Here is a 144,179-nt window from a genome sequence, read left to right on the forward strand (position 1 = left end):
AAGAGTTGACTCATTGGAAAAGACTCTGATGCTGGGAGGGATTGAGGGCAGGAGGCAAAGGGGATGGCAGAGGATGAGATGGCTGGATGGCATCACCGACAATGGACGTGAGTTTAAGTGAACTCTGGGAGTTGGTGATGGACAGGGAGGCCTGGTGTGCTGTGATTCATGGGGTTGCAAAGAGTCGGACACAAATAAGTGACTGAACTAACTGACTGACTGAGATCTACTTTGACTAGTGATAATAATTTAAATTGGCTTTAACAGATTTACAACATACTTTAAAATGAATTATTTATTGTGAGTTCAGTTCAGTTCAGTTTAGTCGCTCAGTCATGTCCGACTCTTTGCAAACCCATGAATCACAGCATGCCAGGCCTCCCTGTCCATCACCAACTCCTAGAGTTCACTCAGATTCATGTCCATCGAGTCAGTGATGCCATCCAGCCATCTCATCCTCTGTCGTCCAATTTTCCTCCTGCCCCCAATCTCTCCCAGCGTCAGAGTCTTTTCCAATGCATCAACTCTTCGCATGAGGTGGCCAAAGTACTGGATTTTCAGCTTTAGCATCATTCCTTCCAAAGAAATCCCAGGGTTGATGTCCTTCAGAATGGACTGGTTGGATTTCCTTGCAGTCCAAGGGTCTTCTCCAACACCACAGTTCAAAAGCATCAACTCTTCAGCACTCAGCCTTCTTTACAGTCCAACTCTCACATCCATACAGAAGTACAAAATATATTTAATTATTAGTATTTATTATTTTGTTCAGTCACGTTTTTACAGGAGTGGCCAGTAATATGAAAGGCTTGTGTGTCCCTGGTGGCTCAGATGTTAAAGAATCTGCCTGCCAATGCAGGAGATGTAAGAGACAAGGGTTTGATCTCTGGCTAGTGAAGTTTCCCTGGAGAAGGACATGGCAACCCACTCCAGTATTCTTGCCTGAAGAATCTTATGGATAGAGGAGACAGGCAGGCTAAAGTCCAAACAGTTGCAGAGAGTTGGACATGACTCTTTAGCAAGCACACATGCATAAAAAGATTTGTTTAAATCCTATTCTCTTATAGTAGTGGGTGGTTGATATTATTTATTGAATAACTACAAATCCTTCAGACAAATCATCAGCAAAGTCTGAGTAATCAGAGAAAATTAACAAGCCTTTGCAAAATGCACTCACCGACTGCCTGCCTACAATTTCCCAGCATTTTTATCGTCTCTTTCTTTGATTTACTCTGATGAATAAAGTTTGGAAAGTACAATCACAGTTTGCAAGCTCAATTTCTAGAAGAAATTTAATTTGAAGGTATGTGGCCTGCAGTACAGATGAAGTGCAATGAAATTTGACACATTCCTCAATAAAAGAATAAAGGACAATAAAACTCACAGAATAAAGGGCAATAAAAGTGGACTAACTGAAGATACTAACTAGAGAAAATTCTTTCATTCTCATCCTGCTTGGTGTTCAAACAGCTATAGGAAAGTATGCCATACAAGAAATAAAAGGTATGTTCTTAATGTTTTACATATATTTTTCCTTTAATATTCACTCCTGTCCTAGAGCAGGAATGCAATCATTGTCTTTATTTTACAAATGAGGAAACTGACAGATGCATGATTAACTAATAGGTAGAACTAGTAATTAAAATTCTTGGGTTTAAAATTAATAAATATGATTGCCTAGTCCCTGTTGTTAACTGTCACACTAAGGATTGTAGGTATAATGGGAGTTCAAGGAAGGGAAGGTAGATAATCTGACAGAATACCAACAACTGAAGAGAAAATGCTAGGAATTTTCAAAAACTGATGCACAACCATAAATAACAGGTTGTAGGGGCTCTTTTAAAGGCAATATGAATAAATAAAAAGAAAAAGTCCCCAAGGCACATAACAGTAAGTATAATTAAAACATATAATAAAAGCTAAAAAAATAAAATCACATTATTTTCAAAGAAGAATAATAAAACTAATGGTTGATTGCCAGATATAGAACTAGAGGCAGAAGGTAATGGTACAATGCCATAAAAGTGCTGAAAGAAAAAAACTGCCCACTTAGAACACTATGTGACTTCCCCTAAAAATACATCTTTCAGAGGTGAAAGGAAATTAAGAATATTTTTTCCAACCCAAAATGGAGAGCAGCTCTGCAATTGAGAAAACTGAGATAAAAATAATATTAAATGGAAGCATGGATATATAGAGAGCAAAGCATATAAAAAGATAGAATGTTATACGGAAATTATAAACTATTGTAGACTATACAAAATAAGACTTTGTAGAGGTTATATATGAATAGAAATAAAATATACATAAAATATCATGCAAGTTTAGTGCAAAATCCCAAAGTGTTCCATGATCACTCAATTTTTAATAAGTAATGGAAGTACTAATTGATATTAGACTTTAGCAACTAAATAGGGTATGTCATAATTTCTAGACAATTGCCAAATGAGCCGTGAAGAATGAATTAATTAATAAGCTATAGAAGGAAAAATGAATAATAAAACAAGTAATATGAAAGAAGGCAAGAAAGATAAAAAAATAACATGGAATAAGTAGAATAAAAAGTAAAGTTGTAAATATATTAAAAATATGTATCAATAATATCCCATTAAAATACACAGAATAAATAATCTGGCTAAGATATGCACTATATATATATATATAAAGACCTAGCAATGTTGAAAGTAATAGAATGGGAAGAGCTGAATAATGCCTCTTCTTGAAATGGCCATGCCCTAGTCTCTAGAACATGTAAATTTTACTTTACAAGCAAAAGGGACTTAGCAGATTTGGAGATGTGAAGATAATGGAATTTCCAGGTGTAATAATCAAAGGTGTCTTTATATAAAGGAGCCTGAAAGATCAGAAGAACAATAGGAAATGTGATGACAGAAGCAACAGGATATCGCAAGATCAAGAAAGGACCATGAGCCAATTTCCAACCAGGTGGACATTAGAATCTTTGAAAGGCAAGGAAACATTAGTTATCTTAAATGTTCCTCATCAACACCTTAATTTTAATACACCAAAGATGATTTTTGTATGTGCAACTTCCAGTACTATTAAATAAATTAACGTGTTTGCTTTAGTTACTAAGTGTATGGCACTTTGTCACAGTGTGTGTGCTAAGTCTTTTCAGTGGTGTACAACTATGTGACCCTGTGGACTGAAGCCCACAAGTCTCCTCTATCCATTGGATTCTCCAGGCAAGAATACCAGAATGGGTTGCCATTTCCTTCTCCAGGGCATCTTCCCAACCAAGGGACTGAACCCAAGTCTCAAGTCTCCTGCATTTGTAGGTGGGTTCTTGATCAGTCTTGCCACCTGGGAAGTCCCTTTTTCACAGCAGCAATAGATAGTTAGTACACTAACAAAAAAAAAAAAAAAAAAAAGTGGAAGCTGCCTGGTGGCTCAGACAATAAACAATCTGCCTGCAATGCAGGAGACCTGGGTTTGATCCCTGAATCAGAAAGGTCCACTGGAGAAGGAATAACTACCCACTGCAGAATTCTTGCCTGGAGAATTCCATAGACAGAAGAGCCTTGTGGACTATAGTCCATGGGGTCACAAAGAATCAGACACGACTGAATATTAACACTTTCACTTGTACACACTAACCAAAACAAAGTGAGTTCAGTTCAGTTTAGTTGCTCAGTCTTGTCGGATTCTTTGCGACCCCATGAACTGCAGCACGCCAGGCCTCCCTGTCCATCACCAGCTCCCAGAATTCACCCAAACTCATGTCCATTGAGTCGGTGATGCCATCCAACCATCTCATCCTCTGTTGTCCTCTTCTCCTCCTGCCCTCAATCTTTTCCTGCATCAGGGTCTTTTTAAAGGAGTCAGCTCTTCGCATCAGATGGCCAAAATATTGGAGTTTCAGCTTCAACATCAGTCCTTCCAATGAACATCCAGGACTGATCCCTTTAGGATGGACTGGTTGGATCTCCTTACAGTCGACAGGGACGCCTGGCATGCTGCAATTCATGGGGTCTCAAAGAGTTGGACACGACTGAGCAACTGAACTGAACCGAACTGAACAGTCCAAGGAACTCTCAAGAGTCTTCTCCAACACCACAGTTCAAAAGCATCAATTCTTTGGCACTCCGCTTTCTTTATAGTCCAACTCTCACATCCATACATGACCGCTGGAAAAACCATAGCCTTGGCTAGATGGACCTTTATTGGCAAAGTAATGTCTCTGCTTTTGAATATGCTGTCTATGTTGGTCATAACTTTCCTTCCAAGAAGTAAGCATTTTTAAATTTCATGGCTGCAATCACTGTCTATGGTGATTTTGGAGCCCAAATAAATAAAATCAGCCACTGTTTCCATTGTTTCCCCATCTATTTGCCATGAAGTGATGGGACTAGATGCCATGACCTTAATTTTCTGAATGTTGAGCTTTAAGCCAACTTTTTCAAGAAAGTTGCCATAATAATAGAAGAAAGAGTAGACTTCAGGATTAGAAAAATTACTAGATATATAGATGGATATTTCTTTAAAGTAAATGTCCGTCAACCAGAAGTACACAAATTTAAATCTACATTCACCTATAGGATAACTTCCAAATATAAGAAGAAAAATTGAGAAAACAAAAATAACAGGCAAATTTGGTGGATTTTTTTAAAACTTCTCACAAAAACTGATAGACAAAGAAACAGAAATCATCAAATATAATATGTCATGAACATGATTGACAGAATGTACACAATGCTATATGTATAAAACATTACTTGTGACATGGGATATTAACAAAAGCAAGTTAAAATAAGTTTTAAAAATTGAAGATATATAAAATATGAAAATGTAGATGCAAGTGACAAAAGGAAATAAGAAAACAACAAAACTGACTAAAAATTATAAAATCTAAATAGATGTGCACTATTAAATAAATCAAAAATATAAAATTTTGCAAAGTAATGTCCAAGACCTAAAGTGGGGAATTCTTCCAAACTGAGTGGAACAATTACAGTAATTTTTTTTTTAAATAGAGAAGACGAGGGTGTCCACTTTCACTGCTACTATTCAACATAGTTCTGGAAGTTTTGGCCACAGCAATCAGAGCAGAAAAAGAAATAAAAGGAATCCAAATTGGAAAAGAAGAGTAAAATTCTTACTGTTTGCAGATGACATGATCCTCTACATGGAAAACCCTAAAGACTCCACCAGAAAATTACTAGAGCTCATCAATGAATATAGTAAAGTTGCAGGATATAAAATCAACACACAGAAATCCCTTGCATTCCTATACACTAATAATGAGAAAGTAGAAAAAGAAATTAAGGAAACAATTCCATTCACCATTGCAACGAAAAGAATAAAATACTTAGGAATATATCTACCTAAAGAAACTAAAGACCTATGTATAGAAAACTATAAAACACTGATGAAAGAAATCAAAAAGAACACTAATAGATGGAGAAGTATACCATGTTCATGGATCAGAAGAATCAATATAGTGAAAATGAGTATACTACCCAAAGCAATTTACAAATTCAATGCAATCCCTATCAAGCTACCAGCCATATTTTTCACAGAACTAGAACAAATAATTTCAAGATTTGTATGGAAATACAAAAAACCTCGAACTGCCAAAGCAATCTTGAGAAATAAGAATGGAACTGGAGGAATCAACTTGCTTGACTTCAGGCTCTACTACAAAGCCATAGACATCAAAACAGTATGGTACTGGCACAAAGACAGACATATAGATCAATGGAACAAAATAGAAAGCCCAGAGATAAATCCACACACATATGGACACCTCATCTTTGACAAAGGAGGCAAGAATATACAATGGAGTAAAGACAATCTCTTTAACAAGTGGTGCTGGGAAAACTGGTCAACCACTTGTAAAAGAATGAAACTAGATCACTTTCTAACACCGCATACAAAAATAAACTCAAAATGGATTAAAGATCTAAATGTAAGATCAGAAACTATAAAACTCCTAGAGGAGAACATAGGCAAAACACTCTCCGACATAAATCACAGCAGGATCCTCTATGATCCACCTCCCAGAATTCTGGAAATAAAAGCAAAAATAAACAAATGGGATCTAATTAAAATTAAAAGCTTCTGCACAACAAAGGAAAATATAAGCAAGGTGAAAAGACAGCCTTCTGAATGGGAGAAAATAATAGCAAATGAAGCAACTGACAAACAACTAATCTCAAAAATATACAAACAACTTCTGCAGCTCAATTCCAGAAAAATAAATGACCCAATCAAAAAATGGGCCAAAGAACTAAATAGACATTTCTCCAAAGAAGACATACGGATGGCTAACAAACACATGATAAGATGCTCAACATCACTCATTATCAGAGAAATGCAAATCAAAACCACAATGAGATACCACTTCACACCAGTCAGAATGGCTGCGATCCAAAAATCTGCAAGCAATAAATGCTGGAGAGGGTGTGGAGAAAAGGGAACCCTCCTACACTGTTGGTGGGAATGCAAACTAGTACAGCCACTATGGAGAACAGTGTGGGGATTCCTTAAAAAATTGCAAATAGAACTACCTTATGACCCAGCAATCCCACTGCTGGGCATACACACCGAGGAAACCAGAATTGAAAGAGACACATGTACCCCAATGTTCATCGCAGCACTGTTGATAATAGCCAGGACATGGAAACAACCTAGATGCCCATCAATAGATGAATGGATAAGAAAGCTGTGGTACATATACACAATGGAGTATTACTCAGCCGTTAAAAAGAATTCATTTGAATCAGTTCTGATGAGATGGATGAAACTGGAGCTGATTATACAGAGTGAAGTAAGCCAGAAAGAAAAACACCAATACAGTATACTAACACATATATATGGAATTTAGAAAGATGGCAATGACGACCCTGTATGCAAGATAGGAAAAAAGACACAGATGTGTATAACGGACTTTTGGACTCAGAGGGAGAGGGAGAGGGTGGGATGATTTGAGAGAATGGCATTCTAACATGTATACTATCATGTAAGAATTGAATCACCAGTCTATGTCAGGCGTAGGATACAGCATGCTTGGGGCTGGTGCATGGGGATGACCCACAGAGATGTTATGGGGAGGGAGGTGGGAGGGAGGTTCATGTTTGGGAACACATGTAAGAATTAAAGATTTTAAAATTAAAAAATAAAAAAATAAAAATAAATGAAAATAAATAAATAAAATTTGCCAAATAGGTGTTAGTAGTAAACTTAAAAATGCAGCCTTAAATTCAATAAAATAAATAAAAATACTTTGTCAGAAAAAAAAAATAATGAAATAAAATAGAGAAGACCAATGTCAGAAAATCTATTTCTTTGAATGAGGCCAACACATAATACAAAAGGATATTGCACATAATACATAGCACTTATTAGAGGCTAATATCTCTTATGAGCATGAGTCCAAAATGATGAACAACAGATTAATAGAGCAAATTCAATGTCATTAATTATTCATATTGATATTGAGCTTATTTCAAGAATGTGAGGGTCATTTTACAATTAAAATTCAATCAGTATGATTCATTACATGATAGGAATCCTTATTCCTAAAAATTATATTAGAATAAAATTTTAAAGTAAATTAAGGATAACATTCTGATAATATTGGACAAAAAGCATATATTTTTCAATAGCTAGTCAAAGTAAGAAAAGCCATGAAAGCAAGGAATAGAAATAATTTAGGAATTCCCTTAATGTAATACAGAATAACTACAGAAAACCAAAGCACGTCCTGCTTAATTATGAATTATTGACGGTTTTACCTCTAATGTTACAAATACATAAAACATTTATAATTAGTATATTTGTTCAGTATTATATTCTAGCTTTAGCAAGTAGAATAAGGCAAGCATGTAAATAAAAATTCAAGGATTCAATGGGTGTGCTAAAATTACTATGATGTAAGACAACATGATTGTGAATGTCTTAATGCAAAATAATTATAATAATCAGAAATGGAATATAGAAAGATTAAACCTACTTATTTACAGCAGTAAAAATTTAAATTAAAATATAAACATTATTATATTTGCAACCCATAGGGATAAATATAATGAAAATTGTGCAATATTTCTACTAACATACTAACATATTCAAAAAATTAAAAGAGACATAAAGAGCAGAGAAATATAAAATGGTCATGATTTAAAGAAATTCATTTTTGTAAAAAATGGGTTTAATTTAATTCCATTCGAAACCCCACCTGTTTTTCTGACAGAAAAATTGACAGACTTATTCAAAAGTGAATATAGAAATGCAAGAGATATAGTTGCCAAACAATTTTAAAGTAGGTCAAAGTTAGAAGATTTAAAATGCTAGATGAAAATAGTATGAGACTACAGTTATTGCAACATTAGTTCAAATACAGATTGGTCAACCAATGGAAAATAGTAGAATTTTGAAACAAAACTACATATTCGGGGATACTTGATTTATAACAAGATGAACATCAGCTATCAGTGAGCAAAGAGTCAGTTGAATACTTCAATTAGGGAAAAAGTGACAAACCAGTTCCAAATTTCATTACTATTAAAATATGAAAATATAATACATTTTCTAGAATGGGCTTCCCTGGTGGCTCAGACAGTAAAGAATCCACTTGAAATAAGGGAAACCTGGATTCAATCTCCAGGTTGAGAAGGGCCCTGGGAGAAGGCACGGCAAACCACTCCAGTATTCTTGCCTGGAGAATTCCTTGGACAGAGGAGCTAGCATAAAACTTAGAATACCCTTTAAAATAAGTTAAAAATTTTTAAAACAAGACTATAATATCAGTTGCCATAAAGAAGGTAACTGATAAATGGAACTATATTAAATTTAAGAATGCATATTCATTAAAGGCATTTTTTAAGAGGTGAAAAGACTGTCTACAAAGTGGTAGAAGATAGCAATATAAAAGCAACTATCTACTATCCAGTCTTCCCTGGTGGCTCAGTAGCGAAGAACCTTCCTACCACTGTAGGAGGCAGGGATTCAACACCTGGGTTGGGAAGATTCCGTGGAATAGGAGATGGCAACCCACTCCAATATTCTTGCCTGGTTAATCCCATGGACAGAGGAGCCTGGCAGGCTACAGTCCATGGAGTCACAAAAAAGTCAGACACAACTGAATGACTGAATGACTGTTATGTATCCAGAATGCATAACAGCTCTTGAAACCAGTAAGGAAGATGGATAATTTTTTTAAAAAGGGGAGAAGTCATGAGAAATCTGTATGCAGGTCAAGAAGCAGCAGTTAGAACTGGACACGGAACAACAGACTTGTTTCAAATAGGAAAAGGAGTATGTCAAGGCTGTATATTGTCACCCTGCTTATTTAAGTTATATGCAGAGTACATCATAAGAAACGCTGGACTGGAAGAAACACAAGCTGGAATCAAGATTGCCGGGAGAAATATCAACAACCTCAGATATGCAGATGGCACCACCCTTATGGCAGAAAGGGAAGAGGAACTAAAAAGCCTCCTGATGAAAGTGAAAGTGGAGAGTGAAAAAGTTGGCCTAAAGCTCAACATTCGGAAAATGAAGATCATGGCATCTGGTCCCATCATTTCATGGTAAATAGATGGGGAAACAGTGGAAACAGTGTCAGACTTTATTTTTTTGGGCTCCAAAATCACTGCAGATGGTGATTGTAGCCATGAAATTAAAAGACACTTACTCTTTGGAAGAAAAGTTATGACCAAATTAGATAGTATATTCAAAAGCAGAGACATTACTTTGCTGACTAAGGTCCGTCTAGTCAAGGCTATTGTTTTTCCTGTGGTCATGTATGGATGCGAGAGTTGGACTGTGAAGAAAGCTGAGCGCCAAAGAATTGATGCTTTTGAACTGTGGTGTTGGAGAAGACTCTTGAGAGTCCCTTGGACTGCAAGGAGATCCAACCAGTCCATTCTGAAGGAGATCAGCCCTGGGATTCCTTTAGAAGGAATAATGCTAAAGCTGAAACTCCAGTACTTTGGCCACCTCATGTGAAGAGTTGACTCATTGGAAAAGACTCTGATGCTGAGAGGGATTTGGGGCAGGAGGAGAAGGGGACGACAGAGGATGAGATGGCTGGATGGCTTCACTGACTCGATGGATGTGAGTCTGAATGAACTCCGGGAGTTGGTGATGGACAGGGAGGCCTGGCGTGCTGCAATCATGGGGTCGCAAAGAGTCGGACACACATGAGTGACTGAACTGAACTGAACTGAACTGAGAAGTCATGAGTGGTACTATTCCCCCCAAAATAGAAGTATAAAAAGACAATAAGCGTATGAAAAATTCTCACAATCTCATTAATCACCAGGGAACTGACAAAGAAAACCTCAATGAGTATAACTGCATACCTACTAGATTTATGTAAAAAAAAAAAATGTCAATACCAAATATTGACAAGGATATGGGCAGGAAGAGAACACTTCACAAAAATGTCTTAAGCTGTATTCAAGTGGCATTTTGTGGATACTGTCCCTGTCATCTTCTTTTGTTGGATTATCTACTATAGGTTTCAAGATCTCTAGTTTTAGATAATTGTTTGATTTTCATTGCACAAGCTTCTGTAAAAGCCAGTTTTTTTTTTTTTCAAAAACACCACACCATTAATATTTAATCCACTTGATTATTTAGACCAGAAAAATATATCAGAGCTACAGAGGTATCAATACCTGCTTGTCATTTTTTTCTAACTTTACATTTTTGTTTTAAAGTAATTTTTTGCATTTTTTTAATTGTGTGTTTAGTAGAAATTGTAGTTGCACTTTTGTGATGGACTACGTGTATATAAGTACATCATTATTCCACTCCTCACTGGCCAAGCTGTTTTTTGTGCATCTGTTGGTTGCTCAGCTGTGTCTGATTCTGCAACACCAAGGCCTGTAACCCACCAGTCTTCTCTGTCCATGGAATTTTCCAGGCAAGAATACTGGAATGAGTTGCTGTTTTCTTCTCCAGGGGATCTTCCCAACACAGGGACTGAACTGAGGTCTCCTGCACTGCAGATAGATTCCTTAGCATATGAGCTACCAGGGAATCCCTTCGTGATCTTAGGATTGGAATATATATCTTGTGTGCTGACTGCTTTTGTAAAGGCTGCCTAAAGCTGTGACTGAGGTTAAAAGTAGATCAGCCCAGCTAGGGAAGAGAGTAGTGCATGAAAAGAGGTTCCTGAAAGCAGACAACTTGTCCACCAGACTCAAGTATTCGATTGTGTACTTACTGCAAGAGAGGAGAAAGGGTGCCCATGATATAGCCTCCTGCACTGCATGTCTTCCATGGCCAGTGGATCCATTCCAGTGCCAAGGTAGGCAAAGAAGCTGCACATGGCTTGTTCTTTGCAGCACTGAAATACCTCAATCTCTCTCCTTTGATGTCAGAAATACAGAGTGCAAGGCATGCCTGAGGGCCATATGTATTGCAAGCTTAAGTCTCAGAATAGAGGAGTACACATCCAGTCAAGGACAGGGAAAGATGCTCACACAGTGGAAACTAACCCAGCATTGTTAAGCTCTATACTCCAATTAAAACAACAAAAAAAGTGATGAGCCCAGCACAGGCTGTGAGGGCTCCCTTTCTCTTGGTACAGATGTGTTCCAAGTTCAAGGCTCATTCTTAAAAGCCTTGGCAGGAAGACTGTGCTGACCATCTTTTCCAGTAATCATGATCACCCTGGTCATACTAGTAACAAAGGTCTGATAAAGGTCCGTATAGTCAAGCCATGGTTTTTCCAGTAGTCACACATGGTTGTTAGAATTGGACCATAAGGAAGGCTCAGCACTGAAGAATTGATGCTTTTAAATGGTGGTGTTGAAAACAACTCTTGAGAGTTCCTTGGAGTGATCCAACCAGTCAATCCTAAAGGAAATCAATCCTGCATATTCTTTAGAGGACTGAGGTTGAAGCTCTAATACCTTGGCCACCTGATGCGAAGAATTGACTCATTGTAAAAGACTGTGATGCTGAAAAAGGTTGAAGGCCAGAGGAGAAGGGGACCACAAGAGCATGAGATGTTAGGATGGCATCACTGACTCAATGAACCTGAATTTGAGCAAACTCTGGGAGATGGTGAAGAACAGGGAAGCCTGGCATGCTGCAGGCCATGGGATCACAAAGAGTCGGACACACTGAGCAACTGAACAACAACAACAACATTAGTGACAGGACTCTAAGGAAGTCTCATAAGTAGTGTTCATTATTTTGGCAAATTTACCAAAGGCTGTGTTCTTGCCACCAATTCTAACTTTTTTCACAGCACCAAAAATATCGCATCTTTACAAAGAAAGAAGATCATATTAAAAACACCATTCTTAAATATGAGAAGCAATTCGTACTTGCACAGAAATACTCACATGTGTTATGACTAACCCGTTCTTGCTTAGCACGTAGGGATATAAGCAAATTGAAATAGATTTTTATCTGTATTTAATGTTCAGAGGTGAAGCAAATATCTCATTAGTAGGGCTGGGCCAGCTGATGAGGCAAAGTTACTTAAATCTATAGGTCAAGTTCTTCTTTTAAAAATGTCTCTTGCTTCTTCAATTTTTTTCCTATGATTTTCTTGTTGAATGATTGCCTCTCAATGGAACATTTATTTTTTATATATGTTAATTACTTCAAACAGGTAAGAATCTAGGTCAGTTGCCTGAAAAATGTTTCAGTTTAAAACACATATTTCTAATGTGATATAAAAGTACATTACCTTAAAAATTCAACTCTTAGAAGACATGTTTTGTATTATCAATATTTTTTTCTGAATTGTAAGGAATATACAAAATAAAGCATAATTTTCTTGCCAAGAAATGATAAATCTTCATCCTTTTTATTGTCTGTAGGTGCTGAAGAAAAGGTAACTAGAACTAAGTTAATACTTTTCTACTGCATAGCAATGTTAATTCATGGTATCTCATTTAATCATTACTATGACATGAAGGTTTGTTTGTTATTTTCACTGAAGAAATTAAAGGTCATTCCCCAAAGTCAAAAGTCTCATATGATCAGATCACCATATAAACACAGAAAGCAGGACTTATAAATGCAAAACACTAAGCAGGGTGTAGATTTCATAAGTTTAAACACACACACACACACACACACACACACTTTAAATGTCTGTGATAGCAGCTGTGCTATTCAGAGCTATCAACAGTGGAATTGGTTTTCCCACTTAGTAGAAAACTATCAATTGCTGGAAACCCTCACCCTGGAAATGACTTTGTCATTACTTTCATAGAATTATTTTACTTGGAACGTGGCATTGTCTCTGGACATCTGAAAGAAATACGATTTCTCTTACTGTATCACCATGTTTTATAAGACATGTGGCATTGTGGAATAAAATGAATGTCTTTGGGGTCAGAATATATTGTTTCAAATTAACATTTGCCTACCTAAACAGCAGGAATAGATAATGAGAATAAAATTTCTGTCATTAAAAATTAATTCCAGCTTTTAATTACGATTTACACTGCACTATGGGAAACTTGGAGTTAAAGGGTTGCAATTTTTCTTCTTTAACAAGAGAGGTGACCTCAACCTCCACTAAGTGCTTAGTGGAAGCATTTAGCACAGCAAAATTGTAAGAGCATCCCAGGAGAAAATGAACTGCCATTGATACCAATGCCCTTTATAGAAAAGGAACTTCAAAACACATTTTACCTAAGTAAAAGAATGGAGATAGTGCTGATTAATTTCAAAGTAATCAAAAGAGTTGTCCAAAACTCTAAGTGGGATATTCTCAAAGCTTTTTTTAAAGAAAAGTAATCAGGAATCTATATCATGGTAATGATTTTTATCACAAGGTTCTGAAATCTCTGTACATTTAGTCAAAGGAATTATTTCAAGATATAGGTTGCCCTTAGCCTGTTCTACTATGTACTTGCCTTTCATAGTAATACCAACACAGATTTCTAATTTCAGAGGATACAAAGAGCTTGGTTAAAAAACTGCAGAATAGAAAAATATTAAAGTTATATATGAGCATATGTGTGTATCTGTTTATTGACATGTTTATGTATGTGATTTGACAAATGATAGCAGGAGAAAATAAACATTAGTCAAAGTTAGAACCAAAAAATAAGTTGAAACTGTTTAGTTCTGTAAAACCTCTTGAATACTCAGTGGAGTTGTTATCTTTAACATAGACCACTGGAATTCCAGTGAATTTTTTTCCCTGATTATCACTGCTTGCTGCTGCTGCTGCTGCTGCTGCTAAGTTGCTTCAGTTGTGTCCGACTCTGTGCGACCCCATAGATGGCAGCCCACCAGGCTCCCCCGTCCCTGGGATTCTCCAGGCAAGAATACTGGAGTGGGTTGCCATTTCCTTCTCCAATGCATGAAAGTGAAAAGTGAAAGTGAAGTCACTCAGCCGTGTCCGACTCTTAGCGACCCCATGGACTGCAGCCCACCAGGCTCCTCCGTCCATGGGATTTTCCAGGCAAGAGTACTAGGGTGGGGTGCCATTGCCGTCTCTGAATAAATCTACAAATCCTTCTAATAACCTCACAGCAGTTACATATGTACCCAAATCTAAGTTCCTACTTTTCAACTTAAGGTGTTTTCTAAGAAATATGTGTATTCAGTTTAAAATTCTGATGTTAATAGCCCAAATCCATTCATAACCCCCAATTATTATAAGAAAAAATAAAAGACAGGGCTGAAGATTCTTTTTGTTAATGACTTTGCTACTTAGCTATGTGTCTTAGTTATACCACCTCTTGCTTACAATTAATGTACACCCGTGGTGGATTCATGTCAATGTATGGCAAAACCAATACAGTATTGTAAAGTAAAATAAAGTAAAAATAAAAATTAAAAAAATTAAAAATTAAAAAATGAAATTAATTAATCTGAGTAAAATTACACAAGGTTCCTCAAAGAAATCTCCTTGAATACAAGAGGAGATACATAGCAGAACCTCAAAAAGAGGTTAAAACTAGAGTAAGGTGTCAGAATAAGTGCCACATCCTGAGGCACTTGTGTGTGTTTTTCCACGCACATGCTATGAACTATACTTTTTCTCCATCTGTCTTAGCGAGAGGACAATCAAAAGTGTCTGACTCTCCTAGTCACAGTTTCCATATTATGAGAAGCTTCATTGTACTGTCCTAGAGAGGTATACCACTTTTTAGCTTTATAATAATAACTTTTTGCTATTATTTTTCTTCTGCTTCTTGACAGCTATCTTGCTCTTCTTACTTCAGTTTCTTAAATAAGAAGCTTAGATGATTGAGTTTAGATCCTTTATCTTTTTTGAGCACTACTTTTGCTGCATCCCACAGATTTTGATAAGTTCTATTTTCAATTAGTTCAAAATATTTTAAAGTTTCTCTTTTTTTGTCCATTTGTTATTTAGAAATTGCTTTCTTTCATCTCCAAATATTTGTGAATTTTTGAATGTTGCCGGTGAGTTTTAGAAGAATGTGTATTCTGCTGTTGTTGGATAAAGTAGTTGATCAACATCAATTGGATAAGGTTGATTGATGAGACTACTCAAATCAACTACATTCTAAGTGGTTTTCTGCCTGCTTAGCCTATCAATTATTGAGAGAGGTATCAAAGTCTTAAACAATAGTAATGAATTTGTCAATTTCTCCTTGCAGTCTTATCAATGTTTGTCACACGCATTTTAACACTCTGTTAGATACAGATATTCCTTTAGAATTTTTATTTATTCTTGGAGAATCCACCACTTTATCATGATATAATACCCCTATTTATCACTGATGATTTTTCTTACTCTAGAATCTACTTTGTCAGAAATCAATACAGCAACTCCAACTTTCTTTTAGTTACTATTAACAGAGTACATATTTCTCTATCTTTTCAGTTTCAACCAACCTGAACCTTACTTTAAAGTGGTGTCCCTGTGACAACATATAGTTTGTTCTTTTTTTTTTATCTCATGTTATTTCTCTGTGTTGTAATTGCTATATTTAGATTATTCATATTTTTAGTGATAATTGATATAGTTAAATTAATATTGAACTTGCTGTAACAATTTTCCCTTAGTTGCATTTTTTTTTCTTTTCCTTTTTGTTCCCTCTTTTAGATTTTCCTTGATTTCAGTTGAACATGTTATTTATGCCTGCATGTGCTCAGCTTTGTCTTACTGTTTGGAACCCCATAGACTGTCAGTTCAGTTCAGTTCAGTCTCTCAGTCGTGTCCGACTCTTTGCAACCCCATGAAATGCAGCACGCCAGGCCTCCCTGTCCATCACCAACTCCTGGAGTTCACTCAGATTCACGTCCATCGAGTCAGTGATGCCATCCAGCCATCTCAGCCTCTGTTGTCCCCTTCTCCTCCTGCCCCCATTCCCTCGCAGCATCAAAGTCTTTTCCAATGAGTCAACTCTTCGCATGAGGTGGCCAAAGTACTGGAGTTTCAGCTTTTGCATCATTCCTTCCTAGGGCTGATCTCCTTCAGAATGGGCTGGTTGGATTTCTGTGCAGTCCAAGGGACTCTCAAGAGTCTTCTCCAACACCACAGTTCAAAAGCATCAATTCTTTGGTGATCAGCTTTCTTCACAGTCCAACTCTCACATCCATACATGACTACTGGAAAAATCATAGCTTTGACTAGACGGACCTTTGTTGGCAAAGTAATGTCTCTGCTTTTGAATATGCTATTCTAGGTTGGTCATAACTTTTCTTCCAAAGAATAAGTGTCTTTTAATTTCATGGCTACAATCACCATCTGCAGTGATTTTGGAGCCCAAAGGGATTGTAGCCCTCCATAATCCTCTGTCAATGGAATTTTCTAGGCTAAAATACTGGAGTGCCTTGCCATTTCCTACTCCAGGGGATCTTTCCGATCCAGAATTCAAATCCTCCTCTTTTTAGTCTCTTGCATTGACAGGCAGATTCTTTACCACTGCACCACCTGGGAGGTCCTCATGTTATTTAAATGATTCCATTTTTTCTCTTCTCTATAATCCTTTTAAAAAATATTTTTAATTGTTGTCCTAGGGTTTGTAATATATCTGTATACATATATATAATCTATTTTAAGATTTGTTTCCAGTTTGGGTCACCACAGAGCATTGAGTAGAATTTCCTATGTTATAGAGTAGGTTCTGACTAGTCATTAATTTTATGCATAACAGTGTATATATGTCAATCCCAGTCTACCATTTCATCCCATCCCCCACCCCTCCTTGGTAACCACAAGTTTAGAGAACAAACTTAATCGGCGTTTGTTAGAGACAAACTTCTGGTCATATTTCATGACGTTTATTCTTTTTTCCCCTTTACCAATGCCATGAGGGATCACATGAGGACCTACCAGTAAACCCATAAAAATCTGAGGAGTTTTTATACATGGTGAGTCCCAGAAATTTCTCCTTCTCAAGTTAGTCCATACTCAGATTTCAGCAATTGGTCAAAATTACTCTATAATATTTTCTACAGTTGATGCCTCCAGGTAAGCAACTTTTTGCTGTAATTCTCATTATTTATGTCTCTCTACCAATTTCAAGGTGGAGATTTGTCCTACAATGCCAGTTCTTGAATAGAATAAAGAAAAATCATTGACTTCTCATTTGCTTTGTTTTTTCTTATTGTAAGAGAGTGATGACTTCTCTGCATCTTCTCTCTCTTCTCTTCCTTATTCCCAGTGTTTCTACTCAGCTCAATTTACCATCTACTCTCAGCAGAATTTTTTCAGTAGGAGTCTATGTCCTCTCAAAAAAGAGTTTTCGTTGGATGTTTTGAGATTTTTAGCCATACCTGACCCCAGTAATTTTCAGATATTCCATGGTAATTTTTTATTCCTTGTTGCTTGTCTATTTTATTTATTTACTTGGCCACCCACAAGGCACATGGGATCTTAGTTCCTCAACCAGGGATCACACCTGAGCCGCACACTTTGGAAGCACAGAGCCCCATGAGACTTCCAAAAATGTCTCTCCACAGTAATTTTGACATAATTTATAGATTGGAACTGTGCAATATTTTCCTTAAATTTGATGGTCTCTTTCTGATCCACTTACTGAATTTTCCACTTATAATTTTACCAGGGAGAATGAATAAGTACCATAGTAAACTTCTGGGTTCTCCAGGTTAAGTTTAAGACCATCATAGTAACTTTTTCCCTTCCCTCTGGACTCTCCTATACTGCTGTGTAACTTGACCTTGTCAATATTTTAACATCATACCCCCAACCAATGTTTATATTCTGGCTTCATCATGTTTTGGCTTGGGTTTTTTGTTGTTGTTGTTGTTGTTGTTGTTCTACTTGCTATATAGTTGCTTTGTCAGTATCCATGAGGGAATTTATGGGATTAAAACACAATTCCAAAACTCATGTGCGTTGAGTCTGTGATGCTTCTTAAACAGATATAATGTAATATCAAATAACTTATGAAGTAATATTAAGTAGTTTAATATCATAAAAATATATAAAACAAATAAAAATTGATGATAACAATAGAAATAGGAAGCCAGACAGATTTATGGAACAGTTTTTGTGTAATGGTGTTGGAAAAAAGAAAAAAAAAAAAGGATAAACAATGGATCAAAATCAAAGTGAACAGCCTCATAAAGAAATAGTATACCTCAACCAATCCCCTCAGCCCTAGTTATCAATAATATAGTGCTTTTTGAGCTACAGTAGTTTTCTGTTCTCAGTTTGACATGGCTACAGAATAAATTCTACTAGATTATTTGAAAACTCAAGATATCAGATAATTTAATTCTTTGGATAAATAATTGCAATCTTTCTCACAAAAAAAAAAAACACATAAAAGTGGTATTGTTCTGACAGAACTTGCAAAACTTAGCATTTATTTTCTGAGACTACAAACTTTCAAAATGTTTACTTAAAACTCCTGAAATCCACCTGCTAACTTGAAAAAAAATCACTGTGTTTACCATAAGACTTTGCCTAATCCTGCTATATTACTATGTAACCTCAAGTGTACACAGAAATCTGTGTATATAAGAAACAGTTTTGAGTAAATATTTAAAATAAATGAAATAAAAGCTTCTGAATGCCAAATATTATTGAGAAAAAAATGATTTATATGTTATCAATTTTTAAACTGTATCATCTATTCTTCTGGGTAATGAAAATGATCAACATCTTATAAGCTCTAAGCTTTCTCCCAAGTTTGATGTAGACATTGTGGCATATCATTACAATTATTTAGTCTTTGTTTTGTTTCATTAGCATTTTGTAACTTTCATTATATAAGCCCTATACATCTTTTATTATATTTAAACCTAAGAATTTAATCTTTTGGCAATTGCAGCTGATATTAAGTTTTTAATTTAAGTTTCCATATGCTTATTGCTAGCATGTAGAAGTACAATTGATTATTGAATGTTGACTTTACCTCAATTATTAGATTTGGAAGTTTTGTGTACATGCCTTGAAATTTTCTATGTATATAATCATCTCATTTATGAATAAACACAGCTTTATTTATTCTTTTTCCAATCTGTTTACCTTTCATTTCCTTTTTGCCTACTGCTCTGACTAGGACTTCTAGACTATATAGAGGTGACAAAGAATATTTTTCTTTGTTCTGGTTCTAAGAAGAAAACATTTATTCATTAAACATTTAGTCACCTAGTCATTAATCATTGAATATGTTGGCTTTAGTTTTTTTGTGTTTGTGTATGTCTTTACCAAGTTGAAGAAGTTTCTAGTTTTAATTTGTTCAGGATTTTTGTCACTAGGGGTTGTTGATTTTTGTTAAGAACTGTTTCTGTATCAATTGATATATTTGTGTGATTTTTATACTATAAATTATTAACATGAGAAATTATATTGATGGATTTTAGAATACTGAGCCAACCTTGTGTCTCTGGAATAATATCCCCCTGGTCATAGGTTATATTAATTTTTTATATTGCTAAATTTGATTTGCTGTGCATTTTTGAGGAATATTGCACCTATGATCATTGGAGATACTGATCTACTGTTTTATTTTGTTTTTGAACTGTCCCTGTCTGATTTTGGAATTGGAATATATGGATTTATAAAACAAATTGGGAGAATCTCCTCCTTTTTTCCAGGATAGATTGTGTAAAATTGGTGTTAATTATTTGGTAATCTGTGAGTAAGCTTCTTTGGTGAAACCATTTGTATTTGGAGTTCTTTTGGGGAGAATTTTCTAACTAAATGAATTCATTTCTAAAAATAGATACAATGTAATATTGGTTGAATTTTAGTAGTTAGCATCTTTTAGGAGAAGGCAATGGCATCCCACTCCAGTGCTCTTGAAAAACCTGTATGCAGGTCAGGAAGCAACAGTTAGAACTGATATGGAACAACAGATTGGTCCCAAATAGGAAAAGGAGTATGTCAAGGCTGTATACTGTCACCCTGCTTATTTAACTTATATGCAGAGTACATCATGAGAAATGCTGGGATGAAAGAAGCACAAGGTGGAATCAAGATTGCCAGGAGAAATATCAATAACCTCAGATATGCAGATGACAACACCCTTATGGCAGAAAATGAAGAGGAACTAGAAAGCCTCTTGATGAAAGTAAAAGTGGAGAGTGAAAAAAAGTTGGCTTAAAGCTCAACATTGAGAAAATGAAGATCATGGCATCTGGTCCCATCACATCATGGGAAATAGATGGGAAAACAGGGGAAACAGTGTCAGGCTTTATTTTTGGGAGCTCCAAAATCACTGCAGATGGTGATTGTAGCCATGAAATTAAAAGATGCTTACTCTTTGGAAGGAAAGTTATGACCAACCTAGATAGCATATTCAAAAGCAGAGACATTACTTTGCCAACAAAGGTCCATCTAGTCAAGGCTATGGTTTTTCCAGTGGTCATGTATGGATGTGAGAGTTGGACTGTGAAGAAAGCTGAGTGCTGAAGAATTGATGCTTTCGAACTGTGGTGTTGGGGAAGACTCCGGAGAGTCCCTTGGACTGTAAGGAGATCCAACCAGTCCATGCTAAAGGAGATCAGTCCTGAGTGTTCTTTGGAAGGACTGATGCTAAAGCTGAAACTCCAATACTTTGGCCACCTCATAAGAAGAGTTGAATCACTGGAAAAAACTCTGATGCTGGGAGGGATTAGGGGCAAGAGGAGATGGGGAAGACAGAGGATGAGGTGGCTGGATGGCATCACCAACTTGATGGATATGAGTTTGGGTGAACTCTGGGAGTTATTGATGGATAGGGAGGCCTGGCATGCTGCATTTCATGTGGTTGCAAAGAGTTGAACACGACTTAGCGACTGAACTGACCTGAAAATTGAAAGTGAATTTTCCTCAGTCATGTCTGACTCTTTGTGACCCTATGGACTGTATAGTCCATTGAATTCTCTAAGCCAGAATATTGGAGTGGCTGCCTTTCCCTTCTGTAGGGATCTTCCCAACCCAGGGATCAAACCCAGGTCTTGTGCATTGAAGGCAGATTATTTATCAGCTCAGCCCCAAGGGAAGCCCAAGAATACTGGAGTGAGTAGTCTGTCCCTTCTCCATGGGATCTTCCCAACCCAGTAATTGAACTGGGGTCTCCTGCATTATAGGTAGGTTCTTTACCAACTGAACTATCAAGGGAAATATTCATTATTTTTATCACAATGTTACTTAGAAAATTTTACTGAGTTTGTTCAACTGGACTTTTCAAATAGAGGGGGAAAAGTCTATACAAATATCTTCAATATTATATCTAGCACCAATTTGTTAAATTAAAAAAAAAATGCAATACATAAATGAAATCAAGACATTCTGAAAAACTTCTAATGCTAGAATGATAGGTAATCTAAACAAAGTTGAATTTTCTAACTACAGAGATTTTTGTTTAGAGAATGAAAATCAAAGCCATAGATTTATGCAAATATTTGAACATATAAAAAGATGCAAGTTGGAATCCTTTAATAAAATCAGATTTAGGGAAGGGCAACTTTATTTTATTGCAACCATATTTGACAAAAAAAAAAAATTAAATGATCCATCTACTTTGGCAATATTTTTCTACTTCTTAAATAATCATATGTGAAAAACTAAAAAGAAAGTAATAATTTAGATATGTATCTGCTTATTTTCCCTTTAAATTGAGTATGCCTAAGTCCTTGTATTAGTTTGAACTAGTCATAGCATCACTGACTCAATGGAAATGAGCTTGCGCAAACTCCAGGAGATGGTGAAGGACAGGGAAATTTGGAGTGCTGCAGTCCATGGCTGCAGAGTTGGACATGACTTAGTAACTGAACAAACAACAGCAATAAAAGTCACAAAAATGCTGTGACCAAAAAACGAACAAAACTAACCAACCCCAAAGTCAGTACTTACTACAACAGTCATCATTTATCCTCATGGATTTTCAGATCACCAGAAAGTAAGTTGGTTTGACCTGGGTTTAATTTGATAGTTCTGCTAAGCTTTGTGTTCCTACATATGCCCAGGGGTTCAGTGGAAATTAGTTAGGGCTTGGCCTATCCAGATTTCCCTCTTGAGAAAAACAAATTGGACCAGGCATGTTTTTCTCATGACAATTTCAGATATCCTGAAGTGTGTACATACTAAGTCCTTTCAGTTGGTGTCTGACTGTTTGTGACCCTATGGACTGTAGCCCATCAGTCTCCTTTGTCAATGAGATTCTCCAGGCAAGAATATTGGAGTGGGTTGCCATGCCCTCCTCCAGGGTAACTTCCCAACTCAGGGACTGAAACCAAGTTTCCCGCATTGCAGGTGGATTCTTTACCATCTGACTCACCAGGGAAGCCCAAGAATACTGGAGTGGGTGGCCTATCCGTTCTCCAGGGGATCTTCCTGACCAGGAATTGAACCATGGTCTCCTGCACTGCAGAAGGATATTTTACCAGTTGAGTTGAAACCCTCTATTTCTCTGGAGAACCCCAAATAATACAAATACATTGGCCACTGCAGAAGTTAGCCATTAAGTCAAACCACTAAGAGAAGAGCCTCTGCAGAAGCTGGATCATAGAAATGAGAGGTGTGAAAAGGTGAACAAGTGAAGCTAGAGTAATTAAGGACCCATGAAATGGGAAGATCTCTCATGCGGGGATTTTCAAAGAACTCATACAGGTGTGTAATAGGAAGCCACATATTGAGCTATTTGATACCTGGAGGATTGCCTCAGGTCAGCAATAACAAGCAAGAGGAGATGACTTCACTCCTAGTTAGGTAAAAATTTTGCCTCACTTTTAAAATCCTTCTCATGAATCCCCAGTGCTCTAAAGGTTGAAAGCATTCTGAAGAGAAAATTGTGGTTAAAGGAAAATGCATAATTCATGCCCTCTAATTGTGTGTTTCCTAAGGTTTTAGGCCTTCCTGAACTTTGAAGAAAGAGGAGAGGGGATGAGTATTGAATTGGGTGAGAAATTTCTATTTTAAAGTGGTTGATTTTGTAGTAACATTTTTTTTTTCTATTCAGTTTATTTAAACTAAACAAACAAAAAATATTTCACTCACCTTTCCTACCCCCAGTCCCCTACCTCTGCATGTATGTATGTTCAGTTGCATTCAACTCTTTAAGACCCTTTGGACTGTAGCTCACCAAGTTCCTCCATCCATGGAATTTTCAGGCAAGGATAATAGAGTGAGGGGATCTTCCCAATCCAAGGATCAAACCCACATCTCCTACTTTGGCAGGCAGGTTCTTTACCAGCCAAGCCACCATGAAATACCCTGCCCTGCCTTCGACAACCTAAAATTTGTTCTCTGGATTTTTGAGTCTTTTTATCTTTTTTTTTTTTTAGTATAACTTATAAAAAAAAGTTTTATAGAACAAACGTTTTAATGTTTTAAAACAAAAAGTTTTCCATTAGTTCAGTTCAGTTCAGTTCAGTCGCTCAGTCTTGTTCGACTCTTTGCAACCCCATGAATTGGAGCACACCAGGCCTCCTTGTCCATCACCAACTCCCAGAGTCTACTCAAACTCACATCCATTGAGTTGGTGATGCCATCCAGCCATCTTATCCTCTGTCATCCCCATCTCCTCTTGCCCCTAATCCCTCCCAGGATCAGAGTCTTTTCCAATGAGTCAACTCTTTGTACGAAGTGGCCAAAGTATTGGAGTTTCAGCTTTAGCATCATTCCTTCCAAAGAACACCCAGGACTGATCTCCTTTAGAATGGACTGGTTGGAACTCCTTGCAGTCTATGGGACTCTCAAGAGTCTTCTCCAACACCACAGTTCAAAAGCATCAATTCTTTGGCACTCCACTTTCTTTATAGTCCAACTCTCACATCCATACATGACCGCTGGAAAAACCATAGCCTTGGCTAGATGGACCTTTATTGGCAAAGTAATGTCTCTGCTTTTGAATATGCTACCTATGTTGCTCATAACTTTCTTTCAAGGAGTAAGCATCTTTTAATTTCATGGCTGCCGTCACTATCTGCTGTGATTTTGGAGCCCCAAAAGATAAAGTCTCTCACTGTTTCCATTGTTTCCCCATCTATTTCCCATGAAGTGATGGGACCAGATGCCATGATCTTTGTTTTCTCAATGTTGAGCTTTAAGTCAACTTTTTCACTCTCCTCTTTCACTTTCAAAAAGGGGCTTTTTAGCTCCTCTTCACTTTCTGCCATGAGGGTGGTGTCATCTGCGTATCTGAGGTTATTGATATTTCTCCTGGCAATCTTGATACCAGTTTGTGCTTCCTCCAGCCCAGCGTTTCTCATGATGTACTTGGCATATAAGTTAAATAAGCAGGGTGACAGTATACAGCCTTGACGTACTCCTTTTCCTATTTGGGACCAGTCTGTTGTTCCATGTCCAGTTCTAATTGTTGCTTCCTGACCTGCATATAGGCTTCTCAACAGGCAGGTCAAGTGGTCTGGGATTCCTATCTCTTTCAGAATTTTCCATCATTTATTGTGATCCACACAGTCAAAGGCTTTGGCATAGTCAATAAAGCAGAAATAGATGTTTTTCTGGAACTCTCTTGCTTTTTCCATGATCCAGCGGATGTTGGCAATTTGATCTCTGGTTCCCCTGCCTTTAAACCAGCTTGAACATCTGGAAGTTCACGGTTCACATATTGCTGAAGCCTGGCTTGAAGAATTTTGAGCATTACTTTACTAGTGTGTGAGATGAGTGCGATTGTGTGGTTGTTTGAGCAATCTTTGGCACTGCCTTTCTTAGGAATTGGAATGAAAACTGACCTTTTCCTTTCCTGTGGCCACTGCTGAGTTTTCCAAATATGCTGGCATATTGTGTGCAGCACTTTCACAGCATCATCTTTCAGGACTTGAAATAGCTCATAAAGGGTTTCTTTTTTCTGTAATTGGTGTATCTTTTAAAACTAAACGTTTCCAGAAAGTTATAGAGGCCCCCCAAGAAATAGGAAAGGAGATATTAATAAGCATGATCAAAAGAAAAAAACTGGACAGAATCAAAACATCATGGTTATATCCCCTTGAGAGGGAAGAGTCTACAATCCCCAAAACTGGCTTTACTGAAGAGCTCTGTGAAAAATTGCTGCAACTAAATTGTAAGGCAATGAATTTACTGGAGAACATAACATAACAAATCAAGTCACTTATCTGTCATTATGCTAGCTACAAGCCAAGGCTGAGGCTTTGGTGCCTGACAGTGTTAAAAAAGTGACCAGTGTTCTTTCAACTATGAATATGCATCTGGCAAATAAGATTGAAGTCAAGGTTCTGTCATTTCATTAACTATTGAAACTAGCCCCAGACAATGACAGGGAAATTACTTCTGTTTCACCAATCATGAACGTTAAAGCAAATAGTTTAAAATTAGGAACCTCTTCCCTAGACACTGATGTCCTTTTCTGCTACCCAAGTATGCAGATGGAAAACAGAAAGTGGTGCCTGTACAATTGCTTCTTTCTCTCATTACAATCCTATTTGTATTTTTTCTCTGGAAAATTCAATCTATGTCTCCCCCCTCTCCCCCTTTAATGACAACTCATATTTTAAGAAAAAAAATTTCCATCTCTGTATTCACTCCTGTGTGAGTCCTGCTTGCCTTTCCTCCTTTCAATCAAATATATGACTAATGATCTCTTATTTGCCTTCATTCCAGTATGGATGTTCATCTATCAGAGCATCTGTAATGTTAATTTGTAAGACTGTTCACTTGTTCGCATGCTTTACTTATGTACTATATTTTCTGACTCTTCAGTAATTAGATATTTGATATCAGCAAATGTGTTCGGTACATTCATATTCTGAATGACTTGTATGATAATTGAAATGTAGAAGTCCAATATATTTGGGTAGAATGCAGTGGTTTGAGTTTCTTTTTTTTGGGGGGGTGGGGGAAGAGGGGTACTTACCTTTTGTCAACCAGTGTGTTGAGTAACGTATATACCCTCATATTATATTGTGGGCTTCCCAAGTGATGCAATGGTAAACAATTGGCCTGCCATTGCAGGGTGCCCAAGAGATGTAGTTTTGATCCCTGGGTAGGAAAGATCTCCTGTTGAAGGAAGTGGTAACCCACTCCAGTGGGTTGCGTAGAACATTCTATGGATAGAGTAGGAATCTAACCATCTTGGGTTTACCCAAAAAAAGATTAAATACGAGATGTACGGTGCAATTTTGTATGGAGAGTAATCAAGTAGAAGCTTTCTATAAGGCTTCTGGGAAGAGTTCAATGTTATAAAGTAGTAAAGTAAAAGCCTGACTCCTAGAATTGCTCCACCATCTTGAATTGTTAAAGACTATGAAATCAAGAAAAAAATCCCATGGACAGAGGAGCCTAGCGGGCTACAGTCCATGGGGTCACACAGAGTCAGATGACTGAGTGACTAAGTACAGCAACAACATGACAAACTAAGAACTAGTTGGAATACTAAAGCAGTAGAACAAAAAAAGCAAATTGGGTCCCTGGTAAAGAAACAGAATTAAATTCTGGAGGTACATTTATTTCATGTCTTATAATATTTATAATGACAATAATTTTTAAATTTTTTTCTTTCTACCTAAAATAATATTACTTATTTGTTTATTTTTAGTCTTCGTTGCTGTGCATGGGCTTTCGCTAGTTGCGGAGAATGAGGGCCCTCTCTCTCTCTCTCCCTCTCTCTCTCTCTCTCTCTCTCTCTCTTGTTACAGTGCGAGAGCTTCTCAATGTGGTGGCTTCTCTTGCTGCAGTGCATAGTGCTTCAGGAGCTGCAGCACATGGGCTCAACAGTTGTGGCCAGTGGGCTCTAGAGCGCTGGCTCAGTAGTTGCGGTGCACAGGGTTAGTTGCTCTGTGGCATGTGCGATATTCCTGGACCAGGAGTCAAACCATTGTCCCCTGCTTTGCAAAGCAGATTCTTACCACTGGACCACCAGGGAAGCCCCCCTCCTTTTTCCTTTTTAACCAATAAAAGGCAAAATTACTTACTACATTATTTTTACCAGCATTCTGAATGTAAAGGATATTAAAGTCCAAGGTTTAAGGTAGCCATCTGTTAGGACAAGATCAGGACAAGAATTCAAATCCAAGACTCTCTCTCCAAGGCCGTTGTTTTACCAGGGTACCATAGAATTTGTAAGAAATCTCAGTATTCTAGCGAGTGGCTCCACTAATTCCACTGCAATGTTCTCTGCTTTTCTAAGCATAGCTACACAAGCAAAAGAAAAATAAACAGCACATCTCACATATTTTCAGAAATTTTAACTCGTTATTCCAATAAACTGATACCAATGTCAAACTCAAACCTTTCATCAGTGTTAACAATTTTTAACCATCTCTATTTTTAAATTAATACGAGATACACTTTTCATCCTTGGCTAGCCTGGAGATAGATTTTTTTTTCTTTTTTAGTGGTAACATTCAAAAGAAGCAATGACCTCCTAACCTGTGAATAATGTGATTAATCATTTACTCTGTAGTATAGTAAGATTCCCAAAGTAAATTTAATGATAGCAGATATATGATAAACAGATTTAATAATACAATTCACTGGAGAGAAACATAGAGAGGATCACTCAGACTTGTATATTTGAATATATATAGTTTTGAAGTGTACATTTCTCCTTATAGATAATAAAAATGGTGCCCTACACAACTGAGTAGATGAACCATATAAGAATACATGTATGGAGGAAAAAAAAAGATACAATACTTCATATTTTAGAAAGGTACACAGCGTTAAGAAAAAAGAATTTAGAACTAGAAATTTCATCAGCATTAGAAAACAGCAAAATGCTCCAAGAAGATATATGTAAGTAAGGCATTCTTGCAATCCCTCTTTTTCAAGTTACCATGAATTAAGTGCTGAAAGGAAGACCAGATTCTTTAGCGGAGGTACATGGCATATGATTACAAATTTGAGATATACATCAAGGAAGGAAGAAGAAAGACAGTTTTACACATAGCTAACTGTATGAAAAAGTCTGCTTCTGAGAAATGATATTAACTGCATGGCAGTGCTAATCACAGTGTAAAGGGTTCAACGAAAGGCAAAAGGTTTCTGTTATATTGTGGCTGGCTCTCCAGTTCCAAGGAAGAAGCAACGATCTCATTTGCGGTATTCCCCAGAGCATGTCTTACTTTTCTATCACTTTGGTCTTGGTTGCATTGATGGTACAGCTTCTCACAGTTCTTTGCTTTATGAAAAGTGCAGAGGGTAATTGGATGCAAGGAAATAAAAGAATTCATTTCAAGGCTATGCTCAAACTACTTAACATTGAATTCCACCAATGAAAAATCTGCTAGCTGAAAGCGAACTTGCACTCGGCAAAATGGATGAGTTCTTTGTGGTCTATGATAGAATTCAATATTGGCACTGGAATTTCATGAAAAAAACACTTGATATTTCAGGCAAGTCAGGGGAACAGTTCTATTTAGCCTAAACAATATACAGTAAAATTATAACAATCAGAATCAAAACATAAGAAAAGTATATGTCAACTTGTCAATAAACGGTATGTAATAACTACATATGGATCATCTTTTATGTGTATGAATTGGCTATGAGAGATTGTTTATCTTTCCTCTAAGATAATGAATAGAAGTACAATGCAAAAAAATAGCAATTCCTGTTTAGCTAATTGTTTTCCTATTACAAATATACTATTAATACCAGTAGAGGGGCAAGTCAGTCTAAGAAAGAAGAAAACCTCATAATTAAGGGAAGGATATAGTGCTAAATCATTTTAATTTATTTGAAAGAAAGGTACTGATTGCCTTTTACAAACTCTTGTCAAATGTCTCTGCTTGTCGTAGACTAAAGACTTTATGGACTAAAGTTAATTTCCTGAGGATTAAACCAAAAGATTTAATGTCATTTGCTCTATATCACCTACTAAAATAATTTAACTTTTAAAGAATCTCATCTTAAACTGAAATCCAAATGAAGACAACATTTGGCAGGTCACATAGTGGATGGTGCAAGTTTACATTTTCAGAAGTAACACAAATAGACTTACCCTTGGGAATTTTACACAGTTAGAAAAAGGTAACTGTTAGAACTCAATGACATTTCACTTTATGAGAAATGAACAATTGTCTGCATCAATAGTACAGATGGTGGAACCCTTGCAAGTAACAGATATGGGGAAGTCTTAATGAGACATTATCAATGGGTTCAGAGAAGACAGGATAATCTCAAGAGTACTGATGCCAAAGTCAGCAGACTGAAATAACAAGACTGATATGAGTCACTTGTCCACTATACTGAAATCATTAGAGTTGAGAGTAAAGAGAGCCTGATATTTTTATTTAATCACAACGTTAAAAGAATCAAGTAAAATTGAGTAAACAAACATGCCAGCACTGCAAAACTTTGTGACTTCCCAGTTACTTTGTTGTATCTTTTTTCATCCCTGATGCAAGCCAGGGGATCAATGCCGTGTTTGTTTCCGCAAATGTGCATGTGTGAGTGTATTGTGTAGGTTTGTAAGTCATCATTAATAAGCATTCAATGACTACAGCTTGAGAGTTTAAACTGCTGCAAGTAAAAAAGTAAAATTCCCTAAAAAGAAAGCATTTTCAATTTCATTTAAAGGAAAGAGAGGAAGAATAAGATTTGGCATATCTTATCACTCTATTAATAGCATTCAACTTTCAACTAGAGAGCTGGCAAATTTCTGTTCTTATAGATATTTCAGTGTAGTTAAGTTCAGTTCAGTTCAGTCACTCAGTTGTGTCCAACTCTTTGTGACCCCATGAATTGCAGCACGCTAGGCCTCCCTGTCCATCATCAACTCCCGGAGTTCACTCAGACTCATGTCCATCAAGTTGGTGATGCCATCCAGCTATCTCATCCTCTGTCGTCCCCTTCTCCTCCTGCCCCCAATCCCTCCCAGCATCAGAGTCTTTTCCAATGAGTCAACTCTTCTCATGAGGTGGCCAAAGTACTGGAGTTTCAGCTTCAGCATCATTCCCTCCAAAGAAATTCCAGGGTTGATCTTCAGAATGGACTGGTTGGATCTCCTTGCAGTCCAAGGGACTCTCAAGAGTCTTCTCCAACACCACAGTTCAAAAGCATCAGTTCTTCGGTGCTCAGCCTTCTTCACAGTCCAACTCTCACATCCATACATGACCACTGGTAAAACCATAGTCTTGACTAGATGGATCTTAGTCGGCAAAGTAATGTCTCTGCTTTTGAATATGCTATCTAGTTTGTTCATAACTTTTCTTCCAAGGAGTAGAAGATCTAAATATAAGAAAGCTAGAATTGTTAGTCTGCAAAGGCAGTATTTATTTTACATTAAGAAAAGATTGTATTTAAATTTTTGACATAATTTGAAGACAGTGGTAGGAACTCTAAGGCAAGAAAAGACTCAGATTATCATTGACTCTCAACCTGTCCCATCTCACCTGCAACAAAACATATTGACTCAGTGGTAGATTTAAAGGAATATTATTTTAAAGTGAGAGCTACTTTTGTGAGAAAATGGGTATAAAAGAAGGAAATATCCTTCATTTGTTTGTATTCATCATGATCTGAATGTTCCATTAATCAAGAAACTACATTTTCCCCCACATGAAGGGAGTTGACTATTCATATTTTAAAAATACACATTTCATGTTCTTAAGAAGTGAAACACTGACAGCTCGATAACATTTCCACATAACCCTATTAAATTTTCTATGCATAACTTTTAAGAATTGGAGAAAATGAGAGGTGAAAAAGAAAAGGTCATTGTTTAATTCTCCATTTCTTCTTACTGCTGTATTGATAACTTCATCATAGCTGTGTTAGTGTTTAATGGGAATATATTTGTCATAATTATTAAACCTTTAATATTTCTTAATTTTTATCAAATAGCAAACGGGTGATAGGGTCGCCCAAGATTGGCAGGTCATGGTGGAGAGTTCTGAAAAAATTGTGATCCACTGGAGAAAGGAATTTCAAACTAATTACATATTCATGCCTTGAGAACCCCATGAAAAGCATGAAAAGGCAAAAAGTAATGACACTGAAAGAGGAACTCCCCAGGTCAGTAGGTGCTCAATATGCTACTGGAGATCAGTGGAGAAATAACTTGAGAAAGAATGAAGGGATGGAGCCAAAGCAAAAACAACACCCAGCTGTGGATGTGCCTGGTAATAGAAGTCTGATGGCATAAAAAGTAATATTGCATCAGTTCAGTTCAGTTGTTCATCATGTCTGACTCTTTGCAACCCCGTGAATTGCAGCATGCCAGGCCACCCTGTCCATCACCAACTCCCAGAGTTTACTCAAACTCATGTCCATTAAGACAGTGATGCCATCCAGCCATCTCATCCTCTGTCGTCGTCTTCTCCTGCCCCCAATCCCTCCCAGGACCAGAGTCTTTTCCAATGAGTCAACTCTTTGCATGAGGTGGCCAAAGTATTGGAATTGCATCTTCAGCATCAGTACTTCCAGTGAACACCCAGGACTGATCTCCTTTAGAATGGATTGGTTGGATTTCCTTGCAGTCCAAGGGACTCTCAAGAGTCTTCTCCAACACCACAGTTCACAAGCATCAATTCTTTGGTGCTCAGCTTTCTTCACAGTCCAACTCTCACATCCATACACGACCAAGGGAAAAACCATAGCCTTGACTAGAAGGATCTTTGTTGGCAAAGTGATGTCTCTGCTTTTTATTATGCTACCTAGTTTGGTCATAGCTTTCCTTCCAAGGGGTAAACATCTTTTAATTTCATGGCTGCAATCACCATCTGCAGCGATTTTGGAGACCCCAAAAATAAAGTCTGACACTGTTTCCCTATCTATTTACCAGGAAGAGATGGGACCAGATACCATGATCTTCGTTTACTGAATGTTGAGCTTTAAGCAAACTTTTTCATTCTCCTCTTTCACTTTCATCAAGAGACGTTTTTAGGTCCGCTTCACTTTCTGCCATAAGGGTGGTGTATCTTCATATCTGAGGTTATTGATAGTTCTCACAGCAATCTTGATTCCAGCTTGTGCTTCCTCCAGCCCAAGTTTCTCATGATGTACTCTGCATATAAGTTAAATAAGCAAGTTAACAGTATACGGCCTTGACGTACTCCTTTTCCTATTTCGAACCAGTCTGTTGTTCCATGTCCAGTTCTAACTGTTGCTTCCTGACCTGCATACAGATTTCTCAAGAGGCAGGTCAGGTGGTCTGGTGTGCCCATCTCTTTCAGAATTTTCTAGTTTATTTTGGTTCACACAGTCAAAGGCTTTGGCATAGTCAATAAAGCAGAAATAGATGTTTTTCTGGAACTCTCTTGCTTTTTTGATGGTCCAGTGCATGTTGGTAATTTGATCTCTGGTTCCTCTGCCTTTTTTCTAAAACCAACTTGAACATCTGGATGTTCATGGTTTACATATTGGTGAAGCCTGGCTTGAAGAATTTTGAGCATTACTTTACTAGCATGTGAGATGAGTGCAATTGTGTGGTAGTTTGAGCATTCTTTGGCATTGCCTTTCTTTGGGATTGGAATGAAAACTGACCTTTTCCAGTCCTGTGGCCACTGCTGAGTTTTCCAAATTTGCTGGCATATTGAATGCAACACTTTCACAGCATCATCTTTCAGGATTTGAAATAGCTCAACTGGAATTCCAACACCTCCACTAGCTTTGTTCACAGTGATGTTTTATAAGGCCCACTTTACTTCACACTTCAGGATGTCTGGCTCTAGGTGAGTGATCACACCATTGTGATTATCTGGGTCGTGAAGATCTTTTCTGTACAGTTCTTCTGTGTATTCTTGCCACCTCTTCTTAATATCTTCTGCTTCTGTTAGGTACATACTATTTCTGTCCTTTCTTGAGCTCATCTTTGCATGAAATATACCCTTGGTGTCTCTAATTTTCTTGAAGAGATCTCTAGTCTTTCCCATTCTGTTGTTTTCCTGTATTTCTTTGCATTGATAGCTAAGGAAGGCTTTTTTATCTCTCCTTGCTATTCTTTGGAGATCTGCTTTCAGATGCTTATTGCTTTCCTTTTCTCTTTGCTTTTCACTTGTTGTCTTTTCACAGCTATTTGTAAGGCCTCCCTAGACAGCCATTTTGCTGTTTTGCATTTCTTTTCCATGGGTATGGTCTTGATCCCTGTCTCCTGTACAATGTCACAAACCTCTGTCCATAGTTCTTCAGACACTCTATCAGATCTAGTCCCTTAAAACTATTTCTGACTTCCACTGTATAATCATAAGGGATTTGATTTAGGTCATACCTGAATGGTCTAGTGGTTTTCCCTACTTTCTTCAATTTAAGTCTAAATTTGGCAATAAGGAGCTCATGATCTGAGCCACAGTCCGCTTTTGGTCTTGTTTTTGCTGACTGTATAGCGCTTCTTCATCTTTGGCAGCACAGAATATAATCAGTCTGGTTTCAGTGTTGACCATCTGTTGATGTCCATGTGTAGAGTCTTCTCTTGTGTTGTTGGAAGAGGGTGTTTGCTATGACCAGTGTGTTCTCTAGGCAAAACTCTATTAGCCTATGCCCTGCTTTATTCCGTACTCTAGGGCCTAATATTCCTGTTACCCCAGGTGTCTCTTGACTTCCAACTTTTGCATTCCAGTCCCCTATTGTGAAAATGGCATCTTTTTTGTGTGTTAGTCCTAAAAAGTCTTGTAGGTCTTCATAGATCCTTTCAACTTCAGCTTCTTCAGCATTACTGGTTGGGTCATAGTCTTGGGTTACTGTGATATTGACTGATTTGCCTTGGAAACAAACACAGATCATTCTGTCATTTTTGAGAATGCATCCAAGTACTGCATTTTGGACTCTTTTGCTGACCATGATGTCCACTCCATTTCTTCTCAGGGATCCCTGCCCACATCAGTAGATATAATGGTCATCTGAGTTAAATTCACCCATTCCAGTCCATTTTACTTGGCTGATTCCTAGAATGCTGATGTTCACTCTTGCCATCTACTGTTTGACCACTTTCAATTTGTTTGATTCATGAATCTAACATTCCATGTTCCTATGCAATATTGTTCTTTACAGCATCAGACCTTGCTTCCATCACCAGTCACATCTACAGCTGGGTATTGCTTTTGCTTTGGCATCATCCCTTTATTCTTTCTGGAGTTATTTCTCCACTGATCTCCAGTAGCATGTTGGTCACCTACCACCTTAGGGAGTTCCTCTTTCAGTATTCTATCATTTTGTCTTTTCATACTGTTCACGGGGTTCTCAAGGCAAGAATACTGAAATGGCTTGCCATTACCTTCTCCAGTGGACCACATTCTGTCAGGCCTTCCACCATGACCCACCCATCTCGGGTGGCCCCACACAGCATGGCTTAGTTTCATTGAGTTAGACAAGACTGTGGTCCATGTGATCAGATTGACTAGTTTTCTGTGATTATGGTTTCAGTGTGTCTGCCCTCTGATACCCTCTCACAACACCTACCATCTTACTTGGGTTTCTCTTACCTTGGAAGTGGGGTATCTCTTCACAGATACTCCAGCAAAGCTCAGCAACTGCTCCTTACCTTGGATGAGCATATCTCTTCATGGCCACCCCTCCTGACCTTGGACGTGGAGTAGCTCCTCTCGGCCCTCCTTTGCCAGTGCAGCCACCGCTCCTTGAGCATGGGGTTGCTCCTCTCAGCTGCTGCTCCTGATTTTGGGTGAGGGGTAGCTCCTCTTTGCCACTCTTCTGCTTGGTCCGTTGCAGCCGCCATGCTTCAGATATAATGGCCATCTGAGTTAAATTCACCCATTCCAGTCAACTTTAGTTTGGTGACTCCTAAAATGTTGATGCTCACTCTTGCCATCTCCTGATTCACCACTGGTCTATGAACCAAGGCAAACTGGAAGTAGACCCAAGGGCCTATGAACCAAGGCAAACTGAAAGTGGTCAAACAGGAGATGGCAAGAGTGAACATCAACATTTTAGGAATCAGCACACTAAAGTGGACTGGAGTGGGTGAATTTAACTCAGATGACCATTATATCTACTATTGTGGGCAAGAATCCCCTAGAAGAAAAGGAGTAGCCCTCATAGTAAACAAAGGGTCTGAAATCCAGTACTTACATGCAATCTCAAAAATGACAGAATGATCTCTGTTTGTTTCCAAACAAACCATTCAATATTACAGGAATCAAAGTCTATGACCTGACCAGTAAAGCTGAAGAAGAAAGGTTCTATGAAGACCCACAAGGCCTTCTAGAATGAACACCCCAGAAAGATGTCCTTTTCACTATAGGGAACTGGAATATAAAAGTAGGAAGTTAAGAAATACCTGGAGTAACAGGCAGATTAGACCTTGGAGAACTAAATGAAGCAAGTCAAAGGCTAACATAGTTTAGCTAAGAGAACACACTGGTCATAGCAAACACCCTCTTCCAACAACGCAAGAAAAGACTCTACATATGGATATCATCAGATGCTCAATACTAAAATCAGATTGATTGCATTCTTTGCAGCCAAAGATGGAGAAGCTCTATACAATCAACAAAAACAAGACCAGTAGCTAACTGTGGCTCAGATCATGAACTCCTTACTACCAAATTCAGATTAAAATTTAAGAAAGTAGGGAAAAGACCTCAAGACCACTCAGGAATTAACTAAATCAATCCTTTATGATTATACAGTGGAGGTGACAAATAGATTCAAGGCATTAGATCTGATAGACAGAGTGCTTGAAGAACTATGGATGGAGGTTTGTGACATTGTATAGGAGGCAATAATCAAGATCATCCTCAAGAAAAAAAAAAATGTAAAAAGGCAAAATGATTGTCTAAGGAGCCATTACAAACAGCTATGAAGAGAAGCTAAAGGCAAAGGAGAAAAGGAAAGATATACCCATTTGATCGCAGAGCTCCAAAGAATAGCAAAGAGAGATAAGAAAGCCCTCCTCAGTGATGAACGCAAAGAAATAGAGGAAAACAATAGAATGGGAAAGACTAGAGATCTCTTCAAGAAAATTAGAGATACCAAGGAAACTTTTCATGCAAAGATGGCCACAATAAAGGACAGAAATGATATGGACCTGACAGAAGGAGAAGATATTAAGAAGAGGTGGCAAGAATACACAAAAGAACCATATAAAAAAGATCTTCATGACCAAGATAATCACGATGGTGTGATCACTCACCTAGAGCCAGATATTGTGGAATGTGAAGTCAGTTGACCTTAAAAAGCATCACAAAGCTACTGGAGGTGATGGAATTGTAGTTGAGCTATTTCAAATCCTGAAAGATGATGCTGTGAAAGTGCTGCACTCAATATGCCAGCAAATTTGGAAAACTTATCAGTGGCCACAGGACTGGAAAAGGTCAGTTTTCATTCAAATCCCAAAGAAAGGCAGTGCCAAAGAATGCTCAAACTATTGCACAATTGCACTCATCTCATATTCTATCAAAGTAATGCTCAAAATTCTCCAAGCCAGACTTCAGCACTACATGAACTGTGAACATCCAGATGTTTACGCTAGAGTTAGAAAAGGCAGAAGAACCAGAGATCAAATTGCTAACATCCGTTGCATCATCAAAAAAGCATGAGAGTTCCAGAAAAACATTTACTTCTGCTTCACTCAAGACGCCAAAGCCCTTGACTGTGTGGATCATCACACTCTGTGGAAAATTCTTCGAGAGATGGGAATACTAGACCACCTGACCTGCATCCTTGAAATCTGTATGGGGGTCAAGGACTGGACATGGAACAACAGACTGTTTTCAGTTTGGGAAAAGAGTATGCCAAGGCTGTATATGTGAAAAAAATATGGCTTAAAACTCAACATTAGAAAACTAAGATCACGGTACCCAGTCCCATCACTTTATGGTAGTGTTGAAACAGTGACACATTTTATTTTCGGGGGCTTCAAAACTACAGCAAATGGTGACTGTAGCCATGAAACTGAAAGATGCTTGCTCCTTGGAAGAAAAGTTATGACATACTTAAACATCATGTTAAAAACCAGAGACATTATTTTGCCAAAATAAGTCTGTCTAGGCAAAGCTATGGTTTTTCCAGTACTCATGTATGGATGTTTGTGTTGGACTATAAAGAAAGCTGAGCACCAAAGAACTGATGCTTTTGAACTGTGGTGTTGGAGAAGACTCTTGAGAGTCCTTTGGACTGCAAGGAGAGGCAACCAGTCCATCCTAAGGGAAATAAGTCATAAATACTCATTAGAAAGACTGATGCTGATGCTGAAGCTGAAACTCCAGTACTTTGACCACCTGATGCAAAGAACTGACCCATTTGAAAAGACCCTAATGGTGGGAAAGATTGAAGGTTGGAGAAGAAGGGGATGACAAGATGAGATGGTTTAATGACATCACTGATTCTATGGACAATAGTAAGCTCCGGACATCGGTGATGGACAGGGAAGCCTGGTGTGTCGTAATCTATGGGGTTGCAGATTCAGACACGATTGAGCAACTGAACTGAACTAATAAGATACTTATAATTCCATAATAATACATATTAAATTCTAGAATTAAGCACTGAATACAGTTGTTAAGTGATTTAATGTGACGTTTGACATACCCTTGCAACGTCAACCAAATTTATTTGAAACCTGTAATAATATGCATTTTCATATTGAACAAAATGAGAATACATGCCACAATGCTTCTAAAATTGCTATAAATTGTTCAGAAAATATCTGGGTATTAAGTTTTCTCCCTTAAAATTAAAGAAATAAAATGTAGAAGAAAATTCCTCCCAAAGATCTGATTATATTTCCAGAGTTTTCTATCACTGTCTTCTTTTAGAAAATCAATAGTTCCCTTTTGCTTTCAGAACAAAATTCTAATGACTTGTCAAAACATGTTTTTCTGGCAAATTTTCCAAACCAACTAAAGGGAATCAAGATACATTATTTACTTGCAAGGATTTCTTATATTAAGAATCAAAATGTGGGACTTCCATATAGTTTTCTAGTTATGTGAAATATCAAAGCGTCACTCACAGTTTCTAGACCTCCATGTCCTCATTTAAATAGTAAAGTGCCTATTCCTGTAAGATACATTTGAAGCACATTTTAAAACTCATAAGTATTTTCCAAAGGGAAGTTTCCTCAGTGTTGCAGAGGAGCAACATGAGAGAGGAAAATTAATGGTGGGTTGTATTGAGGGACACACAGGTTGTAATCTGGCTTTCATTGGTTAGAGTACAAGTTCACATTCCTAAAATGGATGTGTTCTCTCTACAAGAAAGCTGTGTTGTAGTCAAATGACAAAAGATGTTAACACTGAAATAACAAACACAATCACTGTTTTCTTCTTTTATATTTTAAATTTTATCTATTGGCTTTCTGCTTAAAGGGAGAGACTGATGTCAGTAAAACCTGCTTTTCTTCTCACAAACTCAGAATATGTAATAAGAATTAACACAAAGAAAGGTCTTACAAATTCTATGGATTGTTACTGTTAAGTGTTCCTTTGGGAGCGTTAAGACAAAGAAATCGATGAACATCAAAGTAGTATTGTAGGATTGCCAAAGAGAAGCCAGTTCAAATTTCTATTTGAAATTAAGAATATAAGGCAAGATTTCGGCCTAACCTATAAGTAGGTTAATAATAGGCCTAACCTATTATAATTTGTGTAATCAATATAGAGTTTGAATAAATTAAAAGTTACTTTAGTGCTAAGAAAAAAGCTGCTTCTCAGTTGAAAAATAATAAATCTTTACCATAAACCTTATATTCACATTTCTTTCAACCTATAGAAATGTTTGTTTATACTAAAACATTAAAATTGCAATCATTGTGTTTATTTATAGAATGTTATATTCTTAACACGGTGCTTGTGTATCACTTTCGGAAAAAAACACTTTGTGTCAGGTACAATAAATAAAAACATTAGAAAATAAAAGAGAAACAAAGGATAATATGTCACCTTAGCAGTTGAGGTTGAACTGTGGATACTGTTCAATTAGAGGAGAGATAAGCTGTCTTTAGACTAAGTAGAATTATAAAGCTTGTTTTTATGAGTCGTGCTAAATATTTGCAATTAATGCTCTAACAGAAAAAGTTTTTTGACAGAGGGTGGGGTGTTCCTTTATGTGTTAATTTCAGAGAAGCAAAAAAAAAAAATCATCTATCTTGAATAGCAATCAATAAATGATTTAAAAAGAATCCTGCCATAGAGGAAGGTCTATAGGATATTATAATTGCTGCTGAGATTCTACAAATAGTTTTCTTTTGATATTGCAGTGTTTCTAATTATATAGGAAACTATCTTATTACATGCTACAGAGGTTCTGAATAATTAAATGTAATAGGATGTAATATCTGACTTTAATAATTGGTGTCAGGGGCTAATATGTTTTCCACGTGGTGTAGGAACTATATAGCCATTGAAAGCCATTAACCAAAGTTAAATGTCTAATATTACTTTTGAAATTAAAACATATTTTGACATGAAGGAATTTGAAAGCTTCAACAAATATATGATGGGAATGTTTCTACATTTTAAAGAATATACTTTTATTCATCTTCAAAAATATTATCTGTCAGTTTTTAGTCATCAGTTCCGTTGAATCTTTCTGTAAGCCTGAGTCTGCCACAAGCAAAAGGAGAGTGAAAGTACCTAGTTATACACAACAGATAAACTGCAGAATGTTTTAAATGTATTGATATTTCATGGGACCTTTTAAAAAATAGCTAAACTTTTACATCATACTGTTTTCTAAATCAACAAAATCAAGGAAATACAAACTCTTCTTCCAACAACACCCAATCAGAAGGAAGCTCATACACAATTTTATTTTGATATGTTTCTCAAAGTTTACTAGATTAATAAAATAGCATGCATTTCTAAATATACAAGCTTCTAATTCTTTATACTTATACATTTTTATTAAAAACATCATTTTAGGATATATAGATATCATGGTGAAATAAATCACATACAATATATATTATGATAATTTGTAATTCTACAATAAGTAGACAATGAAATTAGTAATTGCTTGTTTAGAGACTAATTATGATGAAAAATATTTACTCAATAACATCGTTCAGAATTGCACAGATTGAAACAATAATTTATTTAGACCCTTCTATACTCCCTAATAATTGATATTCTTCCTTGCTACTTCCAAACATGCAAGTATGGGGTTTTCTATACATTGCTTGCCACTTAGTTTTCCTCTCACCTATAGCTGAAGAAACAGCCCATTCTAAACCCTGGAACAACCACACTAGGAAAACATTATTAATCCTCCCATACCATTAGATGACATTTAAATTATGTCATAACTCTGCTATATGTCAAGCTCTTAATCAGACTTTAAGACTGCACCCTCTGAGCTGCAATCTTAAGTCCAGTTTTTAGGCCTTCTTTACTATACTTCTGCTTCAATGAATGATTAACCCTCTATTTTTCTTGCTAGGACTAGAGCTCTGTTTCAGATCCCAGTTACTCATCTGATGTATTCTTAACTAACCAACAGACTCCTAACAGCTGCTTGGAGGTCTGCTGTATAAAATATAGTCTTGCAATCAAATACTAACCCTCTTCATGCCTTGAGTACAATTTGTTGCAGAAGAATTTGTTACAGCACAGAAACCCACCACTGAAGTCCACTGGGTTGCTGGGTTGTATTATACACAAGTTTGTCTTGCAGTGTCTTGTGATTTCTACCTTTTCCAATCAAATCCTTCCTATTTTTCTCACCTTTTCTTATTTATTTAAAACATAGCATTGAACAAGCCCAAAAGAGCTTTGGCATAGACATTGCCGAAATACCTCACCTCTCTTTTCTTCTTACCTTTTCCTACTCTTGTCTACTCAAATTCATATTCATTTATCAGTCACACAGAAGAGGCTCCCTGGTCTTTGTCCATGTTAAATATATGGGAAATTAAATTTTTTCAAATGTTTTAATGTGTCCATGAATAATGGCTAGAGAATGGCAGCATCTCCTGTTGATGGAAAGCAGATTACTAGTTAATTTTAATGGCAATTTAATACATTATATTAAAAGCAGGCTCTTTCAGCTGAATAGGAGACATCAAGATCAACTTTTAAAAATGAATTCTTGTGTCCTGTAGAATTTTTTAAAAATACATTAATTTTTGTCTTATCTCTCAGGACAAAAATTGAGCAAATCAAATCAACATAATAATTGCCTAATCACATACTTAAATCAACTAGAAGCACATGCACCCTTCTGTAACTGTCACTTAAGTGTACATATATATTTTAGCAGCAACTCCTTTCATGCTTTTTAATTGATTCATAAATTTTCTGTACTTAATTATGCTAAAGGTTGTAGTTTATGACCTCTCTACCATAATGGGGGCTGTCTAAGCATCAATTTATATCTTAAGTTATGTCTTCAGATGGAAATGTGCACCTATTAGAAGGGAATCCTTCTTTCTTCATCCTTCTTACTAAGTCAGTCTCAATCACCAAACAAGCATTTGATTTTTTCTTCAAAATAGACAGTATTCTCATTCAGTATTATTGTCAAGGAGAATGATGAGGAAGAGTAGGGTAATAGCAAAAGAAAGCTATATATTTTTAGCTTGTTTCACCATGGGAAGAGTTTAGAAGATGTCATTTCTGTCCTTACAGTAATGGAGAGCTAAAAAAAATGAAAATAAATGACGTTTTGAACTCATCAGAGGACTGAGGTGACAGGGCAGACAGTCACCTTGAAATCTGGAGAAATTGATGAACCTTCTTTGTCATACACAAGGTCTGCTAAAATCCAATTTTGAGAAATTTTTGCAAGCTGAGAATGGACTGTCCTAAGAATGCCAAAGTCCTGGAACTCAGCTTTAAAAAGTTGGCCACTCCTTCATGGGTTTTAACTTCAAAATCCCATCAAATTTTTCTTAGGAAGAGCTGAGAAAGATACCCTGTTGCTCTGGCAGAAAAACAGCCCTTGTGAATCATCCCCCCCCGCCCCTAAAATGCAACCCATAGTGAAGCACCTGAGGATATTTAACCAGACTCATCCTGCCTAGAAAAGAAGCATTTCTCCCATTCTAGTCCTTTTTAGAGTTCTTATATTAAAATAGAAAAATAACTAAGAAACACTTGTGAAGGTCATGGGTGACAGACCAAAGACAAAAGGCACAGAAGACTGAGATTTAATAAGATATAGTAATATGTTTTCCTTACTACACAAATTAGCACTGCTCATCAGGGGTCCAGGACAATAATGGGAGCTACAGCTGAAAGAGCTGGAAGACACAGACTTAAAGCAGTAGTATTAGTACTTAGGACACTACACATTCAACAAATGAAATGAAAAGAACCTTGAGAAATCTGAAGCCTCTGGCAACTGCAACTACAGCAGACATTTGTGAATTTGAAACAACAACAAAAGTAGAAGCTGTGAGATGAGTTTATTCAGTGTCTTACTGAGAACTGTAGCCTTGTAGACAGATAGATGAGGATTTGTTCTCATTTACCTTACATTCAGTGAGAGACAGATAATTACATGAGATTGGTTCTCTGAGATGATAATTAATTAATTAATTAGCAAAAAAGAGAACAGTTTAACAACATAGAGTTGCATGTAGGGAACAAGACTCTACCTGGCTTGGAAGTGTTTCTCCAAAGAAGTAAAAGGGAGGAAAAAAAAAAAAAAAAAAAAAGACAAGTGCAAATGTGCAGAGCCTGTAAGAAAAACAAACAAACAAAAACAAAAAAGCAAAACCAGTTCAATGTGACTGCAGAGTAGAGAGATTCTGTCATCTTGGTACCAACTGTGAAATCAACAAACTGGTATTATCAAAATCTAATTCAAGTGTTAAACTGAAAACTAAGAAATAAAGTAAAAAGAGTTTTCAGCCAATGTGAAATAGGAAAGAGCAAATACTAATTACTGACAAGCCTTACAGTTCATGTTTCATAAAAAAATTAGGCCAGATGACTTAGATCTTCATTTACACTTTTGCGGCTATGGCCATTGCAAAGGAAACCATGACGAATAGTAAAAGCAATAACAAAGACAAAACTACATAGTTCATTTAGTGGATATTTTGCCCATTTAAAATGGAAAAAATAGAAAGAAAAAGTCTGCAAACATATCCCTGGGAACTAGGAGAGAGAGCAGGTGAAACCCTGAAGAAAAGAAACTTCAGGGAAGTGGCAGTTCCATGGGTAGAATTCCAGTTGTTCACATCATGTTTCTCCGTGATCTGAAGAGTGGCCTGAAGGAAATTTCCGTGGCTAATTGCCATGAACTATGTTTAATTTAATAAAGTCACAGCTGTAGGATATTTCAACAGTGAAATCTCTAGGTCTGTATTGCTGGAGGGAGTTGATAGCCGTAAAACCACAGCATTTCCTTGCCTGAGCATTAACTTAAAGTATCTAGAAAAATAACAGGCTTCATGAATTTAGCTACTGAATGCAGTAAATTTGATTTAAGATTAGCATATAATAGCTGTGTGACTTACTCTATTTCCTTGGCTCAAGGCTAATATAAAAGTTTGAAAGTAACAAAATATGAGCATATGGAGCAGATAATATTTATACTATTCCAGATGTATCTATGTTTTAAATATATTTATTTAGATACAGAATAGATTGCATACAGGAATGAGTGTTTTAAAACACACATACTTCTTTCCTCTGAAAATAAAGTTCAGATCAGTCGCTCAGTTGTGTTTGACTATTTGTGACCCCATTGACTTCAGCACGCCAGGCTTCCTTGTCCATCACAAACTCCCAGAGCTTATGCAAACTCATGTCCATCGAGTCGGTGCTGCCATCCAACCATCTCATCCTCTGTTGTCCACTTCTCCTTCTGCCTTAAATCTGTTCAAATATCAGGGACTTTTCCAATAAGTCAGTGCTCGCATAAGGTGGCCAAAGTATTGGAGTTTCAGCTTCAGCATCATTCCTTCCACTGGATATTCAGGACTGATTTCCTTTAGGATGGACTGGTATATCTCCATGAAGTCCACAGGACTTTCAAGAGTCTTCTCCAACACCACAGTTCAAAAGCATCAATTTTTCAGCACTCAGCTTTCCTTATAGTCCAACTGTCACAGCCATACATGACTACTTGAAAAACCACATCTTTAACTAGATGGACTTTTGTTAGCAAAATAATGTCCCTGCTTATTAATATGTTGTCTAGGTTGGTCATAACTTCTCTTCCAAGCAGCAAGCGTCTTTTAATTTCATGGCTGCAGTCACCATCTGTAGTGATATTGGAGCCAAAAAAAAAAAAAAAGTCTCACACTGTTTATATTTTTTCCCCATCTATTTGCCATGAAGTGATGAGACTAGATACCATGATCTTAGTTTTCTGAATGTTGAGTTTTAAGCCAACATAGTTGAGTTTTCAAATAGTTGAGTTTTCACTCTCCTATTTCACTTTCATCAAGAGGCTCTTTAGTTCTTCTTTGCTTTCTGACATAAGGGTGGTGTCATTGGCATTTCTAAGTTTATTGCTATTTCTCCCAGCAATCTTGATTCCAGCTTGTGCTTCATCCAGCCCGACATTTCTCATAAGGTCCTCTGCAAATAAGTTAAATAAGCAGGGTGACAATATACAGTTGATGTACTCCTTTCCCTATTTGTAACCAGTCTGTTGTTCCATGTCCAGTTCTAACTGTTGCTTCCTGACCTGCATATAGGTTTCTCAAGAGGCAGGTCAAGTGGTCTGGTATTCCCATCTCTTTCAGAATGTTCCATAGTTTATTGTGATCCACATAGGCTTTGGCATAGTTAATAGAGCAGAAGTAGGAACTCTTTTGCTTTTCAATGATCCAACAAATGTTGGCAATTTGACCTCTGGTTCCTCTGCTTTTTCTAAATCCACCTTGAACATTTGGAAGTTCACAGTCCACATAGTGTTGAAGTCTCACTTGGAGAATTTTGAGCATTACCTTGCTAGCATGTGAGATGAGTGAAATTGTGTAGTAGTTTGAACATTCTTTGGGATTCACTTTCTTGGGGATTGGAATGAAAACTGACATTCCCCAGTCCTCTGGCCACTGCTGAATTTTTCAGATTTGCTGGCATATTGAGGGCAGCACTTTCTCAGTATCATCTTTTAGGATTTGAAATAGCTACTAACTTTGTTCTTAGTGATGTTTCCTAAGGCCCAATTGATTTCTCATTCTACTATGTCTGGCTCTTGTTGAGTGACCACATCATCATCGTTATCTGGACCATGAAGATCTTTTTGTACAGTTCTTCTGTGTATTCTTGCCACCTCTTCTTAATATCCTATGTTTCTGTTAGGTCCATGACATTCCCATCAATTATTGTGTCCATCTCTGCATGAAATGTTTCTGTGGTATCTCGAGTTTTCTTGAAGAGATCACTAGTCTTTCCCATTCTATTATTTTCCTCTTTTTTTTTTTTTTTTTTGTTTTTGCTTTGATTGCTGAGGAAGGCTTTCTTATCTCTTCTTAGTATTCTTTGGAACTCTGCATTCAAATGGGTATACCTTTCATTTTTTCCTTTCCCTTTTGCATCTTTTCTTTTTTTCAGCTATTTGTAAGTCCTCCTCAGACAACCATTTTACCTTTTTGCATTTATTTTTCTTGGGGATTCTTGATCCCTGCCTCTTGTACAATGTCATGAACCTCCATCCATTGTTCTTCAGGCACTCTGTCTATCATATCTAATCCCTTGAATCTATTTGTCACTTTCACTATATAATCATAAAGGGTTTGATTTAGGTCATACCTGAATGGTCTACAGGTTTTCCCTACTTTATTCAATTTCAGTCTGAATTTGGCAATAAGGAGTTCATGATCTGAGCCACAGTCAGCTACTGGTCTTGTTTTTGCTGGCTGTATAGAGCTTCTCCATCTTTGACTGCAAAGAATGTAATCAATCTGATTTTGGTATTGAGCATCTGGTGATATCCATGTGTAGAGTCTTTTCTTGCGTTGTTGGAAGAGGGTGTTTGCTATGACCAGTGTTGTCTTGGCTAAACTATGTTAGCCTTTGACCTGCTTCATTTTGTACTCCAAGGCCTAATCTGCTTGTTACTCCAGGTATCTCTTGACTTCCTACTTTTGCATTCTAGTCCCCTATAGTGAAAAAGACATCTTTCTGGGGTGTTCATTCTAGAAGGCCTTGTGGGTCTTCATAGAACTGTTCAACTTCTTCAGCATTACTGGTCAGGTAATGGATTACTGTGATATTGAATGGTTTGTCTTGGAAACAAACAGAGATCATTCTGTCATTTTTGAGATTGCATGTAAGTACTGCATTTCAGACTCTTTTGTTTACTATGAGGGCTACTCCATTTCTTCTAGGGGATTCTTGCCCACAGTAGTAGATATAATGGTCATCTGAGTTAAATTTACCCATTCCAGTCCACTTTTGCTTGCTTGTTCCTAAAATGTCGATGTTCACTCTTGACATCTCCTATTTGACCATTTCCAATTTGTCTTGGCTCATAGACACAACATTCCATGTTCCTATGCAATATTACTCTTTAAAGCATCAGACTTAGACTTCCAACAGCAGTCACATCCACAACTGGGTGTTGTTTTTGCTTTGGCACCATCTCTTCATTCTTTCTAGAGTTATTTCTCCACTGATCTTCAGTAGTATATTGGGCACCTACCGACCTGGGAAGTTCATCTTTCAGTGTCATTACTTTTTGCCTTTTCATGCTCTTCATGGGGTCCTCAAGGCATGAATATGTAAGTGGCTTGCCATTCCTTTCTCCAGTGAACCACATTTTGTCAGAACTCTCCACTAAGACCCGTCCATCTTTGGTGGCCCTACCCATCATGGCTCATAGTTTCACTGAGTTAGACAGTGCTGTCATGCATGTGATCAGTTTGGTTAGTATTCTGTGATTGTTTTTCATTTTGTCCGCTCTCTGATGAATAAGGACAAGAGGCTTATGGAAGCCTCTGAATGGGAGAGACTGATTTAGTCAGTCAGAACAGACTGACTTGTTCTGATGGGCAGGACCATGTTCATTAAATCTTTAATTCAATTTTCTTTTGATCAGTGCGGCTGTGTTCCCTCCCTTTTGTTTGACCTGAGGCCAAACTATGGTGGAGGTAATGAAGATAATGGTGACCTCCTTCAAAATTTTCCATGCAAGCACTGTGGCACTCAGTGCCCCTGACCCTATAGCAGGCCAATAGTGACCCACATCTTCATTGGAGACTCCTGGACACTCACAGGCAAGTAAGGGTCAGTCTCTTATGGGGTCACTTCTCCTTTCTCCTGGGTCCTGGTGAGCACAAGGTTTTATTTGTGCCTTCTAAGAGTCTGTTTCCCCAGTCCTGAGTAGGTTCTGGAGGCTCTATGGTGGGGTTAATGGCAACCTCCTCCAAGAGGGCTTATGCCATACCCAGGTCTGCTGCACCTAGAAGCCTTGCCCTTGCCCCTGCAGTAGGCTACTGCTGACCTGTACCTTCACAGGAGACATCCAAACACAGTTATGGCTCAGTCTCTGTGGGATCTCTGGGTCCTGGTGCACACAAGGTTTGTTTGAGCCCTCTGAATGTCTCTGGTGGGTAAGATCTTTGATTCTAAATGCAGTTTCAACCCTCCTACTGTCTTGCTGGGGATTCTCCTTTGCTCTTGGAAATGGGATATCATTTTTTTGATCTGATCTAACATTCTCCAATGATGGTTGTTCAGTAGTGAGGTGTAGTTTTGGCACTCTCAAGGAAGAAAATTTGTTCATGTCCTTCTGCTCCACCATTTTCCATTTATCCAGCACCTAAAACTTTATCTTGAACAGAGTAGACATGGAATAATGTTAATTAAATGAACAAACATAAGAACTGTACAGAGATTCAACTATATTCTCATAAAGAGGTGTCACATTCATTCATGCTTACTCAGTAATAATTACTAACAGTCATTAAAAGATTACTGAGAAATAATGATATTTAAAGTGATAAGATACATATGCTTAGATGCAGTAAAAATTTAAATTTTGAAAAGTCACAGTATGATAGAAATACATTGGGTAAGTTTGCTTAATAGAAAAGATGGATTTTGAAATATGAGTGGAAGACTCAATATATTCTGCATATGAGATTTGGATTTTTCTTCTTCAGTAAGATTACATATATTCTTTTGCTGTGTATTTTTATAAAATTTGTCAAGGAAATTTGAATAGTAGATAATTTAGGGAACTAAGGCTTCTTTGTATAAAAGAAAGTTGGCAGAGGTATTTTATCCATTGCAAGCATCATATTATCATCAGATCTAGTCAAAAGCATTTCTTTCCAAAATTGCCTAAGAATTGCAACCAGTTATTGTCTCTCACAATCACTGATTTCAATAGAGAGAAAAGAGAAGTAAGGCATTCCAGCATGGAACAACTGAGAGAAAAGTGGAGGTAAAAAAGGACCAGTGCACAGAAAAAAGTACTAGCTAATATTGACTACAGTTATCTATATGAAGAGTATCTGTAGGAAGAATTTTATATGAGGCATGCAGAAGAGATAGTAAGATCAGAGGGAGAGAGGTTTTTGGTTAATTCAACAGCCCATAGAAATTTAGGCAGCAGGACACTGATGGCCGATTCTGTACTACTTTGCTACTAAAGTAAGTCCCCTACATATGAACCTGAAGGTTGCAAGCTTTCAAAGATGTGAATGTGCCCAGAGAAAGAACAAAGAGTGATAAGAGGAAGAAGACATAACTGAAAAACTGAAAAAATTCACAATGCAGGAGATGACACGGGGATTTTCTCTATTTGAGGAGGCACTGTTAGTTCTTGAACCACAGGACCAAAACATAGAAAGGTACATGAAAGTTTCAGCACCTGTTCAGAATACAGTCCAGTGCTACCGTGTCACCTATGATAAGCAAAAAATGAGCTACTACCCAGATCTCACCTCAAGAGGGCAGGTAGAATTGAATCTAGCAAGGAATCTTTCTGACCCAGGGGTTGAACTGACAACATTTTATATCTTCGACATTGACAGGCAGGTTCTTTAACAAAACACCTATAATTTTTCATATCCATCATGCAGCATCTTATCAAGGATTTTTTCTTTATCGTTATAAAAAATGTTTGACTCAAAATGACTAATATTTATAAAAGCATATTTATACACATAACATAAATGTAAACGAGTGAATTGCATCTTTTCAAAAAAATCATTCATTGCATAAGTTTAACTTTTAATAATCAATATGATAAAATACCTGTATGATCACCATTTGAATAGTCTCTATCACTTTGGCTGTAATGAATATAAGGAAATATTTGACATAAATAAATTTTAAACAAACAGGTAAAACCTGGAATTTTAATACTGAAGTTAGAAAGTTTTTGACATGTGATAACCCTGGCAATGTAAGTGACCATTATGTTTCAGTTCTAATTAATGGCCTGATGCAGGGGCTCTGGGTAAAGTAGACCTGGGTATGACATAAACCCTCTTGAAGGAGGTCTCCATTAACCCCACCATAGAACCACCAGAACTTACACAGGACTGGGGAAACAGACTCTTGGAGGGCACAAACAAAACCTGTGGCATACCAAGACACAGGAAAAATGTGCCGTGACCCCACAAGAAACTGACCCAGACATGCCCATTAGTGTCCAGGAGTCTCTGGCAGAGGTGTGGGTCGGTGGTGGCCTGCTTCAGGGTTGGAGGCACTAAGTGCAGCAGTGCTTGCATGGGACATTTTTAAGGAGGTCACCATTACCTTCATTACCTCCATTACCTCCACCATCATTTGGCTTCAGGTCAAACAACAGAGAGGGAACACAGCCCCACCCATCAACAGAAAATTGGATGAAAAATTTACTGAGCATGGCCCTGCCTTTCAGAACAAGACCCAGTTGCCCCCTAAGTCACCCTCTCTCTTCAGGAAGCTGCCATAAGCCTTTCATCCTTATTCATCAGAGGGCAGACAGAATGAAAACCACAATCACAGAGAACTAACCAACTGATCTAATGGACCACACCCTTGTCTAGCTCAATGGAACTATGAGCCATGCCTTGTAGTCCCACCCAAGACAGAACTATAAAAAAAGATCTTTGTGACTCAGATAACTACAATGGTATGATCACTTATCCAGAGCCAGATATCATGGAATGCAAAGTCAAGGGGGCCTTAAAAAGCATCGCAAAGCTAATGGAGAGGATGAAATTTCAGTTGAGCTATTTCAAATCCTAAAAGATGCTGTGAGAGTACTGCACTCAATATACCAGCAAATCTGGAAAACCCAACAGTGCCCACAGGACTGGGAAAGATCAGTTTTTATTCCAATTCCAAGAAAGGCAATGCCAAAGAATGCTCAAACTACTACACAATTGCGCTCATCTCACATGGTAGCAAAGTAATGCTCAAAATTCTCCAAGCCAGACTTCACAGTACATGGACTGTGAACATCCAGATGTTCAAGCTGGAGTTAGAAAAGGCAGAGGCACCAAAGATCAAATTGCCAACATCTGTTGGATCATCAAAAAGGCAAGAGAGTTCCAAAAAATCATCTATTTGTGCTTTATTAACTATGCCAAAGCTTTTGACTGTGTGTATCACAACAAACTATGGAAAATTCTGGAAGAGATGGTAATACCAGACACCTGACCTGTCTGCTGAGAAATCTGTGTGCAGGTCCAGAAGCAACAGTTAGAACTGGACATGGAACATCAGACTGTTTGCAAATTGGGAAAAGAGTACATCAAGACTGTATATTGTCACCCTGCTTATTTAATTTATATGCAGAGTCCATCATGAGAAATGCAGGGCTTGTTGAAGCACAAGCTAGAATCACAATATCTGGGAGAAATATCAATAACCTCAGAAATGCCAATGATACCACCCTTTTGGCAGAAAGTGAAGAAGAACTGAAGAGCTGCTTGATGAAAGTGAAAGAGGAGAGTGAAAAATCTGGCTTAATACTCAACATTCAGAAAACTAAGATCATGGCATCTGGTTCCATCACTTCATGGCAAACAGATGGGAAAACAATGGAAACCGTGAGAGACTTGATTCTTTTCGGCTCCAGTGTTACTACAGATGGTGACTAAGGCTATGAAATTAAAAGACAATTGCTGCTTGAAAGAAAATTTGTGACCAACCTAGACAGCATATTAAAAAGCAGGGACATTACTTTGCCAACAAAAGTCCATCTAGTCAAATCTATGGTTTTTTCAGTGGTCATGTATGGCTTTGAGAGTTGGATTATAAAGAAAGCTGAGCATCCAAGAATTGATCCTTTTGAACTGTGGTGTTGAAGAAGACCCTTGTGCATCCCTTAGATGGAGAGGAGATCCAACCAGTCCATCCTAAAGGAAATCAGTCCTGAATATTCACTGGAAGGACTCATGTTGAAGCTAAACTCAAATACTTTGGCCACCTCATGTGAAGAATCGACTTGTTGGAAAAGACACTGATAGAAAAACCCTTTCCTGTTTTGAAAAGATTGAAAGCGGGAGAAGGGGATAACAGAGGGTGAGATGTTTGGATGGCTTCACTGACGCCATGGACATTTGCTTCAATAGGCTCGGTGAATTGATGATCAACAGGGAAGCCTGGGGTGCTGCAGTCCATGGGGTCTCAAAGAGTCGGATATAATTGAGCGACTGAACTCAACTGATGATTATTATATATGGCCTGTGGTTAAGAACTCAGCTTCTTTCAAATCATATTTATAAAATATTCCTCAATGTTTTAAGGTATTTTTTCCTTTTTATCTATCAAGTGAATTCTAAAATATCTCATTAAAATAGTATTCTGTCTTGTCCTGCTCTCACAAAGTATAGTTTGGTTGAAGATTTCTTGATTTATCAGTGTATCATGAGTCTAATTTAACACTTTTCATTTTCCAAAGATTTGTATAATATATGAGGCAAAAGACAAAGTTCTATTGCAGTTCATCATAATCATTTAATCTCACAATTGGCATGGGACCAAGTTGTGAGTGAATTTGGAAAAGAATCTTATAGATAATGAATTATATGGAAGATTATGTTTGAGATTCTGGTATCTCTCTCTCTTTCAAAGAGCAGTGGTCTTCTTGACAAGTTGCCTGAAATCAAATCATGAAAATGAGACATGTTTTTGTCTTAAATTTTTTTAAATAAATAAATCTCATTTGGAAATATTTCTCCAGTTAAATGTAGAAATAATATGTACACAATAATTTTCTTTATGTCTTTGGTTTACTTTTTAACATTAGGCACCTCCATTTGGAAGTCCTTGAATTTTGCACACATAAATATTCAATAAGATTTATTTTGCAAATGATTTTTCATGAATTTTTTCTAGCAACAGCAATCCAGCACCAAATAAGTTGAAATAATGCAATAGCAACAGAAATCATAAACATTTTGCAATTTTAATATAGAAAATGCTCTTTTTAAAGGATTTATCGAAAATTTAGATATTTTTCCAAGCTAATCAACAGTGCCACCAGGTGGTTACATTAATGTAGGAAAAGGACAATTGCTAAAATGATTTAGTGTTTCAAAATTATATAAGGTTGCTATGGCTTATATTTTGCAACAAATTAACACAACTAACTGTCTGTGAATAGTTTAATGGAAATAATCTAAAGCTTTCCTTAGCTAACTTCTCTCTATTTCTCTTTAGAAGGCTGTTAATTACCCAGCTTCAAAAAGACTTATTGAACCATATAATACTAATTTGTTGCATGTAATCCCTTCTTTGTTAGTAAGTGTGATTTTCTTCAATTCTGTTAGTTTGAGTTAATGCATAGATTCCAACAGTTAAAAGAGGATAAAGGAGAAATATGTAAAATATGTTAGAGTACTGTAATAGAAATTGTTGCTTTCACTGAGGTTTCTCTGGCAGTGATGATCTTTTAATTTAGATGCAATTCTGATTTCATCAAAATCAATAGCTCTTTATCATATATTTTATCACTATTCATAATTGTTTATAAGTTATACTTAATGCAACATTTAAATGAATCCATCTTCCTTCTTTAAATACTTATCTTTTCCTCTGTTTCTTTACCCGTGTTCCTAATACCTTTGGCTGGTGATCCTCCACCATCTCACCCACTGAAAGTGTGATTCAGCTAATTGCTATATTTTGAGTGAGGAGGGAACTGGGCTTGCATATTTCTGTCCCTTACTATTCTGCTTTTGCTCTCTCCTAGCTGCAGAGTCTGTATCCTAAATTTCTTTTTTGCTATGAGTAAACTTTACTTGAATCTATCTTTTTCCAGCTCTGCTTCTGGCTAAATCATCATGACTGCCTAATTTTAGAGAAATTGGAAGATATTCAAGAGCATGAATGCAAACTACAGTCTATCCTATCAATATTTTCAATAATAATTATCACATTTTGTTGTGTTCAGTTCAGTTCAGTCGCTCCATTGTGTCCAACTCTTTGCAATCCCATGGACTTCAGCACACCAGGCCTCCCTGTCCATCACCAACTTCCGGAGTTTACACAAACTCATGTCCTTTGAGTTGGTGATGCCATTCAGCCATCTCATCCTCTGTTGTCCCCTTCTCCTCCTGCCTTAAATTTTTTCCAGCATCAGGGTCTCTTCAAATGAGTCAGCTCTTCCCATCAGGTGGCCAAGTATTGGAGTTTCAGCTTCAGCATCAGTCCTTCCAATGAATATTCAGGACTGATTTCCATTAGGATGAACTGGATAGATCTCCTTGAAGTCCATGGGACTCTCAAGAGTCTTCCCCAATACCACAGTTCAAAAGCATCAAGTCTTTGGCACTCAGCTTTCTTTATAGTCCAAACCTCACATCCATACATAAGTACTAGAAAAACCACATCTTTGAATAGACGGACTTTTGTTGGCAAAGTAATGTCTGTACTTTTTAATATGCTGTCTAGATTGGTCATAATTTCTCATTTTCATTTCTCAATTGAATCACCGCTCGAGTGGAGGAACAGTGCTTTTTATTAGCCTCTTTCAACAATCAACGAACTATCTTCATAATGGTAAACGTTAATGACTGATCAAGAACAAACAACTTACTAAACTTGGAAAAGAGAGAGATTTGAAACTTGAGGAAACTGAGCCAAATTTTTTTTTCTTTTGAATCCCAATCAGAAAAATGCAACCTGCTACAAATATGGTAACATAGTTTTTGTGGTTTTCTCTATATTTTAGATATTAAATGACAAGTAATATACCCAAGCAATATAAACACAATTATTGATAAATTTCAGCTTTGAGGAAACTTTTAAAGAATGAGGTAATTTAAGTTTTCACATCATGGAAATACTCATTCAAAATCTCAGTGTCTTTCATATTGAAAAGAATGTGTTAATCATATGTAAATCCTTTGAAAAAATAAAAGTTTAGAAACCAAGAGATTTGAATATTGAAAAATAACATGCTTAAGGGAAAGTTTTGCCATAACTGCAATTTTCACTAGCTTATGAATAAAACATTAAATTTCTTCCACACCTTTGGCACCATGCTATCACTTCCCTATAAATACAAAATAATTTATAACTTTTCCTTTTGCTATCACTGAATGTCTGTCCTTTCCAGATTAGTGCAGAGGGTCCTAATATGAATTTAAGAACCTCCACAATGCGACCTAAGTCCTTTTTCCTTCATTACTAGAATCTCTTGTTCCTCAGTCTACAGAGAAGAAAATACAAGAAAAGGAATAACAGATGCATTGAATGAGGGTAAATTAATACATTCAAATGTTGCTTTAGGTATAGCCCACAATTGTTAATATTGATTAAATATATATAATAAAATAGCTTCCACAGTATTTACAATGATCCCCACAACCTGGTATCATGCCCCTCCTTTTTTCCCCCTCCCCTGGGCTGTGGACTGAGCCTGAAAGGACATAGCAAAAGTGGCGGGATGTCATTTCCAAGATTAGGTTAAAGAAAGGCTCTGGCTCTGTTGGGATTTCTCTGCGGAAAGGTACAAGGCATGTTATGAATTACTCCATCACTCTGTGGACAAAGGCATGTGGCCAGAAACTTACATCTATGGCCAACAGCTAGGGAGGACCTCTGATCTGCCAAAGCCATGTGTGTGAGCTTGGAGATGGGTTCTCCCCCAGTGGAGATGAGTGCAGCCCTGACCAATAGATGAACTATAACTTGTGAGTGACTCTGACCACAAGTGCTCAAGTTAAATTGTTTACATATTCCTGACCGCAGGAGCCAAGATAATAAATATTTGTGGTTTTAAACCTATAAGTCTGGTGTTATAATACAGTTGATAACTAATACTCCCATATACTGATGACTGACATGGAGAGAGGTCACCATGAATGCACACTTGTCAGAGGAACTGGCTAAGGTTCTAGATTCTTCCTGAGGTAGCCTGGTGGATCCATTTACCACAGGTCAGAATTACAGGAGTAAAAAGGATTATACATTCAACTTTGACCAGTGAGGAGTGGGCGAAGGAAGGATCAATAAGTAATTGCCTTTCATCTTGCTGCAATCCCTCCTCCAACATACAAAAGAAGAATCCAAGATGTGATCGTTCCATTTGGTCTCCTTTAGGAAGTTCCCAGATGGAGCAGTCAGTTGTGTATTTGAGAACCATGAGTGACTGGGTAAGATGCATTATGCTATTTGTTCTCTTTATTAGCTCCTTCTAAAATGGAGCAGAACCTGTAGTCCTTGCCCCTCCCTTGTCCTCCACCTGCCTTTTATCTGTGGAAAAACTTTAGCCAGAGAATAGGTTTAATCAGAGAAGTGAGAAAATGAAGAAACAGAAGAAAACAGTCCAAGAAGATTAGTAACAGTTTAGTCATTAAGCGAAGTCAAGGACCTTTAGTTCCTCTTCAAGGGCTATAGATGATATTCTGATCCATAGCTTGTGAGCTATCTTGTAGATACTGAAACCCCACCCGGTGGAAAAAGATGACCAGACTGTGGCCATGACTATATGATGACCATGCTCTAGCCCTGATATAAGCTGCTGCAATTCTGAAAATTGACCTCAAGGAAATAGAAATGAGCCAGCCCTAAAACTGAAGATTAACTAGACTTGAAACAGCCACAATGATGCTGATCAGACCTGAAGATGATTGCCAATCAATTGTCAAACCAATTTCAGGTGATGGTGTTGTTTTTGCATATAGTCCCCCTCTCTCTGTCTATAAAAGCTCTAGCTCCCTGAATACGAAAGTGGGGGTGGCCTTTGGATAGGAGTCCACCAACCCCCTGTGTTACAGGCATCTGAAATAAAGCAAACTTTCCTTTTCACCAATTTTGTGTCTTTATTGGCTTTTGAGCAGTGAACAGCCAGACCCAACTTTCAGTTACCTTTCTTCTTTCTTCACTCCAGCTTAGATAGGATTACACTCCCAAACAAAACACTAACCCATAAGATTTTTTCCTCAGCTACTCTTTCTCAGGAAACCTGTCTCTAATAAATATATTCCTTAATGATATTTCTGAAACTAAAAGTTCACATGGTAATCTATCAAAACCTAATCTTAATTATCTTTAGACATTCTATAAAATTATATTTAACTCATATATATGTAAAACATTTTAGCCAAAAGAGAATTATAAGGAGCATGATCATTCTGATTTTTCCCCCTAAATATTCAGAAGCATAGTTTCAAAGATTTAGAGTTATATGACATTGCTGATGTGAGGTTACTATGAGTTTCTTATAGTTTTTTGAAAAAAAGCATTGCATAGTCTGAAAACCAAAGTTAGGTTTTTTAAAAACTCATGTACCAGATAGATATCTATATTCACATAATGGGCTAGAATGTATAACAAAATTTTGAAAATGAGGTATGTAAGAAATATTGTGCCAGGTTCTGGGTTTAAACTTGAAAATTGGTAAGGCTTGGTAGCATCTCTGACAGATGACAAGTTTATATGAAAAGATAACTTTGTTGTTTTTCTTTATTTCTGTAATCTAAATTGGCTGCCTTCACTATAACATTAGAGTTGCTAAATAATATGAGAAATTAGGGACTTCCCTGATGGTCTGTGGTTAAGACTCTGTGCTCCCACTGCTAAGGGGGCCCAGATTCAATCCCTGATCAGAGATCCTGCATGCTGCAACTGAAGACCCCACATTCTGCAAGTAAGACCTGGTGCAGTCAAACAGACAAATAAATAATTTAAAAATAAATAAACGTTTAAAAAATAGTATGAGAAGTTATATGAATAAAAGTATCAATAGCAAGAGCAATCACACCTTGTTTCAAAACACAAGAGAATGCTGGATAAAAGATATTAAATTTATTCTCAGCAGCTACTTACGTACCTTGATCATTAAAATTTATTGGCTATGTACAAATTAGAGAGGAGTCAAAGGAGAAAGAGAAAGGATGACCTGAAGAGTTAAACCTGTGCCAGATGTGGATAATAGAGTTGAAATATCTATGGTCATGATCTGGAAGAGGCTGGGAGATTCAGCATGTAATAAATTATTACTAATGGGAACAGAAGGTAAGAATACTCAGAAAAATGACTTTGAGCAAATTAACACGTTGCATATGTGAATAGGAGGCAGTATGGAAGAGATTATTATACGAAACTTAATCATGGTTCTGATAACATAGGCAGTTAGCATATATTTACACAAATAATAAACTTCTATGTCATATTCTCAAGGAGATCTTAAAAGTTTCTAAGCAAATTTTGTCAATAGTTATCAAACAATCCAAAAGCAGTGTTCTTATTCCGGAAAAAATTATTCAAAACTGCAATTTATTGTTTAGCTTGGTAATTATCTTGCCATTGTTCCTTAGAGGTTAAAGCATATTCTGAACCATTCCATTTCTAAAATACTGGCTTTAAAAATTCATCTATGTAATTATATGGCCAGTATTAAAAATTTGGGGTAAACATACAATTCTACTAGTTAATTGCTATAGAATATATATATTTTAAAATTTCTTTCTTAAATATGATTGTATATTTATCTTGTAAAAATAACTTCCCTGGCATTGCTGATTCAAATTGTATAATTGATTGGATTTCCAATAAAGAATATTTTCTATTGATTAAACAATAATTATTTAATTTTTAAAACTTTTATGAACAACTTCAAGTTATATTCATATTATGCCAATGTTCTATTACTGAAAAAAAGCATTTAATTTGTAGCGACTTTTTCAAGTAATGTATGTCATTGACAAAAATAATAACCCTGCTGCCTTCATAAATTTAAAGGGTTCCAAGTCATTAACATACAAAATTAATAATAAACCATTTAACATAGACCCTTGAGGGAGACCAGATGTTTCTGCTCAATTAGAGAAGACTCAACACTAGATGACAGTATATTTCATTTACCTTTTAAAATAAGCATAAAGCCACCCTACAGAGCTTTCACACAGCTAACAGTGACATGTCTAGGATTAAGGAAGACCCAGTGAAATGTCAAAACTATGCAAAGGTTAAAATAAAAAAAAAAAATCACACTACCATAAATACAAAAATTAACTTTTTTTTATCCGTATGGAAATATAGAGTCCAATTTTTCTGTTGTACATATTATTGAATGATAAAAATTTTAAAAAAAATAAAAATTTGAGCAATGTAGTGAGGGGAGTGTTGTGACGTGATACTTTTGTTTTCTATAAGCAAGTCACTAGGGCAGGGGAATTAGGTTGCACTTAGGAAGAGGTGTTGAAGGATTAGTGGACATACTTTAAAACTATAACAGAGGAGAATAAAGGGAAATTTCACATTTGAATACCACAGATGTATGAAGTACTTAAAGCTGAAGTATGGAGAGTGAGACCCATAGATGATATGCTTTGAGTGATCGTAAATGGTTGCTGAACTTTCTAAGAGAACGTGATAGGCAAAGCTAGCTGTTGCTCTTCTGGCTTTGCTGTATAATAGTTTTTAAGAACCAGGGTTGAATTATTGTGAAAAATAAGATACTGGAGAAGCTATTAACATGATTTCAGAAAGCAGGAACCCAAAGAACTTTGTGATTGAAGTAGAGGTGTCCAAAGGGAGGCTAAGCTGATACTAGAAATCCTTCACATTAGTTCTATTTAAAGCATCTCTTGTGATATTTATATTTCAGTAAAAAATTGGGGTTGAATCTTTTTTGCATTGTGTGATCAACACCATATGAACTCTTGATAGATTCAAATCAAGAGTTATCTGCCCACCATTAACCCTTCACACGTAGGTTATATTAAGCATATTCATTGAAGTTATAAAATCTTTCTCACAAATAATTAATAAAATGAACAATCAGGCAAAATCCATGAAATATATTTAAAATACATTTTATTTGTCTTTAGTAAATTGTTATATGCTGCTTACTTTGAGGAAAAATGTCAGCAAAACAACACCTTTCATAAGGAGCTTCAGTTCAGTTCAGTCACTCAGTCTTATCTGACTCTTTGTGACCCCATTGACTACAGTACGCTAGGCTTCCCTGTCCTGAACAGAAAATAAAATCACATTTTTCTACATGACAATACAAAATCTGTCCTTTAATACTGCGGACATTTTAATCACGTGTTAAGACAGATCATTTAAATAGTAAGAGTATTAGGATAAAATCTAAGTTTTTCTAACAATAGTCTAAAAACTGTATGGATTTTATGAGATGAAAATTTATTTCTCTGTCACATAGCAGTCTACCCTGTCCAATCTGTAGGCAAGCTCTGTTTCATGTATTCCCTTTAGAATCTGAGTTTGTCTTGTTACTCTGCTATCCGCAAACGTTTCTTTCATGCCTAAATGGCAGAAAAAGAAGCATTGTCCCTGCTCAGGTGTTCTGATATTCAGTCCTTTGCCACCTGCTTGCATTATGCAGGGAGTCTAGTTCCAGATTTCCTATCCAGAGTATCTGTGGGCTTATATCTTGTCTCTAAGGGATTTCAAATCACAAGCACCATGATAATTAATAGATCTGAGACAGTTACCTCCTGGAAGTAAAAAAGTGTATCTCTTACTGTTTCCTGTGGAATTCCTTTTTATTACTGGTCCCTGGATAAATTTTCTACTTTAAAATTCAGCAATGTGCTTATCATTTTTTTTTTCTTTTTTAATGAAGTTTTCCTTTTGCTTTTTGAATTTTGCAATGTAATTTAGGGTGTAAGTTTTTACTGTGTTCAACATCTACGGTATAAATATTCTATTTGTCATGATTCTGATTTTGTCATTTTTCTTCACGTTTTTCACACCAAATATGATCTAGTTGCTATTATCAGTATTAAACAGTGATCTCCATCACATTATTAAATGACAAATTAATTAATTAGGAGTTAGGACATAAAGTGTTATTTTTAAAATTATGGTACATTCACAGATTATCATGAGAGATGGCAATGACAACCCATTCCAGTACTTTTGCCTGGAAACTCCCATGGACAGAGGAGTCTGGTAGGCTGCAGTCCTGGTAGGTTGTGAAGAGTTGGACACGACTGAAGCGACTTAGCAGTGACAACAGCAGCAGCAGCACAGGTTATCATACAGTCATGAAACATTGCATTTTCAAAGAGTATTTAATGACTTGGAAAATGTTTATAATAAAATAATAAAAAGAAAAAGAAAAAACAACATAAATATACATATGAAAAGTATGTAATAAATAAGTGAATTGCAAAATATTATTTCTTTTCTCTTTAAGAAATGGGATATGGAAGATTCTTTGCATTTTTACTCTAAAATTAATTTATGACCATCATATTGAAGCAACTAATTCAAAAATCTATTGGCCATTTTTTATGGCATTCATGTAGAAGACATTTTTATTCTCATATAAAACAATATAATAATTCAGAATCTATAGTTTTCTCTAAGAAACAGAGCTCATTCCAACTGAAATTGTACAAAGAAAGTAGTATATAGAGAATACTGTAATTCTATAACATTTTAAACAAATAATGAAGGTTAAAAAAAACTAAATAATTGAATAAATTTTCAAAGGGCCAAATTCTTTATAAAAGCAAGATATTCTCAAAATTAATAATTTCTTAGCAGAACCAAAATTCTATCTTATCCTAAATATCAGCATTACTCATGTCTATTTAATTTATAGTTCAGATCAGTTAAATCAAATGCTCTAACCCTTGGTAAAATTTATTTTCTATCATTTCCTTTTTATATTTTCAATATCCAGAACTTTCTTCAATATATTTCCTTTTTAGTTTTTTCTTTATATCTGTATGTATAAAGTAATGAGCACAGCTGTGTGAAAGTGAACTCAGGACACATTCTTAGTTGCTTGAACAACCAGCCAGCTGGGAGGTGGACTGAAATTTTTAGCTTCCCTCTGTCTCAGTTTTTTGTATAGAAACTCCTGGGAAGTGGAAGAATTTTGATGATTTCATAAGGATATTCTGAGAAAATAAATGGAGATGCTCAGGCTTTAAGTTAAAAGGAATTTTAATTGTTAGTTTCAGATTTGCAGATATGATAGTCTTTCATTTTACACAAAGAGAATATAGTCTTTGTCTCTATGGTGCTAAGGGGCAGGTGAGGTTCATGTTTACTTGCTAAACAAGTAGAACTTTATGTGGGAGGAAGGCAACTTTACCTCCTCCTCTCTTCTCTCTTCCGAAAGTTTAAGTTACTGGTCATCTGAATTTTCTGCTTGGCTATTCCTTTACTCCAAAGACTGAAGGCAGGAGGAGAAGGGGGAGACAGAAGATGAGATGGTTGGATGACATCATTGACTCAATGGACAAGCGTTTGAGCAAACTCCAGGATGTAGTGAAGGACAGGGAAGCCTGGCATGCCACAGTCCATGGGTTCTCAAAGAGTAGGATAAGACTTAGCAACTGAACAACAACAAAGAATGTGAAACTCCAATGCTCATCAAAGCAAAATGACCAGTCAGATGATAGTCTCTCAAGACTTTTTCCAGTAATTGATTGAGAATGATGAGATTAGGAAAAAAGCACAGGAGAAAATCTTATGAAAACTAGAGCAGTCCTTTGGTTTAAAATCCTAATAAATATGAAGTGTAAAGCTTCCAAAATTTAAGTTAAAAGTAATCCCTATTTTACAGTGTTTTGGTTGTATAAATATATTTTTTTTAAGTTTAAGGCTGCAAAAAGTAAAAAGTATGTTGAGAATTATGTAAGTGATCATAGCTTTGTTGCCTTCTTTCAAGTTCTAATAAGAAAGTTGAATTCTCTGAGAATATGATTTTTGTTCAAATACCTCAAAGTATTTCATTCAGTATTTTGATAGATATTTATTGAATGCTTAGTCATCTTATGGGAGGGGTGCTTGGAGTAGAATAGTTACGAAAATAAAACATTTCTACCCCTTTGAAGTTAACATTCTTAAGGATGGATTCAGTTGTTACTGATGTTATTAGGTGACCAGGAGGTAACAGACACTGTCAGCATTTCTTGCAGTTCTTTGGGCTCATATGTTACATAACAACTGGTGATCATAGAATTTTTCCATATCATGTTATTACTGCCCTTTTATGTGTTTCTTTCCTCCCCAACAAACACATTAGAATAATATCAAATTATGTCAGGTTCAAATATTATTTTTGGCTTACCCTTATTTCCTGAGGTAAGATTGTGGCAAGTATATAATTAGTGTTTGTTGAGAATTGAAGGGTTAAAACCAACCTCCTGGAAAGATAACCACTCTTACTTAATCTCAGTTGTTCACAATATTCATCCTCTGTATTTCTTTTTAACTTTCATATTGTTTCAAGTTTGAAAGGCCAAATGAGTGTGCCAGCAGTGTTCAAGGCAAAGAGAACCATGGCCAGAGCATCAGCCAAGCTGAGACAGATCTAATGGATTGTGGCCTCGAGGAAGCAAAATCATTCAGGGTGCAGAGAAACTGCAGAGTGCAAAGCCAGGATCTTCAACTGGATACAAGTTGTGAGAAATGAGAAAACAGTAACAAACACTAGGAAAAAAACGAAAAAGAAAAACAAAACAGAACACCTCTTACAGCATTTCTATGGTAATTTCAGTCTTAATTCATATTAAACAGTGAATGGTGTATCTTTAACAGGAACTGACTGCAAACAATATTGTCTGTTGACATTTATTCCTAAGGATCGTTCCTAACTGAAATTCTTGAAGAATCATTCTTTTCATGCAGATTATAAAGTTTGATTTCCTGATGGGTTTTGTTTCTGGTTCGCTTCAGAAAGTTAATTTGGAGAACATTAAATGGTAGAGGAACTTAGACAACTACTCATTAAGTTTTATTCTCTGTCTCTTTCTCCTAAAGCATAAGAGATGATAAGATATATTCAAGATGATGCTTGCTAATTTACATTTTCCCTTTTCTATTCTTTTGCTTTTAACAGTAATATTTCTTGTTGTGGTTAACTCTATGAATAGAATTTACATCCTATGTCTTAAAGTTATAGTTTCCAAAACTATTTTAATTTTATTTTAAGTAAATTACTCTATCTCTTGAATAGATACATTTTCTGCAAACTAGCCCCAAAAAGTACAGTATTATGTAAGGTAATGTACCAGCATTTTTCTTTATGAGATATTAAATACAATTTATTTTTAAGACCCTTGAATGAAAAGTGCTATTAAATTCCTATGATATAAGAAAAAATTGGCTTTAATTCTGTATTTTTATCAAGTGAGAGGAATGAAAGAGAACATTATGTGGTTAAGAAAAGTCAGTTAATGAATGTATGTAAAAACACAAACAACCAAACACACAAATAGAATATTTGACAACTAGATATAAAGATTAATATGAAAAAATATATATGAAGTTAAAGAGGGAAAAAGTTTTGAAAGGAAAAGAAAAGAAGGAAAGAAAAAAGCCTTTGTACAATTGTAAATAGTCTCCATCATGGTCAAATCTCAGCACACTCCTCACTTGAAACTGTGCTATTAATACTTGACTTTCAGGATAATTTTATCTCCTCTTAATATTTTGAATGTGCTTTAAAGTGAACGTGTTAGTTGCTCAGTTGTGTCTGACTCTTTGCTACCCCATGGACTATACCTGTGAGGTTCCTCTGTCCTTGGAATTCTCCAGGCAAGAATACTAGAGTGGGTTGCCGTGCCCTTCTCCAGCGTATCTTCCTGATGCAGGGATCGAACACGAGTCTTTTGCATTGCAGGCAGGTTCTTTACCATCTGAGCCACCAGACCTGACTTGGCTAACATAAAATTGTTCACTTGCATTTCAAATTAGCATTTCTCTCTTTGTCAGTTTTGGTGCTGCCACCAGTCTTGTCACATTAGTTTTGCTGTACTTCTCTGACCACTCTACGTCATTTCTGGGTAATGTCATCATGGTCGTCCATGAAAATAAATCCAGGAGCAATTCCGAAACTGACATCTGCAGCTCTTGAAGCTGAATATGACCTCTGTAACCTGACATCAAATTAATATTTGGAGACAGTTCTGGGTGAAGTAGAAAAGAGGAATAGTTTCAGAAAAAGGAAGCCAGAGCAGGCTAAAGGCCTCAAGACTCTATGTCCCAACCTGAAGTGGACAGTGAGGTTTTATAATTATAGTTCAAAGAGAGCGTGATCACCTCCTGGATATTCTTCTGACTGGTTGATAGTGAGGTAATTGGGAGTCAGTATCATCAACCTTCTGGTTCTAGCTAATCTGGGGTCTACAGTACTTATGGGTATCTACATGTGGGCAGCATACCGTTATGTTCTCCCTCCTGATGGAGGCTTCATTATCTGCAAACACTCAAAGGTATTGTTTTGTATATTCCTCAATGGGACTCTCTGCCTGAAGCTGCACTATTGCTTCTCTTAACTATTCATCCCTTGTCTGCACCCACTCCCTTCTCTAATTAGCGAGTGTTTAAACCTGATCTTTGGAATTTAGGGAAGGTCAAGGAGGCTCAATGAAGCCGATTTCCTGTAGTCAAGAAACTAGGGACACAGGAAGGCTTTTGTGCCCAGGAGCCCTACAGGGTCATGTATCGCGTCACTCTGACATCATAAGAGCAGTCCTTAGTAGACATCATCATCTGTGAGTCACTTGGTGCTCATTTTAGCTCCTGCACACACAATCTCATGTTCCTGATTTAAATTCAGACACTTGCCTTTCCTTCCCTGAAATCTCACACCATGACTCACCTGAATCTCTTACGGGGTTGGTGGTGACATGTCAGAGAGCTTTAACCCAGGAGATCAACAGGAGACCCAGATCAGCAATCCCAATCCTTGCAATAGCAAGCAAAAATTTGCAAACTACTACTTCAGACTTAAGCACAAAGCAAAGTTTTTTAAAGCATAGATGGCTGGACAACATCACCAATGCAATGAACATGAACTTGGGCAAACTCAGAAACGGTGAGGGACATGGAGGCCTGGCACACTGCAGTCCATGGGGTCACAAACAGTCAGACATGACTGGGTGACTGAAGAACAATAGCAATCTCAAAGGGAGAGTGAGCTATTTCTGTGAGGTTAAACCAGCCCTCCCATACAGGTACAGGTTTAAGGATGTTTATAAGGAGCTATTCTGTGAGGAGTCAGGGGGTGATCATGTGTGACAAGGGATCGCTATTTGATTGACAGTCTTGAGGCCATAAAAAGTTATTATTGTGCATGCCCTCCCCTTTCATTTGGTAAGAAATGCCCATGGTGGTGGTGGTGGAGGGAACCACGTGCAGATTGTATAATACTGTTGTTATTATGAGTTTGGGCTTTTTAGAGGTGTTAGAGGTTTGTCAGACAGACTATATATCTGTCTAGTCTGGGCGTGAGCTACTTAGTACACAATTCAGACTTAAATTGAAGAATATAGAGAAAATCAGTAGTACATTCAGATAACTGCTAGGTAGTTAGAATAGGAAAAAGGACTCCAAAATGGAGGTGGCTAAAAGACAAAAAAAGGAAAAAGCCCATGAAAATGGAACAAAAGAATATCAGCAGACTTGAGTGAGAACTCCAGGTGAAACAAATGCACCGCCTTCTTAGCTAGCCCAATTTGCCTATGGCAGACTCAGCGGAAGGAGATAAAACATAAAAAGAGGCAGCTGACTCCTTTGGGGTAGGCCTGCCCTCATGCCTCAAGGGTGTACTTTCCTTTGCTTGCCTAATAAAACTCTGAGTTGTAACACTGGTGTGCCTTTTCAAATCTTTGCTGTGGTGAGACAGAACCAAGGAAATTACATACTCCCTGGATATAACCTAAATCAAATCCCTTATGATTATATAGTAGAAGTCACAAATAAATTCCAAGGGATAAGATCTGATAAAGAGTGCGCCTGAAGAACTATGGACAGGGATTTGTGACATTGTACAAGAGGCAATAACCAAAACCATCCCAAAGAACAAGAAATGCAAGAAGGCAAAATGGTTGTCTGAGGAGGGCTTACAAATAGCTGAGAAAAGAAGTGAAAGGTAATGGAGGAAAGGAAAGATATATCCAACTGAATGCAGAGTTTCAAAGAAGAGCAAAGAGTTAAGAAAGCCTTTTTAAAGTGAACAATGCAAAGAAAAAGAGGGAAAAAATAGAATGAGAAAGACTAGAGAGCTCTTCAAGAAAACTGGAGATACCAAGGGAATATTTCATGCAAATATGGACACAATAAAGGACAAAAATGGCAAGGATCTATCAGAACGAGAAGAGATTAAAAAGAGATGGCAAGAAAACATGGAAGAGCTGTACATAAAAGGTCTTAAGGACCCAGATAACCATGATGGTGTCACTCATCTAGAACCAGATATCTTGGAGTATGAAGTTAAATGGGCTTTAGGAAGCACTACTACAAAGCTAGTGGAGGTGATCGAATTCCAGTTGAGCTATTTCAAGTGCTAAAAGATGATGCTGTTAAAGTGCTGCACTCAATATGCCAGCAAATTTGGAAAACTCAGCAGTGGCCACAGGACTAGAAAAAGTTAGTTTTCATTCCAACCCCAAAGAAGGGCAATGTCAAAGAATGTTCAGACTATCACACAATAGCACTCATGTCACTTACTAGCAACGTAATGCTCAAAATTCTCCCAGCCAGGCTTCAACAGTATGTGAACTGTGAATTTACAGATGTTCAAGCTGGATTTAGAAAAGGCAGAGGAACCAGAGATCAAATTGAACAACAAAGTCTGGACATGCGCAGCCCAGGGAAGTTCTCTCATGTCATTCTGCTCCTTGTTCATCAAGTTCAGCTGCCCACTCCCTGACCATAGTTTTCCCCATTATGGGTGAGGTAAGGGGAAGGTCCCTAGGTGGCTGGGTTTGGACTGGACTTTTCCCTCTTACCTTTAGCTAGCATCACTTCTTTTCTGCTATTATCCAGGAAGGATCCCCAAATAGTTGGGTCTTACCTGCTTATTCCCCTCTTGTCTTTTCACCTCTGTCCCTTCCTTGCTGCTAATGTAGCAAATTAGTTATAACTATTGAAGAACTCTACTATTTTTCCAATTAAAAAAATTTTTTTCCACTCACTGTTCTCCATCTATTTTTTGACCACCCTCAATGTCATGATGTATCTTCATTATTTCCAGAATAAACTTAGATTTTTTAACCTTGTATATGAAAGCTTCCTGAAAAATCCCTGACTTTCTTTCCAACTTCAATTCCTACCATCTCTCTTATTAGTCTCCTCTTTTCTACTCTGGTATTTTGGTGAAACTACTTAAAAATTTCCAAAATAATTAACATTCTTTCACACAATTAAGGAATTTAGCTCTTCAGAACTTCCACATGGTAGTTTATGTAACCATTGATGTTCAACAATATGTCATTTATAAGAACTGCAATTTAATGAAATCCTGCACTTTGGATCTACTTAATGATTCAGATGCTAATGAAAAAGCACACTTAGAAAGCAATCAAGTGTATCAGAGAAATTAAGTAAATTTGTATGTCTCTGTTAGCATAGATTAGTGATATTATTTATTTCCTCAATTGGAGACTGCAGAGAACACAAACCATGACCTCTTTTAATACAAGTTCTGGTTTAGGTCATTAATATTTTAGAACATAAGGTAATAGAGAGAACTTGTATTTAATTAAAAAGAATCTCTACTGAGATATATGCAAAATTTTAATCTCAAGATAGTAAATGCTATTTCATAAACATTTACATATAAATATTTCTACCCTAAAGAGGTCACTCTTTATCCACTGTTTTTCTATAATAACATTCACCAAAAATAAAATAAAATATTGATTCTTCATATAAATATTTACTTCAGTTTATAACATAACCAATCATAATCCCTCAAATTATCAGTGACATGGAATAAAAATGTTAAGAAATTTTCATTAAAACATAATTATTTTTCATTTCTCAAATGTATTATAAATTTTACAAGGCATTTCTCACTCATATGTAAATGAAATATCATGAAATAGCTAAAGAAAATATAGCAGAATAGCATTAAGTAAAAACGTGGGCTTGCCTCAGACAGTGAATACTCTGGTGAAAACATCTATTTATCATCTGTTTCTTAAGGTCCTTATTTCCTTTGAAATAGTCTATAATTTTTCCATGTTCTTTAATGTTTTCACATTTAACTTGTCATTTAACTGAGCTTAAGGGCCTGGGTTCTTTTTTCTTTGTATTAATACCCATGAGGAATCAAATATGTTTACTAATGTTCCCTGGAGAAAGCAAAATAAAGAGACTTGTTTCACTTACCATATCCAAAAATCCATCATTCATGGTGACTGTTTCGTTTTTCTTTTTATTCTTCTCCAATAGTAACTCCCTAGAAAAGCAATACTAGACAAACAAACTACATATATATATATATATATATATATATATATATATATATATATATATATATCTGTTACACATAAAAAGACTTTCAAACATTACCTCTCAGAATATAGTGAATGCTAAATATTTTAAATGGTAAATTTGTTTAAGGTGTAGCAAGCAGAATTAGAGACTTCTGAAGAGACCTCTACTTTCATTTGTTAATCCAAAATATGCACTAAATCACAAAATAGAATATAGTCTGAGTTGAGCAGTTATCTTGCATTTAAAGAAATCTCTGACCTTAAGGATTTAGATGATTGAAATTTCAAAGATTGCATTTACAATTAGGCCAAAAATTTTTTAACTAAGCATGCAATTCCATTTTTATAATTGAAGAAAGTTTTTGAACATATTGTGAATGTATCAGTAATTTAAAACATGAAAGCTTTAAATATTGAGCATTCTCAAAAAAAAGAAGCTTTTTAGTATTATGGATGTAATAATATAAAAGAAGGGACTAATTTTTCATGTATCTGGCATTTGAGAGATACAGAAAAGAGTAAAGCCATAATAAATAATTTTATATATTAATATATATATATAATAGTGGTAATTTTCTGCTGAAAACATATGGCTTAAAAAATTTTTAGCTGTCATTTACCATATTATAGAAGAGATTAAAGGAAAGTGGAAAACATGATACCTTTAAAAATAAAGTTTATAATTTTTGGTTGAAATGTTTTATAGATTTCACATGTTAATTCCTTTTTTGTTACAGAAATAATTACCAAAAATAATTCGTTTCATTGACTGTTAAATTTATTTTTACTCTACACTAAATATAAACACTATACAGAAAACATCTTAATTGCCCAGATAACCACAATGGTGTGATCACTCACCTAGAACCAGACATACTGGAGTTTGGAGTCAAGTGAGCCTGAAGAAGCATGACTATGAACAAAATCATGGAAGTGATGGAATCCAGCTGAGTTATACCAAGTTCTAAAAGACAATGCAGTTAAAGTGCTGCACTCAATATCCCAGCAAACTTTGAAAACTCAGCAGTGGCCCCAGGACTGGAAGTCAGTTTTCATTCCAATCTCAAAGAAACACAAAGCTGAAGAATGTTCAAACTACTGCACAATTGTCCTCATCTCACACACTAACAAAACTAATGCTCAAAATTCTCCATAGAAGACTTCAAAAGTATGTGATCCAAGAACTTCCATATGTTCAAGCTGGATTTAGAAAAGGCAAAAGATCCCGAGATCAAATTGCCAACATCCATTGGATCATCACAAAAGCAACAGAGTTGCAGAAAATCATCTACTTCTGCATTATTGACCACACCAAAGCCATTGACTGTGTGGAACACAACAAACTGGAAAATTCTGAAAGAGATGGGAATATCAGACAGCCTTACTTGCCTTCTGAGAAATATGTATGCAGATCAAGAAGCAACAGTAAGCACTGGACATGGAAAATGGTTCCAAATCAGGAAAAGAGTATGTAAAGGCTGTATATTGTAACCCTGCTTATTTAACTAATATGCAGAGTACATCATGAGAAATGCCAGGCTGGATGAATCACACCGGAAATCAAGATTACAGGGAGAAATATCAATAACCTCAAATATGCAGGTGACACTACCCTTATGGCAGAAAGTAGAGAGGAACTGAAGAGCCTCTTGATGAAAGTGAAAGAGAAGAGTGAAAAAGTTGACTTAAAACTCAGCATTCAAAAAATGAAAATCATGGCATCTGGTCCCATCACTTCATGACTAATACATGGGGAAACAATGGAAGAAATAGCAGACATTTTCTTCCTTGTCTCCAAAATCACTGCAGATGGTGACTGCAGCCATTAAATTGAATGACCCTTTTTCCTTGGAAGAAAAGCTATGATCAACGTTCAGTTCAGTTCAGTACAGTAGCTCAGTCATGTCTGACTCTTTGCAACACCATGGACTGCAGCACGCCAGGCCTCCCCATCCATCACCAACTCCGGGAGTTTACTAAAACTCATGACCATTGAGTTGATGATGCTATACAACTATCTTTTCCTCTGTTGTCCCCTTCTCCTCCTGCCTTCAATTTTTCCCAGCATAAGGTCTTTTCAAATGAGTCAGTTCTTCGCATCAGGTGGCCAAAGTATTGGAGTTTCAGCTTCAACGTCAGTCCTTCCAATGAACATTCAGGACTGATATCCTTTAGGATGGACTGGTTGGATTTCTTTGTGGTCCAAGGGACTCTCAAGAGTCTTCTCCAACACCACATTTCCAAAGCATCAGTTCTTCAGCACTCGGCTTTCTTTAACTCTTCCATCAGTGACCAACCTAGATAGCATATTAAAAAGCAGAGACATTATTTTGCCAGAAAAGTTCCCTTTAGTCAAAGCTATGGTATTTCCAGTAGTCATGTATGGATGTGAGAGTTGGACTATAAAGAAACCTGAGCACTGCAGAACTGATACTTTTGAACTGTGGTGTTGGAGAAGACTCTTGAGAGTCCCCCTGCACTGCAAGGAGATCAAACTAGCCAATCCTAAAGGAAATCAGTCCTGAATATTCATTGGAAGGACTGATGCTGAAGCTGAAGCTCCAATACTTTGGCCACCTGATGTGAAAAACTGACTCATTGGAAAAGACCCTGATGCTCAAAAAGATTGATGCCAGGAAGAGAAGGAGATGACAGAGGCTGAGATGATTGGATGGCCTCCCTGACTAGATGGACACAAGTTTGAACAAGCTCTGGGAGTTGGTGATGGACAGGGAAACCTGGTGTGCTGCAGTTCATGGAGCGCAAAGAGTTGGACAGGACTGAGTGAATGAACTGAAGTATAAACACAAATAAATAATACTGACTTGTTACTAAGTTTTCTGAAAAAAAAAATTTATGAGGCTTCCCTGGTGCCTCAATGGTAAAGAATACACAGTGCAGGAGACAACTATTTGACCCCTGATCCTTGAAAATCCCACCCAACAAGGAGCTACCAAACCCATACACCACAGCTACTGAACCTGTGCTCCAGAGTCTGGGAGCCCCAGCTACTAAGCCCATGAGCTGCAACTACTCAAGTCCAGGTGGCTGGAGCCCTGTGATCTGCAGGAGAAGGAGCTGCCATAATAGAAAGTCTGCACTCTGCAACTCAGGAAAAGCCCATGAAGTAGCAAAGTCCCAGAGCAACCAAAAAAAAAAATATATATATATATATATATATATATATATATATATACACACACATATATACATATATATTAGCTTTATGAAACAATTTTATCAAAAGAGAAGTGTTAGATTGTAGATGAAACAGGGTCCTTCCAGAATTCCAATATTCAGAATTATTTTTAAAAATAAATAAAGTTAAACTGCTATGTTTATTTATTTTGCTAGTTTGATTTTTCAAAGCAAATGTTGATGCTCTAATTTTCCAAAATTTGTCATTTGTGTGTCCTTTTAAGCTGGTTCTGTTTTAATTTTAATATGACTATATTGATAGATCACAATAAACTGTGGAAAATTCTGAGAGAGATGGGAATACCAGACCACCTGACCTACCTCTTGAGAAATCTGTATGCAGGTCAGGAAGCAAAAGTTAGAACTGGACATGGAACAACAGACTGGTTCCAAATAGGAAAAGGAGTGCGTCAAGGCTGTATATTGTCACCCTGCTTATTTAATTTATATGCAGAGTAGATCATGAGAAATGCTGGACTGGAAGAAACACAAGTTGGAATCAAGATTGCTGGGAGAAATATCAATAACCTCAGATATGCAGATGACAACACCCTTATGGCAGAAAGGGAAGAGAAATTAAAGAGCCTCTTGATGAAAGTGAACAAGGAGAGTGAAAAAGTTGGCTTAAAACTCAACATTCAGAAAACGAAGATCATGGCATCTGGTCCCATCACTTCATGGGAAATAGATGGGGAAACAGTACAAACAGTATCATACTTTATTTTTTGGGCTCCAAAATCACTGCAGATGGTAACTGTAGCCATGAAATTAAAAGACACTTACTCCTTGGAAGAAAAGTTATGACCAACCTAGATAGCATATTCAAAAGCAGAGACATAACTTTGCCGACTAAGGTCTGTCTAGTCAAGGCTATGATTTTTTTCATTAGTCATGTATGGATGTGAGAGTTGGACTGTGAAGAAGGCTGAGCATCGAAGAATTCATGCTTTTGAACTGTGGTGTTGGAGAAGACTCTTGAGGGTCCCTTGGACTGCAAGGAGATCCAACCAGTCCATTCTGAAGGAGAGCAGCCCTAGGATTTCTTTGGAAGGAATGATGCCAAAGCTGAAACTTCAGAACTTCGGCCACCTCATGCGAAGAGTTGACTTATTGGAAAGGACTCTGATGCTGGGAGGGATTGGGGGTAGGAGGAGAAGGGGACGACAGAGAATGAGATGGCTGGATGGCATCACTGACTCAATGGACATTAGTCTGATTGCACTCCAGGAGTTGGTGATGGACAGGGAGGCCTGGTGTGCTGCGATTCATGGGGTTTCAAAGAGTTGGACATGACTGAGCGACTGAACTGAACTGAACTGATATTGATAGATGACACTGATAGATAACATTTCTTTCTTGGCACAAGTCCCAGGCTCACCATGTAATGTCCAAACCCCAGAATTGGCATCAACCACACCCCTCCAAGTAGACCTGATTTATGTAGAAATAGTATGTAGAAGTTAAATCCTGGCAGTCGTTCTGTGTTTGCTCATTACTCATTCAGTGGATAGGAAAAGAACAAAATTAAACACACATACATTTTATCATAAAAAATTTGGAGTATGAAAATGAGATGATGGATCGAATTTAAATAATGAATATTTTATTAGCAGTTTCCAGTGTGGCTACTATTTAAAAATTTATTAAGTAAAAACACATTCTGCATCCATGTTTAAATATCAATAAACCCAAGAAAAGGCAACTCATTTTTGAGTTTCTTTGTACTTCATAAACAACTCAGGATCACCTTTCAAGATACATGTCAGTCCAGTTTAAAAGTGAAATACAGTCTATTATCCCAAGGGGACCCATGTGTAATCTAAAAGATTTCTTAAAATGTAAGATTGATAGCATACCTTGAATTCATAGTTTAATATTCATTGCTTATACTTGAATCAGTTTGTAAATACTAAGTATCAAATGAATGATATATAATAAAGTGAAAACTTCTGAAGGAACTTGTGAGTATAGCGAAGAGTTTCAAGTATGTATATGTACCATACATTATATGAAGGTCTTGTACATAAATGTCTTATTTAGAGCTCTTAAGAATTCCCACTACTAAGTATTTTCCCATTTTATACATGAGGAAACATAAATGTTTAGCAGATAAAAGCATATTGAGAATCTGATTCAATAGAAATGAGTGAGTTGTGAGGTTATGTAAAACACTAAAGTTTGAGAAAAACTGACTTTAAAAGTCTTATTGCTCAAATGTAGCATCTGATGTAAACCTGCATAGTAAAATATAATATACTGTGGACATAAACAAGATTATCAAGAAATTAATCTCTTCATAGTTTCAGTTTATATGAAAATAGCAATAGGAAATGACCTTTAGTTGATTTTCCCTTTAAAACATAAAGTATATATTTGAAAGTATAAATTAAGCAATTAAGTCTTTTTTAATACTGTGTATTATGGAGGAACAGAAGTGAGCTTTGGCACCAAGTTCAAAGTCTAACTGATCTCTCTCTGATCCTGAAGAATGATTTTCATTCATTTACCCAAGATTCATTAAGTTTATTCACAGCTCTGTACACAGAGAAAAAGGCAATATACAAGATGGGTGATGAACTTGATTATCAACCTTGCCTGTTGATAGGCAAATGGCAATGCATAAATAAACGCATTAATAAAACAATCCCAGAGCATGAATGCTATGAAAAAAAAAATAAATATAGTGATATTATTCAGTGAAAAAGACTTCCCAGGTGGCACTAATGGAAAAGAACCCATCTGCCAGCAGGAGACATAAGGGAGACGGGTTCAATCTCGGGGTCAGGAAGATCCCCAGGGAAGTGACTTGGCATCCATGCACACATTAAGAGAAAAAGGATGGTGCTGCTTATTTTCATAAAGTTGCAGAGGTAATAGATTTAATATAGTTAAGGTAGCAAAAAAAAGTCTGGGATAGATTTTAAATGTGGGTTTACAGAAACTAGCACCATTTTATTTACTGAAATGGAGAAGATTGGGAGGTGTTCTGATTTGGATATTTTAAACTTAAAGATGCCTATTAAACATTCAAATGAGTTACCAAGAAAACAGTTGGCAGTTTAGTCTAGAGTTCAGATTCACTGAAAGTATAAACCTGTAAATCTCCAGGCAACATAGAAGTGTAAATATGTAAACTCAATCCATAGGTTTCCTGTCACTACAGTTCAGAGAATTCACTCTGATACATCTTTCCCTCCAAACAAACAGTGCTGTTAGATAAATGGTTAGGTAGAAAACAGCTAAACAAATGCTGATGAACCCTATAGAGATTGAAAATTATTCCCTTCTTCTCTTCTAAGTTCTTTAGCTGGTCTAGTAATTAAAATGGCATAAGATAGATTAACAGCAGATAAACAAATTTTGTTTGCACCTGAGCCCTATAAAAATATGAGACTCCCTGATAATCAAGTAAAGGGGGTTTAGATAGCAACCTGAGCTAAGGAGAAGGGGATGGGGTCTGGGGCTTCAAAGAGGAAGAGGACAATTCATAGGAAAATGTGAAGAGCAAAGATTTGGTACACAAATATTTGTCACATTATGTGGCTATATATTTTGGATATAAAAGTTATCTTTGGTAATAGCACTCTTTCTGGTAAGGAATTCCTAGCTAAGTTTTCTTAGATAGTTAAGAAGGAGGGAATAAACTCTTCCTGAGTTTGCTGGGCTTTTACTTTTTTCATCAAAATAATCCAAAAGCCAAATTGGCACTTTCTAGGGTGGCTCATTCTGCTTCCCCAGCCCTATAACAACACAAATTTCTTTGTTTTCCAGAGATGAATTAGAAACACAGTGGTAATGGTTGTGAAAGATGAAGGTTTTGTTGTGTTTGACTACACTTCCTAGGGAAGTTTTGGTGGCATAGTGCTAAAGAATCTTCTGGCCAATGCAAGGGATGCAAGAGACACGGATTGAAGCCTGGGTTAGAAAGATCCCCTGGAGTAGGAAATGGCAACCCACTCCATGGACAGAAAAGCCTGGTTGGTTACAGTCCATGGGGTTGCAAAGAGTCAGCAGGACTGAACCACAGAGCATGAACACACGCACACACACACACACACACACACACACACACATACACACACATTTTCCAAGGCAAGAAATGGGTAAAGGAAAATAAAAATGGATCCAAAAAGAAAAAGGGTCTTAGCCTCCATGATAAATGGAAGCCAGACTTCCTGATCTTGAAAGGGGACTGAAAAAAAAAAAAAAATGCTGTGAAACTCCTTGAGGATAAAGAAATGGGGACTTTATTGCACAACCTTTCAAAGAGAAATTTAGACATATTATCTACTGGATTTGTGCTTTGGTGTAAAAAAAATCCAATACACACACACATGCACAAGAAATGGCAGGAAGGATGGAAAGAAGGAATCAATGCAATCAGCTTTTGAAATGTGAATTTATTTCAAATGAGGTTTGCTGAAGTTATTGAATTAATTATATAAATGATAATGATATGCTTGAAAGATCAGCTAGATTGGGGAGGGCAACATGTTACTAGCAAGGAAAAGAAAAAACAGATGGGAGAAAGACAATAGCTGAGAGAAATATTACTGATAATTTGCAGAATTAATAAAGAGCATAACCTCACATTGAAGTAGCATCATAAAATTAATACACAAATATAAGCACAGAAATCTAGGGTACATCAAACTCTGTCAGGGAAAAATTGGCCTAGATAAGTTGAACAGGCAGAGCAGGGTTTTTTCAAGGCTATTGAGATATATGTGATCAAACCCAGCTCCACTGAAACACAATAAGAATTTAAGCTTTGAAGTGAACAAGTGGAAGACTTAAGGGTGAAGTGTTTAATGTGATTAGGTCGTCTGTGTTTGCTAAATACAACTTATCAAAGTCAGGTTCCTCCCCCTCCCAGAGAGACCCAGAGGTAGGAGCTCTATCTTTCTGGACATTTCAAAGTGATGGCTCCCAGCTCCTTCAGAAAGACATTCCTTGTGGTACAACTGGCAAGAGGCTAGATCTATCCTTCAAAGAGGAGAAGATTTATAGTTCCAAGTTGCCTTAAACAAATGTTCTAAGAAAAGAAAGGTCAGGGGCCTATGGTCAGGAAAAAATTTCTCTCGAGTTTACTCAAGCAGAGGGTGTAATAAGGCAGGACCCTATGACACCTTCCCAGAAAAGACCCCTTACTTATGTCCTCCACCTGCCTTTGTCTGTAGAACATTTCAAAGAGTAAATTTAATCAGAGGAGTGAGAAAATGTGGAAAGAAAGGAATACAGTCAAGACAAAATGATAATACGTTAGCCATTAAACAAAGTCAGGGACATTTAGTTTTTCCTCAGGGACTATAGAAAATATTCTGAACCATGTCCTTTGAGGTATCTTGCAGATATTGAAAACCCCTGCTGGGGGAAGAAGTTAACAAAATACTGCCCATAAGCATGTAGACCCCAGACTGGTTTGAACCAGAAGGCAGATGATTATCTCCCAATTACCTCACTACCAACCAATCAGAAGAATGTTCATAAGCTGATCATGCCCTGCTCATTAAATACTGTAAATACTGCTCATGCTATCTCCCACTCCACCCCTCACCTTGGAAGGAATACAGTCTTGAGGGCATTAACATGTTGTGGTGCCCTTTGCCTGTCAAAGCAATAAGTTATTTCTTCCTACTTCACTCAAAACTCTGTCTCTGAGATTTATTTCAGACTGGTATACAGAGGTTGAATTCTGGCAACAAGAGGAACACTAACCATATTGGGTAAGTTCAAACAGAATAATTTTAACAACAATTGAGTGAAAATTATTTCAGACCAATTACAGTCAAGAATTTAACGTTACATACACACTTGACAAAAGAAACACCCAAAGAACTACTTTGGCAAGAAGAAATGTAATCTTTAAAGGAGAAACACGGTGCAGGGAGAGTAGTGAACCAAGAAATTGGTAAACACATGGATAAATCAAAGGAAGTATGCCTTAGGAAACTAAAGCAATAATTTGCAATTTGCAGCAGGTTAAAACACTTTGAATTAATGTATGTAACAACTAACATGAAATATATTAGAGACGTGAACTCAAGTATTATAATGTTCTTGTCTTTTTCTTGTGGTTAGCTTTTATTTTAAACACAGTTCTATATTAATATTCTAAAGACAAGAAAATAAATATTTATCTTATAAAAGATAGTGTTTACTTATAAAACAAATGCAAAGTGTTCAATTCAGTAAAGTCGCTCAGTCATCTCTGACTCTTTGTGACCCCATGAACCACAGCATGCCAGGCCTCCCTGTCCATCACCAGCTCCCAGAGTCCATCCAAATCCATGTCCATTGTGTCAGTGATGTCATCCAACCATCTCATCCTTTATCATCCCCTTCTCCTCTTGCCCACAATCTTTCCCAGAATCAGGGTCTTTTCAAATGAGTCAGCTCTTCACATCAGGTGGCCAAACTATTTGAGTTTCAGCTTCAACATCAGTCCTTCCAATCAACACCCAGGGCTGATCTCCTTTAGAATGGACTGGTTGGATCTCCTTGTAGTCTAAGGGACTCTCAAGAGTCTTCTCCAACACCACAGTTCAAAAGCATCAATTCTTTGGCGCTCAGCTTTCTTCACAGTCCAACTGTCACATCCACACATGGCCACTGGAAAAACTACAGCCTTGACTAGGTGGACTTTTGTTGACAAAGTAATGTCTCTGCTTTTTAATATTCTGTCTAGCTTGGTCATACTTTTATTCCATGGAGTAAGTGTCTTTTAATTTCACGGCTGCAATCACCATCTGCAGTGATTTTGGAGCCCAGAAAAATATAGTCAGCCACTGTTTCTGTTTCTCCATCTATTTGCCATGAAGTGATGGGACTGGATGCCATAATTTTGGATTTCTGAATGTTGAGTTTTAAGACAATTTTTTCACTCTCCTCTTTCACTTTCATCAAGAGGCTTTTTAGTTCCTCTTCACTTTCTGCCATAAGGGTGGTGTCGTCTGCATTTCTGAGGTTATAGATATTTCTCCCGGCAATCTTGATTCCAGCTTGTGCTTCTTCCAGCTCAGCATTTTTCATGATGTACTCTACATATAAGTTAAATAAGTAGGGTGACGATATACAGCCTTAAGGTACTCCTTTTCCTATTTGGAACCAGTCTGTTGTTCCATGTCCAGTTCTAACTGTTGTTTCCTGACCTGTATACAGATTGCTCAGGAGGCAGGTCAGGTGGTCTGCTCTTCCAACTCTTTCAGAATTTTCTACAGTTTATTGTGATCCACACAGTCAAAGGCATTGGCATAGTCAATAAAGCAGAAATTTATGTTTTTTCTGGAACTCTCTTGCTTTTTCCATGATCCAGCGGATGTTGGCAATTTGATCTCTTGTTCCTCTGCCTTTTCTAAAACCAGCTTGAACATCTGGAAGTTCACTGTTTACATATTGCTGAAGCCTGGCTTGGAGAATTTTGAGCATTACTTTACTAGCGTGCAACTGTGCGGTAGTTTGAAATTCTTTGCCATTGCCTTCTTTTGGAATTGGAATGAAAACTGACCTTTTTCAGTTCTGTGGCCACTGCTGAGCTTTCCAAATTTGCTCACATTTTGAGTGCAGCACTTCCACAGCATCATCTTTCGGGATTTGAAATAGCTCAACTGGAATTCCATCGCCTCCACTAGCTTTGTTCGTAGTGATGCTTCCTAAGCCCCAGTTGACTTCACATTCCAGGATGTCTGGCTCTAGGTGAGTGATCACACCATTGTCATTATCTGGGTCATGAAGATATTTTTTGTGCCATTCTATGTATTCTTGCCACCTCTTCTTAATATCTTTCTGCTTCTGTTAGGTCCATACCATTTCCGTCCTTTATTGAACCCATCTTTGCATAAAATGTTCCCTTAGTATCTCTAATTTTCTTGAAGAAAATCTCTAATCTTTCTCATTCTGTTATTTTCCTCTATTTCTTTGCATTGATCTCTGAGAAAGGCTTTCTTATTATTCAATATTTTAATGATGACTTTAGCCCTTGAAATAGCCTCTCAGGTGGCTCAGAGAAACTGGTCAGAAGAGGGAAAGGCAGAGGCAGAATATATGTGAATTTTTTGCTGGGAGAAAACATGTAGTCAAGCATCAAAAGATTACTGCTAACCACAAAGAACTGACATATCAGGTTAATAATTTTAGTGCTTTTCTGTGTATGGGGAAATGCAAGAATCCACGATCATTGAAGTGTTTCCTTATATATATGTATCTTAACGGTCTAGGTGCCATATCTAGAGCACAGAATGTTTCCCATGTTTTCTCCATCTTGAATTCCGTGGAGGCACAATGTTAGTGGGCAATTGCAGTAGCTAATGGCTTGATCCTGTAGAACTGGATGACAGTCAACATTCTTTTTATTCTTTACAAAAGAAAAATGCAGTTTAAGAGAAAAAAAAATTGATGATCTCAATAGGAAGCAGCAAAGAGAAAAATTGCTGTTATTTATTCCTAAGGCATATTCCACTCTGTAACCCCATGAACTATAACCTCCAGGTTCCTCTGGGCATGGGATTTTCTAGGCGAGAATGCAGGAGTGAGTTGCCATTTCCTTCTCCAGGGAATCTTCCCAACCCAGGTCTCAAACCTGTGTCTCCTGCACTGACAGGTGAATTATTTTTTGCTAAGCCACCAGGGAAGCCCAAAGAACAAAATAGTAGCAAATAAAAAGAACAAGAGAGAAAAACTATGCAATTTAAACTGTTTTGCACATTACTTATTATACAGACTTGTGTGATGAATACAAAGTAATACATTAATTTAAATATAGTCACATTCCTCCAAAGGGCAGTGACAGAACCTTTTGTTTTTCATATGAATCAAAAACAAATATGTGTCAGATTTGGAAGGTAAGTACATGAGCATCTTTTACAATATACCAATTTTTTTAATTTTTTCAGTATTTTATTTTTGTAATAAGAGATCAAATGGGAGATTAAAAGATATTGTAAAAGTAAAGTAGATAACTGGGGAAATGTTTCAGTGAAAAATGTTAGAGAGATGGCAAATCAACCTGGAAAGCCTTGACAGAGTAAGGAGTTTCACTGCTCAATAGAACCTTCTGTGATGATGTAGAATATGATTTAGGGCTGCACTGTTCAATATAGCAGTGGTCTGGACATTTGTAATGTGGCTTGTGTGGACTGAGGAACTGAATTTCCCACTTTAATTAATTTCTTTTAATTAATTTAATTTTAACTAACTTTATGTGACTAGAGTCTACTTTGTTGGATAATTCAGTTCTGAAACATACATTGTATAATGAAGAAAATGATCTAAAAAATAATGTGGATAAGACAATAAGTGAAAGTGTGAAGTCCTTGAGAAGTCAGAAGTGGAAGATATACATACATATACCTATATGGTTTTGGGAGTTTAGTCGCTAAGTCTTGCCTGACTCTTGTGACCCCAGGGACTGTAGTCTGCCAGGCTCCTCTGTCCCTGGGATTTTCCAGGCAAAAATATTGAAGTGGGTTGCCATTTCTATCTCCAGGGATCTCTCCAACCCAGGTATTTAACTGAAGTCTCCTGCACTGCAGGCAGATTCTTTACCGACTGAACTACCAGGGAAGCCTTATACATACATATGAATGTACAAGCATACAGGGGGCAAGTGGAAGGACTGGATTTTTGTAACAAAAATGAAGACAGCTTAATTATGTAAATCTGAAAATTGTTATTAAACACCTACAGGCCATGATCTCAGTGATATGCTACGAAATGAAGAAAAATAAATATTTAAAAAATATGAATTCCTCAAAGATAATTCCCATGAACAGGTCACTCTCAGGGTAGCTAGCAATGTCATTTCACAGAAAGAGATGAGAACAAAAGCTTGAATGACACCAACAAAATAGGTGAGCTTATACATGATTGAAGACCATTATGGTAGGGAAAACGAAATTGGCAAGCCCTTGGGAGAAAACACAAATTGGCAGGTTTGAGGCAGCTGTAAGGACTGTGTAAGCAATGTGCTAAGTGATTAGACTGGACAGGTAGATTGGGGAGAGACATTCTAGGGCATTCATTGGCTTGCAGGCCATAAAGTAATGAGAAACCATTCATGATTTTTCAATATAAAGATGACGTGATTCTGGTTCAGTAATCATTTTCAACAAGTGTTTAAGGAGAAAATACTGTATGTTCTGATGCAGGATATATTTCAAAGACAATTTTCTAACTTGCTGATGGGCAGAATTTAGAGGGACAAGTATAGAAACAGGTAGGAAGCATAGAAACACTTAATTCACCCAGAGATTATATATGGAGTTATTGCTGTAAGCCAAGCACTATTCAAGACATTGGGCATACAGAGGACACGCAGGCTGATATTTAACACTTGTTAGGAGTTCCCTGGTGGCTCAGATGGTAAAGAGTCTGTCTACAATGCAGGAGACCTGGATTCGATCCCTGGGTTGGGAAGTTTTTCCAGAGAAGGAAATGGCAACTCACTCCCGTACTCTTGCTTAGAAAATCCCATGGACGGATGAGCCTGGTGTCCATGGGGTCACAAAGAGTTGGATATGACTGAGCGACTTCACTTTCACTTTCCAATTTTTTAAAATTTTTACCCAAAATAAATGCAATAAATGCATATTAAACTTAATTCCAAGGAATAAATAATGATGTCTATTTTTTTTTAAGATTTAAAATGTTTTATTTTATTTTTGTCTATTGTATAAAAGATTAACATGCAAATAAAGGGAGAAGAAAATGGAGGAGAAAGAGAAAGATGTTGAGGAAATATTAAAGAAAACACACAAAAGTTAACTCCAAAAACTAGATGAGAATACTTAATGCCTATTTTCTGTGTGCTGCTGTTGTTGTTTGTACATATGCACCAGTTCGTTGAGTCGTTCAGTCGTGTTCGACCTATTTGTGATCCCATGAATCGCAGCACGCCAGGCATCCCTGTCCATCACTGACTTCCGGAGTTTACCCAAACTCATGTCCATCAAGTTGGTGATGCCATCCAGCCATCTCATCCTCGGTCGTCCCGTTCTCTTGCCCTCAATCTTTCCCAGCATCAGGGTCTTTTCCAATGAGTCAGCTCTTTGCATCCGGTGGCCAAAGTATTGGAGTTTCAGCTTCAACATCAGGCCTTCCAATCAACACCCAGGACTGATCTCCTTCAGAATGGACTCGTTGGATCTCCTTGCAGTCCAAGGGACTCTCAAGAGTCTTCTCCAACACCACAGTTCAAAAGCATCAATTCTTTGGCACTCAGCTTTCTTCACAGTCCAACTCACATTCATACATGACCACTGGGAAAACCATAGCCTTGACTAGACGGACCTTTGTTGGCAAAGTAATGTCTATGCTTTTCAACATGCTATCTAAGTTGATTATAACTTTCCTTCCAAGGAGTGTCTTTTAATTTCATGGCTGCAATCACCACCTGCAGTGATTTTGGAGCCCCCCAAAATAAAGTCTGACACTGTTTCCACTGTTTCCCCATCTATTTCCCATGAAGTGATGGGACCGGATGTCATGATCTTAATTTTCTGAATGTTAAACTTTGAGCCAACTTTTTCATTCTCCTCTTTCACTTTCTTCAAGAGGCTCTTTAGTTCCTCTTCACTTTCTGCCATAAGGGTGGTGTCATCTGCATATCTGAGGTTATTGATATTTCTCCCGGCAATCTTGATTGCAGCTTATCCTTCCTCCAGCCCAGCATTTCTCATGATATACTCTGCATATAAATTAAATAAGCAAGGTGACAATATACAGCCTTGACATACTCCTTTTCCTATTTGGAATCAATCTGTTGTTCCATTTCCAGTTCTAACTGTTGCTTCCTGACCTGCATATAGGTTTCACAAGAGGCAGGTCAGGTGGTTTGGTATTCCCATCTCTTTCATAATTTTCCACAGTTTACATATGTACATTTGCATATGGTGTTTGAATGACCAGATATATTTAATATGTTCTAGTACTTTGTCTAAAATTCCCTAATTTCATAATGAAGTTTTTCCTGGTCTTTCCCCCATACTGCTTCCTCTGTTCATCTTCCTTTTATCATCTGTTCAATTTCCTTAATACAGCCCTTGGTATGTTTTTGACACCATTCTATCTAGAAAGTGTTCCATTTTCATTAACCTACTCCCTTGAGAGTACCTATGAATGGCCTCCAGGTGCCATGACATTTGCCTCAAAATTTCTGTCATTTTGCCCCTGTTTGAGAGGCAAAATAATTAATATAATACTTAAGAACTCACAAAATTTAATTCACAGAAATGTGTATTTCTATTGATTAATATAAAATTTAAAGTGATTAATATTCAATTAAAACCAAAATGCCATGAATCAAAAATGTACATTATAAAACATAAGTATGAATTTAGAATATCAGTTCCTCATATTTAAATCCCACTTATTTATGCCAGTGTTACTAAAGTGGTCTTTTTGATATTCACTGTATATTTGCAAGTTTTGTCTTGTTATTGAGGAGGATACTTATCATGTTCCACGTTAAGAATGACCACTTCTGAATTTAAATTACTATGTGGACAGAACTGAAATGGATACACAGAGCTTAAGAGAATTTCTCTGCTGTCAACTTCTATCTTTATCCCAAGAATTGTGTGCATTTTCTGTACCCCTTACATCAAAATTTAAGGTATTTCAATATTGTCCAGAGGAAAAAGAATGTTGAAAGTGGCATATATGTAATTAAAATAGATGTTGATTTGCTTGGTAAAGGAGATGCATTTTCATATAGATTTTAAGATGTCAACCCGTCGTCTTTACAATTCATATTGCCTTGAAATTATATCTGCTCCCTCAGTTTTCTTTCCTAATTCCAAAAACAACTACATCATTCAAAATGCCAAAATCCATTTGAAAATAACCACTATTTCTCTAGATTATTTTCTCCTAGGTTGGATTTATTCTTTTGTAAATTCAGTCAACTATTCTACACTGAAAAACAGGGGGAAAGGCACACATGATCTTAACTAGAACTGGACTTACTGCAATTGCTTTCTAAGGGCATATTGAGGAGTCATTGTTTAACATGAAATATAGTCTTAAATAATTAATACTGATGTGCACTGGATCCAGGTTGATAGCTGTGAGTGAATGAATTGTTTCTTTTCCTTTTTAAAAATGTCAGTAGCATATATGAATTAGAATATTTCTCAAATGCACTCTAGTGACCTTGAATGCTCACAGAAAAATATGAGCAATTTAATCATTTGTAAAAGACTGTCCATTACAATGCCAGGATAAAAGCCACAAAGAACTTTATGTGAAGATAATGCATGTCTTAAATTGAACATGAACATCCTGAAAGTAACTACAGTCAATGGAGTGATTATGTAATGTTCTCAGTTGAAATGATAATCAGGTCTCCATTTACATTCTCTAACAGCCAGCATAAAATATGCACAGTATTTACCAGTGTCCTTAATTGGTCTCAACAAGTCTCTTGGTATTTTGACTCTATTTGAATCACATGCTTTTAAGAATATATCTTCTTTAGTTTGTTGTAACAGTATAAGTTAATGTGTATATATACACGCACATATATATATGAAAACATCTTATTTAAAATATTCTTTATGTTAATAGATTATTTATATAAACAATATGTAAAAAATAAGTAAACTATTTAATTCATTTTATTCTCTCTAAGGGATTGAATCAGAGCTTAATTAACATCCATTTTTTAAGCATTTTATGCATATGACATGAAGCATTAGTTTTAGATAGTAAGTAATTTGGAATTCATCTTATCAGTTATCAAGAAGGAGATCTCTTCTTCCTAACTGGAAACCTTCTATTAAATCTTTAATAAAATTGAGGCTTTTTGTCTATTTCTTCAGTCTTACCTTAGGACCCAAAATAGTACCTTGAGATCCTAGATTCTTCATAAATATTTAGTCATTTAATTAGAAAAACCCAATCTAATCTAGGTATTAAATTAATTTTAGGAGAATGATAGTAATTTTTCATGTCAAAAATAAATAATTTTCCCCAGTTTTACACATGATAAGCATTCAGGCTGTAGAAATTATTCTTTTATGTACAAATCATTGATTCTAGAAACAGGACATTTTCATTCAACAAGTGGTATATCCTTTCTACCTGTTTTCTGTTGAGATATGAAACACAGTAAAAAACTAACCTATATAAATTCTTTTAGTTCTGTTCAATATATTTCCCAAAACTAACAAACAAAAGGCAAAATTATAGCATCTGCAATTCAATAACACAAAAACAAAAAATACCTCAGGTGATAATGTTAACATTGCCTTAAAAATATGAAAATAAACTGAGTTCAACTAAGATTTTGATTTTGTGCATAATTCTGCTTCTCATTCTCAATTTACTCCTGATTTTCTCTTTCATGGGATTATTCTATATCTTTTCCATTCTATGGAAGCAGATGCTTTTATGCTCTCTGGAAACATTTACCTCTTGATTTGTAAGGTAAATCAAGACAGGAATTTCAAGATTTTCAATTTATTCTTCTATTTAAAGTTTATGGACCTATAATGACCCTTCTTTCTGCAGAGCTCAGATAAAAACACAGCTTCTATTTGACAAAAAAAATAATAATGGTAATACCTAGATCATAGGGTTTTCATGTAGACTGAAAGGATTAGCATGCAGACCTCAATCAAGTTTAACTTTTAGATGCAGAAGCTTTTCACACTTTTCACACTTAACACTAATGCACATTTATAGCCCCATTGCCCAAGTAAGTCTCAGTTTACACCACTTATTCTGGAGTCCTGACCAGTAAGCATCCTTTATCATTCTCAAGTGTTCCAGTTGTCATAGTACCTGAACAAATCAAGTTTCATGCTAGCTGGAACTGTACTTTGTGCAAAGTGATTATATATATTGGGTTATATAATTTTCTATGTGAATAACCAGGTATTTTAACACAAGGTGTATTGTTTTCTTAATGCTTTACAATATCACCTCTGTCGAATGTCTCATTTTTATACGTAAGTTTCTAGGCTATATTTTCTATTATACTAGACCTATTGTTCATTTTGCACTCATATCATATCTTTTTAATTATTAGAACATTATTAACAACTGCAATTAGATCAGTTCACCCACCCAATTTTTCTACCTAAATTTTCTTGGCAATTATTAGACCTTGGCTTTTCCATGTGATTTAGAAATAACTTCGCAATTTCTCCTTTGAGTGTAAACTTAAATTTCTTGTGTGTGTGTGTGTGTGTGCTTGCCCTCATTCGTCTCTGACTCTGTGCAACGCCATGGACTGGGTCCCACCAGACTCCTCTGTCCATGGGATTCTCAGGCAAGAATACTGGAGTGAGTTGCTATATCCTCCTCCAGGGGATCTTCCTGACACAGGGATCAAACTTGTGTCTCTTATGTCTCCAGCATTGATGGGTGGGTTCTTTACCACTAGAGCCACCTGGGAAGCCTGGAAGTCATTAAACTTTGTAAATTAATTTGGAGATGATTAAAGTATTTTCTCCTCTCCATGAATGTATTAATTTCAATTATTATAGTCTTGTAAGATATTTATAAAGATTATATTTTTCTTTTAATGGTTTTGCACACTTTAAAATAGATGTATTGCTGGTTATATTGTAGTTTGGTTGATATTATAAATGACCCCTTTTAAAGCTTTTATTTTCTAATTGTTTCTGGTATATTAAAATGCAATTGGCTTTTGTGTATTGATTTTACAAGGAGTAAAATTAATAAACTTTCTTATCGATTAAAACATTTTAAGTGTATTCTGCTTTGAATTATCTAGGTATAGAATCTCTTTAACCAGGAATAATGACAGTTTTGCTTCTTTCTTTGTAAGCCTCACACTTTTATTTCTTTTGAATAAAACCAACAGGGTATCAGAGAGAGTTGGACCATAAAGAAGGCTGAGTACCAAAGAATTCATGCTTTTGAACTGTGGTGTTGGATAAGACTCTTGAGAGTCCCTTGGATTGCAAGGAAATCAATCAGTCAAGCCTAGAGGAAATCGATCCTGAATATTCATTGGAAGAACTGATGCTGAAGCTGAAGCTCCAATATTTTGGCCACTTGATGCAAAGAGTGGACTCATTAGAAAAGATCCTGTTATTGGGTAGAATTAGAAGCAGAAGGAGAAGGCGATGACAGAGCATGATATGGTTGGATGGCATCACCAATTCAATGGGCATGAATTTGAGCAAGCTCTGGGAGACGGTGAAGGACAGGAAAGCCTGGAGTGATACAGTCTATGGGGTCACAAGCATTCAGACATGACTGAGTAGCTAAAAAACAACAGGCTATTGTTGAATATAGGTATTATATTGTCATTTTAAAGGAAATTCTGATGTTTCAACATTAAGAATTAGATTGCTCTAGGATTTGGTGTATATATTTTAATCATTTCAGAAGTCACTTTTTCTGAATTGGTAAGAGATTTTTTTTTTATTATAATTTTTTTTCTCAAATTTTCCTGCAACTATTGACTTTTAATCTAGCATACTTTTTATTACTAAAATCTAGTACTAGTGTTTGTTTGTATGTGTGGTAATGTACAATTTTAATGAACCGTGAACCCCCTGATGCTCAAGCTGGTTTTAGAAAAGGCAGAGGAACCAGAGATCAAAAAGCCAACATCCTCTGGATCATGGAAAAAGCAAGAGAGTTCCAGAAAAACAGTGGAAACAGTGTCAGACTTTATTTTTTTTGGGCTCCAAAACCACTGCAGATGGTGATTGCAGCCATGAAATTAAAAAACGCTTACTCCTTGGAAGAAAAGCTATGACCAACCTAGATAGTATATTCAAAAGCAGAGACATTACTTTGCCAACTAAGGTCCGTCTAGTCAAGGCTATGGATTTTCCAGTGGTCATGTATGGATGTGAGAGTTGGACTGTGAAGAAGGCTGAGCACCGAAGAATTGATGCTTTTGAACTGTGGTGTTGGAGAAGACTCTTGAGAGTCCCTTGGACTGCAAGGAGATCCAACCAGTCCTTTCTGAAGGAGATCAACCCTGGGATTTCTTTGGAAGGAATGATGCTAAAGCTGAAGCTCCAGTACTTTGGCCACCTCATGTGCAGAGTTGACTCACTGGAAAAGACTGTGATGCTGGGAGGGATTGGGGGCAGGAGGAGAAGGGGACAACAGAGGATGGGATGGCTGGATGGCATCACGGACTCGATGGACGTGAGTCTGAATAAACTCCAGGGGATGGTGATGGACAGGGAGGCCTGGCGTGCTGCACTTCATGGGGTCGCAAAGAGTGGGACACGACTGAGTGACTGAACTGAACTGAACTGAAGAATCTCAGTTCTAGAGTGCATGCTTAGTCTCTCAGTCATGGGCAACTCTGCAACCCTATGGACTGTAGTCTGCCAGGCTCCTCTGTCCATGGAAATTTATATGCAAGAATACTGGAGTGGGTTGATTTTTCCTACTCCAGAGATCTTCCCAATCCAGGGATCGAACCTGCACCTCCAGTGGCTCCTGCACTGCAGGTGGATTCTTTACCACTGAGCCACCTGGGAAGCCCCTAAAATCTATTTTTACTAATAAAAAATATAATAAATAATATAATATTCCATAATCTGTGAAAAGTACTTGTTATAAAACTGAAACTGTTCAACCAGAAACAGAAATATTCAGGATGTTAACTACAATATGCTTATGTGTGTTTCCTTTGAATCAGATCAAACCTTTATAACTCATAGCAATAACAGCATCCAAAGTGTCATCATAATGCCACTTCCTCACACCTTGTACTATAGAGAATGACACTCCTAACATCTAAATGTCTATACAACAGGCTAACACTACAAGGAGAGCAACTCTGAAGTTATGAATCTTAGAGTTTGCTATATAGATTTATATGTGAATGTGCTTAGTCATTTCAATGGTGTCCAACTCTGGGCGACCTCATGGACCAGAGCCTGCAAGTCTCCTCTGTCCATGGGATTCTCCAAGTAAGAATACTGGTGTGGGTTGCCATGCCCTCCTCCAGTGGATTTTCCAACCCAGGGATCGAACCCAGGTCTCCCGCATTGCAGATGGATTCTTTACCATCTGATCCACCAAGGAAGCCCTCTATATATACATATGAGTACATGTATTACATATACATATGCTTGCTGCTGCTAAGTCACTTCAGTCGCGTCCAACTCTGTGCGACCCCATAGACGGCAGCCCACCAGGCTCTGCCATCCCTGGGATTATCCAGACAAGAACACTGGAGTGGGTTGCCATTTCCTTCTGCAATGCAGGAAAGTGAAAGTGAAGTTGTTCAGTCGTGTCTGACATTTCGTGGCCCCATGGACTGCAGCCTACCTGGCTCCTCTGTCTGTGGAATTTTTCAGGCTTATACACATATATATTCAGCCCTAATACATATTGGAGTTGAAACATCTGCCCCTCTTCCTCTCTGGAGAAAGAGGGAGAGACCTTATCTTCTATTCCAGAGTGAAAGCAAATAATTTCCTGGGAGAAGAGGAGAGTGGTCTCTATTCCAGAATATGAGCATTTGGCACCAGGAGAAATGGAAAGTTTTATACCTTTGAATGAGACCAAGGCTCTACCATAAAAGAGGCAATGGATGCAGAGCTAACAGCTGTCAAATTTGAAAAGCAAGTGGCTTCAAGGAAGAAAAAAAGGGAGATATTTTCTGCAATTATAGCATGCTAATTGATTTTTGCTTAGGATGCTGAAGCCCAGAAGAAACACCAAAACATCCAGAAAGAAGTAGCTTTCAGTGGACGCCTGCCTCCAAAAGGCAGAAGCTAGAGCCTAATGTTAGTAAAGGTACAGGAACGCAATCAGTCTCTGGCAATCACTCACCCAGATGATATTTTATGTGGGGAGAAAGAAAATGAAGAATTAAATGCTACTCTTTATTGCTATCTGGCATAGGAGGTTGGCAAGTTATAGTCCATGGTGTCGCAAAGAGTTTGACATGACTGACTGACTTAACACATAGCTGATATAGCTTTGTAGGGGTCCTCCAACTTTTAGAGGCTACAAACTGGGGCCCTGTGTTCAGCACCCACTGTACACAGTGATCAGAGCAGCAGGTGAGCTAATCCCCATATCCAGTTTTCTAGTCTGCTTGCATAGTCTGTCAGCCACTCACTATACCACTAAAAGCTTAACTGTTTAGGGGCAGTCTTATCAATATACATTAGCTGTATGGAAACTAAGTGGTGTCTGCTCTTTGTAAGTACATGAACTGAAGCACATCAGGCTTCCCTGTCCTTCATCATCTCCCAGAGGTTGCTCAAACTTATGTACACTGGATGGATGCCATCCAACCATCTCATCTTCTGTCATCCTCTTTTCCTCCTGCCTTCAATCTTTCCCAGCATCAGGGTCTTTTCCAATGAGTTGGCTCTTTACATTAAGTGGCTGAAGTATTGGAGCTTCAGCATCAGTCCTTCCAGTGAATATTCAGGATTGATTTCCTTTAGGATTGGCTGATTTGATCTCCTTGCCTTCCAAGGGACACTTTCAAGAGTCTTCTTCAGAATCACAGTTCAAAATCATCAATTCATCAGTGCTTAGTTTCTTTATAGTCCAACTCTCACATGTGAACATTATTACTGGAAAAACTATAGCTTTAATTAGATGGACTTTTGTTGACAAATTGATGTCCCTGCTTTTTAATATGCTATCTAGATATGTCATAGTCCCTCCTGCCCCCAACGAGCAAGCATCTTTTAATTTCATGGCTACAGTTACCAACCACAGTGAAAATAGTATGTCATTGTTTCTGTTTTCCCCATATATTTGCCATGAAATGATGGGACTGGATGCCATGATCTTAGTTTTTTGAATGTTGAGTTTTAAGCTAGCTTTTTCACTCTTCTTTCATCCTCATCAAGATGCTGTTTAGTTTCTCTTCTCTTTCTGCCATTAGTGTGGTATCATCTACATGTCTGAGGTTGTTGATATTTCTCCTGGAAATCTTGATTCCAGATGTAATTCATCCAGTAAATTTTGATTTCTAACTAATTTCTATTCTTACCAATTGACTTGCTTAATACACAGCTGACTGGGCAAGTGTGTTGAAATACTCCAAAGATATAGTGGTTTTGTCAATTTTATCTAACATGTAAATAGTATTTTACATTTATATTTTTAAACTATTTGTTGAGATCCCATAAATAGATTAAAATCATTTGGACTCTCTATGAGTTTTTGGTAAATTATTCTTGTGTGAAATTTTCCTGTATCTTTTATACATTTTTGCAGGGTTTGATAGCATTTAGGGGCCACCAGATGAGGAAGATCCTCTGGATGAGGGCATGGCAACACACTCCAGTATTCTTGCCTGGAGAACACTATGGACAGAAGAGCCTGATGGGCTACAGTCTATATGTCGCAAAGAGTCACAACTGAACCAACTTAGCACACAGCTTGCACACAGTCTTTTCTTAAATTATGTTTACTTTATATTTACATTATTTTAAAGAAATACATGGTATGCTTCTATATACCTTTTATTTAGTGATCTTCAGACTTATCCTTTTGTCTTGAGAATCTACCTCTCAGTATGATTTTTGTCTCTTTATTTTAATATATTTTATTTCTTGTGTATTTTAAGAATCATTTTCTTTAGTGTTCTGCAATATTATTAGTAAATGTATGTTCAGTTGCTGAGTCATGTCTGACTCTGACACCCCATTTACTGTAGCCAGAAAAGCTCTCCTTTCCATGAGATTTCCCAGGCAAGAATACTGGAGTGGGTTGCCATTTCTTTCTCCAGGGGATCTTCCCGACCCAGGGAAGAAACCTGCGTCTACTGCATTGACGGGCAGGGTTTTTACCTCTGAGCCACCAGGAAAGCCCTATTAATAAGTGCATAGATGTTGTTTTAGGTGTAAAGATATGACTGGTTTGATTTAATCATGCTTGAACTTGCTGTGCTTCTAAATGAATCCATGTCTTTTACAAATTCTGGAAAATTTTAAATCTCTTGAAATATTTCCTGGTAAGCATTACCATTTTTCTCGTGTTTGCTTTTCTCTTTTAGACTTTCTATTGGAAAAGTGATAGACATGTTTTTAACCTCTGTTTCTTAACCTTTATTTCATATATTCCATTTTCTTTTCTGTGGAAATTTCAACTCTGTTTTACCATTTAATAATTCTTCCACTGCATGTAATTTCTACTGAACCCAACTACTAAGTATAATCTTTTACCACAGTGTTTTCAATTTCTGTTCTACATATTTTTAAACTTTATTTTTTATTCTTAAACCATGCTTGTAGCCAGTCATATTTAAATTTTCTCTTTTACTACTTGTGTTTATTTTAAAAATCTACATACGAAATAATTTTCTGACAAAAAGTAATTTGAATATGTTTCCACTAATTTCTTTTTCTTATTCTTTGTCATGGTGAATGGGTACAAAAATCCTTTCCAATTTGTTGAAAAATTGGTTTATCTTTTTAAAAATTATGCATTTGATTATTTATTTTGGTTGGGCTGGGTCATCATTTCTGCAGGCAGGCTTTCTCTAGTTGCTGTGAGTAGGCTACTTTCTAGTTGTGGAGCCTGGACTTCTCATTGAAGTGGCTTCTCTGATTGCAGAGTGCAGGTTGTAAGAGCACAGGCTTACTCCAAGGCATGTGGGATCTTCCAAGACCAGGGATTGAAACTGTCTTCTGCACTCTCAGGCAAATTCTTAACCACTAGATTGCCAGGGAAGTCCAAAGTTTACCTTTATATAGTTTTGGTCATAGAATGTGGAGGTGTCTCACAGAAGTTATTTTGCCATTATGGCACACATGAGTTACCATATTAGGGTCATATTAACATAAATGTCTTGGCTTACAACATCAATGAAGATAATGTGGATTTTAACTTAATTCAAAATTTTATGATCTATGATAGTCCCAAATTAATGAATTACCACAAGGCCTGCTACAGACTTGAATGCTTGCACACTCTCAAAATGCATCGGTTAGAATCTAATCTGTTCTTGAGGTGCATGTGTATATGTTCAGTTGTGCCGAACTCTGTGATCCTGTGGACTGTAGCCCACTGGGCTTCTCTGTCCATGTAAATTTTTGGGCAAGAAAATGAGTAGGTTGCCATTTCCTTTTCTAGGGGATTTCCTGACCCAGGAAGTGAACCAGAGTCTCTTGCATTAAGTCCTATCTAATCTGTAATGTGATTGTATTTGAAGGTGGGGTCTTTGATGAAGAGATTAGGTCATAAGTGCGGAGCTCTCATGAATGGGATTGGGGTCCTAATAAAAAAGAATCCAAAGAGCCGCTCAAAGACACAGCAAACAAAGAAGAGGGCTCTGGGTTTACCAGAACTTTGGTCTTGGATTTCCAAGCTTCAGGAACCAAGATAAATAAATTTTTGTTGGTTAAGTCACTCAGTTCATAGTATGTTTTGTTATAGTAGCCAAAATGGTCTAAGACAAGGCCGTACTATTATTACTGTGTGCATGCTAAATTGCTTCAGTCATGTCTGACTTGCTGCAAATCCATGGGCCATAGGCCATCAGGCTCTGCTGTCCATGGGATTCTCCAGGCAAAAATACTGGTGTAGATTGCCATTTTTTCATCCAGGAGATCTTCTTGACCCCAGGATTGAACCTGTGCATCCTACGTCTCTTGCATTGTCAGGCAGGTTTTTTCTTTTTACCACTTTAGTGGGAAGCCACACTATTATTATTATTTATATGTAATTTCCAACCAAGTTTTTGAGAGATGGGTTTCTCCATCCTCCATACTTGCTAGTGGATGGAATCATTGTAGCCACTGTTTCCCGTGTGAAACAGAGTTCCAGCATTACGCAGGAGTTTTATTTATAGATCTCTGTCATGTAGATCCCAAGGTCCCATCTCCTATCACACAACTGCTAAAATATATCTGCTTACAATCCTGATTTTCAGGTTTTTCTTTCCTTGTAAGTACCTAAGTAATACTTCCTTCACTTTTGAAGATAGGACTTATATATGGATGGATAGTTCAGTTCAGTTCAGTCACTCAGTCGTGTCTGACTTTTTGAAACTCCATGCATCAAGCATGCCAGGCCTCTCTGTCCATCACCAACTCCTGGAGTTCACTCAGACTCACGACCATTGAGTCAGTGATGCCATCCAGCCATCTCATCCTCTGTCGTCCCCTTCTCCTCCTGCCCCTAATCCCTCCCAGAATCAGAGTCTTTTCCAATGAGTCAATTCTTCACATGAGGTGGCCAAAGTACTGAAGTTTCAGCTTTAGCATCATTCCTTCCAAAGAAATCCCAGATTGATCTCCTTCAGAATGGACTGGTTGGATCTCCTTGCAGTCCAAGGGACTCACAAGAGTCTTCTCCAATACCACAGTTCAAAAGCATCAATTGTTCAGTGCTCAGCCTTCTTCACAGTCCAACTCTCACATCCATATATGACCACTGGAAAATCCATAGCCTTGACTAGATGGGCCTTTGTTGGCAAAGTAATGTCTCTGCTTTTGAATATGCTGTTTAGGTTGGTCATAACTTTCCTTCCAAGGAGTAAGCACCTTTTAATTTCATGGCTGAAGTCACCATCTGCAGTGATTTTGGAGCCCCCTCACCCCCCCCCCAAAAAAAAAAAAAGTCTGACACTGTTTCCACTGTTTCCTCATCTATTTCTCATGAACTGATGGGACCAGATGCCATGATATTGGTTTTCTGAATGTTGAGCTTTAAGCCAACTTTTTCACTCTCCACTTTCACTTTCATCAAGAGGCTTTTTGTTCCTTTCACTTTCTGCCATAAGGGTGGTATCATCTGCATATATGAGGTTATTGATATTTCTCCCAGCAATCTTGATTCCAGCTTGTGCTTCTTCCAGCCCAAGCATTTCTCATGATGTACTCTGCATATAAGTTAAATAAGCAGGGTGACAATATATAGACTTGATGTATGCTTTTCCCTATTTGGAACCTAAACTTGAGGTACTCCTTTTCCTATTTGGAACCAGTTTGTTGTTCCATGTCCAGTTTTAACTGGTCATGGAGGAGAGGTCTGACAGAATGTGTTCCACTGGAGAAGGGAATGGCAAACCACTTCAGTATTCTTGCCTTGAGAACCCATGAACAGTATGAAAAGACAAAATGATAGGATACTGAAAGAGGAACTCCTCAGGTCAGTAGGTGCCCAATATGCTACTGGAGATCAGTGGAGAAACAACTCCAGAAAGAATGGAGGGATGGAGCCAAAGCAAAAACAATACCCAGCTGTGGATGTGACTGGTGATAGAAGCAAGGTCCGATGCTGTAAAGAGCAAGATGGTATAGGAACCTGGAATGTCAGGTCCATGAATCAAGGCAAATTGGAAGTGGAAAAACAAGAGATGGCAAGAATGAACGTCAACATTCTAGGAATCAGCCAACTAAAATGGACTGGAATGGATGAATTTAACTCAGATGACCATTATATCTATTACTGTATGCAGGAATCCCTTAGAAGAAATGGAGTAGCCATCACGGTGAACAAAAAAGTCTGAAATGCAGTACTTGGATGCAGTCTCAAAAATGACAGAATGATCTTTGTCCATTTCCAAGGAAAACCATTCAGTATCATAGTAATCCAAGTCTATACCCCAACCAGTAATGCTGAAGAAGCCAAAGTTGAATGGTTCTATGAAGACCTACAAGACATTTTAGAACTAACATCCAAAAAAGATGTCCTTTTCATTTTAGGGGACTGGAATGTAAAAGTAGAAAGTCAAGAAACACCTGGAGTAACAGGCAAATTTGGCCTTGGAATATGGAATGAAGCAGGGCGAAGACAAACAGAATTTTGCCAAGAAAATGCACTGGTCATAGCAAATACCCTCTTCCAACAACACAAGAGAAGACTATACGCATGGACATCACCAGATGGTCAACACCGAAATCAGATTGATTATATTCTTTGCAGCCAAAGATGGAGAAGCTCTATACAGTCAACAAAAACAAGACCAGGAGCTGACTGTGGCTCAGATCATGAACCCTTATTGCCAAATTCAGACTTAAATTGAAGAAAGTAGGGAAAACCACTAGGCCATTCAGGTATGACCTAAATCAAATCCCTTACGGTTATACAGTGGAAGTGAGAAATAGATTTAAGGGCCTAGATCTGATAGATAGAGTGCCTGATGAACTATGGACTGAAGTTCATGACATTGTAAATGCAAAAAAGCAAGATGGCTCTCTGGGGAGGCCTTACAAATAGCTGTGAAAAGAAGAGAGGTGAAAAGCAAAGGAGAAAAGGAAAGATATAAGCATCTGAATACAGAGTTCCAAAGAATAGCAAGAAGAGATAAGAAAGCCTGCTTCAGCGATCAATGCAAAGAAATAGAGGAAAACAACAGAATATGGATGGATAGGTACCGTCAATTCACATTATTTGCAGTCCTTTTATGTTCTGTAAAGTTATCATGAACACTGAATTAGGAAGTACTGAGCCAGTGCTTGTAGGGGAAATATAGGGTTTGATGGATATGATCCTCAGGTCACAAAATTTTTATCAACTGATTAATATATTATCTTGTGTTATGTGTTTCTTTTTTAAAAACACCTTATGTAATATATGTGGTTGATTCATTAACATCAAATCATAGCTAATGGTGATGTAACTCTTCCCTGAACTAATCTGCTCTAACTCAGGCATTTTCTCTGTAAGGCACATCACAGTTTTCTTGTGCTTAGGAATTAGCATTATACCTGGGGTCATTTTAAACAGTCAAATCATCAATAAAAACACAAAAATGTAAAATAGATAGCACTAAATATACTGCAGAAAGGATACAGTATGAAAGCTGAAAGAAGGCCAGCATTGCCTTATTTGATGTCAACTGGGCATGTACACATTGAGAAAATAAAAAATTTCACTCATGTATGTCCACAAAAGAACAGTAAAATCATCAGGGAGTATTGATCTGAGGATTACAAGGAAATTTTAGTAAGTAGGCAAAAATACAGTGTGTGAATATGGAACCCGCAAATAGTGAGGTTGAAGGTAGATAGACATATGTAGACATAGATGTAGGTACAGGGTATACTGACATTTCAAAGTAGCTGCAATGTGAAGTGTCAGAAGGAAAAGCATGTATTTGATATTTTTAACAAAAAAATGCAATCCTGATAAAGAGATTATAAACTTTCACAAAGTACTGTTGTAGTAAATGGATATAATTTTCTGGAAGTGATTTGGCAACATATATTAAGAAATTTTAAACTATTTAAGCAGATTAATTCAGTCATTACCCTTCAGGGAAAACAATTCTACCAAATTTTAAGAAATATTAACCTAGATTAATATACAGATATATTCACTGTAGCATTATGCTTACTGTATAAAGTTTTTAAAAAAGTGCTCAATCACAGGGTAATGCTTACATAAATTAGATTTATTTGTATAGAAATTACTGAGAAAGTATCACAGAGTGTTTGAAAGCAACTTAAATTCATCATATGGAAAGCTTATTCTGATAAAAATAAGATAAAATAACATGGATATACTACTTTATCTCAGCTATGTAAATAATTGCAAAAGCTAAAACTGAAATCTCTGTAAAAGTTGTTTTAAAAGTATGTATCTCCTGTATTATGTTTTATTATTTTTTTTATATCATGAATATAAGCTTCCCAAGTGTCTCAGTAAAGAATCTGCCTGCTAATGCAGGAAACATTTGTTCGATCCCTGGGTCAGGAAGATCCCCTGTTGGAGGAAATGGCAACCCACTCCAGTATTCTTGCCTGAGAAATCCCATGGACAGAGAAGCCTGGTGGGCTACAGACAATGGGATCACAAAGAGTCAGACACAACTTAGCAACTGAAAAACAACAGCAGCAACAACCATGAATATAGCACTTTCTTAAGCAGACAAAATTAGTGGAGAAAGGTAATGCAGAATTCCTGTGAGATGAATGATGCCTAGGTATCTAAGTATTTGGCATCACTGAATATAATATATTTTTGGTGATAGTAGATATGTGCTTGTCAACATCCAAGGGCATGATTGTGGAAACACTTCTGACATTAACACAGTAAATATAATGTGGAAAGACTAGCATATGAGAATATTTCCTCTCTCATTTTATCTTATTCATACTATAACTTGGAATATATTCAAAATCTTGCGATACTTTCACAGAAACATGATGTGGTAAAGTTGTACAAAGAATTTTTAAAATAAATTCTTATTGCCCAAATAAAAAGATTGTGTTTGGATTCTTTGTATACTAATATCTTGAAAAATCATTTTAACATTGCCTAGTACATTTTACAAGGGACAATTATGACATACTGTGTGCATGCAAGAAAATGTTCATTTTAGAAGAGAGGCACAAAAGTTATTATTGAGGAATTTGGAAAAGAATTACAAAATCACATTTGAATAGACAGAACAATGGATATAATATAAATGTCTTTTATTTCTGACAGTTTTACCTTAAATAGGCACCACTCACAAAACTGATGGGAGATGATCTAATATTTTAAATGATATAAGAAAGACTTTATGGAGAAAATGGAAGTTTTATATTTTCATCATTTTATTACTTTCATAGTTTATAAATAAAAAATGTATTTACTTGGCATGATATTTCATTCTTTAATAAATGATGGTTTATTCAAATGTCTGATACAACAGATAGCCATTAAATATTGTATTTCTTGGATAGCCTGCAAAGTGAAAAACATATTTCCCTCTATTGAAAGCTAATTCCTTGAGGAAATTTCTCTGCCTGCAGTTGTGAAACTAATTAATGCTTAATTTCACTCCTACAGCAATGTTGCTGTTATTCAGCAGAAAAAGAAGGTTGCCAAAATTTATGCAGAAATGTATTTTTAAGACCTTTTTCCCGAAAAAAATTGGAAGGAAAAAAAGTGTACATCAAAATTTAGAGGTAACATAGAATTTAAGAATTAAAATGTACTTAATGAGAAATGCAGGCTTTTCAATTGGTGCTAGCATTAAAGAACCTGCCTGCCAATCAGGATGCATGAGGCACACGTTTGATTCCTAGGTCAAGAAGATCCCCTGGGGGAGGGCATGACAATCCATTCTAATATTCTGGCCTAAAGAGTCTCATGGACAGAGGAACATGGTGGGCCACTGTCCATAGGGTTGCAAAGGGTCAGACACAACTGACATGACATAGTACACATGCAATAAAAGATGACAGCTTTTATTTGAACATGTATAATTATTTATACATATTTATATGTAATTTTAATAATTCGATGTCTTCAGTTCAGTCGCTCAGTTGTGTCCGACTCTTTGCAACCCCATGAATTGCAGCATGCCAGGCCTCCCTGTCCATCACCAACTCCTGGAGTTCACTCAAACTCACGTCCATCGAGTCGGTGATCCCATCCAGCCATCTCATCCTCTGTCGTCCCCTTCTCCTCCTGATCCCAATCCCTCCCAGCATCAACAGTCTTTTCCAATGAGTCAACTCTTCACATGAGGTGGCCAAAGTACTGGAGTTTCAGCTTCAGCATCATTCCTTCTGAAGAACACCTAGGACTGATCTCCTTTAGAATGGACTGGTTAGATCTCCTTGCAGTCCAAGGGACTCTCAAGAGTCTTCTCCAACACCACAGTTCAAAAGCATCAATTCTTCAGCACTCAGCTTTCTTCACAGTTCAACTCTCACATCCATACATGACCACTGGAAAAACCATAGCCTTGACTAGATGGACCTTTGTTGGCAAAGTAATGTCTCTGATTTTGAATATGCTGTTTAGGTAGCTCATAACTTTGCTTCCAAGGAGTAAGTGTCTTTTAATTTTATGGCTTCAATCACCATCTGTAGTGATTTTGGAGCCCCCAAAAATAAAGTCTGATGCTGTTTCCACTGTTTCCTTATCCATTTCCCATAAAGTGATGGGACCAGATGCCATAATCTCAATTTTCTGAATGTTGAGCTTTAAGCCAACTTTTTCACTCTCCTCTTTCAATTTCATCAAGAGGCTCTTTAATTTCTCTTCACTTTCTGCCATAAGGGTGGTGTCATCTGCATATCTGAGGTTATTGATATTTCTCCCTGCAATTTTGATTCCAGCTTGTGCTTCTTCCAGCCAGCATTTCTCATGATGTGCTCTGCATAGAAGTTAAATAAGCAGGGTGACAATATCTAGCCTTGATGTACTCCCTTTCCTATTTGTAACCAGTCTGTTGTTCCATTTCCAGTTCTAACTGTTGCTTCCTGACCTACATATAGGTCTTACTTTTTTTTTTAACCAGCATCAAAATAATATTCTTGATTTTGGTAAAAGAAATAATTTCTGCAATTTGCATACACAATTTGAAGTCTAGAGTGGATGATTCTCTGCCATTTAATCAACCATATTCCCCATATAGAAATTCCACTGATCATCTCTAGAATATATTTAATTCTCAAATCACATTTTTCAACATTCTTGATTAAAAAGCTGTCTTATAAGAAATAAAATAACCTTAAATTTGCATCTCCATGGATTGAATTTACTGTTTTGCTTTGTTAAGTTAGGCTATTTCTTCTTTGTTTTCTATTTTCTGAAATTGTGATCTTGCCCTAGAGGTGCTAAAAAATATTTAAGATTTTCAAGAAACATTGGTCATTTACCATTCTATCTATAACTTGGAATGTTGTCAATTTATCTTGGCTAAAGAATATCATTATGTAATGGAACAGGACCTGATGAGGACTTCCTGGTATAGATCCCTCACCTACATTTCTATTTTAGCTTTTGTCTGAAGTATTTAGATACTAACATCCAATGAACAGTTCCTGAGTTGTCACCGATGATAAAATCACTATGGAAGAGATTAACTACTTGATGACCATGAGTCCTCAGACCTATTGGAGTGTCAGCATTGGTAATGTTAACACTAGGGACAGCACCCTGTTACCTCACCATCAACCAATCAGAGAACTTCGCATGAGTGATCGCATACCCTGGGACTCCCTTTTCTCACTTTGCCTCTAAGAACACTTTGTTGAAACAGAATAGGGAGTTTGGACCTTCTGAGCATTAACTGTCCCAATCTCCTTGTAGTGGAGCGTTGCAGTCAACACTGCACTTTCCTTCACCACAACCCAGTGTCAGAACCAAATCTGAGTTCAGTAACAATTTTAGTACCACCTGAGCCACCAGGGAAGTCTGAATAAAAGCCACTAGTAGCCAGTGTTCAAATTCTTCAGACTGTATTTTATGCCTGTCACATTTTGGTTTGAATTTTCCAAACATCAGCTACTATTTCTTGTAATTCCAATTTATTTTATCTTTCAGTATAAATTGTATTCAAACTACAATAAAAGTATTGTAGATTTAGTGTAGTCTTCTCAGTAGGGTGGTTTTTTTTTTTTTTTTGGACATATCAGTTATGCAAGGCACAGATTTTTTATCAACTATTCCAAATTTCCTGATATGGTCTTAAAGATTCTATGCTTATAAAAATGTAAGCTCGGTTAACTTCTTGTTTCACTCCTGAGCATGTTAACAATGCCAGATGAATCTTCTGTCCAGAACACTGAGCAACTCCATAGATTTGTCCAAGACAAATGCTCTATGTAATTTGAAGGTCATGGAAAGTAAAACAATTGTTGCCAAGAATCATTGAGTTTCACTTTACCCTTAATCATCTTGTTTTAGAGACAAAACTTATGAAGAGACTTTAAGGTATTGGTAAGAGGAATAAGAATGTGAGTAAATGTGTTTTAGGGAGAGGCACGACAGTGTCACATTTAACATGACACTAACTTGTGTTGTGTTGAGATGGAGCCACTGGGAGAAGGAAATAACCTATTACATCCTCTATGGATATGTTTTACTGTTGTTAAGAAAATAAAGCATAACTATTTCTGAAATTTTCTGTAATAGTAATCTGGCAAGTAATATTCTTAACAGACCTTAGAATCCTATGACTAATGAAAATTTTCTATGTCAAAAAAGAACAATCATAGTTATTTCTAATATTCCTTTTCTTCTACTATCGGTTTGTCTTTTATATTTTTGATTATAAATCAGTAATGATTAATTGGCATGATCTTTGATATAACAATGTAAAATACTCAACAGTTTTCATGGATTTAAAATATACAGGTTTAAAGTAACTCAATATTTCACTCTTTAATTAAATATGCTGATTAATATTTAGTCTGTATTCACTGAATTTAAAAAATGATAGTTACAATATTCTCCATGGTATGAGATAGTAATTCTTTTTTAATAAGAAAAATGAGCAACTGTCATGACCTGCATGACTTAGGGAAATGATAGTAGAATGCAAATATTATAATAAAGAGAATTATATTGAATGCCTTGTAATAATTATAACAGAAACTGAAAAATATATGTAGATAGATAGATAGATACATGTGGGACTTCCCAGGTGGTGCTAGTAGTAAAGAACACCCCTGCATTGCTGGGGACATAAGAGATGTGTTTTTGATTTCTGGGTCCAGATGACCCCCTGGAGAAGGACATAGCAACCTACTCCTGTATCCTTGTCTGGAGAATCCCATGGACAGAAGAACCTGGCAAGCTATAGCCCATGGGGTCTCACCTAGTCAAACACAACTGAAGCGACCTAACATACACATGATACATGAATGCATATGTTATCTATATATATATATTTATATATATATATACACATATGTATATACATATATATATGTAAATCACTTAGCTGTACACCTGAAACTAACACACTATGGTAAATCAATTACTTCAATTAAAAAAGCAAAAGACTAAATGGCACGACCAAAAGTAAGTAAGCCTGTTGAGGCTTCTTTAAATAAGACCATTTCATAATCCATCCTCCTATTTTAGACTTTGACACTGTAGTGACAAAAACAACTGGATGTTTCTGTTTTATTTAAAATATGTCAAATTATTCTTTGTATATCAAGCATGACAGGAACCAAAGGATGAATGGAATATACTCACAAACTAGAAATAATACCAGGAATTCCCTACTTTGCAATGGAGATTATCTTTGTCGATTTTTTCCCTGAAAGAAATGTGTGCCCTATCCCTGCTTTTTTTTTTAATTTTTAATTTATTTTATTAAAATATAGTTGATTTACAATGTTGTATTAATTTCTGCTATATAGCAAAGTGACTCAGTTATACATATATACACACTCTTTTCTAATTGATCTGTGCCTGTGCATGATAGTTCACTATGAATTTCTAACACAGACAAAAGTAAAACCTTCCTTGATTATATAATAGGAGAACAAAGTGATGTTGAGTGTTACATAAATTATCTTTTCTTAATTACTTAAAAGCTTTTTTTCTATGGACATCCCATGTCATGCTAGCAAATCTTATTTCTAACACGTTGGCTTCTATTTTTAAACTTGACTGTATGTATGGCCACTTGCCACTTCTTCAGAGCTTTGCGACCTAGCCCTTCATGCACTTTTATAGTTGAAGTATATTGAATGAAAATGTTAATGCTTTAGCAACTCATGAGGCTTCTGTGAGCAAAATCCTCTGACAAGAAAACAGTACTGTATTTGTTATTCTTGTACTCTCTGTGTCATTAAATATAACTGGGATGTGTGTTGCTCACTCAGATAAAAATAAACCACCTTCAAGAATTTTTAAAGGTAAAACAGGGAATAGAATCTTGCAAATAAAAGACAGGAGATGACTAGTTTCTATGTTTTTAAAGTAATGATGGTAATGCTAGCTCTTTGACTTAGAACTTGAAGAAAAGAAATGTAGGCTTACTTGAAAATAATCAAAAAAAAAATCAGTATACATTTGTATTACAGTTGAGGTAAAGCATACATTTCCCATTTATGTCATAGAATTCTAGAGTTTGCCAAGTATGGCTAAGTAAAGAGTCATTGCTCTGGACTCTCCAACCTTTTAACTGGTATTTTAAGTAACTGATATTTTAAGGTGTGTACTGTGTTGAACTCAGTCGCTCAGTTGTGATCAACTCTATTTGACTCCATGGAGCCTGCCAGGCTCCTCTATCCATGGAATTCTCTAGGCAAGAATACTGGAGTGGGTTGTCATTCTTTTCTCCAGAGGACCTTCCCAACACAGGGGTTCAACTTGAGTCTCCTTTGTCTCCTGTATTGGCAGGTGGATCCTTTACCACTGAACCATCTGGAAAGCCTGTGCATTCATGCTCAATCATCTGGCAGGATTATTTGCCACCGTCTTTAACTCTAATTGGGATAAATTGGGGGGTCTGGGATGACACTGACACAATATAGCTAGATCTGAACCTCTGAACTACTGATTAAGAATTCCCATTTGAATTATATATGAATGAGTCATCGAGGTTTTTTATTATTTACTTTCTCATGTATAAGAGTTGCATACCTAATATGGAATATTTTCCAGGATTGTAACCATTTTGCAATCAATTCCTGAAATATAGGACTTTAGCTTTAGAACAAAAAGGAAACTGACTTTTGACCCTTTCCATCTAAGGGGAATGGCTTAAGAAAGAGTGTTTTTATTTTAGGAAGATATCATGTGGGACAGATGAGTTAAAGAAATAATTCGTTATCTTGCTGGCATAAATGAGAAAGTCATGAAGAGTATCCAGAGTTTTAGCAATGAAATATTAGGGAAAAAAAAGAACATTTTTAGATATCATACAATAAGAGATGCCACTGAGAAATAATTTGGGAGGGAATGGATCATTAAGACATAGCTCTGTGACAAAGACCAGATTAACAACATGCCTATCCCCAAACTAATATTAAAGGGAGTTTTATCTGCCATTAAAATGGAAGACCAGGAGATGTGATTTAAGAAATAAAATTCTAGATATATCACTGGCACATGGGACTTAGTAGCAAAAATCAGAATCCTATTGATAATCAAAGAAAGCAAATGTCTAAAATTACACAAACTTAATCCATAAATGCATTTGAGCCTTAGGCTCTCAAACACTCACTGCAGGTGCAGACACAGATGGATATGGACCAAAAAACAAGAGCTATGAGTGAAAAGAAGACATTAAACTTTTATTCAAACAGTCCAAGAGCACTCTTCTGCAGGGAGTAAGTAGCTTAAAAGATTTACATATTAGATTGTGGAGATCAGACGGTTTTATTTCTAAAATGGCTCACTCTTCACATTTTTGGCAGAGGTGAGGGACTTAGATGCATTAGACATGGGACAGAATTGCAGAGCTGTAAGACTGGGGCCACTGTTTAGCAGATCTCGGTGAGTCAGCTTGAGTTTAACAAGACGAGTGAGGAGGAATTGCTTTGTTAGAGTCAGCAGAAGATTTTGTAAAAAAGGCTAAAGAGTAGATTGTGGTGGACTGCATTTTTTTCTTTCTTTCTTTACCTATACTCATAATCTTCTCTTTCTGGAAATAGACCCATACCACATTTCCAAACTCTCTCTGGTATTTATGAGCATAGGATGGGCACTGAAGCAATGTGCACCAGCCTGAGACCTGGTCCACAGAAACCTCTCACCAAACTTTTGATGAAGATAAGCAGTGTTCTTAACACACAGGCGAAAGGACACTGGAACCACAGAGTCTAGGATGCCTGAATTACTGCTTGGATCATCACTTCTTGCCTATCAGAAATACCCATTTAAATTTCATGTGACAAATAGCTAAACCTCTATTGAGTTACGGCATTGAAACTGTGTAGATTATTTCAGCAGGCAGCTGTTGACTGAAGTTCAATACCTGTATTTTGTCCTGCATTCTTGTTCAGTGGCAGCTTCTGCTCTGCATTTCTGTCCCCTGGCATGCTACATCTTTGAAAAGTGTTATATTGCACTATATTGGGCAGGAAAATAGCTTTATGACCAGAGAGCTTGCAACCCAAACTTTATTTTCATCAATGGAAAGAATCACAGGTACTATGCTCTTTTGAATGTGAGCATCTCCCTACTTGCAACCCTTCTGTAAGCCCATGCAACCAAATATATATATATATATTTTGGGTACTCCTGTTAGTCAAGGATACCTGTTAGTATTCTTGTTAGATACTTGTCAGATACATCTTAGTAACCTCCTGTTAGTCAATTTACCCTTGATATACACTGATCAGAAATATTCCCATTGTAAATTAAGTCCAGAATTTCCTTTTATCATTTCCTTTCTCCAGGCTGCTGGCTGATAAAGTTGGCCAATGTGGAAGTTGAAGGTCAGTTAAAAAATACACTCCATTAATTTTTAAAAATCTCATCCTTTATTACTCACCTCTCCCATTATCTACTGTTCTAATCATGGTGGCATTCCATCCCTTCTTTTAGCATGCCAAGTACCCTTCAATCTCAATATTTGGGGCACTATTTTCTCTGCCCAGAGTACTCTTACACCTCACTGTATGACTGCTATTTTTGTTTGTTTTGTTTTACTATACAAGCTTGTTTGTTTTACCATAGGAACTTCAATTCAAATGTTAACTCAGAAAATTTTTCTCCATCTCTTATTAAAAACAAACAAACAAACAAACAACAACAACAAAAAAAATCGCCTCCACTTATTTTAAATTCCACTCAGCTACTTTGTCTTCCCTGGTGGCTCAGACGGTAAAGCGTGTGTCTGTAATGCAGGAGACTGGGGTTGGGAAGATCCCCTGGAGAAGGAAATAGCAGTCCACTCCAGTACTCTTGCCTGGAAAATCGCATGGACAGAGGAGCCTGGTAGGCTACAGTCTATGGGGTCACAAAGAGTTCGACACGATTGAGTGACTTCACTTTTACTTTTAAGCTACTTTATTATTTTTATCACTTATCATTCTCTGAAACTATTTATTTTACCCATTTTATACTTTATTTACTGAATCAATTTCATGAAATCAATACCCGATCTGTACCCTCAATATTATACTCACAACATTACAGTTGTGTCATAATGTTACAGTATTAAACCAAAAATAGTGGTTGATGAAAACCTGGAATAGATTAACTAATACATTAGAGATAAAGAGCAAATAGAGACTATAGTTTGGATTAAAAGCTTAAATTGGGCTTTCTTATTGTAATTCTGCATTGTCCAGTTACTTGCAGATACAGCTGCTGGAAAACCATAGGAAACTACATCAGGCCAAGATTCATATTTTTCACTTCTTAAAGTCCTGGCTGGAGAAAGCACAAGCAGGAATCAAGATTGCTGGGAGAAATATCAATAACCTCAGATATGCAGATGACACTACCCTTATGGCAGAAAGTGAAGAGGAACTAAAGAGCCTCTTGATGAAAGTGAAAGAGGAGAGTGAAAAATTGACTTAAAGCTCAACATTCAGAAAACTAAGATCATGGCATCAGGCCCCATCACTTCATGACAAATAGATGTGGAAACAGTGGCTGATGTTATTTTTCTGAGCTCCAAAATCACTGCAGATGGTGATCGCAGCCATGAAATTAAAAGACTCTTACTCCTTGGAAGGAAAGTTATGAGCAACCTAGACAGCATATTCAGAAGCAGAGACATTACTTTGCCAACAAAAGTCCATCTAGTCAAGGCTATGGTTTTTCCAGTGGTCATGTATGGATGTAAGATTTGGACTATAAAGAAACCTGAGCACCGAAGAATTGCTGCTTTTGTACAGTGCTGTTGGAGAGGACTCTTGAGAGTCCCTTGGACTGCAAGGAGGTTCAACCAGTGCATCCTAAAGGAGTTGAGTTCTTGGTGTTCATTGGAAGGACTGATGTTGAAATTGAAACTCCAATACTTTGGTCACCTGATGTGAAGAGCTGACTCATTTGAAAAGACCCTGATGCTGGGAAAGATTGAGGACAGGAGGAGAAGGGGACAGCAGAGGATGAGATGGTTGGATGGCATCATCAACTCGAAGGACATGGATTTTGGTGGTCTCCTGGAGTTGGTGATGGACAGGGAGGCCCGGTGTGCTGCAGTTCATGGGGTCATGGAGAGTCGGACACAACTGAGCGGCTGAACTGAACTGAAAGTACAGTCCTTTCTGCTATATGAATGGTCAACATGCAAAGAGAAAGAGGGAGCCAGAACCACATGATTCTGCTGAACATCAGCTGTGTGTGCTCAGTCGCTCAGTTGTGTCTGCCTCTTTGTGACCCTATGGACTGTATCTTACCAGGCTCCTCTGTCCGTGGGATTTTCTAAGCAAGAATACTGGATGGGTTGCATTCCCTTCTCCAGAGGATATTCCCAACCCAGGGGTGGAACTCGCATCTCCTGAGTCCCCATCAACTGTAACCACTCCCAAATATTACCTTGTGTAAGTCAATAGGGGAGATGTGTGAGTGGGTAAGGGGACTGGAGAGAAATTGCAAAAAAAGTTCTCTTCTAGGTAGTTCTCTTCAGTGTGGTGTTAATTAGGACTTAGAAAAATCTAAAGCAGGCATATGAAAACAAAACAGAATATAAGGCCTGTTATGGCTGACAAGTCTGGGAATTGAATTAGCCTCAGACTCAGCATGACAAGAGACTTCATATTAATAGTAAGATAATTTAGTTTCTCTTTACCTCTTAACCTTGCATCATTTTTTTTTTTTTTTAAATGGGCTACTCTCCTCCCATGGACGGAGGAGCCTTGAGGACTACAGTCCATGGGGTTGCTGAGGGTTGGACACGATTGAGCGACTTCACTTTCACTTTTCACTTTCATGCATTGGAGAAGGAATGGCAACCCACTCCACTGTTCTTGCCTGAAGAATCCCAGGGACGAGGGTGCCTGGTGGGCTGCTGTTTATGGGATCGCACAGAGTCGGACATGACTGAAGTGACTTAGAAGCAGTACAGGTTCCTTAGGGTGACCTCAGTCATTGTTATCATTAGTTTTAGTTCTGCTGTCATTTTTGGAAGAAGGGGACAAAGACTGACTTAAAGTCCTAGCAAAATCTCATTGCATATCTTTGGCTCTGCCTGAGTCCCTTGCACATCCTTGAAGCAATCTCTAATGCAAGGAAACATAGGTTGGTATATAGCCATTTATGAGCACACACTAACTTCAACAGCTACCATCTTGAGAGGAGCAGTGGTTCCCAGAGTAGATTGTGACACAATTATTTAAAATGAAGTAATAACTTATTGTCATTCTTATCCTTATTTTTAACCACCAAAGGAGTGAAGCATAAGATTTTAATGAAAATATAAAGAGAAAGGAAATTCACATTCACCCCCTATCATGAAATAAAATGTGCTGTGTTTTCACAAGTTGAATAATCTGGCCAGGGTCAGACCCTCTTAACACATTCAAGGCTAAGATCAAGAGCATGGAGGCTCATAAAGAATTTTTGTAAATGAATAAATTAATCCATGCTATTCAATCATCCAGTCATGTCAATTCTTTGTGACCCCATGGACTGCAGCACTTCAGGCTTCCCTGTGTCTCACCATCTCCTGAAGTTTGCCCAAATTCATGTCCATTGTATTAATGCCATCCAGCCATTTCATCCCCTGACACCCTTTTCTTCTGCCCTCAATCTTTCACAGCATCAGAGACTTTTCCAATAAGTCAGTTGTTCACATCAGATGACCAAAATCCTGGAGTTTCAACTTTAGCATCAATCCTTCCAAGTATTTAGTGTTGATTTCCCATAAGATTGATTGGTTTGATCTCCTTGCTGTCCAAGGAACTCACAGGAGTCTTCTCCAGCACCATAGTTTGAAGGCATTAACTCTTTGATATTCAGCCTTCTTTATGGTCCAGCTCTCACAATCATACATGACCACTGGGAAGACCATAGCCTCGACTATACGGACATTTGTCCACAGAGTAATGTCTCTGCTTTTCAACACACTGTCTAGGTTTGTCATAGCTTTTTTGTCAAGAAGCAAACATCTTCTGATTTCATGGCTGCATTCACCATCCATATTGATTTTAGAGCCCAAGAATAGGAAATCTGTCACTATTTCCACCTTTTCTCCCCTTTATTTGTCATGAAGTAATGGGGCTGGATGGCATGATCTTAGTTTTTCTAATATTTAGTCTTAAGCTGGCTCTTTCACTCTTCTCCTTCATCCTTATCAAGAGGTCTTTTAGTTCCTATTTGCTTTCTGTCATTAGAGTGGTATCCACGTATCTGAGGTTGTTGATGTTTTTCCTGCCTATCTTGATTTCATATAAGGTCTGTTCTATTAAAAGTTATGAGTTAAAGAATTATAAATTATATGGAATTTTTATTCTAATTATACAAAATTTGTACAATTTATCAAAATACAAACTGTGATAAATGTAAAGGATAAATTATGATTATATTTTCCTGTAAAATATTTATAATTATAAATTAATATTAAAGGAAAATTAATATATTCATTACAGTGAATGATAAAATTTTTAATCATGCTTAGGTAAAACAGTAATTTGATTTATTAATTTATATGATGTATTTTCTAAAAACAAAACTATAGCAATAGTTTAACATTTAACATATATTTTATCACTTTAATATAAGGATTTAATATCATTCTTTATGTGTTATTTCTAGAACTCCATGTACAACTTTGAGCAATATGCATTTTACCATATTGAAAATGTTCCTCACTTGCTATGTCTAACTCGTGCACTTATCGAAGTATCTTTTAAAATCTAGTGTGTGCAAAAATATGTTAGATTCATAAAATATTAACATTTTAATGCCATGTCAGAAGTTGTTTCCACATTTGACATGTGCTTTTTAAAAAGTTTACTTTTTATTGGTGGATAATTTCTTTACAATGTTATGTTGGCTTCTGCCATTTACCAGCATGAATCAGCCAGAGGTATACATATGTCCTTTCCCTCTTAACCATTCCTCCCACCTCTCACCCTGTCCAAACCCATCTAGGTTATCATAGAGCAACAGGCTGAGCTCCTTGTATGATATAGCAACTTCCCATTAGCTATCTATTTTTACTTACTTTCAAGTGAAACTGTTCAGAAAAATGACCCTCCAAGATCTCCCTTCGACAGGCATAGTCAGGACTCTGAACCGCAGCCTTCATGCTTTCTGAACTTGCCCAAGTAATCACTTTAAACTTGCATTCCGTATTGCTTACGTGAAGCACTGTGGTTTGTGTTTTGCTCAGATCAGTGTTCAGAACAGATGCTTTTTAAAATGCCAATGCAGTTTTCAGCCACAATCACTGAGTCAGGGTTTAAATACAACATCTGGCACTATATGTCAGCACCTGAAGTAAATAACACTCTTAGTGATGTACTTGTCTGGCCCAATAAACGTGTTTATTTGAAACTGTCATGAGTAGATGCTATGATTTATTATAGCTCATGCTTCTTGAAAATACTCTACCCCCCAGTTCAATAGAATCTTTAGACAAACAGCAGTGCTGTTTTTCCCAACATCATCTTCTGTTATCCAGGTACTCAAATAGAAAGACTGGAGGACAGAATTTGAGTAATGAAATGGAGAATTCTGTGAGAATGGTAGTTATTTAGTGAGACAAATACAAAATAACATTCAATGGCTATTCCCACAGCATCTGAACTTCCTCTTTGTTTTAATGAAGACCAAATCATTGGCGCTTACCTAAAGATTACTAAAAGATTGCCATAAGATTCCTAAACCACCAATACTCATGTGAAATATGTATCTTTGACTTTTTATGAAAAATGATTTTCAGAAGCAACTGAAATAAGAAAATGACTACTTTTAACAACAAAATTGATAGAACAGAATGTATTCAAATAGATGAGCAGATCAGGATATATAAAATGAAACTTACCTGCAGAATAACCAAATAGATATTACTTATAATAATCTAAGTATTAACAGAATATAGACATCCTTTTTGTGTTTCAGAAAATGAACCAGATATAAGATAATTAAAAATGGTAGGCAATATTGTGTGTTGTGTTATAAGAAATAAAGCCACAACCTTGTAAAAGTTACTAGATCAAAATGTTAAATAACAAAAATTTACCTTTATGGTACAGATTGTTATAACTCACATGCTTTTATATAAGATTTTCTTAATATCATAACTTCTTTGCTACCATTAAAATATTACATAGTCGTTCTTTTTATTGATTATTGGCTTGTAGATAGCTTTTAAAGCTATTGGAGAAGCTGAATGTTCTTTTCGGTTAAATATTTGCTAGTACAAAATATCTTGAAACAAACAACTTATCTATAGTACTATGATGACCATACTTCCAGGTTTGCCAATGCAGGAAATTTGTCAAATATGCTACAAAAAAGTTTCTCACATAAAATATATCTTATATACAAAGAGTTTTGGACATAAAATTCAGATATAATTGGATTGGCAGAATTTATACTATTAATAACAAGTTCATAAAAATGCTATCATTTACCATGCCTTTATGGGGCTTCCCAGGTAGCTCAGTGATAAAGAATTGTCCTGCCAATGCAGGAGAACCACGTTTGATCTTTGGGTCGGAAAGACCCACTGAAGAAGGAAATGACAACCCAGTCCCATATCCTTGCCTGGAAAATCCCATGGGCAAGGAAGCCTTCCCATAGGGTCACAAAGAGTTGGACACAATTTAGTGACTGAGCATGCATGCACACAATCACTTTATAGTATGCTCACTGAAAAAAAAAAAAGAAAAAAACGAAACCTGTTTTTCATTTATACATCACGTAGTGTTATATACACCAAATGAGCAGAAGGTTGGTATGATGTCATGAAAACATTTGATAACACACATGAATATAGGCTCATGCTATATTATCAGTCGACTGCCAAATGTTCCTGTTTCTTGACAGTTTGACCACCACAAAGCATGTTATAGGCTTAATCAGAAACAGCCTCCTTCTGACATATTAATTTAACCATGCTTAGTTATTATGACTGTTGTGCCTTATATTACACATAATTTTATCTTGTGTGAGTGATGTGTGGGTGTGTACATGTGTATGCTGTGACTATGTGTAAGTGCAAGTAAATGTGTGCCCTGATCTATTCTAAGATTCATGCATGCAGCTGGAATACTGATTTTATTAGTGCTTGTTTTAAGGGAAAAATAATATTTTTACTACTCCCTGGCTCCAGTTCTTCACATTTACATCATTTAAAATATTTTTTATAGTCTTGATAAGTACTATGGTGAAGGCATTACATTAGTCAATGATTATCCATTAACATTATTAAACTATATGATTACATACATTTTGTTGGAAAGGGTTGGCTAAAATCTTGATTACAGCAAGGTGCTACAAGGTTTTCTGAGGTGTCAGAAAGTCTCTTTAAATGTATTGAATTCCTTTAATGTCAGAAGTCAGTAAAGAAAAATAAGCAGTTATATAAAGACTTTTGTTACGCTATGTCACTGTCACTTAAGTTGTGTCCGACTCTTTGTCACCCTGTGGATTATAGCCTACCAAAGTCTTCTGTCAATGGGATTCTCCAGGAAGAATGTTGGAGTGGATTGTCATGACCTCTTCCATGGGATCTTCCCGACCCAGGGATCAAGCCTGCATCTCTTACATCTCCTGTATTTGCAGACAAACTCTTTACTACTAGTGCTGCCTGAGAAGCCCTCATTACTCTATGATCTTGTAAAAATACCCAACCTCTGTACCAAACCATGGTATGGGGAGGGAGGAGGGATGGGGGTTCAGGATGGGGAACACGTGTGTACCTGTGGCGGATTCATGTTGATGTATGTCAAAACCAATACAATATTGTAAAGTAATTAACCTCCAATTAAAATAAATAAATTTATATTAAAAAAACGAACATTGGGTTTTCAAAAGAGCCTATTGTAAACTGCAGATTTAAATAGTGTTAGACATCAATTTATGAGAAAAACACTCCCTTGTGTAATCAAGTTTATGAACAGATTATGAAGACTTACTTCTTTTTAATCAATGAAATTATTTTAAGTCATGCAGCTAAAGTCAAGTGGTCAGGAAATACAAAAAGCATAAACCATTTCCATAGCTATTTAAATAATAAAACTTCTTTTTGTTAGCTACAGGGACTAGTATCTTAATTTTTAATATAAATTTATTTATTTTCATTGGAGGTTAATTACTTTACAATATTGTATTGGTTTTGCCATACATCAACATGAATCTGCCACAGGTATACACGTGTTCCCCATCCTGAACCCTCCTCCCTCCTCCCTCCCCATACCATCCCTCTGGGTCGTCCCAGTGCTCTATCCCCAAGCATCCAGTATCATGAATTGAACCTGGACTGGTGATTTGTTTCATATATGATATTATACATGTTTCAATGTCATTCTCCCAAATCATCCCACCCTTTCCATTTCCCACAGAGTCTAAAAGCCTGTTTTACACATTTGTGTCTCTTTTGCTGTCTCACATACAGGGTTATAGTTACCATCTTCCTAAATTCCATATATATGCATTAGTATACTGTATTGGTGTTTTTCTTTCTGGCTTACTTCACTCTGTATAGTAGGCTTCAGTTTCATCCACCTCATTAGAACTTATTCAAATGTATTCCTTTTAATGGCTGAGTAACACTCCATTGTGTATGCACCACAGCTTTCTTATCATCTGCTGATGGACATCTAGGTTGCTTCCATGTCCTGGCTATTATAGACAGTGCTGTGATGAACATTGGGGTACATGTGTCTCTTTCAATTCTGGTTTCCTTGGTGTGTATGCCCAACAGTGGGATTGCTGGGTCATAAGGCAGTTCTATTCTACAGTTTTTTAAGGAATCTCCACACTGTTCTCCATACTGGCTGTACTAGTTTGCTCCTCTGGTAGCTCAGAAGGTAAAGAATCTGCCTGCAATGCAGGAGACCTGGGTTTAATCCCTGTGTAAGGAAGACCTCCAGGAGTAGGAAATAGCAATCCACTCCAGAACACTTGCCTGGAAAATTTCATGGACAGAGGAACCTGTTGGGCCAAAGACCAAGGGGTTACAAAGAGTTGGATATGACTGAGCAACTAACACTTTCACTTTAACTTTCAGAGTTGTTGTTATTCAGTCACTCAATCATATCCAATTATTTGAGAGTCCATGGCCTGCAGCTCACCAGACTTCCCTATTCTTCACAGTCTCCTGGAGCTTGCTCAAACTCAAGTCCATTGAGTCAGTGATTGCCTTCCAGCCATCTTGTCCTCTACTCCTCCTGCCTTCAATCTTTTCCAGCACCAGGGCCTTTTCTAAGAAGTTGGATTTTCATATCAGGTGGTCAAAGTATTGGAGCTTCAGGATCAGCATCAGTCCCTCCAATGACTATTCAGGATAGATTTCATTTATGACTGACTGGTTTGATCTCCCTGCAGTCAAAGGAATTCTCAAGAATCTTCTCCAACACCACAGCACATTCAGAATACATTATGGGAAATGCCAGGCTGGATGAATCACAAGCTAGTATCAAGATTGCTGAGAGAAATATCAACAACCTCAGATATTCAAATAAAACCACTCTAATGGCAAGACCCAGTTTCCCCTAAGTCAGTATATCCCATCAAGAAGCTTGCGTAAACCTCTTATCCTTCTCCATTACAAGACGGACAGACTGAAAACTACAATCACAGAAAACAAACCAATCTAATCACATGGACAACAGCCTTTTCTAACTCAATGACACTATGGCCCGTGCTATGTAGGGCCACCCAAGACAGATGGGTCATGGTGGAGAGTTCTGACAAAATGTGGTCCACTAGAGAAGGGAATGGCAAAATAATTCAGTATTCCTGTCTTGAGAACCCCATGAACAATACAAAAAGGCAAAAAGATAGGACACTGAAAGATGAACACCCCAGGTTTGTATGTGCACAATATACTAATGGAGATCAGTGGAGAAATAACTCCAGAAAGAATGAAGAGATGAAGACAAAGCAAAAACAACACCCAGCTGTGGATGTGACTGGAGATGGAAGCAAGGTCCGGTGCTGTAAAGAGCAATATTACCTAGGAACCTGGTATGTTAGGTCCATGAATCAAGGCAAATTGGAAGTGGTCAAACAGGAGATGGCAAGAATGAACATTGACATATTAGTAATCAGCAAACTAAAATGGACTGGAATGGGTGAATTTAACTCAGATGACCATTATATCTGCGACTGGGGGAAGGAATACCTTAGAAGAAATGGAGTAGCTATCATGGTGAACAAAAGAGTCCAAAATGCAGTACTTGGATGCAATCTCAAAAACAACAGAATGATCTCTGTCCATTTCCAAGGCAAACCATTTGATACCATGGTAATCCAACTCTATGCCCCGATCAGTAATGCTGAAGAAGCTGAAGTTGAATGGTTCTATGAAGACCTACAAAACCTTATAGAAAAAACACTCCCCAAAGATATTCTTTTCATTATAGGGGACTGGAATGCAAAAGTAAGAATTCAAGAAACATCTGGAGGCACAGACAAATTTGATCTTGGAGTACAGAAGAAAGCATGGCAAAGGCTAACAGAGTTTTGCCAAGAGAGCACACTGATGATAGCAAACATCCTCTTCCAAAAACACAAAAGAAGACTCTACATATGGACATCACCAGATGGTCAACACCAAAATCAAATTGATTATATTCTTTGCTGCCAAAAATGGAGACGCTCTATAAAATCAGCAAAAACAGGACTGGGAGCTGACTGTGGCTCAGATCATGAATTCCTTATTGCCATTGCCTTCTCCTCTTATTGCCAAATTTAGATTAAATTGAAGAAAGTAGGGAAACCCACGAGACCATTCAGGTATGGCTTAAATCAAATCCCTTACGATTATACAGTGAAAGTGATAAATAGATTTAAGGGAAAGGATCTGATATACAGAGTACCTGATGAACTATGGACAAAGATTCATGACACTGTACAGGAGAAAGGAATCAAGACCATCCCCAGGAAAAAAAAAAAAGGCAAAAAAGCAAAATGGTTGTCTGAGGAGGCCTTAGAAAAGCTGTGAAAATAAGAGAAGTGAAAAGCAAGGGAGAAAAGGAAAGATATACCCATTTGAATACAGAGTTCCAAAGAATAGCAAGGAAAGATTTTAAAAAGCAAAGAAATAGAGGAAGACAATAGAATGGGAAAGACTAGAGAACTCTTCCAGAAAATAATGGAGAAGGCAATGGCAACCCACTCTAGTACTCTTGCCTGGAAAACCTCATGGATGGAGGAGTCTGGTAGGCTGCTGTCCATGGGGTCGCACAGACTGGGACATGACTGAAGCGACTTACAAGCAGCAGCAGCAAGACAATTAGAGATCCCAAGGGAATATTTGATGCAAAGATGGGCACAATAAAGGACAGAAATGCTACAGACATACAGAAGCAGAAGGTATTAAAAAGAGGTGGCAAGAATACATAGAAGAAGTGCACAAAATGATCTTCACCACCCAAATAATCACGGTGGTATGATCACTCACCTAGAGCCAGACATCCTGGAATGTGAAGTCAAGTGAGCCATAGGAAACACCACTATGAACAAAGATAGTGGAGGTGATGGAATTCCAGTTGAGCTACTTAAAATCCTAAAAGATGACGCCATGAAATTGATGCAATCACCATGCCAGCAAATTTGGAAAACTCAACAGTGGCCACAGGACTGGAAAGGTCAGTTTGCATTCCAATCCCAAAGAAAGGCAATGCCAAAGAATGCTCAAACTACCACACAATTAATTCCACTCTTTCCATGCACTAGTAAAGTAATGCTCAAAATTCTCTAAGCCAAGTTTCAGCAATATGTGAACTGTGAACTTCCTGATGTTCAAGCTGGTTTTAGAAAAGGCAGAGGAACCAGAGATCAAATTGCCAACATCGGCTGGACCATTGAAAAAGACAGAGAGTACCAGAAAGACATCTATTTCTGCTTTATTGACTATACCAAAGCCTTTCTGTGGATCACAATAAACTGTGGAAAATTCTGAAAGAGACAGGAATCCCAGACCACCTGACCTGCCTCTTGAAAAATCTGTATGCAGGTCAGAAAGCAACAGTTAGAACAGGACATGGAACAACAGACTGGTTCCAAGTAGGAAAAGGAGTACGTCAAGGCTGTATATTGTCACCCTGCTTATTTAATGTATGTGCAGATTACATCATGAGAAATGCTGGGTTGGATGAAGCACAAGCTGGAATCAAGATTGCCAGGAGAAATATCAATAGCCTCAGATATGCAGATGGCACAACCCTTATGGCAGAAAGTGAAGAGGAACTAAAAAGCCTCTTGATGAAAGTGAAAGAGGAGAGTGAAAAAAGTTGGCTTAAAGCTCGACTTTCAGAAAACGAAGATAAAGGCATCCGGTCCCATAACTTCATGGCAAATTATGAGGAAACAGTGGAAACGGTGGCAGACTTAATTTTGGGGAGCTCCAAAATTGCTGCAGATGGTGAGTGCAGCCATGAAATTAAAAGACACTTACTCCTTGGAAGGAAAGTTATGACCAACTAGACAGCATATTAAAAAGCAGAGACATTACTTTGCCAACAAAGGTCTGTTTAATCAAGGCTATGGTTTTTCCAGTAGTCATGTATGGATGTGAGAGTTGGAATATAAAGAACACTGAGCATGGAAGAATTGATGCTTTTGAACTGTGGTGTTGGAGAGGACTCTTGAGAGTCCCTTGGACTGCAGGGAGATCCAGCCAGCCCATCGTAGAGGAAATCAGTCCTCAATATTAATTGGAAGGACTGATGTTGAAGCTGAAACTCCAATACTTTGGCCATCTGATGCGAAGTGCTGACTCATTTGAAAAGACTATGATGCTGGGAAATGTTGAAGGCAAGAGAGGGGGACGACAGAGGATGAGATGGCTGGATGGCATCACCAACTCAATGGAAATGAAGGAAATTAAGGGGAACAATTAATTAATGTTCTCTTTGATTTCTTTCACCAGTGTTTTATAGTTTTCTATATATAGGTCTTTAGTTTCTTTAGGTAGATATATTCCTAAGTATTTTATTGTTTTCGTTGCAATGGTGAATGGAATTGTTTCCTTAATTTCTCTTTCTATTTTCTCATTATTAGTGTATAGGAATGCAAGGGATTTCTGTTGGTTGACTTTATATCCTGCAACTTTACTATATTCATTGACTAGGTCTAGTAATTTTCTGGTAGAGTCTTTAGGGTTTTCTATGTAGAGGATCATGTCATCTGCAAAGAGTGAGAGTTTTACTTCTTTTCCAGTTTAGATTCCTTTTATTTATTTTCCTGCTCTGATTGCTTTGATCAAAACTTCCAAAACTATGTTGAATAGTAGTGTAAAAGTGGACACCCTTGTCTTGTTCCTGACTTTAGGGGAAATGCTTTCAATTTTTCATTGAGGATAATGTTTGCTGTGGGTTTGTCATATATAGCTTTTATTATGTTTAGGTATGTTCCTTCTATGCCTGCTTTCTGGAGAGTTTTTATCATAAATGGATGTTGAATTTTGTCAAAGGGAGGGAGAGGGTGGGATGATTTGGGAGAATGGCATTCTAACAAGTATACTATCATGTAAGAATCAAATCGCCAGTGTATGTCTGATGCAGGATACAGCATGCTTGGGGCTGGTGCATGGGAATGACCCAGAGAGATGTCATGGGGAGGGAGGTGGGAGGGAGGTTCATGTTTGGGAACACATGTAAGAATTAAAGATTTTAAAATTTAAAATAAAGAAATAAATAAAAAAAATTAAAAAAAAAAGAAATGTGTCAAAGGCTTTCTCTCCATCTATTGAGATAATCATATGGCTTTTATTTTTCAATTTGTTAATGTGGTGTATTACATTGATTAATTTGTGTATATTAAAGAATCCTTGCATCCCTGGGATAAAGCCCACTTGGTCATGGTGTATGATCTTTTTAATGTGTTGTTGGATTCTGATTGCTAGAATTTTGTTAAGGATTTTTGCATCTATGTTCATCAGTGATATTGGCCTGTAGTTTTCTTTTTTTGTGGCATCTTTGTCTGGTTTTGATATTAGGGTGATGGTGGCCTTATAGAATGAGTTTGGAAGTTTACCTTCCTCTGCAATTTTTTGGAAGAGTTTGAGTAGGACAGTTGGCTCTTCTCTAAATTTTTTGGTAGAATTCAACTATGAAGCCAGCCGTCTGGACCTGGGCTTTTGTTTGCTGGAAGGTTTCTGATTATAGTTTCAATTTCCATGTTTGTGATGGGTCTGTTAAGATTTTCTATTTCTTCTCGGTTCAGTTTTGAAGAGCTGTACTTTTCTAAGAATTTGTCCATTTCTTCCAAGTTGTCCATTTTATTGGCATATAATTGCTGATAGTAGTCTCTTATGATCCTTTGTATTTGTGTGTTGTCTGTTGTGACCTCTCCATTTTCATTTCTAATTTTATTGATTTGATTTTTCTCCCTTTGTTTCTTGATGAATCTGGTTAATGGTTTGTCAATTTTATTTATCCTTTCAAAGAACCAGCTTTTGACTTTGTTGATTTTTGCTAAGGCATTTTTGTTTCTTTTGCATTTATTTCTGCTGTAATTTTTAAGATTTCTTTCCTCTACTAACCCTGGGCTTCTTAATTTCTGCTTTTTCTAGTTGCTTTAGGTGTAGAGTTAGGTTATTTATTTGACTTTTTTCTTGTTTCTTGAGGTATACCTTATTGCTATGAATTTAATCATAATAAAAATTTCATCTGTAATGAAAAGACACAATTCTTTATTATTATCATATTTTCTTAATTCTAAAATGTAAACTTCTTCACATTTAACTTTTCTGAAATCAGGGCGGTTTAGATCAGTGTATAAAATATCTGTTATTTTGTCAGGTAATCTTCTTCCTATCCTAAAGACAAGAAAATATCAATTTGGCTAGCAATTAACTCTATTAATCTTTATAAGAAAGTGATATAAAATTTGATTGCATTCATAATTATGACATAAAATTATAGATTTAATTGTCCCATCACTTCATGGGAAATAGATGGGGAAACAGGGGAAACAGTGTCAGACTTTCTTTCTTTTGGGCTCCAAAATCACTGCAGATGGTGACGGCAGCCATGAAATTAAAAGACGCTTACTCCTTGGAAGAAAAGTTATGACCAACCTAGATAGTATATTCAAAAGCAGAGACATTACTTGGCCGACTAAGGTCCATCTAGTAAAGGCTATGGTTTTTCCTGTGGTCATGTATGGATGTGAATGTTGGACCATCAAGAAGGCTGAGCGCCGAAGAATTGATGCTTTTGAACTGTGGTGTTGGAGAAGACTCTTGAGAGTCCCTTGGACTGCAAGGAGATCCAACCAGTCCATTTTGAAGGAGATCAACCCTGGGATTTCTTTTGAAAGAATGATGCTAAAGCTGAAGCTCCAGTACTTTGGCCACCTCATGCGAAAAATTGACTAATTGGAAAAGACTCTGATGCTGGGAGGGATTGAGGGCAGGAGGAGAAGGGGACAACAGAGGATGAGATGGCTGGATGGCATCACGGACTCGATGGACGTGAATCTGAGTGAACTCCGGGAGATGGTGATGGACAGGAAGGACTGGTGTGCTGTGATTCATGGGGTCACAAATAGTCGGACATGACTGAGAGACTGAACTGAACTGAACTGAACAAACATACACGTAAATTAAAACCCCCAAGTGTGAATTGCAGTTTTCCATGCCATCAAAGTTTAAAGACGGTGTCTCTACTTCAAATTGCAATATAACCATGACACAATTTCAATTTCGCAATGTGTTTTACTGAGGTCTTTATTCAAAAGAACAAGCCCTTTCCTATATTTGCTATGTTATCTTTATAGCTTTATTTTCCAATTTTTCCTTCATTTTCTACATTAATAAATAGAATTTAAAAAATCTCATATTTACTCACAAATTTGTTGCAAATATTCAGTTAACTTCATTTAACTAACATAGTTCAGATCCCAGAGTATAAACACAATTTTACCAGGAAGAAGTTGGTTTTGGACTGGAGTATCTGGCTAGATTTGAAATTGAAATAATATTTCTAGTAATTTTTGTCGTTTTTATTGCTACTAAACATCCCATGTTTCAAATTAAAAACAAATAAACCGTCTTTAGTTAATTGTGTAACTTTAGACAGAGAATGTTAATATACCATGCTTCATTTATGCATTACATCTTTGCTTATTCCCCTTAAGTGGATTATACTAATCTTATTAATTCCATTCATACTTACACTGTAGATTTGCTCTTTATATTCAATTATTTCCTCATCATTTTTAGTAAAATGCAATGGTGTGGCATACTAGATTTAGTTTTTTTGTTTGTTTGTTTTTGGGTTTTTTTTTTAATTTTAAAATCTTTAATTCTTACAGGCGTTCCCAAACATGAACCCTCCTCCCACCTCCCTCCCCATAACATCTCTGTGGGTCATCCCTATGCACCAGCCCCAAGCATGCTGTATCCTGCGTCAGATCACTTGCTTTTCTGGTTCCATGAGATATCATGCATGAGTGGCACAGAAGTTTGTGTGATTATCAGTTGTTGTTCAGTCACTCGGTCATTTCTGACTCTTCTTGAACCTATGGAGTGCAGCATGCCAGGCTTCCCTGTCCTTCACCATTTCTCCAGTTGGTTCAACTCAAGTCCTCTGAGTCAGTGATGCCATACAACCATCTCACCCTCTGTCATCCCCTTCCCTTATGCCTTCAGTCTTTCCCAGCATCAGGGTCTTTCCTTATGAGTCAGCTCTTTGCATCAGGTGGCCAAAATATTGGAGCTTCAGCTTTGGCATCAGTCCTTCCAATGAGTATTCACGGTTGATTTCCTTTAGGATTGACTGGTTTGATCTTGCAGTCCAAGGGACTCTCCGAGCTAATCAATAAATATACTAAAGTTGCAGGATATAAAATCAACACATAGAAATCTCTGGCATTCCTATACACTAATAATGAGAAATTAGAAAAAGAAATTAAAGAAACAATTCCATTCACCATTGCAACGAAAATAATAAAATACTTAGGAATATATCTACCTAAAGAAACTAAAGAACTATATATAGAAAATTATAAAACACTGATGAAAGAAATCAAAGAGGACAGTAATAGCTGGAGAAATATACCATGTTCATGGATCGGAAAAATCAATATAGTGAAAATGAGTATACTATCCAAAGCAATCTACAGATTCAATGCAATCCCTGTTAAGCTACCAGTGGTATTTTTCACAGAGCTCAAACAAATACTTTCACAATTTGTATGGAAATATAAAAAACCTCGAATAGCCAAAGCAATCTTGAGAAAGAAGAACGAAACTGGAGGAATCAACCTGCTTATCTTCAGTCTCTACTACAAAGCTACTGTCATCTAGACAGTATGGTACTGGCACAAAGACAGAAATATAGATCAATGGAACAAAATAGAAAGCCCAGAGGTAAATCCACACACCTATGGACACCTTATCTTCGACAAAGGAGGCAAGAATATACAATGGATTAAAGACAATCTCTTTAACAAGTGGTGCTGGGAAAACTGGTCAACCACTTGTAAAAGAATCAAACTAGAACACTTTCTAACATCATACACAAAAATAAACTCAAAATGGATTAAAGATCTAAATGTAAGACCAGAAGCTATAAAACTCTTAGAGGAGAACATAGGCAAAACACTCTCTGATATAAATCACAGCAGGATCCTCTATGATCCACCTCCCAGAAAACTGGAAATAAAAGCAAAAATAAACAAATGGGATCTAATTAAAATTAAAAGCTTCTGGACAACAAAGGAAACCATAAGCAAGGTGAATAACAGAAAATGAAGGAACTGACAAATAACTAATCTCAAAAATATACAAGCAACTCCTGCAGCTTAATTCCAGAAAAATAAATGACCCAATCAAAAAATGGGCCAAAGAACTAAATAGACATTTCTCCAAAGAAGACATACAGATGGCTAACAAACACATGAAAAGATGCTCAACGTCTCTCATTATCAGCGAAATGCAAACCAAAACCACAATGTGGTACCATTTCACACCAGTCAGAATGGCTGTGATCCAAAAGTGTACAAGCAATAAATGCTGGAGAGGGTGTGGAGAAAAGGGAAACCTCTTACACTGTTAGTGGGAATACAAACTAGTATAGCCACTATGGAGAACAGTGTGGAGATTCCTTAAATAACTGGAAATTGAACTGCCTTATGACCCAGCAATCCCACTGCTGGGCATGCACAACAAGGAAACCAGAATTAAAAGAGACACGTGTACCCCAATGTTCACCGCAGCACTGTTTAGAATAGCCAGGACATGGAAACCACCTAAATGTCCATCAGCAGATTAATGCATAAGAAAGCAGTGGTACATATACACAATGGAGTATTACTCAGCCATTAAAAAGAATACATTTGAATCAGTTCTAATGAGGTGGATGAAACTGGAGCCTATTATACAGAGTGAAATAAGACAGAAAGAAAAACATCAATACACTATCAGTTCAGTTCAGTTCAGTTCAGTCACTAAGTCGTGTCCGACTCTTTGCGACCCCATGAATTGCAGCACGCCAGGCCTCCAGGTCCATCACCAACTCTCAGAGTTCATTCAGATTCACGTCCCTCGAGTCAGTGATGCCATCCAGCCATTTCATCCTCTGTTGTCCCCTTCTCCTCCTGCCCCCAATCCCTCCCAGAGAGTTTTTCCAATGAGTCAACTCTTCGAATGAGGTGGCCAAAATACTGGAGCTTCAGCTTTAGCATCATTCCTTCCAAAGAAATCCCAGGGCTGATCCCCTTTAGAATGAACTGGTTGGATCTCCTTGCAGTCCAAGGGACTCTCAAGAGTCTTCTCCAAAGCCACAGTTCAAAAGCATTAATTCTTTGGCACTCAGCCTCCCTCACAGTCCAACTCTCGTATCCATACATGACCACAGGGAAAAACATAACCTTGACTAGACAGACCTTGCTCAGCAAAGTAATGTCTCTGCTTTTGAATATACTATCTAGGTTGGTCATTACTTTTCTTCCAAGGAGTAAGCGTCTTTTAATTTCATGCCTGCATTCACCATCTGCAGTGATTTTGGAGCCCCCCAAAATAAAGTCTGACACTTTTTCCACTGTTTCACCATCTATTTCCCATGAAGTGATGGGACCAGATGCCATGATCTTCGTTTTCTGAAGTGGTTGAGCTTTATCCAACTTTTTCACTCTCCTCTTTCACTTTCATCAAGAGGCTTTTTAGCTCCTCTTCACGTTCTGCCATAAGGGTGGTGTCATCTGCGTATCTGAGGTTATTGTTATTTCTCCTGGCAAATCTTGATTAGAGCCTGTGTTTCTTCCAGTCCAGCATTTCTCATGATGTACTCTGTATATAAGTTATATAAGCAGGGTGACAATATACAGCCTTGACGCACTCCTTTTCCTATTTGGAACCAGTCTGTTATTCCATGTCCAGTTCTAACTGTTGCTTCCTGACCTGCATACAGATTACTCAAGAGGCAGGTCAGGTGGTCTGGTATTCCCATCTCTTTCAGAATTTTCCACAGTTTATTGTTACCACATAGTCAAAGGCTTTGGCATAGTCAATAAATCAGAAATAGATGTTTTTCTGAAACTCTCTTGCTCTTTCCATGATCCAGGGGATGTTAGCAATTTGATCTCTGGTTCCTCTGCCTTTTCTAAAACCAGCTTGAACATCAGGAAGTTCATGGTTCACATACTGTTTAAGCCTGCCTTGGAGAATTTTGAGCATTACTTTACTAGTGTGTGAGATGAGTGCAATTGTGAGGTAGTTTCAGCATTCTTTGGCATTGCCTTTCTTTGGGATTGGAATGAAAACTGACCTTTTCCAGTCCTGTGGCCACTGCTGAGTTTTCCAAATTTGCCAGCATATTGAGTGCAGCACTTTCACAGCATCATCTTTTGGGATTTGAAATAGCTCAACTGGAATTCCATTACCTCCTCTAGCTTTGTTCATAGTGATGCTTTCTAAGGCCCACTTGACTTCACTTTCCAGGATGTCTGGCTCTAGATGAGTGATCACACCATCATGTTTATCCAGGTCATGAAGATCTCTTTTGCACAGTTCTTCTGTGTATTCCTGCCACCTCTTCTTAATATCTTCTGCTTCTATTCGGTCCATACCATTTCTGTCCTTTATCGAGCCCATGTTTGCATGAAATATTCCCTTGGTATCTCTAATTTTCTTGAAGAGATCTCTAGTCTTTCCCATTCTGTTGTTTTCCTCTATTTCTTTGCACTGATAGCTGAATAAGGCTTTCTTATATCTTCTTGCTATTCTTTGGAACTCTGCATTCAGATGCTTATATCTTTCTTTTCCCCTTTGCTTTTCACTTCTCTTCTTTTCACAGCTATTTGTAAGGCCTCCCCAGACAGCCATTTTGTTTTTTTTTGCATTTCTTTTCCGTGGGGATGGTCTTGATCCCTGTCTCCTGTACAATGTCATAAACCTCATTCCATAGTTCATCAGGCACTCTATCTCTCAGATCTAGGCCCTTAAATCTATTTCTCACTTCCACTGTATAATCATAAGGGATTTGATTTAGGTCATACCTGAATGGTTTAGTGGTTTTCCCTACTTTCTTCAATTTAAGTCTTAATTTGGCAATAAGGAGTTCATGATCTGAGCCACAGTCAGCTCCCCGTCTTGTTTTTCCTGACTGTATAGAGCTTCTCCATCTTTGGCTGCAAGGAATATAATCAGTATGATTTCAGTGTTGACGTTCTGGTGATGTCCATGTGTAGAGTCTTCTCTTGTGTTGTTGGAAGATGGTGTTTGCTATAACCAGTGCATTTTCTTGGCAAAACTCTATTAGTCTTTGCCCTGCTTCATTCCTCATTCCAAGGCCAAATTTGCCTCTTACTCCAGGTGTTTCTTGACTTCCTGCTTTTGCATTCCAGTCCCCTATAATGAAAAGGACATCTTTTTTGGTGTTAGTTCTACAAGATCTTGTAGGTCTTCACAGAACCGTTCTACTTCATCTTCTTCAGCATTACTGGTTGGGGCATAGACTTGGATTATGGTGATATTGAATGGTTTGCCTTGGAAACGAACAGAGATCACTCTGTCGTTTTTGAGATTGCATCCAAGTACTGCATTTCGGACTCTTTTGCTGAACATGATGGCTACTCCATTTCTTCTGAGGGATTCCTGCCCACAGTAGTAGATATAATGGTCATTGGAGTTAAATTCACCCGTTTCAGTCCATTTTAGTTCACTGATTCCTAGAATGTCGACATTCACTCTTGCATCTCTTGTTTGACCGCTTTCAATTTGCCTTGATTCATGAACCTGACATTCCAGGTTCCTATGCAATATTGCTCTTTACAGCATCGGACTTTGTTTCTATCATCAGTCACATCCACAGCTGGGTATTGTTTCTGCTTTGGCTCCATCCCTTGTTTCTTTCTGGAGTTATTTCTCCACTGATCTCCAGTAGCATATTGGATACCTACTGACCTGGGGAGTTCCTCATTCAGTATCCTATTATTTTGCCTTTTCGTAGTGTTCATGGGGTTCTCAAGGCAAGAATACTGAAGTGGTTTGCCATTCCCTTCTCTAGTGGACCACATTCTGTCAGACCTCTCCACCATGACCCACCTGTCTTGGGTTGCCCCACGGGCATGGCTTGGTTTCATTGAGTTAGACAAGGTTGTGGTTCTAGTGTGATTAGATTGACTAGTTTTATGTGAGTATGGTTTCAGTGTGTCTGCCCTCTGATGCCCTCTTGCAACACCTACCATCTTACTTGGGTTTCTCTTACCTTGTGTGTGGGGTATCTCTTCACGGCTGCTCCAGCAAAGTGCAGGTGCTGCTCCAATACAGTATACTAACACATTAATATGGAATTTAGAAAGATGGTAATGATAACCCTGTATGCGAGACAGCAAAAGAGACACAGATGTATAGAATGGACTTTTGGACTCTGTGGGAGAGGGAGAGGATGGGATGATTTGGGAGAATAGCGTTGAAACATGTATAATATCATGTAAGAAACGGATCGCCAGTCTATGTTCAATACAGGATACAGGATGCTTGAGGCTGGTGCACGGGGATGATCTAGAGAGATGATATGGGGTGGGGGGTGGGAGGGGGGTTCAGGATTGGGAACTCATGTACACCCGTGGCTGATTCATGTCAATGTGTGGCAAAACCAATACAATATTGTAAAGCAAAATAAAGTTATATATATATATATATATATATATATTTAAAGAATCTTCTCCAACACCACAGTCCACAAGCATCAATTCTTTGGTGTTCAGCCTTTATGGTCCAGTTCTTACATCCATACATGACTACTGGACTATCACAGATTATCATCAAATCATCAAAAGAGAAACTGTCTGCCTACACCTGACAGAGACAGATGACCTTTTCAATGGTACACCTTGTATTAGTGTTCTAGGGTTGCTGTAACAAAATGCCACTTTGTGGTACTGACTGTCTTAAACAACATAAATGTATTGTCTCATGCATCAAGGTATTGTCAAAAATATACTCATTCTAAAGGCACTGGGGGAAAAGATGTTCCAGGTCTCTCTCCTCACTTCTGCTGTTTTGCTGATAACGTTTGGCGTTTCTTGCCTTACAAATACAGAGCCCCCATTATCTGTCTTCATGTTCATGTGCCATTCTCTCTGTGTACTTCTGTTTATGAACCTAACTAATAACCTAATCTTAGTTAATTACCTTATTCAATGACCTTATATTCAGGTAAGGTTAAATCCAGATGTCCTTGGGATTAGGACTTCATATAAATTCTGAGAGGATACACTTCCATTTTTAATACACCTCCAGAAACTAGGGGCTTTCCTGGTAGCTCAGCTGGTTAAAAAAAAAAAAAAAATCTGCCTGATATGTAGGAGACCCAGGTTCTATTCCTGGATTGAGAAGAGCTCCTGGAAAAGGGAACAGCTACCCACTCCAGTATTTTGGCCTGGCAAATTTCATGGACTGTATAGTCCATGGGGTCACCAAGAGTTGGATAAGACTGAGCAACTTTCACTTTACAGAAAGTAGTCTCTGACACTTTATTTATTCTATGGATTGCCACATTATCTCCTAGCCTCCTTAGAAATTGTATTTGTTTGTAAAATGACCGAGGTTTTAAATAACATATGACAAAGGCTTGCTTATACTTTTTAAATATAAAAGCATTAAGAAAAATACTTTATAATAAAAATGATTCCTAATAATTTTAATTTCTTAATATCATTTTTTAGTCCTGTTTTTTGAGCCCTAGAGGTAGGGTTGAGGAGCACTGGGAAGACCATGGCGTCAGAAACAGCACAGATAACTGATGAAAATGTGTTTGAAAATTATTTGCATGTCAAAGGATTCTTAGTGGTTTTTATAGAAAATAATCTTATTGTTCAAATTATTGTTATTGGTAAAGCATTTTAGGTATTTCTGACTTTTCATTGCTAGTTAACAACCTTTGTTTCTATACATTCTGAATTTTAAAACTCAATTGTGTTCCCTACCTGAAAGAAAAGGAAATAAATCCTCAAAAAATTTCATGCTGTATGTTTTTGTTGTCTTTTTCATAATTGAAACTTTATCAAAGTAAGAGTTTGGAGAAGGCAATGGCAACCCACTCCAGTACTCTTGCCTAGGAAATCCCATGGACAGAGGAGCCTGGTAGGCTACAGTTATGGGGTCGCTAAGAGTCGGACATGACTGAGTGACTTCACTTTCACTTTTCACTTTCATGCATTGGAGAAGGAAACGGCAACTCATCCAGTGTTCTTGCATGGAGAATCCCAGGGACGGGAGCCTGGTGGGCTGCTGTCTATGGGGTCACACAGAGTTGAACATGACTGACGTGACTTAGCAGCAGCAGCAGCAAAGTAAGAGTTATATTATTTTTTAAGTTCAGAAAGTGGAAGTGAAAGCCTCTCTGTCAGTTGAGATTTTTTTGTGATCCCATGGATCCATGGAATTTTCCAGGCCAGAATATTGGAGTTGATAGACTTTCCCTTCTCCAGGGGATCTTCCCAACCCAGGGATTGAACCCAGGTCTGTCGAATTGAAGATTATTCTTCACCAGCTGAGCCACAAGGATAGCCCAAGAATATTGGAGTGGGTAGCCTTCCTCACGACCCATGAATTGAACTGGGGTCTCCTGCATTGCAAGCGGATTGTTTACCAACTGACCGATCAGGGTATAATTTTAGTACTCATTTTAAATGACTTTTACAACGAACTACTACATGAGCTTTTATAAAATGTAGAAAAAAAAATGTCTAATTCTTTCAGAGAGGATACTTTTTCTTCTGAAGATATTGTGCCCAGAAAACCCTTCTGTGGAGCACCTAAAGTATTCATGTTACATAGATTGAAAAGGCCATGCTCAAGCATCTCTCTCATTACACAGACCGTTAATCAGGAAATCGATGTCTAGCTTTACTTGAAGGCTTTTGGTGTTAGAATCATTTTTTGTAGTCGGAAACTTTTTTTTTTTTCCTTTCTTTACAACCACTTCAATTTCTGATGGTCCCAGAAAAAATGCTTGTGTCTTTGTTGGATGTAATCTTTTGATAGAATTGTGTTGCTAAATTATTATATTCAATAAACTCTGGAGTTTGATCACTGCCTGTGTATGAATACATGTTTCTCTCTGCCATATCGATGTGTCTTCTGAAGATAGAAAGCAATGAGGGTAAAACCACTGAGCAACTAGCACATCACCTGATTAGAAATGTATCTAGTTCTGAATTTAGTATTCAATATATTGGAAAAATGGTTTGCACTTCACTCCACTGAGCCAAATCATTCCCTTAATCTTTATATAAATTTTTGCTTTTACCTTATGCCTCTTTTTCACTTTTTAAATCAGCTGCTCACTTTTCTTTCCCTCTATCATGAATCAGGATAGGACCTTAGATGATAAGCCAATCTCTTCTACAATATCAATGGATACATACAGCTGTGTTGGTTAAAACAACAACACCAACAACAACCTTGTTTTCTTTTATACACGTTGTTTGGAATATGAAGAAAACATGAAACCCACTCTTAAAACATTTCAAGTAGAGAACCTGTCTGCATATTAATTCTATGGCTTTGATTCTTACATTAATTCTCATCAGTCTGATACTCTATCAATAATTTGTCCATATTGCTACATATAAAATATTTTTATAAAATGATGATCTTTTCAAGTAGTTTGTTTGTGTTATTATTTATGTTAAAAAAGACTACAAGCTACAAAATAATTGGATTCATTCTCATTTTAATGGAAAGGCTTTAAAAAACTCTCTTTATACCTAATAAAATGTATGTAATCCCATTTTACTTGACACAGGTGAACATAACGTTATAACATCCAGCATAAAAAGTTAGTTAATAGATGATATTCAGATAGTTTGAATTTTATTTTAGTCACTCTATGAATTATCTATGTCATCTTTACAAATTGTGTTCTTTCTTTCTTTGGAATATGACATTTAAGAGATGTTCTTTTGGCATCATTTGCTGATTTTCTTGCATGTTATCTGCCTTATAGCATGAAAGGTTCTGAAAACACACCAATTTCTTGTATGGCTCAAAATTATTCCTTGACAAATGTCAATTATTGTCTAGTTACATAATCAAAACAAAAACACTCACTCGCAACCATAGCACAAATATTATAGGGAGTCCAAATGATACTAACACAACTAAATAACTAAATAAAAAAATGTTAATGAAATTAACAATGTTAATCAACTATACTGCAAAATAAAATAGTTAAAAATTACAACCCATATTCATGTAAATATTACATATGCTGCTGCTGCTGCTGCTAAGTCGCTTCAGTCCTGTCCGACTCTGTGCGACCCCATAGATAGCAGCCCACCAGGCTCCCACCATACCTGGGATTCTCCAGGCAAGAACAGTGGAGTGGGTTGCCATTTCCTTCTCCAATGCATGAAAGTGAAAAGGCAAAACCAATACAGTATTGTAAAGTAAAAATAAAAATTAAAAAAAAAATAAAAAGAATGGGCTAAATAGATATGTTCTCACAAGGAAGGATGTCCAGAATACAATTTACTAGTGTAGAAAGAGCAAGTCCCAGCAATATGTTAATTGTTCTTCCCCTTTACTCCATGGACTGCAGCCTCCCAGGCTCCTCTGTCCATGGGATTTTCCAAGCAAGAGTACTGGAGTGGGTTGCCATTGCCTTCTCCCCTATTAATATATAGAAAGTATATTTGTAACTGTATAGAAAATTGTTTGGAATAATATACACCAAGCTCTCAACTACAGTTAACTCTAGCAAAAAGATTGAGATGGGGGGAAGGAATGAAGTAGAACTTTTAAATTCTATATATTTCTATTCTATCTGAAATTATATGTGCTTTTATTTCTGTTTTGGTTGCAGTGGGTTTGTTTTTCTTAAAAAATAACTGTCTAAATAAAAAAAAAAATACAAACATAATAAAACATATTCCCATATACCAGAAAAAAAAATAGTGAAAGTGAAGTTGCTCAGTCGTGTCCGACTCTTAGCGACCCTATGGACTGCAGCCCACCAGGCTCCTCTGTCCATGGGATTTTCCAGGCAAGAGTATGGAGTGGGGTGCCACTGCCTTCTCCAAAATATTACATATACACACATATAAATATATCTGTATGTATATTCAGTTGGAATATAACATTAAGTGTTGGTGGAATGTGTCAAGAAATAAAACTCATATTAACAAAATATATTTCTATTTGCCCCACATGTTGCTGAACATTGGCACCATGGAGACTGTTTGTATGGATCTGCGGTTCTTATTCTAAGCCAGTGGGTGCTGTCCAGATTTCTGAAGGGGTGTGATGAGGCTGGGATTGAAAGGATGGAAATGAGCTAGATTAAAATCAGCTGCAACTGCCAGTCGATGCTACTGGGGAGCTAACTACTGGCAGAAACAGCAAGCAAAAGAATAAGGAGTAAGTCCATGTCCCTCTTTCTGATTTCCAATCTACCTCTATTGTCCTCTATTAGTGTAATGTAACAAGAAGCCAGCTGGCAAAAAAGAAATGTAGCTTGCAGATTCTCATCCACAGCATCACAAAGTAGGACATTGATCATTGGGCTTAGAGTTGAAAGAAAATAGTTTAACAACTGGAAGACTAATAATAAGCCAAGAGCTTTATCGATGCAGCAGCCTTCTCTCTTTGTCTGTGCACTTGTTCTTGTCAAGTCTGTCAATATCGTTCTGGCAATAATGCAAGAACAGTGTGCTTTGTGCCCTGGCCATGGGTCTCAGTGCCCATTTACCCCATCTCTTCTCTGGAAGTGTCCCTGGCTAAGACTTCAACTCCTGATTCAGCTCCAATTCTGGAACTTGAGAAAGTTTTTGTAAGATATCAATTTTTGCTACATTAATCATTAAATTGATGACATGTTAGTTAAACCTTCAACTAGGTATATTTTTGAATGGAAAAGATGATATAGCTTGACAGATAAAATAATTTTAATTGCAAAAATTAGGAGAATCTATCATTTTATGAAGTAACTATCCTGCCTAATATTGTCCAAGAAATAGACAAATTAATAAGTGAAGAAAATTTCAAGTTCAAAAATATAGGGACTACTGCAGTCTCATATTGAGTATAGTGCAGATTTGTTGTATTTTTAAAATAAGATTGCTGTTTCTATAAATGTTTGGACTCATATAAGTTTGAAATATAAGTTTGATTCAACTTCTGTATCCAATAACCAATTAGTAATTTTCTAACTGGGAAATTTCATATAACTTTTTAAAGGCTGATGAAAAAGGAATTGTAGCAGTAACAGAGTTCTTTAAAGTACAGTTATTATTTTATATGTTATGAAAATATGACATATGATATACAATATGAATCAGATTTCACAGACTAGGGGGTGTGATAAAAAAACTCAAACTGATTAAATGTACAGAGACTATTTCAATTTAAAAATGGAAAATCAATAGATTAGATAGACTTTAGTTAAATTTAATAGGAAATTAGGGCTTTTTTCTCTATGCTTCTTTGAGCTCCTCATTCTTCTTTTTGCTTTTATCCTTTAGTTGTTGTTTTTAAGTCACTCAGTCGTGTCTGACTCTTTGTGACCCCAAAGACTGGAGAATGCCAGGATTTCCTGTCCATCATCTCCCCGAGTTTGCCCAAACTCAAGGCCACTGAATCAGTGATGTCCTCCAACAACCTCAGCATCTGTTGTCCCCTTCTGTTCCTGCCTTCAATCTTTCCCAGCATCAGAGTCTTTTCCAATAAGTCAGCTCTTCAAATCAGGTGGCCAAAGTACTGGAGTTTCAACTTCAGCATCAGTCCTTCCAATGAAAATTCAGGATTAATTTCCTTTAGAATTGACTGTCATCCCCTTCTCCTTCATTTAACAGACTTAAAATTTTTGACATCTTTTTATGTGGGTTTATTGTTGTTGTTCAGTCATTAAATCATGGTCCACTCTGTAACCCCATGAACTGCAGCATGCTAGGCTTCCCAGGTGGTGCTAATGGTAAAAACCTGTCTGCCAATGCAGGAGACAAAAGAGAATAGGGTTCAACCCCTGGGTCAGGAAGATCCCCTAGTGGAGGAAATGGCAACCCACTCCAGTAATCTTGCCTGGAGAATCCCATTGACAGAGGAGCCTGGCAGGCTACAGTCCATAGTGTCCCACAGAGTGTGACATGATTGAAGCAACTTGGCACACAGGCTTCACTGTCCTTCATTGTCTCCTGGAGTTTGTTCATTCATGTCCATTGAGTTGACGATGCCATCCAATCATCTCATCCTCTGTTCCCTCCTTCTCCTCCTGCCCTCATTTTTTCCCAGCATCAGGGTCTTTTTCCAAAGAGTAGCGTCTTCACATCAGGTGCCCAAAGTATTGGAGCTTCAGCTTCAGCATCTTCCAGTGAATATTCAGGGTTAATTTTTTGTAGGATTGACTAGTTTGAGCTTGCCATCCATGGGACTTTCAAGAGTCTTCTCCAGCACCACAATTTGAAAGGGTCAGTTCGCCTGTGCTCACCCTTCTTTATGGTCCAATTTTCAGATCCATATGTGACTACTGTAAAAACCATAGCTTTGACTATAGGGACCTTTGTCAGTAGCAAAGTGATATCTCTGCTTTTTAATAAACTCTCTAGGTTTGTCATAGGTTTTCTTCTAAGGATTAAGCATCTTTTCATTTCATGGGCCACAGGCACCATTCACAATGATTTTAAAGGTCAAGAAAATAAAATTTGTCACTGTTTTCAATTTTCCTTGCCTAGTTGCCATGAAGTGATGGGATTAGATGCTATGATCTTCATTTTTTGGATGTTGAATTTTAAGGCAGCTTTTTCACTCTCCTCTTTCACCTCATCAAGAGTTTCCTTAGTTACTCTTCACTTTCTGCCATTAGAGTGGTATCATCGGCATATCTGAGATTCTTGATTATACTCCCAACATCTTCTTTCCAGGTTGTGATTCATCCATCTTGGCATTTAGCATGATGTACTCTGCATTGTTGCTGTTGTTCATTCAGTCAGTCATGTCCGACTCTTTGCGACCCCATGGACTGTAACATGCCAGGCTTCCTGTCTTTCACCATCTCCCAGAACTTGCTTAAACTCATGTCCACTGAGTTGGTGATACCATCCAACCATCTCATGCTCTGTCATCCCCTTCTCCTCCTGACTTCAATCTTCCAAGCATCAGGGTTTTTTCAAATGAGTCAGAGCTTCACATTTGTGGCAAAAGTATTGGAGTTTCAGCTTCAGCATCAGTCCTTGCAATGAATATTCAAGACTGATTTCCTTTAGGATTGACTGGTTAGATCTCCTTGCAGTCTAATGGACTCTCAGGAGTTTTCCCCCAACACCACAGTTCAAAAGCATCAATTCTTTGGTGCTCAGCCTTCTTTATATAGTCCAACGCTCACATCCATACATTACCACTGGAAAAACCATAGCTTTGATGAGATGGACCTTTGTTGGCAAAGTAATATCTCTGCTTTTTAACATGCTATCTAGGTTGGTCATAGCTTTCCTTCCAAGGAGAAAATGTCATTTAATTTCATGGCTGCAGTCACCATCTGCAGTGATTTTGGAGCCCAAGAAAATGAAGTCTATCACTGTTTCCATTTTTTCCCCATTTATTTGCATGAAGTGATGGAATTGGATGCCACAATCTTAGTTTTTTGAATGTTGAGTTTTAAGTCTGCTTCTTCACTCTCCTTTTTCACCTTCATCAAAAAACTCTAGTTCCTCTTCATTTTCTGCAATAAGGATAGTGTCATCTGCATGTCTGAGGTTGTTGAGATTTCCCCAACAAGTTGATTCTGGCTTGTGCTTCATCCATTCTGGAATTTTGCATCACGTACTCTGCATAGAAGTTAAATAAGCAAGCTGACAATATACAGCATTGACACACTCCTTTTCCAATTTTGAATCAATCAGTTTTTCCATGTCCAATTCTAACTATCGCTTCTTGACCTTCATACAGGTTTCACAAGAGTCAGGTAAGGTGGTCTGGTGTTCTCATCCTGTGAATAATTTTCCACAGTTTGTTTTGATACACACAGTCAAAGGCTTTAGTGTGTTCAATAAAGCAGAAGTAGATGTTTTCTGGAATTGTCTTGCTTTTTCTATGATCTACAGGATTTTGACACTTTCATCCCTGGTTCTTCTTCCTTTTGGAAAAGTAAATGGCAACCCACTCCAGTATACTTGCCTAGAGTTCCATGGACAGAGGAGCCTGGCAGGATACAGTCCATGGGGTCACAAGAGTCATGCATGACTTAGTGACTAAATCACCCACTGACCTTTCCAATTCCAGCTTGAACATCTGGAAGATCACAGCTCATGTACTTTTGAAGCCTAGCTTGGAGAACTTTGAGCATTACTTTGTTAGCATGTGAAATTAGTGCAATTGTGCAGTAGTTTAAGCATTCTTTGGAATTGCTTTTCCTTGTGATTAGATGAAAACTGACCTTCTTCAGCCCTGTGGCCACTGCTGAGTTTTCCAAATTTGCTGGCATATTGAGTGCAGCACTTTAACTGCACAATCTTTTAGGATTTAAAATAGCTCAGCTGGAATTGCATCACCTCCATTAGCTTTATTCTTAAGTGGTATTTCCTAAGGTCAACTTTACTTCACACTCCATTATGTCTGGTTCTAGGTTAATGATCACACCATCTTGATTATCTGGGTCATTAAGATCTCTTTTGTATAATTCTGTGAATTGTTGCCATCTCTTCATATCTTCTGCTTCTGTTAGGTCCATATCATTTCTGTCCTTTATTGTGCCCATCTTTGCATGAAATGTTCTCTTGATATCTCTAATATTCTTGAAGAGATCTCTAGTCTTTCCTATTCTATTGTTTTCCTCTATTTTTTTTTTGCATTATTCACTTGGGAAGGCTTTCTTATCTCTCCTTGCTATTCTCTGGAACTCTGCATTGGCATTAGTATATCTTTCCTTTTCTCCTTTTCCTTTAGCTTTTCTTCTTTTCTCAGCTATTTGTAAGGCTTCTTCAGACAACCATTTTGCCTTTGAAGTGAAATAAGCAGAGTGCCAATATACAGCTTTAGCATACTTCTTTCCAAATTTGAGCCAGTCTGTTTTTCTATGTCTGGTTCTAACTATTTCTTCTTGTCCTGCATACAGATTTCTCAGGAGACAGATAAGGTGGTCTGATATTTCTATCCCTTTAAGAATATTCCACAGTTTATTGTGGTCCAGACAGTCAAAGCATTAGCATAGTCAATGAAGCAGAAGTAGATTTTTCTTTGGAATTGTGTTGCTTTTTCTATGATCCAGTGAATGTTGGCAATTTGATCTCTGGTTCCTCTGCCTTTTCCAAGTTCAGCTTGAACATCTGGGAGTTCTCAATTCACCTACTGTTGAAGCCTAACTTGAAGGATTTTGAGCATTACTTTCATAGCATGTGAAATGAGAGCAATTGTGCAGTAGCTTGAAAATTCTTTGGCACTACCTTTCTTTGGGATTGGAATGAAAACTGACCTTTTCAAATCCTGTGCCCACTGCTGAGTTTTCCAAATTTGCTGACATATTAAGTGCAGCACTTTCACAGTATCATCTTTTAGGATTTAAAATAGCTCAGCTGAAATTCAATCCCCTCCACTAGCTTTGTTTGTATGATTCTTCCTAAGGGCAACTTGACTTCACACTCGAAGAAGTCTGCCTCTAGCTTGGTGACTACACAATGGTGGTTATCCAGGTTATTAAAACTTTGTTTTTTTTAATTTTACCTGTTTACTCTTGCCACTTCTGCATAATATCTGCTTCTATTAGGTTGTTGCCATTTATATCCTTTATTGTGCCCATCTTTCCTTGAAATGTTCCCTTGGTATCTGATTTTCTTGAATAGCTCTCCAGTCTTTCCCACTCTATTGTTTTCCTCCATTTCTTGGTGTTGATCACTTAAGAAGGCTTTCTTATCTCTCCTTGCCATTCTTTGGTACTCTGTATTCAGTTAGGTATGTTTTTCGTTTTCTCCTTTGCCTTTTGCTTCTCTTCTTTTCTCAGCTATTTGTAAGGCCTCCTCAGACAACCATTTTGCCTTCTTACAATTCTTTTTCTTACAAACCTTTCTCCATAGTTCTTCAGGCACTCTGTCTGCCAGATCCAATTCCTTGAATCTATTCATCACCTCCAATGTATAATCATAAGGGATTTGATTTAGGTCATGCCTGAATGTTATAGTAGTTTTCCCTACTTTCTTCAATTTAAGCCTGAATTTTGCAATAAGACGCTCATGATCTGAGCCACAGTCAGCTCCTGGTCTTGTTTGTATGGACTGTATAGAGCTTCTCCATCTTCAGCTACAGAAAATATAATCAATCTTATTTCAGCATTGACCATCTAGTGATTTCCATTTAAGTCTATTAAATATTGATTAATAAAAACTAATAAATGAAATATATATTTAACCTTGAATTATCTGACATTTCCCCCTTATTAAAGATAATATGTATGACTGCTTTAGTACTCTAATGCATTAAATTTGGGTATCCTCTAACATAAAGTTTAAAGATGGCAGTTTGCTTATTCTCAACAATAAAATTTTATTGGAAACTTAAATGAAATGAAATTCAACTTTAACCTCAGGAATATATTCATATTTTTTGTATTGTTCAAATCTAGAGAAGAACATTGATTGTGATCAGATCAGTTCAGTTCAGTTGCTCACTCTTGTCTGACTCTTGGGAACCCCATGACTGCAGCACATCAGGCTCCCCTGTCCACCAACTCCTGGAGCTTGTTTAAACTCATGTCCATCAATTAGGTGATATGATCCAACCATCTCATCCTCTGCCATCCCCTTCTCCTCGGGCCTTCAATCTTTCCCAGCATCAGAGTCTTTTCCAATGAGTCAGTTCTTCACATCAGGTGGCTAAAGTATTGGGCTTCAGCTTCAGCATCAGCCCTTCCAATGAATATTCAGAACTGATTTCCTTTAGGATTGACTGGTTTGATCTCCTTGCAGCCCAAGGGACTCTTGGGACTCTTTTCCAACACCACAGCTCAAAAGCATCAATTTTTCGGTGCTCAGCTTTCTTTTGGAGAAGGCAATGACACCCCACTCCAGTACTCTTGGCTGAAGAATCCCATGGATGGAGGAGCCTGGTAGCTGCAGTCCATGGGGTCGCGAAGAGTCAGACACGACTGCGCGACTTCACTTTCACTTTTTCACTTTCACGCATTGGAGAAGGAAATGGCAACCCACTCCACTGTTTTTGCCTGGAGAATCCCAGAGACGGCGGGGCCTAGGGGGCTGCCGTCTATGGAGTCGCACAGAGTCAGACACGACTGAAGCGACTTAGCAGCAGCAGCAGCTTTCTTTATAGTCCAAAGGACTTCTGGAAAAACCATAGCTTTGACTAGATGGACCATTGTTGGCAAAGCAATGTCTCTGCTGTCTAGGTTGCTCATAATTTCCTTCCAAGGAGTAAGTCTTTTAATTTCATGGCTGCAATCACCATTTGCAGTGATTTTGGAGCCCCTCAAAATAAAGTCACTCACTGTTTCCATTGTGTCTCCATCTATTTGCCATGAAGTGATGGGACCAGAGGCCATGATCTTAGTTTTCTGAATGTTGAATTTTAAGACAACATTTTCACTGTCCTCTTTCACTTTCATCAACAGGTTCTTTAGTTCTTTCCTTTCTGCCATAGGGTTGTGTCATCTGCATATCTGAGGTTATTGATATTTCTCCCTGCAATCTTGACTCCAGCTTGTGCTTCATCCAGCCTGGCATTTCACATGATTTACTTTGCATGTAAGTAAAATAAGAAGGGTGACAATATACAGTCTTGAAGTACTCCTTTCCTGATTTGGAACCAGTATGTTGTTCCATGTCCAGTTCTAACTGTTCCTTCTTGACCTGTATACAGATATCTTCCATTCAGTTCAGTAGCTCAGTCATGTCTGACTCTTTGCAACCCCATGAATTGCAGCATGCCAGGCCCTCCTGTCCATCACCAACTCCCAGAGTTCACTCAAACTCATGTCCATCGAGTTGGTGATGTCATCCAGCCATCTCATCCTCTGTAGTCCCCTTCTCCTCCTACCCCCAATACCCCCAGCATCAGTCTTTGCCAATGAGTCAGCTCTTCACATGAGGTGGCCAAAGTATTGGAGTTTCAGCTTTAGCATCAATCCTTCCAAAGAACACCCAGGACTGATCTTCAGAATGGACTGGTTGGATCTCCTCGCAGTCCAAGAGACTCTCAAGAGTCTTCTCCAACACCACAGTTCAAAAGCATCAGTTATTCGCTGCTCAGCCTTCTTCACAGTTGAACTCTCACGTCCATACATGACCACAGGAAAAACCATAGCCTTGACTAGATGGACCTTAGTCAGCAAAGTAATGTCTCTGCTTTTGAATATGCTGTTTAGGTTGGTCATAACTTTCCTTCCAAGGAGTAAGCGTCTTTTAATTTCATGGCTGCAGTCACCATCTGCAGTGATTTTGGAGCCCCCAAAAATAAAGTCTGACACTGTTTCCACTGTTTCCCCATGTATTTCTCATGAAGTGATTGGACCAGATGCCATAATCTTAGTTTTCTGAATGTTGAGCTTTAAGTCACCCTTTTTACTCTCCTCTTTCACTTTCATCAAGAGGCTCTTTAGTTCTTCCTCACTTTCTGCCATAAGGGTGGTGTCATCTGCATATCTGAGGTTACTGATATTTCTCCCAGTAGTCTTGATTCCAGCTTGTGCTTCTTCCAGCCCAGCGTTTTTCATGATGTACTCTGCATATAAGTTAAATAAGCAGGATGACAATATACAGCCTTGACGTACTCCTTTTCCTATTTACAGATTTCTTAAGAGACAGGAGAGGTGGTCTGGTATTCCCATCTCTTTATTAATTTTCCAGTTTGTTTTGATCCACATACTCAAAAGCTTTGGCATAGTCAATAAAGCATAAGTAGATGTTTTTCTGGAACTCTCTTGCTTTTTCGATGATCCAACAGATGTTGGCAATTTGATCTCTGGTTCTTCTGGGTTTTCTTAAACCAACTTGAACATCTGGAAGTTCATGGTTCAGGTTCTTAATATTTATTACTTTTTATTTGATGTTTATAAATTGAATCATTCTTACTTTCAAATATTATTTAATAATAAAATTACTTAAAACAATGGTCTCAGTGTTGTACATGGACAATTATGTAACTGCTGTAATATACTAGTAATAAATTTGGAGTGTGATTTTTATTAGCACAATGAACCATATGCTCAGTATTACAGTTAATTTCTCCAACTTTGCATCACACTTAATCTTACATTTGTATTGTATAATATCACTTATTTGGAAAATCTATCAGTTATTTTGGTTACTTGACTGTGAGTATATGTAGGCATATCTACAAGTGATTCCATTTATTTAATTTTTTCAAGTGAAATAATTACATCATTGTTAAATTATGCATAGGATAATATACATGCATATCTGTATGTATAATACAACATTTGAATAAAATGATGAAATTTTGAATTTCAAGGATGGATAAACATTCCAAGAAACAGAAGATATATCTAACCCTGCACACTATTTTGAGAAATGATCAAATTCTAAATCATAGATATTGGGAATAACAATAATTAAAAATGCTTACTGAGTTTTTTTTTTTTTGAAGGGTATGAAATGCCTGTCTTTTTCATACTAAAATACTACTTTTATGATTTCAATGTCTCACACTTTTCCTGAGTTCGAATTACATGTTATGAATAATGAAGTAATAAATGAGTTTTCCTTTAGCCCAGATAGAGAAGTGTAACAGCCAGATGAATTTATTTGTGAAGTAGAAGAGCATGTGTTGTCATTACTTAATTATAAATTTCTAAAGGCTTTTGTTCACACATTTTGTCTACACTTAAGTAGCAAATTTTGATGTACCCAGAGAGAAATATAAGATAAAGGAATCTCAACTACCCCAGGGTAATCCGGAGAGTCTTATGTACCAAACACCACATAAAGTTGTAACAATTAAAATTCTGTTCCATAATGAAAGTTGAAGAGGAAATAAGTTCAAGATACAGGTGCCCTTAGGGCAGTGTGGATCTATATGATTTTTTTCAAACATTTTTTTCAATGTTCTACTGCTATTATAATCAGAAAACATTTTTTCTTTTATGATCTTTTCATTCTTATAAAGGCAGATTATGTATGTGCAGTCTGTAAAATTTTATTTAACTGCTGCCAAATGCTTGAGTTTGCCTTTATCACTTACCTCTTTGTGCTTTTTTTCATTAGATTTAACTTACTATTGAAAAACCAGGGGAAATGTGGTGGCATATGGCAAGCAGTAGATGTAGATAATATTCTGTTTCTCTGTTTCCAAGAGCAGTGATATACACTGTATTTATCTGCTTAGATTCAAGTCCCAATCTCCCTTAATACTATGGCATAAGAATTATTTGAAGTCAGGTAATTTGCCTTTTCTTTCAAATCATAAGAATGGTTCCTTCACCTTAATTTTACTTTTTAAAAAATATGATACTGGCAGTTTTACAGTAAATGCTTTTACTATTGAGAGCCTGTCACAGACAAGTACAAACCATTAAGAAATATAGCTATGCACAGAAATTCCAAAAATTATGTTTTCTACCTTACGTAAACTAGACTCATACCATTTCAATAAGGGAGAAAAATATCTTATATGTTGAGGTCACTTTGTGATGAAAAATTGATATTAGGAAAGTAAAACCACAGGCCCTTACAAATACTCTTGCTATATGTATGCATGTACCATTATTCATTATCTTCTATCAGTTGTTAGTTTTGGAAAATTATTTTAATGAATTCCCTCTCAATTCCTCAAAAGATTTCAAAAGCAAATATGGGTATATATATCCTTTCTTAACAGTCTCTTCTAGAAAACTTATTATTGAACATCAGTGATTTATAATGCAATAATATAGAATTGATGCCATTAATTCTCCCCTTGAAGTTTCAAATGTATGAAAGCATGACACAGAAAGCAATTATCTCCAATATAGCAAGACTTAGATAATTAAGAATTTGGCCACTATTATGCATATAATTAGCCATAACTGGAAGAAAAATGATAATGCTAATGATTAGAACTAGAGAGGTCTCCCTCAGCATAAACATTTATTT

The sequence above is a fragment of the Capra hircus genome, chromosome 1 (assembly GCF_001704415.2).
Source record: "Capra hircus breed San Clemente chromosome 1, ASM170441v1, whole genome shotgun sequence".
Taxonomy (NCBI): domain Eukaryota; kingdom Metazoa; phylum Chordata; class Mammalia; order Artiodactyla; family Bovidae; genus Capra; species Capra hircus.